This window comes from Urocitellus parryii, chromosome 6 (genome assembly GCF_045843805.1).
Source record: "Urocitellus parryii isolate mUroPar1 chromosome 6, mUroPar1.hap1, whole genome shotgun sequence".
In the NCBI taxonomy this organism is placed as follows: Eukaryota; Metazoa; Chordata; class Mammalia; order Rodentia; family Sciuridae; genus Urocitellus; species Urocitellus parryii.
Genome location: NC_135536.1, coordinates 104,022,963 through 104,132,543, shown reverse-complemented (window position 1 = coordinate 104,132,543; position 109,581 = coordinate 104,022,963). Strand labels below are relative to the sequence as shown.

General features: G+C 36.1%; 1 protein-coding gene across 2 annotated transcripts; it reads right to left on the bottom strand.

Annotated features, from left to right (window-relative positions):
- Nucleotides 1-22,959: 22,959 nt before the first annotated feature.
- Mindy2 (MINDY lysine 48 deubiquitinase 2) lies at nucleotides 22,960-105,681 on the bottom strand. Of its 2 annotated transcripts, XM_026384859.2 has the most exons (9): nucleotides 104,076-105,681; nucleotides 88,566-88,623; nucleotides 76,783-76,847; nucleotides 68,395-68,553; nucleotides 52,441-52,543; nucleotides 42,493-42,635; nucleotides 35,198-35,371; nucleotides 31,615-31,821; nucleotides 22,960-29,808 (listed from the first exon to the last, which is right to left on the bottom strand). In XM_026384859.2, exons 1-9 carry the CDS (start codon nucleotides 104,907-104,909, stop codon nucleotides 29,686-29,688), a joined length of 1,866 nt encoding a protein of 621 aa, XP_026240644.2. In that variant the 5' UTR covers nucleotides 104,910-105,681; the 3' UTR covers nucleotides 22,960-29,685. The 2 variants fall into 2 exon arrangements, with proteins under 2 accessions (XP_026240644.2, XP_026240643.2); XM_026384858.2 differs by lacking the exons at nucleotides 42,493-42,635; nucleotides 52,441-52,543.
- Nucleotides 105,682-109,581: the final 3,900 nt, after the last annotated feature.

Below are 109,581 nucleotides of genomic sequence, written 5' to 3'. Positions count from 1 at the left end.
GCTCTGACTTTGGAGTGGTGTGGGCATCCAGAGCACTCTGATCTTTGGTCCTTTGGTGTACTGACACTTTTTGTGCTGTTTAGATTTCATAAGGAGTGAACTAACTCTAGTTTCAGCCCTACTTCTGTTTTGTGACTTTGGGTTGTGATGCCATTATATTCATTTGTAGAATAGGACTGAATTTCTTAAAAGGGATTATCGTACAGTGACTGCATTGGCTAGACATGATGTGCTGGACAACATGTAAATATTTTAAGTACATTTGCTTGCCTAATACTCCAAAGAATCCTAGCCAAAGGTTACAATTATTGTCCTGCCCATTGTTGAGATAGTCATCTAAGAAGGTATCTGCTCTTTTAAAATTAGATCTTTGAAGGGCTGGGGATGTAGTTCAGTAGTAGAGCATTTGCCTAGCACGTACAAGGCCCGGAGTTTGATCCCCAACCCAAAATCTTTGAATTGGGCCAGACTTTTCTACATTTATATTGAAGGGCACAACATTTAACAGACACTGGGCTGTAGACAGTGTCACTTTGGACACCATGTGATTATTTTTTTTGTCACATTGCTATGGTTATAGCTTTTTCATGTTTTGAAAAACCTGAAAAAACCACCTGAGATTTTTTTTTTTTAAAAGAGAGAGTGAGAGAGGAGAGAGAGAGAGAGAGAGAGAGAGAGAGAGAGAGAATTTTTAATATTTATTTTTTAGTTCTTGGCGGACACAACATCTTTGTTGGTATGTGGTGCTGAGGATCGAACCCAGGCCGCATGCATGCCAGGCGAGCGAGCTACTGCTTGAGCCACATCCCCAGACCCCACCTGAGATTTTTGACTGAATATTGGAGGTTGACAATCATCCTTAAGATTTAGAACACCTAAATCTGGCAGATTTGGCTAGCTGAGTCAATAGTGAAAAACAGATTGGGAGATTCTCAAAAGGAAGATGGAGGCCTTCGATATAAGAGACGGTGGGTGCTCCCCAAGTTTAGTTACTTGAATAAACCCAAAATAGTGCTTGGTACGAGGATTATGTAGCTCTAAACCTCAATCCCCTTATGCGCGGTATTGGGAACAGCTCTTCTCGGGGCCTGGAGTAAAGGGAGCCAGATCTAGCAGACTCCAGGCTGTCCCAGGGGTTGAGACCCAGTTGAGGACTTGGGCTCTTGACCACTAGGAAGATTGGAGGAGGAAAGGGCCCTGCCAACCCTGATTCACCTTGGGCCAGCTGCATTACTATTTCACAGACTCCATCGAAATCCTGCCAGCGGCTGAGGGGTAACGAAAAATACTTATGTGCTGACAGGTTTGCTATTATTGTTGTTGCACTAGAAGCATATAAGACTAGACAGTGGCTTTTGTAGGTGGTCTGGCCAAAGGAACTAATTGAGCTGAGTTAATGTTAACTTATGGATTCCCTTGGGCAAAGTACCTGTGATGGCCAAAGGCCCTTCCCTTACCATCTCCCAGAAGCAGCCCACTGCCATGTACTCAGTTCCTACCTTGCAGTCATTAATGCTTGTTGGAAAGCCAGAATATTTGTTGTGAAGTATCTTGCCTATGAAAGTCTTGATGATTTTTAAGGATAAAGCCATTTGCTACAATTGCAACTGATTAATCTTTAGGACAGATCTATACTTCCTGGTAGAATGAGCTAGAGCTCTTACTGACCTTTAAAAAGTATTTGGTCATCACACGAAGTCTAAGAAATTCACAACGATAAAAATACCCCATAATGCATCCTTAGCTGTGTTGACTTAATGACATTGTGTGGTCACTGTTAAGGTAGGTGACATAATAAACTGGAAGAACCATTGTTAAGTCCCAAAGGTGTTTATATCTTCACCATGTTAGGAAAGAACAGTATGATCATTAGCTTAAACCCATTAAGCACATCTTGTGAGTGTGGCTTCAGACAGTTTAGAGTACATAGTCAAAATTTGGACATTTTAAGAGAATCTTGTGTTTTATGTAAAAACATTCAAGAAAAATACTGTGGCTTTTCTAGAAGTGCTCCTTTAGACACTACCAATTAATGTATCTACTTTAAGCCAGTTAAACTTCATTTGGATTATGTTTGGTAAAGAACATTGAGAATGAAAGACTGAAGTTTTAGTGGCCAATTTTAATTATGTTCATTACTAAACACACACCAGATACTAGCAAAAAACAAAGCTGCAAAGAAAATGATAGATGATTAGAATACTTTGTATTGTTTTCACTGATATCTACATTGTTTGATGTGATAGTAAATGTCAAATACATTTTAAAAAATAAATAAATAAGGAAGATGGACTCCTCCAGGCCAAAAGAAAAAAGGAAAATTTGATATCTTCCATGTACTTGATGAGCAATCCAAGTGCTTCACCACAATATCAATGATTTAGAAACACCAGAAAGCTTATAATTCTTCAAGAAAGATAAGGCCCAGTCTTTTTAATTTTGGGCAAGATACTGAAGTCAGAAACTACCATGCCAAAATTAATTGTAAAAGTAAATAAAAAACTTAAACCAGGCACAGTTGTGCTTGCCTGTAATCCCAGCAACTAAGGTGTCTGAAGCAGGAAAATCACAAGTGGTGTGGCTCAGTGGTAGCGTGCTCACCTAGCATGTGTGAGGCCCTGGGTAGGATTCTCAGCACCACATAAAGATAAATAAATAAAGGTATTGTGTCCATCTACAACTAAAATATATTTTTTAAAAATAAAAATGGTGGGGATGTAACTGAGTGGTAACGCAGTTCAATTCCCAGCAGTTAAAAAAAAAGTAAACGTATTATTAAAATTAAGTAAAACATTCTTGCATTAACAAAAATTTTTATTCACCAAGCAAAAATAACTGTTCCAATACATACTGACCAGCATTTTAAAAATTTAAGTGTAAAACTCCAAGCTATCATATAAAAAGTGAAATAATCTCAAATTTAAATTTTCAGTATATAGGGCTTGTGCATATTTTGCAAAAAATTATCTCGACATATTATGTTGTTTGATGGTATTATAATGGAATTTAAAATCTTCAGTTTTCGAGCTGGGGATGTGGCTCAAGCGGTAGCGCGCTCACCTGGCATTTTCGATCCTCAGCACCACATAAAAATAAAATAAAGATGTTGTGTCCACTGGAAACTAAAATATATATATTTCAGTTTATATATATATATAAATTCTCTCTCTCTTTAAAAAAATTAGTTTTTGAGTGTTCATTGCTATTATATAGACACAAAATTATTCTCAAATAAAATTTACATATTATTGCAAGCCAGCTATGGGCTATGTGTATGAGCTATCCTCATCTGAGCATTTGAGGGGACTGGCCTGACATTACTGCCTGATTGCGCTGTGCGACATATGTGTGCCTTTTCTCCTCTGCCTGTGGTCCCACACAACACCAGAGATGGGTGTGGCTTTATGTCAATCAACCTACTGACCACAAGACATCAGCAAGCAAGACTCCACCCTTTGAAACCCAATTCCTTGCCTTATTTGAGTGAAACTTTCTTTGGACCATCTTTCCCCTAAATAAATAGAGGGGTTCAGTATGTGCTCTCTAACCTCTTGCCTCCCTTGCTCCCCTTGCCTTCCAGCATTTGGAGCTAATACCTGAGATTTCAGAGGTGTCCCTGACCCCCCAAAAAGGTATTTCTGGGCTTGTGTGGTTTTTTTTTTTAGTTGCCAGCCCGACCAGCTTGTGACAACGTATAATATGCACACATTTAAGTGTACAGTTTATTTATTTTCTTTTTTTGGTACCAAGAATTAAACCCAGGGGTGCTCTACCACTGAGCTATATGCCCAGTCCTTTTTTGTTTTTATTCCTATTTTGAGACAGGGTCTCATTAAGTTGCCCAGGCTGGTCTTAAACTTTCAAGCCTCTTGCCTCAACCTCTTAAGTAACTGGGGTTACAGGTGTTTAACACTACACCTATTTTGTGTACAGTTTAACAAATGATGTCAAAGGTACACACAGCCAAGTAACCACCACCATATTCTATGTACAGAATATTTTCATCCCTGAAAATTTTCTTTAAGCCCTTTCCTAGTCATCCCAAGCAACTTCTCCAGTTGTAAGTAATCACTTTTTTCTGTCACTACAGATTTTACGTTTCTTAGAGTTTAATATAAGCAGAATCACATGTAATGCCAGATTCGTGGAACCCCAGTAGACCTCCAGGAGCCGAATCCAGTTCAATCACACAAGAGTCTTTATTGCAAGCTCGAGCCTGAACTCACAACCATTTTCGACGCAGCGACCCGAGGAATGAGTCCTGGTCCATCGTTCGGTGAGGATTTATAGGTTTTTTGAGGGATATTCTAAGCATCACAATATCACACAGCAAATAATTTCATACCACGGGAAAATCAAACAACTCAACAATGATTAGCACATTCACTGGTGGGAACAAGTTGGGCACTTGGTGACTTCAAGTGGTGGATACATTTGAATTGATTAGTTTAGGCCGAGAGGGGTGTACATGCTAAACTGCACAGTTTACTAACATGTTATCAATCACTGGAACTACTGGGAGGGTCACCTGGCATTTCAGATATGTTCCCTGTCTCACTCTGATTGGTTGTTGCTGTGGTCTGAAATTAGGTCTCAAGCATTCTTTGGTCTTGCATTGCTGAGTCAAGGCTGTCTGGTCACTGCAGTTAGGGGTATCTGGCTCCCCAGGCTTTTCCTGTTATTTACAGACAAATGACTCAGCAGGGTGGCTGTGTGCCTAGGAACACTGGGTCATCCCCACCCCCGTCCCCGCCCCCCTTTGGACAGGCCCTGCTCTGAGGTAGAGGCTGTTTTTTTAAAAAATGGAGTCACATCAGTTTCTCACACACAGTGATGTTTTTCTTGTCTATATCCTTTTGCTCATTATAGAGTTTGCAATTAGGCCTTGTCACTTGTGTTTCAGCAGTTCTTTTTTTGTTTTATTTATTTTGGGTTGTAGATGGACACAATACCTTTATTTTATTTATTTATGTGGTGCTGAGGATCAAACCCAGTGCCTCACACCTGCTAGGCAAACGCTCTACCACTGAGCCCCAGCCCCAGCCCAGCAGTTCCTCCTTTATGTTGCAGTATTGGTTCCTGCTTTACAGATTTAACAACATTTTCTGTGCATGAAAATTTGGATTGTTGACAGTGAGAAACTGATATGACTCCATTTTTGAGAAACCAGCCTCTACCTCAGAGCAAAGCCTGTCCAAGGAAGGGGGCATGGCCCTTGTCCTTAGAAAAACCCGCAGAGCACTCCTAGGCACATACCCACCCTGCTGAGATGTTTGTCTGCAAATAACAGGAGAGATCTGTGGCGCCAGGTGTCCCTGACTCAGTCAGGCTAGGTGAGGACCCATAGCAACTCCCTAGCAACCACCAATCAGCATGAGACAGGGAAAATACCTGGGACGCCTCCGGATGACCCTCCCAGTAGTTTAGGTGGTTGACAACATGTTGGGAAACCATGTAGTTCAACACATACTCCCCTAGTGGCTTAAACCAATCAGTTCAAACAAATCCCCCTCCTGTAGTAACCAATCACTCCTACCCAACTTGTTCCCGCCAGTGAATGTGCTAATCATGTTTTAGAGTTGTTTTATGATTTTCCCTCTGTGTGTGATGATATGCTAAGAGATGCTATGATGTATGTGAAGTCCCTGCCTTCCCCAAAGAGTGTATAAAACTGCTACAAACCCTGGGCTCAGGGCCTCTCAGCGTCACCAGTTGCTATGTGCACGCAGAGGACAGAGCTAGCTCCCAATAAACGCCTCTTTGCTGCTTACATGGGGGGGGGGGGGAAAGAAAGGCAGAACTCTTTGATACAATTCTATATAGGAGAAAACCCACCATGCTGGGCCACACAGGGTCGCACTCAAGGATAGAGCAGCAGCAACCTAGAGCTTTTGAAGGCAGCCAAAGTATGGCAAATGGGAGTAAGGTTAGCTAGATTTCCAGAACTCCCCTGCAGATTGGCTAGTTTGAATAATTTCATTTCATGACTGTCCCTGATTGTCTGACATTTTTTCCTGGGATGATCAGAATAGGTACACAGTGACCTGAAGTGTGAGAGCCTATTAAAGGAAGTAATTGGGGTGTGAACTTAGCCACTCATAGGAGAAATTAACCAGTGTCTAGCCAGGGCCTTAAAATTGGATCAAAATAGCACTTAAAAAAATCATATTACAGTTGATGCTTCATGATTGACATCAGTTTTGAGCTCAGTAATTAAGATGTTTGTTTTGAATAATAGGGGAAAATTTTAGTAGAGCATAATTTGTTTTGAAATCACTTAAAAACATTTAGTATGAAAATAAAAGGGAGGAAAACAATAGAAGTATAGGTGGTCCTTATAAACTGCCCATAACCAATATGGTGTTAGTCATAAAAACACATCTGAATTTTTTTTTTTAAAGGGAGTACTGAGATTGGAGTATACAACAGTACCAGTTAGTAAATTTTTCCTAAAGTTATTTTTTTTTTTAAAGAGAGAGAATTTTAATATTTATTTTTTTGTTCTCGGCGGACACAACATCTTTGTTTGTATGTGGTGCTAAGGGTCGAAGCCGGGCCGCACGCATGCCCGGCTAGCGTGCTACCGCTTGAGCCACATCCCCAGCCCCTACACATCTGAAATTTTTAAGATCTCTAACAATTTCCTGGTTGAGTTGTAAAATATATTATAAAGTATGCTATATTTTTCATGACAGTGATATCTTGGTGTATTCCTTAGGTCAAGTTGGCAAGTCCTCTATTGTTGGAGGGTATGAAGTCGTAGTTCAGTAAGGTATATGTAAATTTTCGTAGCTGGTTTGTACCCAAGGAGAAGGGGTCATTGTGGTCATGGTTGGAGATACAGGGAGGGAGGTCATGTGACAAGACTGGGGAAAAGAGTGAGGGGGGGAGAATGTAGTGGGGAGCATGAGGTTTTCTCTTTAGGGAGTTGAGGGTTGAACCAATAGGAGGCAGTTGCCTCCTGGGGAAAGAATAATATCCATTAATTTTTAGAATGAACAGTACCACCAGGCATGGTGGGGCATACTTATAATACCAGCAGCTTGGAAGCTGAGGCAGGAGGATCACAAGTTCAGAACCAGCCTCAGCAACTTATCATGGCTCTAAGCAAATTTGTGAGACACTGTCTCAAAAAAGAAAAAGGGCTGGGGATGTGGCTCAGAGGTTAAGTGCCCCTGGGTTCAAGCCAAAGCACCCCTGCCACTGCCAAATAGAATGGAACAGTGCTATAGACTGAATGTTTGTGCCCCTACAAAATTCATATTGAAATTCTAACCCCCATAATGTGATGCTATTAGGAGGTTGGGAATTTTGTAGAAATTTGCCCTTATAAATAAGACCCCAGAGAGCTCCCTTGCCCCTTCTGCCAAGTGAGTTCACAGCCAGAAGACTGCTATTTTTGAGGAAGTGGGCCCTAATTAGACACCAAATATGCTGATGCCTGGATCGTGCACTTTCTAGTCTCCTGAATTGTGAGAAATATGTTTATATTGTTTGTAAGCCACTCAGCCTGAACAAAATAAAACACACAGGTAGTGATAACATCTACAAGATTTCCCTTGAGGCATGAGAATGTAGGGGTGTACATTTTTGCCAGAAGCAAGGAGGATTCTAGAATAATGAACTAAGCAAACCTTGATCTCAGGAAAAGTAACATAATCCCCCATATCTAAAGAAGAGCAATAACTGTTCTGTGTATAACTTGAGGCCTAGGGGAAGCATCCCATGGGCACGGCATAAGCAGTGATCCTGTGCCTGGGTTGAAGTCCTGGGGCAGTAGTGGTGTCTGAGGAGATGCCATCTGCAGTGGTGGGCTCCTGGTCAGCAGGATGATGTCTGGGGTTTGGACTGATGTATCTATCCCAGATGGATACCCACTCACGTTGATATGAGTCATGTTTTTGTGGCTGTATGGTATTATAAGACAGAGCTGGGGCTGGGCTGTGGCTCAGCGGTAGAGCACTTGCCTTGCACGTGCGAGACCCTAGGTTCGATCCTCAGCACCACATAAAAAAAGGTATTGTGTCCAACTACAACTGAAAAATAAATATTAAAAAAAAATACAGAGCTGTTTGTAGAAGTTGAAGGCAATGGTGGGCTTTTGAGTTTGACTTGCAAATATCTTTTAAGTCCAGGGGCTTTGTGAGTGCATTGCCAGCAAAAGCAATGCTGGCATCTGAGATACTGAGCAATTGGATGGAAGCACCAGGACCCAATTGGCATTATTATAGTCCTAACTAAGGGTGATTGAATCTAAAAGCCCCTCACAATCCAAGGTTTTGCCCAGATAGTTAATGAGTGGAGTTCTACAGCAAATAGGTTTTAAATCACATGGTCTGTTTTAGGTACATGCTGTTAATTCAGTGTCAGTCTGCCAGTGAAAAGACTTGTGGCTGAAGTCAAGGAGTCAGCATTTAACTATAGGCAGGCCCTCCAATTTAGCCAATTATTGTGGGCTTTTTGTTTTATGTGTTGGTTTGACTGGTGTCAAGCAAACTGGCAAGGCCTTGGGCCATAGGGCTTGAATTGGCCATTCTTAGGAAATGAAAATATGCAGCCTGCATTAGTACACAGGCCATGTTTGGTTGAAACAATGACTTGGTTGGAAAGTGCGTCCCTCCACTGTGTAGACCAACAGTAACAAGAGCAACACCCAGTGGAACGGTGTGCAGCTGCACTTGACCGGCTTTTATTGCCTGGTGGTGATTTTCCTCCAGTATGTATCATTACAAAGGAGGAACTATCTGGCCTATTATAGGATCTGGCATTGATTTTATTATCTCTTGAATAGGTTTTTCGCTAAGTGGAGTTTTCTATCTCCCCTCTTGGTACTCTATACTCTCTGTGAATGGCCCTGGGCAACCAACTTTTATTTCCTTTATAGAATCAGAGGAAGAGCTTGGATTAACCATCCACTATTTACAACCTGAGTTTTGAGGGTAGAGGAAATTCAGGCCCTGTTGGGGCCAAGAGGCAGGTATCTGACCCATGAGACAATCTCTGTTAATAGGTTCCAGTAGGTACCATGAATCTGTCCCTTGCCCTTAAAAGATGGGGTTAGAATTGAAAACTACAAAGATAGGGGGTGACATTAATACACCTCATATATAATGAGTCTTCAAATTCTCCTTTTTGAGAATTTGAAAATAGGAAAAATGTGTTGGAAAGTAATTTCAAAAGTTAGTGTAAGCTGGGTGCAATGACCCCACCTGTAATTTCCAGCAGTTTCAAAACAGGAGAATTGCAAGTTCAAGTCCAGCCTTAGAAATTTAGCAAGCCCCTAAGCAATTTAGCAAGAACCTGTTTCAAAATAAAAAGGGCTGGGTGGGGGCGGGGGGGGGGCCGCTGGGGTTGTTGTGGCTCAGAGGTAGAGTGCTCACCTAGCAAATGCGAGGCACTGGGTTCGATCATCAGCACCACATAAAAATAAATAAGTAAAATAAAAGTTTTGTGTCCAACTACAACTAAAAAACAAATTTTAAAAAAACCGCTAGAGATGTAGCTCAGTGGTAAAGTCCCCCTGGGTTCAACCCTCAATGCCAAAAAAGAGAAAAGAGAAGTTGGTTTATTTTTTTTTTTTTTTTTTTTTTTTTTTTTAATATTTATTTATTTATTAGTTATTGGCGGACACAACATCTTTGTTGGTATGTGGTGCTGGAGGATCGAACCCGGGCCGCACACATGCCAGGCGAGCGCGCTACCGCTTGAGCCACATCCCCAGCCCGAGAAGTTGGTTTAAGATGAGTTGTCCAACAAAGAGATTTAAACCTGGGGCAAGATACCCATATAGGGGTCCTTTTACTGAAATGGAGAAAGTACTAGGAGAGACCATGGCATCCCACTTCATCTGTGGGAGATGAAGTGTTCTATTGAAGGCAGTTTCCAAAAGCCTAGCATTGTGCATATTGAGAAGTGAGAGTTATGCTTTTGGTAATGTCTAGAATTCTGAAGGGTTAGAGCATGTCTGGTGAGGCCTTGCATGTTGGGTTTAGTATATGTGGACATGTGTGTGACTTTTTTAAAAATATTTTTTTAGTTGTTGATAGACTTTTATTTATTTGTTTATTTATATTCAGTGCTGAGAATCGAACCCAGTGCCTTACACATGCTAGGCAAGTGCTCTACCACTGAGCCACCACCCCAGCCTATGTGTGTGACTTTGATTTATATTTTGTATCTTTTTAAGGCAAGAAATTCTCAGAATTCTTTACCATGAAGAGGAGGGAACAATTCTTAGGTGATGACCAATCTGTAAATGGGCAGCCAGCCCTTTGCTAAGCAGGGTATCCTGTGCTATGAAAACTGCTTGAAGTTTGGCCAGTTGTGCTGACCCTTGGGACCCATCCTTTTTCAGGAACGTGGCAGTTGAGGGTTGGAGAGCAGCTATATTCCACTGGGCTTGGTTTATAAGATGGTGGCCATGCTGTCCACACAGTCTGTGAGCTTCCACTCTTATTCCCAGGGGGCTTCCCAGGTAACCAAGGGGCCTAGAGGAAGAGTGACATTTGGCAAGGGATCAGGGACAACGGAGTCATTCTGTTCTACAGAGAGCCCAGATTTGGATCCATCCTGTATCAAGAAGGCCTTAGCAGTCAGCTGCACTCTGGGACAATATTTCTATGACCCACGAAAAAATGGGCAGTAATGAGAGTCACAGGCTCAGAGTCTGTGTAGGTTCTGTTTCTGGGCTGTCCTCATGGGTGGTGAGCAATTTGTTTACCTCTCAGCACAGCCTGAGAAAACAGTTTATGGGCAACTTTTGGCCTTGGGAGTGGTTCAGAGACTTCAGGAGGTAGAAAGGAAGTTGCCAGAGCCACTATAGTGAGGAATCTCTGAAGGTACTAAAAGAAATGACTTGCATAGATTCTGGAAGCTTTTGTTGGAGGGGACCCCATTTAAGGGGTGGGTTGACTTATAAATAGCAGCATCAGTGAGATTAAGAAAAACTTAATGAGGATTATGTTGCTGGCAGAACACAAGAAGTTCTAAATGATGTTGGATTTGAATATCCTTACCGCACATGACTCCTCAGAGAAGGGAATTTTCAGTATAGTGTCCTACTTGAGCTACTGCACTGTCTGCAGACACTATGTGATGGCCAAGCTATTTCCCTGTGGGTAGCCTAGTAACACTGTATTGTGTCCCTTCAAAAACAAAGGAAAACTGTGGCTGAGAAGCTGTGTAAATATGCATTGAGCTGAATATATTAGCCAAATCTATACTAGTGAATTATTTACCAGCTTCTGATTGGATGGAGTTAGTAATTTCAATAATGCTGAGTATTAGCATGGCAGTTTTAGTGAATAGGACCTCAGCTTGAAATTTGCACGATCCATGGAAAAGGGTCATGCATTCTTCCAAGTTTAAGAACAACCAAAATTTGACCATCAAATGGAGAAGTGGGGCTGGGGCTGTAGTTCAGCGGCAGAGCACTTGCCTAGCACATGTGAGGCACTGGGTTTGATCCTCAGCACCACATAAAAACAAATAAAATGCTGTCCATCTACAAAATTTCTTTTTAAAAATGGAGAAGCAGTGGGGACAATCACCCATTTGTTAATTAAGTTTTATTTAATAAGGCTTCATCTTTGAAGGCCTACTTTACTAGAGCAAGTGGGGGTGGGTCTCCAGCCCGATCACATTTATACAGTTTTGTTTTGTTTTTCCTTTAGAGAACCTCAAATCAATATCTTCAGGCTTATAAAGCCTCAAATCCGATTCCTCACAGCAATGGCTGTGTGGCCAGGCTAAGGACCCTGGATGTAAATAGGTTTGAATTAACTCCATTGCAGTGCCACAGGGGTACCTTGTGGGGAGCCACCCGTGAGCTACTTGAGGGGTATTTACTTGGTCCTGAGCCATGGGGACTTAGATTTTTCCTTGGGAACTATCCTGGATTTCCCAAGCATATCAGATTGCCCAAGGCCTGAGATCTCTGTCTTCACTGTACTAGTGAGACAGCTCTCATAGCTCCGGAGTTGGGTGTAACCTGTTGGGAACAGGACTGCCCACTTCCTACCTTATTTGGCCAAGAACTTTCCAACGAAAACCTTTGATGTTCCCCCATATAAATAAAGCAAGCCGCGGGGTCCATCGCTGTCTTTCCAGTGTGAAAGCTTGATCCCTAAGATCAAAGAGCCATCTCCTGCTCCCACTTTCAAAAAATTATTTCCCGTGTACTGTGAGGTTTTTGTTTTTTTTTTTTTTTCGTTTTCTCTTTCTTAGCTTTTATTTACAGCCAGCCCACTCTAGGAAGGACCCCAATCCCGTCGCCTGTGTGGGGCATGGGCGAGAGTACCTGGATACTTTCCCCAACAATCCTGAAAGTTAGGGATTTTGCTGCAACAGAGGCAGGTTGGCACAGCAGTGGAGTGCTGGCCCCACAACCCAGAACTGGGAAGATGGAAAGCATTTTCTACTACAGATCGGCCTTTTCTCTCCTGAGAGAGGGAGTTTCCAGTTTCTGTCTGTGATAACTAATAAGGCAAACCTAGGCAGTTATGGGAAGGGGGGGGGGTTGCTTTTCTGGGATGCAACTGTCTTTTCAACTCTATTTCTTCCCAGGCTATTTCCAAGGGACCTGGACTTGGAGTTGAGGGCTACAGGAGTTTTGCCTTGGAATAAGAAAGCCTGTCCTGTGACTTCGGTTTCAGTCAATAGTGATTGATCCACATGCTCATATTTGCTACACAGCAGCACTAAGAGTCAAGCATAGTGCTGAGGAGTTTTGCATTATTTAAACAATTTAGTAGCTTCAGTAGGTATTCTGGGGGTGAAAGTGTGGGGGGTGGGGTAAGGTGCAGGGACAGGGTGAATGTCGCTTGCTCCAGAGGCCTCATTTAGATTGGCTATTGTTCTCTAAGCTTTCAACCACCATACCCCTGTAGGTCTGGGGGCAAGAATGTTTCAGTCAGCTTTTTTTTTTTTTTTTTTTTTTGCTGTGACAAAAATAAGTGACAAGAACAACTTAGAGGAGGAAAAGTTCATCTTGGCTGCTGTATCAGAGGTTTAATCCACAATGAGAAACTTCATAGCTCTGGGCTGGAGTGAGGCAGAACATAATGGTGTAAGGGTGTAGAGGAAAGTGGCTGGGGACATGACATTCAGGAAGCAGGGTAAGATAGCACTCTGCTCACCGGGGATAAAATATGGACTCCAAAGGCATACTGTTACCGCTGTTGACCGGTGACGAGTCCTTGCTTCCCCAATATTGAAGAATAACACCAGAGAAGCACGCCGAGGCAAGGTCAGAGTGGAAAATTACAAGTTTATTAAAGGACAGCAGAAAAGACTTCTGGAGGAAGAAGGGGACCCAAGAGATGGAATTTGTGGAAGTGCGGTTGTCTCTCCATTTTATAGTTTTCGGTGATGGGAAGGCCCGAGGGGTGGGACACAGGTGGGCCAAAGAAGTAATCTGGGCTGGAAGGACTTCATTAACATTTCTTTGGGATGGGCTATCTTCAAATCTGCTGGGGCTGTTCATTAACATTTCTTTGGGATGGACTTTGGGTCTTTTTCTTGGGACTTCATTAACATTTCAAGAGTTGCTCAACTTCTCCGGAAATTTATTCCCAACATGGCCTCCATTGTAGATTTCACTCGATATTAGACTCAATTTACCCAACTACACTGACTGCCTAATTTTAAATCTGGCTTCAATACCACCAGTAAACCTATTTCTTCCAGCAATGCCCTATCTGCCTACAATTACTGCCCATAATACTAAACAAAGGCTAACAGGGATTTGCTTGAGGTTCTTTTTCTGCTTAGCTCTGCCTCTGTGAAACTTTCTTAACCCCCAACTGCTTCCCTGTGAACTCCAATTTCTCTTCATTCTCAGCATGGTGGGATCTGTGTTTAATCCCCTACACACACCATTAGCAAAATATTTCCAAACAAAAAGATTGAGCAACCATAGAGTTAACTTCACTTATTTTTTCATCCTTAGGAATAATAGTTTTGTACTCTCTGGTATTCATTGTTTGAAAACAATTCTTTTGTGTGTTTTGCCCGAACTTCTAGTTCTTTGTAGTGGGACAACCATGACCCTTGTTACTCCATCAGGGTCAGAAACAAAAGTTTGTCTTGTAATTTTAGAAAAAGTCTTTAAAATTACTTTATTGAGGTATAGTTGCAATATAATAAGCTGCATAATGCATTTTGATAAGTTTTGATTATCACTAACACATGCTGATGAAACCATAATAATTAAACATACCTCTCATTTTCAAAAGCTTCCTTATACATCTTTTTGATCTACTTTATATTCCATAGCTTTGTTTGCATTTTCTTGAATTTAATGAAACTTGAACCATATGAGTGCACTCATTTTTATCTGGCCTTTTGAGCTCACCATGCTTATTTTGAGATTCCTCCCAATTGTTGCCAGTACTAACAGCTCAATTGATGAGTAACACTCCACCCTATATGGATGAACCACAATTTGGTGTCATGCATTCACCTGGAAGTGAACATTTGGGTTACTTTCAGTTTAAGGTTCTTTCCAATGAAATGGTTCTGAATTTGTTTGTAAGTCTTTTGTGTGCCCATATGCTTTTATTTTTCATGGGTAAATGAGAGTGAAATAATGGACTGAATGGCAGGTATATGTTTAACTTTTCTTTTTTTCTGGAGGGAGAAGGTGCTGGGGATTGAACCCAGGGCCTCATACATGCTAAGCACATATTCACCCACCAAACTACATCCCTAGCCCCAATGTTTACCTTTTTTCTGTTGCTCAGGATGGCCTTAAACTTCTGGGTTTCAGTGATTCTTCTGCCTCAACCTCCCAAGTAGTTGAGATTATAGGCATGAGACACTATTTAACTTTTAAAGAAACTGCTAAATTGTTTTCCAGAGTAGTCGTATCATTTTATATTCACATCAGCAATGTAAGAAAGTTCCAGTTGTTTAACATTTTAACTGACACTTGGTTATTATTGAACTTTTTTTTTTTAGCTATTCTGGTAGGTTATATTTTGTTGTGGATCTAGTTTGTATTTCACTAAAGACTGAAGATGCAGATCATCTTTTCATGTGCATATTTGTCATGCTTTGGCCATTTTTTGTTTTTCCTTCATATTAATTTTAAGAGTTCATTGTATGCTGATATAAAGCATTTTCAAACAAACATGTTTCAAATTTTTCTTTCAGTTCATAGTTTGCCTTTTCAGTTTCTTAACTGAGTATAAACATTATAATTTCTGTGTGTATGTGTGTGTGTAGTGCTAGGGATTGAACCCAGTACCTTGTATATGCCAGGCAACGCTCTATCCAATCCCAACATTTTATTGATCTTTATATCCAACTCCACCATGCGGCTAGCGCAATGGTTTCATTAATGAGGTTCTTGGCATAAAAGTTAGCTAGCGAGATTGAAATAAAACACACAGACTCAGTTACCTTATTCTATGATCAGGTCCAAGATGGCTCCCCTCTCTGGCTCCCACCTCGAACCACCAGTAGGGCAGCAAGGATTACTCAGGGCTAGCAGGAGAGAGAGAGAGAGAGAGCACACCAGGGAGAAGCCTATTATTGGGGAACAAGAAATTCAGGGGAGAATTCCATCCAATGAAGGTTGAGGGGGGCTGCACTCCAAGGTCAGGGTCAGTGATTGGGCCCCCGGGGTGAGTGGTCAGTCACACCCCCACACGGACGGGTTCTCTCATCAGGAGAGGGCCGGGAAAGCTCCGACACAGCCAGAGCGCCTCAGACCCAAACCGGGAGTCGCCCAGTCACGTGTGAGAATGGCTTCCCACATATTCCCCTTTCTTTTCTTAAAAATGAGGCGGTGGTTCACTCTCTGGAGTTTCTGTATTCTTGTTACGAAGACTCGCCATCCTATGATTACAACACTAACAGCAAAGAGAATAATCCAATAATGTACCAGGCTGAGTGTTTAAGAATATTTCCAGAGTTGAATCCATTCAAGTCCTTCAATATTTGGTTAGCCAAAGAAGAAGGATCAAAAAAATCAGCTCTATTATTTTGAATGTCTTGGATATGGTGATGAAGTTCCAGAATATCCAAGCTATTATTACTATTTTGCAAAATATCTAACAAATGGTTTTTAACCTTCTCCCAATCCTAGAGAGAAGCATTGTATTTGTCAGCTGTAACACACACATACTTATAATTAGCATGGCATTTAAGCCTTTCTTTAAATTTTAAGGCTGAAAGTTCATTACCTATGTCTATAACAGTCACCTCTAAGGCGTTTAATTTAGTTTCAATCCTTTCATCAATATTTACTTGATTACGCAGAGCCTTGGAAGTATTTTGAGCTAAATTATTAAGAAATTTTGCGTGCTGAATATTCTGAGACAATGTCAGAGATGCAGAGACAGTGGAGGCAATAAAAGAGACTAGCACCAAAAAACCAACAATTATAACGCCAATAGCACGTTTAGGTCTTGCTAACTGGGCATGAATTTGCTGTAAGACTTGTAAACCAGCATCAGCATACCATGGCTCTGAAATATTTGCAGGTAATAAAACAAAAGAGGGCTGATGAAGTATCAGCACTCCTTTTCCTCCATTATACCTAGTGATACAATTGGTTAGGTTACAGTTATTACAAGTAACAATATATCTGTCATCTATCCATTTAACTTTTACATTTCCAATAATTAAAGGAGATTAGACACAGGTTCGTAAGCCATAACAAGATCCCTCTTTACAGTTCTTGCCAACAAATTTTGGTAAAGGCTTATCTGTAAAATGTAAGAATTCTGAGGCAGCAATTAAACGCCAAACATCCTTTTGAACACCACCTTCACTATAAGTCAAAATATTACTAACAATGCAGGTGTCATAGCAGAATTTCTTCGTAATTGTCTCTTATCAATTTTTGGAGACCAGTCTAAAATATACCCACTATCTTTAGACACCTTATGTTGTACAGGAAAGGTATTTTCACAATCCATCCATCTAGGAAAGGTGCCAATCTCAATTGTAGAACTATTTGGACAGTGGGGTATCCGTGGAGGTTTTGCAGAAATGACTGGCTTGTTATGGGAAAGTCCCATCTTAATTACTGATCTAGTATAAGGTTTTAAGTCCCTATAAATAGAATTATTTGTCAGTCTAGGTATACCAATCGCTGTCTTTTCGTCGAATGATACTTTCAGACACCCAGCATGTTTATCGTGTGACCAACACAAAGGTAATTGGGCACTGTAGCCAGAATAATTAAATCTAGTCATATGATTGGGAGTAATATGAGTATCTGTAAATCCTCCCATCATGAATGAGTCATTAGTAAATACTGGAATAGATTCTCCAGTCCACACAGCTGGATGTACCAGGGGTGGATCTGGGAAATATGTCCAGTAAGTATCTACTTGATTCCCCTTTACCTGACAGCCCAGCAGGGCAATTACTGTTGCTACCATCATCACTGGGGTCCTGTTCTCTCCTAGGTCTCGAAGTATTCGGGAAGCCTGGGTTGTTAGCTTCTTCACGTCTTCCCATGAAATCAGCTTTTTGGCTGGTTCAATCTGGTCTTTCTTCATCCTTTTCCGATATCTCCTCCTTCTGGATAGGGACTCCTCCGGGTCGATCCTCAGTCGCTTGAATCTGGGTTCTATCTCTTCCATGTCTGATAGCACGTTCAGGCACCCAAATAGGATGAAAAGCACCTTCTGGAAATATACAAGCGTGACCTCTGCCCCACATAATCACTGGATCTGGGCCTTTCCACTGACCGGTCTGTAAATCTTTCCACAAAACTCTGCCTAAAGGGCCTGTTACTGAGGGAGACATTTGCCTCTCAGCAGCAGTGTGACCTTCTGCGTCACAGTTTAAAAAATTTTAAACAAGGCATGATTAAGGCTATTTTGGGGAGTCACAACCCTATTCCCCCCTTTAATTTTTGTAATTGAAGCTTAATAGATAAATGAGCTCGTTCCACAATGGCTTGACCTTGGGGGTTATAAGGAATTCCTGTTTTATGATTAATTTTAAACTCTTGGCAAAATTGTTGAAAAGAAGAGCTTACGTAAGCTGGAGCATTATCTGTTTTAATCTGCATAGGGCACCCTAAAACAGAAAAAGCTGCTAGGCAATGAGAAATTACATGTTGAGTATTCTCCTTAGTACATGCTGTGGCAAAAATAAATCTAGAATAAGTGTCCACTATGACATGCACATAACATTGCTTACCAAATTGAGGAATATGAGTTACATCCATTTGCCATATTTGATTTGGTTTTAATCCACGGGGATTTACCCCTGATGGCAGAGATGGAGTGTGAATTACACACTTAGGGCATTGGCTTACAATTTGACGAGCTTGTTCTCTGGTAATATTAAATTTTTACGTAAGCTAGAAGCATTTTGGTGATGCAAGGAATGGGAAGCTAGTGCACAGTCATATGAAGACATCTGTTGACAAAAAGCTACTAATTTATCAATTTTGTCATTACCTGAAAACAAGGGTCCTGGAAGATTAGTATGAGCTCGTATATGTCCTATGAAACATGGGTACTTTCGCATTAGCACTGTCTTTTGTAAATTATGAAATAATTCAAATAACTCCTGTGATGAAGTATACCCAATAACTGAAGTTTCAATATTTTTGGTAACTCTGACTGCATATAAGCTGTCAGAATAAATATTAATAGGCTCATTTGAAAAGTAATTTCAGGCACAAATCAGAGCTTGAAGCTCTGCTCTTTGGGCAGAAGTATAAGAAGTTTGTATTACCTCTGTGTGAACACGACTATAAAAATCTGCTTTACCTGAGTTAGAACCATCCGTGAACACCGATAAAGCTTCATTTATAGGATGTGCACGCACAATCTTTGGAAAAATAAGTGACATTAATGATGCAAATTGTATAATCTTATCACGAGGATAATGGCTATCTATCTGGCCAGAAAAATCAGCAAAAGCTATCTGCCATGAGCTAGAAGTTTGAAAAAGCCAATTAGTCTGTTGAACAGAAAATGGAATAATTATGATATCAGGCTCAGATCCAATTAATTGTAAAATCCTAGTTCTACCTTTAATTACTAATTGAGCTATAGAATCATGAAAAGGAATTACTGTTTTTTGAGGGGAGTGGGATAAATAAATCCACTCAATAACTCCTAATCTTTGCCATATAGCTCCTATTGGGGTATGCTCAGTTGGAAATATTAATAAATACACTATTTCTTTAGGATCAACTCTAGTAAGCTGTGCATTTTTAATTGCATGTTCAACTCTCCTCAAAGCCATTCTAGCCTCTAAGGTCAGCTGACATGGAGAGGTTGGAGAGGGATTTCCTTGTAATATCTGAAATAAAGGACTTAACTCAGAAGTAGTTAGATTTAAGGATGGCTTTAGCCAATTAATATCTCTTAAAAGTCTTGAAAATCATTAGGGGTTTGTACGGAAACTTTGTTTCGCTCTGGTAAAATTAAAGATGGTGGCCCCCATGGTGGGCGCGATGATGTCACATTGCGCGACCACCTACTTCCTCATTCTCTGCCCGGGGGAGGGCCGGCTGGAAGTTTGTGTTCCGGCCAGGCGGAAATGATGACAAGAAGGCGGGCTCATCCGCACCATCTTGATCCGCCACGTGGGGTTGAGTCCTGCACTATCTATTATCACCAGTAGATGGAGCCCTGAACTTAAAATTGCGCAGCGACACTCCTGTGCAAAATGATTACTTTTCCCGCTAATGTAACATTTCCTGTGGGGTTTTCGTACTAATTCCTGTGGCCTCAAGGTTTCCTTTAGTGCTGCAGCTAGGGCTACTGTCTGCAAATGGGCAGAGTCTATGTCAGAACATAAGCGGATAAACTCAGAAACTGTCCCTTTTTTACGGTGCGGCCTAAGAATGTCTTGACAATACTTATTTGCGTTTTCAAATGCCAATTGTTTAACAATAAACTCACTTGCCCCCGGTTCTCCGATTGACCTGTTTGCAGCCTGGTACAATCGGGCTACGAAATCTGAGTACGGTTCACTGGCACCCTGCCTGATTTTGGTAAGAACTAAATTGGATTGGTCTTTAGAGACAATCTGCCTCCAGGCACGGTTCGCAGAATCAGTTATTTGATTGTATACTACAAATTCATAATTTAACTGTCTTTCTAAATCAGTAAATTTACCTGTTCCTAGAAACATTTCTACTGGCATTTCTATATTCTGTCTTTTGTTCTTTTCTGCCTGTTCAGTACAAAAATCAGTCCAATAAGTTCGCCAGAGCAAGAAATCTCCCCCGCTCAGACAGGATCTAGCTAAAGAAATCCAATTGCTAGGAGGAAGGGGCTGTGAGCAAATATTTTCTATCAGGCTCTGTACAAAAGGCGAATTCGGACCATACGTCTCACATGCACTTTTTAGTTCCTTAATGGTTTTAAATGGGATTACAGCATGAACTCTAACTCTCTGATCTTGCTCATTTACTTGCTCAAAAACTGGAAAAAGTTGAAAACCGCTAGTATCCTCCCCCGATTCTTGAGCCTTCTTAATACCTCGCTGGACTGGGGTAAGAAAAGTCATTGTTAATCCAGCGTACCTGTTAAATTTTGTCCTTTTAGCAGGTACTGGCCGAATCGAATAGCCTGGGCAGGTGGTTTAAATTTCTCTGTAAGTCCTGAATTTCAATGTCTGATTCTTCTCCCTCAGACTGCAAGTCATGGTCAGACTCTGCGCTGTCGCCATTTTGAAATTGGGCTTCTAAACCACGTGGCAGAGAAGAACTCTGATCCCCTGTAGGAATCTCTTCCGGATTTTCCTCTCCAGGAAGAGCCTCTACCTCTTCCGGAGGACTTTCTAGGACTTCGGAGGTTTCTCCTCTATGATGTTGCTCTCTATAATCTCCCTGCTGGCTAGCCTGATCCTGAAAGTTTAAATTCACATTTTTAACCTTTGGTTTGGCCCCTAGCGCCTTTGTTTTTAAATGGCTTAAGGGAAAGGGGATTAACTTAGCCTCAGGCGGATTTTCCATTTGAATAGAACTAACAGCTCTCTGAATGCCTTTTAACAGGTCTTCAGGGGTCAGGGGCCACGAACTCTGGCCCATATATTCAAAAAGACAAACTTCTAGAGCCTTCCAAGTTTTCTGAATATTTTCTATGCCTCCAGGTAATTCATTAGAAAGACAAACTTCTCGTAACTTCCTTCCTAATTTTTCCCAAGTAAGTAAATTTGGAGACTCTTTTTCACAAAACCAAGGACAATATTTACCTACAATCTTTAAGAATTGTAATAACTGAGTTTTCTTTATCTGTTTTCCTTTCTGATTAATTATACTGTCTAAAATAGTCAGATACATTTCCTTATCCGTAGAAGTTGAATTTCCCATTTTAATTAATTTAACGTCTCTTTCCTTCAATATCTCCAGGTACTTTTGTGACCCAAATTGTCACCACTTCCTTTATCTTTATCTTTATAGCTCTCTCCCACTCAATCTAGCTAATCTAGAATGCCCCCCTCGTGGGCACCAATTCCACCATGTGGCCAGCCAATGGTTTCATTAATGAGATTCTTGGCATAAAAGTTAGCTAGCGAGATCGAAATAAAACACACCTTATTCTATGACCAGGTCCGAGATGGCTCCCCTCTCTGGCTCCCACCTCGAACCACCAGTAGGGCAGCAAGGATTACTCAGGGCTAGCAGGAGAGAGAGAGAGAGAGAGAGCACACCAGGGAGAAGCCTATTATTGGGGAACAAGAAATTCAGGGGAGAATTCCATCCAATGAAGGTTGAGGGGGGCTGCACTCCAAGGTCAGGGTCAGTGATTGGGCCCCCGGGTCAGTGGTCAGTCACACCCCCACACGGACGGGTTCTCTCATCAGGAGAGGGCCGGGAAAGCTCCGACACAGCCAGAGCGCCTCAGACCCAAACCGGGAGTCGCCCAGTCACGTGTGAGAATGGCTCCCCACATCCAACCCCAAACATTTTAAATTTTGATGAAATTTAATTTATAATCATATTCATTGGATTGAGATTAAATGTTAATTATTATCTCCAAATTGATCTATAGATTTAATACAAGCTTAACAAAAACAACAGAAGGATTTTATTTCTTCTTTTGTGTGTGACACTGAGTTTGAACCCAGGGGTGCTCTACCACTAAACTACATCCTCAACACTTTGAAGTTTTGAGACAGGGTTTTGCTAATTTGCTCAGTCTGGCATTGAACTTCTGAGCCTCCTGCCTCAGCCTCCACAGCAGTCAGGACTATAGTCACATGCCTCCACACCTAGCTGTAGGCTTAAATTGGAACATTCCTGTAGAATATGAAACAGATACAAATTAAAAAGTCCAGAGTCAGAATTTGAACATAGATATGGCCTAGACTTATTTGAATCCTTGCAGATAAATTTGCTTGTACAGGCTCTTGGATCAGACATCTTGGTCTCAGATCACAAATGAAATGCCTACTTCATAGAATAATATAAAGTGAGTAGACTCCACAAGATTGGCACAAAATGGAAAGAAAAATTCTGCTTGCTACAGTTTTACTAAGTATTCTGTTCTCTAACTATTCTCTTATTGGCTCTACAAGGTGACATGATGATAACCAGGGAAAATCCGAAGGGGCCTTATGGACTAAAGATCTGAATACTATCTATATAACTTTTATGTAAAAGGAGAAACTAATAACCCTACTTAATTATCTTACTATGTAAAGCACAGGTAAGTATAACTAACTACATAATATAGGCATTTAAAAGTTTCCTTTAAACAGATATTTGAGTTCTAAGTGCCAAAGACCATGAAAATTAAAATGAAAAAGATATTATCCCTGTCTTTGAAAGGCTCACAGTTATCTGAAGTATTATGTATTATATGGTGCACCACTGTTTCTTTATTTACTACCTCTTGTACTTTTCAAATACTGGTCCAAGTATTCTAAGGAATAACTCAGGTAAATTCGAACCAATAAGCCAGCTCTTTCTCTCCCCATTCTTCCAAGCTTAATAAGATGAATATACACAGCAGAGACTGTTTGGTCTAAATATCAAAGTTTATTGAAATAAAATATAATCTATAATAAAAAATACTACAGGTGTTATTCACTGGTTACAGTTTTAAGCATAATAACAAAAACACCCAACATTTTAATCCAACAACAACACTACACTTGTGGTACAACAACAGACATGAAATTAAATGAATAATACTGAATAATTCTGTCATAAATATTTTATACTTTCCCACCTATACAATATGCCTTTTTTAGGAGTATCATCTAAAAATGGAAGTTTTGAAACTTGTTAAAACATAGTTAAATAGTTTTAGCATAATTAGCATTGAAAACAATACATTTATTTCATAGAAATCAGTTCAACACTAAGTTGGGTAAATGTCCTTATTCAAATAATGTATTTTGATGCTCTTTCCTATTAATTTCTAGGGTTATTATTATTATTGAATTGGAATTAAAGCAAAACAAATTTACTTATTTATTGGTGCTGGAAATTGGATCCAGGGATGTCTTACCACTGAGCTACATCCCCATCCCTTTTTTTGAGTCAAGGTCTTGCTAATTGCCATACAGGCCTTTAATTTGTGATTCTCCTACCTCAGCCTCCACATTAGCTGGGATTATACGTGTGTGCCCTGGGCCAGGCTTAGATAAATTATTTCAAAAGCAGAAAAAGTGTTAAGATAGAAAGGGAAAGGAAGAGGAAAAAAGGCACTCAAACATAATATGTATATTTAAACTCTTTGAGAAGGAACTCTTTTTCAACTGGCCAATTTTAGCCTGGCACAAAGAAAATCTGTATGCCAAAGCAAATTTTATATATATATTTGTGTGTGTGTGTGGTACTGGGGATACTAGGGATGAACCCAGGACTTTTTGCATGGTAGGCAAGTGCTCTACCATTTGCCATACCCTTAGGCCTTCATAACAAATTTTTGACCCAATTAGTCCAACACTAAAGTGGAAGAAGAAAACTTGTTTCTCTTTTTTTGCTATATTTCAAGATTACAACTTTTCTTCAGTCATTATTCCATTTCACTTGCTATTCCCTTAAATATTTTTCAATTCCATTATTCTGCACAATTCGAGAAAAAAGATTCACATGAGCTAGCATTAGGAAATGACTTTTGGAGTACCTCTAAAGTTTAATAGGCAAAGATAATTGATTTTGCTACTATGAATGTAATCATACACCAATTTTCTGTCATATTGTCTTACTTGTTATATGTGGATCTTTGACAATAGTTGTCATTTTATTGAGGAAAATAGCAAAACAAAAGACAATGGAGGCTTTTCAAATCCCCATTAAAAAAAAAATCTACAAAGCTAAGATATTCTATGTACTCTGAAAAATGGTTACTTCATACAGTAGGTAAAAAAGAATAACAAAAACATTGACAAAATTGAGACAATCTTCAAAGATTAAATACCAATCTCAGTCTTAAAACACATTGTATTAGTTATAATTGCTTTGTAAGTTACTTCAACTACAATGCACAACTGGATTGGTTTTGATTTGTGAATTTAAATGGGCATTTCAGTTTCATGATTTTCTTTTTACAACTGTAAAATAACTACTTTATCCAAAGGATCACCTTCCAAAGAATTTTGATTTGCGCTCCTCTTATTTATAAGGCATCCTTGTCTCTCAAAGGACAATGCTCATGGGTATAAAGTTTGTAAAGCTACCAGTGACAAATTAACTGGTTTAAAGAAATTCTTAGAATATCAGGTGAAGTAGAAGATTTACTGTAGAATTTTCTTTTTTTATTGTTTAAATCCACTGTAGTTCAAAGCTTGGATTTTATATTTATGCCATAGTATTTTAACACCCTACCTGGGATGGTACCATGCCCTAAAAAATATCTCCTAGTTAGACAAGTCTAAATTTCCTCCTTTCTCAGAACAACAGGACAAAGCTGAACTTGAGGCAAGAGTTTGAAAATTTTACCCTGTTTTGTTTTTTTTTAAAGATTTTCTTGAGATCAGAAGAAATTAGAAACTAGAATCCTTCATGTAAAAATATATATGTATATAACAGTTTATTAAATTCTATTTTCTAATGGCAAAGACATCAAGACTAACTAGGAGACATGCATGAATTAAAATTTACACAGATCGTCAAAATAAGTTCTAGCAACATGAATTTGCCCTCACATTCATCCTATATTTTGCAATATATTTTGTTCAGGAAGCCTTTAACTTTAATATTTAGTATATTTTAAACTGTTACCTGAGAAAAATAACTTCAATTCCTCATAATATTTTCCTAATAGTTTTAGAAGTGTTGAACATCAGTAACAAAAGACACCAAACTATCAGAGAAACTAAGTACTCTAAAATTCCAATGAGTTTCTTTACTATTTTCACTTTCAGAATGAATTTAATTGCACATTCTCAAATGCACGTATTACACTAAAAAAACACAAGTAACTTCAATATCCCTAAAATGATAGTATTTGAAAGATCTAAATCAATTTCACCCATGCAAAAAACTTTTATATGTATTAGCAATGTGACAGCATTTTATAACACAGAGGAAAAAGCAAAGATAATCTAAACATTTAGATCTGTGAAAAATATTGGAAAAAAATAGGTTTTAAAATGCTTTTTATAGTTCCCAAATACTCTTGATTTTGACACTAGTCTACAGAACAGGAAAGCAACTGCAAAATACATTTTGGAAACATGATTCGATACTCAAAGACAAGATAATTCAACGAATTTTGACAGTATTTTTAAAAAAGGACTTGTCATTGGAAAAAGTCTGCACATCCAAGAACCAAGATGTGTAATATCTGTGATAATTTAAGTAATATTTTGTGCTTATACTATGCCCTTTATTCAGGAGTGTGAAGCACAAAGAAGAGAGTGAGAAAGTGAGAGAAGGAGAGTGAGAAAGGGCATTCTCTACATATTTAAAGAGTAAACTGAGGCACAGAAACTTTGCCCAAGGCAAGACAAAAAGTTAGATTTTTAAATACAAAATGATCCAGAATTCTACATATCCAGTTCCTTAAAATACAAAATTTTGGACTATCTTTAGGGCCTTCAGATTATTTTATTAAACATTAGTAAGTTTCCAGCATGCCTAAGAACTGTGATAGGTAAAACCTATAAGCTTTCCATCATATTTTAAAATAACTGATACAATGAATAAGAATGTTAAGCAAAACTACAAAACTGCTTTTTAAAAGGAAATTTAAATAAATGAGATGTTTTGAGGGCAATTCTGAAAATTCTTGCCTTAATTTTTCTTCAGCAGGATTTTACAACTATCTGCTGCATATGCCAACATTAATGTAGGGACCACAACTATTCTCAACTATTTGCCTTCTAACCTTTCCTCTCAAGATCTCTTATCTCTTAAGTTAACTTAGTTTGTTATTCATTGAAAACAAAATACTAAGAAGGTTTTGTGTAAGTACAAAATGGTTAATGTTGAGTTCAGTCAGTTAATCTCTGATATTAACTTGCTTTGTTAAGCCAAGATCAAGATGTATGAAGAAGAAATCAAAACATAATATGGGAAAAGCAGACAAGTGCAAGAAATATAAGACAATAAAAACAAGATACATTCCAAAAGCTAATCCTAAATTTAAATCTCTGCTTCATTCAAATACTAACTTGACCTTGAAACATGGAAGTTTCTTTACCTAAGTACACTGGATGGGCATATAACTAATGAAAACTTTAGTTGCTTTATACTATCCTGTTCAGTCTATGTCCGTGTATGTATATTTTTTCTTTTCCTTTTTTGTTGTAGTGCAGGGGATTGAACCCCAGTCCTCATGCATGTTCCAACATTATATTCCCAGTCTATAGAGAGTCTGTAGAGCCATATTCCCAGTCCAGGTGTGTAAATATTCTTAAAATGGTGATTTTAAAATTTGAGGGAAAGTTCCCAAATTGCTTTGAGAAGCCGTCTTGCTTCAGAAATACACATACATGTGCACATGCAATGAGTGCTTGTAAATATCAATAAACTACTGTAAATCACAGCATTGTTGATGCAATGGGATTTGACAAGAAAATGCTCATATTGTTAATAAAAATGTAAGGAATACTCTTTTCAAAAGCAAGAGGAAAAAATGGTGACCACAGCCATTCATTCATCTGCCTCTTTTACTAGCTTAACAGTGATTTGGTTGATTCAAATGTGCCCATGATCTACTCTATAAATATTAAAATCAAAAAGGTTTAAATTCTAATTTCTGGTAGCAGTGTATATGTAACAATTTCAAGTATTAAAAAATATTGTGGAAAAAAACTGCTTTAAAATACTAACATCAAATTCTTCTGAATGCAAACCAGCAATGAAATGCCTGAATGTATAATTTGTTACCTGGAGCAAATTAAAGAAAGACACAATTGCTCTAGATTCTTTGTAACCTTTAAGGTTATATTTGCAAGGAGAGCAGTTTCTTTGACAAGTTTGTTTTAATAGAATTGAACATTTAATTTTCCCTCACAGTAATCAAAGTAAATATTTAATCATTATTACTATTGGTATATCAAACTGAATTCCAGGAATGTAATAAAGTTTGATTTGTAAATATCACATAGAAAAAGACTGAATTAACAAACACACTGCATTTTTAAAAATTTTTTCTCGTAAGTACACATTGACATCTACTTATCTTATAGCAGCATTGCTGGTTTTGAGTGATTTTTTTTTTCTTCTAGAGGGAATGCTGAATGGCAGTATTATCTTTGGAACAAATTAAGAAGATAGGAACAAACAACAGAAAAATAACTTCTACACATATATTCTTCAAGGGTAATAAATAGCTAAGTATATAATTATGGAAAAATATGCCTCAAATATACTTTTGTAAATTATCAAGTTTTTTTTTTTATTAAAATATAATGCACTGTCACTACTATTTATTCTGAGAAGAACAAACTTTGAGGTTTGAGTTTTCTCCTTCAACCAACAGAATGATATCAAGAGTAAACTCGGATTAAGACCAACCTGTTTAAGCCAATGTAGAGTTCTATAGTATATCTGTACTTTACCAATGTCCAGATATTCTGGGTTACAATCAAGAGACTCACCAAATATTTTGTATCCAAGTTTTATACCCCAAACAGGTTCTCTGATGATTTATCATTCTAGAATAGGAAATCTGAAGAAATAACAAATTATGTAACACAAATAGACATGCAAAATAGAAGGATGTAAAAGATATGCTTGGCCCTGGATTTATTTCCCCTCAGAATAATTCCTTCCATAAATAAGACTTTACTTTTTACATATAGAGTCATTCTATAACTGGTTTTGGATCACAGAGAAAGTTAATGATATAACTTTAAAAAAAATTCTAGATCACTTTTTTTGTAGTCAAAATTTTGTCACCCCAAACCACAAGAAATATTCTCCAAGTGGATGCTCAGGTCATGTTATGATGTTCCTAAATAAACACATTTTTTGAGGCTTAGAATGTAAATTATATACTATTTGCAGCAGCATTTTTTTTTCAAAAATGACTAAAAACAAACTTTAAATATAAAGCATATAAAAAGGATATTAAGGATAGTTGTCCAAACTATATCTAGAAATACAGGAAAATATGTGTTGCCTCATAATAAAGTTAAATAAATATTTTTTTCTGAATTCTATAAACACTATGTTTTATGTTTATTTGGTTCTCATAAGTTAAAAAATCTGCTTGCTTTTACATAAATTCCTCTAAACTCTTATCTACTCTGATTTTTATTAATGTCTTTTCACTAGACTCAGAGATTATCTTTTACTTCTTATAGAAATGTGCTTTTTTGTTGGTTTTTTAATAATTTAATTTTCTAGTAATAAACATGATTTAAAATTTAAGGTTCAAGGTAATTCTAAAAAAAGGTAGACAATGAACTATCTACCTTCCTACACTCTCATATTTACAAGGCCTAGCATCCACTGTGGTTTCCTCCTTAAACTCACTTGTCACATGGTTAATAAATAGTAACTATGGTCCAGATTACCTACTTAACGACTTAGAAATTCCTCAAAATTTCACAACACTATAAAGTCATTAATATGTGATTTGGACAGGTTGTAAGTATTAGTGTTATATAATTTTTTTTTTTTTTTTTGCTATTGGAAAAGAAATACAAATCTTTATTTTTTTCTATCTAAATTAAATCCAAGCTCCATTATTTGTTCTTAATATCTAAAATGTACATTACTAGAGAAAGATAAAGCTGTTCAAGGGCTGAATTAGTTCAATATACAATTAAGGATCATTTATTCCTGTTATTTATTTATTTATTTATTTATTTATTTATTCTTTTTAAATTCCATATTAAACCCCTGGTTTCTCATGGATTAGATCATAATTTAAGGTTGCAAAAATTTCAGAAACTATTGTGCTAATACTTAGATTTCAGGAAGGAATCAGACTAAATCAAATACCTCCATTCATTGTTAGAAGATGAAATAGCTTACTAACTGATATGAATTATGAATGTCACTATGACACAAAATTCGCTGTGATTTGCTTATTTGGCTACAAGTGCAGTATTCTTCATGAATGACAACACAGCATTTCCAACTTGTAACATGAAACTCCAGCTCATAAAGAGTATATTGTGTGACTTCAAGAAGTCTGATTGTAACAAAGTAACAACCTTTCCCCTGAAAAACATGAACAAAATCCAATGGGAAATCAGGCACAGACGGTATTATCGGTTTTTCTTCCTTTCCTCATGTGGTCTTGTTTCTCAACACATATAGGTGATTCCAACAGAATCTAGTACTTGTTACAAAATGACACAGCTATTCTTTTCCTTTTCTTTATCTTTTTCTCGAGGTTCCTTTCGTTTCCGTTCGCTATTCCCAGATTGTCTTCCACTTGATGGAGAGGCTTGTGCCGGCTGGCCCAGCTTTAAGAAAAACACACAGCAAGAAATCATTTCAGGGCTGGGGATGTGGCTCAAGCGGTAGCGCGCTCGCCTGGCATGCGTGCGGCCCGGGTTCGATCCTCAGCACCTCATACCAACAAAGAGGTTGTGTCCACTGAGAACTAAAAAATGAATATTAAAAATTCTCTCTCTCTCTCTCCTCTCTCGCTCTCTCTTAAAAAAAATTTATTTCAACTGTTCTAAGGTGCTTTATCACAGTTATCTAGAAAGAATAGCTAGAAAGAATAGCCACAAGATTGAAGGGCATCATCAAAGGGAAAAGAACATCCTGGTACGCAAATTTGTTATTATTACAGGGTATCTGTAACATGGTTAATATACCATTCTGGATAGATATAATTAATGTATTATTCCAAATAAATGGAATTCCTAAAACATAAGTTTTTAATTTAAGAACTATAAGAATACATTAGCCTTTTGGTTAACTATAATAGTTCTTCAATACTTCATTAAATACTAAAACAGATTTTAAAAGGAAAAAAAAATCGTGAGAATTGAGTGTGAATAAGTATAGTCTATGAAATAAGAAAACTAATTATAACATGATAGGATTTAGTTATTAAGATTGGGGTACTCAATATTTGATCTAGAAATAAATTTTACACTTATTTTTTTTTTGAACTTTTTTAAGTTGTAGATGAACACAATACCTTTATTTAGTATTTTTTTATGTGGTGCTGGGGATTGAACCCAGTGCCTCATGCATGCTAGGCAAGCACTCTACCACTGAGCCACAACCCTGGCCCAATTTTACACTTATTCTAATGGATGTGGCTCAAGTGGTAGCGCGCTTGCCTGGCATGCGTGCGGCCTGGGTTCGATCCTCAGCACCACATACCAACAAAGATGTTGTGTCCACCGAGAACTAAAAAATAAATATTAAAAAATTCTCTCTCTCTCTCACTCTCTCTTTAAAAAAAAAAAAGAATTCTATATTTAGTTTCATCAGACCTTAAAGGCCATCTTGCTTTCTTATATACCCCGATCAAAAGGAACAGTCCTGACATGGTACAGATAATATAAAAGAAGGAGAATACTTTTTTGATTGAAAAAAATAAGATTTAACATCTAGAAACCCACATAATCATCTTATTTTCAGTGCTTAAACATTAACTGAGGGAGTGAGGAGTAGAAATGTGCTGACTTACACTGAATACTTAGTATATGTCATAGACATTGGGGTAAGTGCTAACATTTTAAATTCTTCACCAGAATCTAAGAGTATTATCTTTTATTTCACAGAGAAGGAAAATGAGGTTAAGAGAGTTATTGTCCAGGGTATTGCAATTAGGAAGAGAAAAAATAAGCAGGAAATATAAACAACTATCTGGTTCCAGTAATAACTCAGATTACATTTACCTCACAGAAAGCAAATGGTTTCTGGTTTTTGTTTTGTTTTGTTTCAGCTGTAAGGAACTAAAAAATAAGTTTAAAAAAATCTTGCATTCAGAATCTCCAGAAAAATAATTATACATAAGAAATTATTAGGATAACCACAAATTTAGGACAATGTCAAAAAAATCCATGGGTACTAAGATGCTAACATAACTCAAAAGTCAGTTCCTAATTAACTTTTTTTTTATTACCTCAAGCAGAGACTTTTTATTGCTAAAGTGATGATTATATCTAAGAATCGCAACAATTTTTTTTTTTTTGGTTTGTTTTTTTTTGGTGGTTCTGGGGATTGAACCCAAGGCTTGTGCATGCGAGGCTGGTACTCTACCAACTGAGCTATATCCCCAGTAAGAATCACAACGCTGTTTTTACCTGGGCCTGTGTATTAGCAGTAGTAGTAGCAGCAGCAGCAGCTGCTGCTGCTTGTTCTTGTTCCTGGTAGTACTGAGAAGCCCGTCTGTCTTCTTCCTCTTGAAGTTTCTTTGCTAGTTCCAAATCACTGATTCCTTCTGGGATTTGTTCCCAATTCATCTCTTGACTCTGCTGTTCTTGTTGTAGAGATAATGCCATAAGATAGTCCTAAGGAATTAAATTATAACCATTTTTAGTTTTGAGATTTCACTCAAGAACTAATAAATATGAATATAGATGTTGTGTTCATGAAGCTCTGAGAATGGCTTTAAAAAAGAAAAACCTATCAGACTATGTACAACTATAATGCACCAATAAAAAAAAAAAACCATCAGAGTTTAAATATTAAAATGAGTTATATTGCCAAATATTTCCTTTGGGGAGCTAAGCACTTATTTCAGTGATGTCATCATTGTTTAAAATATTTTAGGAACTCACTTGAAATTCTTTCTAGAAGCAATAAATAAGATATTCAAAAGGGCTGGGGTTGTGGCTCAGTAGTAGAGTGCTTGCCTAGCACATGTGGGGTACAGGGTTCCATCCTCAGCACCACAAAACAATTAAGTAAATAAAATAAAGGCATTGTGTCCATCTACAACTAAAAAATATTTTTAAAAAGATTCAAGAAAGCTTTAAATAAAAAAAGCCAGGAGCGGTGGCACATGCCTGTAATCCTAGTGGCATGGTAGGCTGAGGTGCTGAGCAACTCAATGCGACCCTGTCTTAAATAAAATGCAAAAATAGGACTAGGGATGTGGCTCAGTGGTTGAGTCCCCTGAGTTCAATTCCCAGTACCGGAAAAAAAAAAAAAAAAAAAAAAAAAAAAAGAAAGAAAGAAAGAAAGAAAGGGGCTGGGAATATGGCTCAAGCAGTAGCGTGCTCCCCTGGCATGCATGTGGCCTGGGTTCGATCCTCAGCACCACATACAAAGATGTTGTGTCTGCCGATAACTAAAAAATAAATGTTAAAAAATTCTCTCTTTAAAAAAAAAAATACAGGGCTTGGGGTTCTTTGGGGGAGTACATAGAAAAGATCTTAAAAAAAAAAGAGAAAGAAGAAAACTCCGCTATTTTCAAAGGGAACACATGCATTTAGCAATTTCAAAAAACGATAAGAAAATTTTATGTGGCCAAAATATTATTAGAGATAACTATTGTTAACAGTATATAGATACATACATATATATAAACAGTATATATTAACCCCATATTTTTCTACGTTCACATACAAACTCAACATCTCCCATCTCTATTACAACATTTTCTTTTCCATTTAATGTCATAAAAAAAATCTTTTTTAAAAACCCTAAAAGCTGGGTGTGGTGGTGCATGCCTGTAATCCCAATGACTCAGGAGACTGAGGCAGGAGGATCAAAAGTTCAACTTAGCAAGTCTCTAAGCAACTCAATGAGACCCTGACTCTAAATAAAATATAAAGAAGGGCTAGGGAGGTGGCTCAGTGATGGAGTGCCCTGAGTTCTATCCCCAGTATTAAAAAAAAAAAAAAGAGTTTTATTATCTGACTTAAAACCCACTTTGGCGCTGAAAGAAAACTATTTTGTGCACCTATCATCTACCCTCAAAAACGAGAATTTAAGTAACTTAGAGGACATGTAGAAGGTCATTCCTATGAAGAACTTATACTACTTACTCATGAGTGAGTATCTTACTAATATTAAGAGTTTGTCCTTCAAAATTTTTTCAGTTTCCAACTTGCTCTTTACCAAGTCCCATAGTTTTGAATCTCCCTTCTTGCTATTTCCACAGACACTAATCACAACACCTTACAAATTCATTTCCTCTGCCCTATTAATTTTTACATATAGTTGTTACAAAAATTTCACACATTTCTCTTTATTACTTAAGCCTCTATATGGAGGCTATATAATTCTTTATGGCATCTGAAGGAAAATGAGTACCTTTACTATCAAAGCTATTTAAAAAAAAAAAAAGTCAAAAGTCGTAGGAAGATTAACATTTGTTGAAATCAAGTATTCTTTTTTTCCAAATAAACATTTTTTTCATAATTATATATTTATCTAAATATATTATATATTTATTGAAGAATATATATGTAGAAGTTATTGGTTGAAATCAAATATTTTCTATGCATCATAGCTTGCTATTCAAATTACTCTTATAGAACTTAATATACAATAATAGTTGGTTCAATTTCTGCTCCCTCTGCTATTGTAGCACCTTTGAGGACAGGACTGAATGATTTTTAAAAAAAAATTTTATTAGTTATTGATGGACCTTTATTCATTTATTCATTTATTGTGGTGCTGAGAATCGAACCCAGTGCCTCTCACATGCTAGGCAAGTGCTCTACCACTGAGCCACAACCCCAGCCCCACCATTGTTTTTTTTTTTTTTTTAATGCACTGGAGTTTGAACCCATGGGCACTTTACCACTCAGCTACATCCTCAGTACTTTTTATTCTTTATTTTGAGTCAGGGTCTTGCTAAGTTGCCCAGGCTGGACTCGAATTTGCAATCTTCCTGCCTTAGACTCCCAAGTCACTGGGATTACAGGCAAGCGACACCACACTTGGCTATGATTTATCTTTGTATCTGCAGGACCTAGTTATAGTTCCAGTAATACATCTTCTCATTGAATATTAGCTAATGAACAGTCTCTATGCACTTAAATTGTTATTATCAAAATTTATGTTCATAGTTTAACATAACCATATTTATGCCTCAGCAGGGAAGAATTAATATCATTGTCATATTTTAAGTAATAAACACACTTTAGCTCCAAAACTGCCCGCCTATAGCAGGCAAAAATCTTGTTTCAGTTCTAAATGAAAGTTTTATTGCTTAGGGCTCCTCTGCAGTGTCTGCTCCTCCTTTTCTTAGAAAACCTAACTACTCTTTGCCCAGTATATGCTATCTTCTAGAGTCCCTCTTTTCTGCCCTGATTAGTCAAAATATATTTCAAATATGTGCTTAATCTCTTCATTTCTTCTTGCTTGAACTGTTGGTCTCTATTTACATCCCTGTCCTTCCTACACATCCTCTGTTTCTTAAAAATGTGAATACCCAGGTCAGGCACAGTGCAGCAAGCCTGTAATCCCAGTAATTCAGGAGGCTGAATCAGGAGGGTGGAAAGTTCAAGGCCAGTATAGGCAACTCAGTGAGACCCTCAGCAATTTAGTAAGACACAAAATAAAAAATATTAAAGACTGGGGATGTAGGTTAGTGGTAAAGTCCCCCTGAGTTCAATCCCCAGTACAAAATAATAAAACAAAAATTCAGTAGATCATGTCACTTTCATATTTAATAATTGGCATAGCTTCCTTACTGCAATTGGAATAAATTCAAACTCCTTATCATGATCTTCACATTTTAATATGATCAAGCCTTCTGTGCCAAAGTGTATAATTAATGTACATATAGAATGATCACTTACCTATTTAGGAAGTATCAGGAAAACCTCACAAGGAAATTAAGAATGAATCTAATTCAAAAAATTTGGATAACCAAATTGACATTTGAAAAGAATATTTTAAACAATATGAAAAAAGGCAAAATAAGCTTACCTGATCTATTTGATCTTGTTGTCCTTTGTATACAGTTTCAGGATCTGAAGGAGGCCGAAGATGAAATTCTGAGTCACAGAAATTTCCATCACCATCTACATTGTGCAGGCTTTCCCAAACAACTTTTTCTTCAGTAAGAAATCCCTGGTCTGTTACCAACAAATACAGTTGACCCTTAGTAAGAAATAACAAAAGAAAAAGTGTTAAAAAAATCAAAACTAATATTACATTTAATGAAAAATTTTAATCTGTATGTTTAGAAAGTGTTAATTATTCCTATAAGCCATTTCTGTACAATACAATAAATAAACTAGTTATCTTATTTGTTCAAATATGTCTGGCTTTGAATGTAGTTTATAATTAGCACACTACAATATGAAGAGAAACCCTTGGCATACTCACATATGATTTATAAACAGCTTTGTGTGGTTTGTAATATCATTTTGTAAAATAGAAAAATATTATACAAATTCCTGAAAAAGACATCAGGCGATAAAAACATGATACTACATTGCCTGGTTTTGTTTATTTTATAAATTAAGCCTATATGACTAATCTAAATTACACTAATTTTCTTTTCTCTGTATCATTATTGCTCTTGCTTTGTATACCAGTTGTATTTTGTTTGTGTTTCTACTGTGGCATCAAATCTCCTGACACTATGATTGTGTTTTCTTGCCTTTTATTCCCCAGACTGTATTTTTATTTTATTATATATTTTGATACTAGAGCTTGAATCCAGGACCCACTGAGCCTACATACATTTCCAGATCTATGAATATATAATTTATTTTTTATACTGGGTATTGAACCCAAAGGAATTTTACCACTGAGCTATATCCTCAGTCCTATTTGTTAATTTATTTGCTTATTTATTTTTATGGTACTGAAGATTTAACCCAAGGATGCTGTACCACTGAGTTATACCCCCAGCCCCTTTCTATTTATTTTGAGATAGGGTCTTGCTAAATTGTGTAGACTGGACTTGAACCTGTGATCATTCTGCTTCATCCTCCAGAGTCACTGGAATTAGAGACATGAGTCACTGCACATAGCTAGAATATATTTTTAAATCTCTATTGCTGGGCCTACTATAAGTTACATTCACAATCACAATGAAAGAATTTAGCAATGACCACTAATTTTTCATGTGTGTTAGTTCTGATTCTAATCATGTTAAATCTATATATTATGTATACTACATAAGGTCTATATATTTCGTCAGATCTGCCAAAGTAAGACCTTTTGATACTTGCTCATAGTTCTCACTAGATAATAGTTAACATAAGGTTTACCATTGGTTCAAGAATTATACTTTTTCATGGTCTCTTATATTTATAATTAATTTTATCATACTATACCATACTTTACAATTTATTTTATTGGCTATTTATATACTTTACAATTTATTTTATTGGCTATTTGATAACCATAATCTTGTCAATATTTTTTCTCCAAATGGTACTTAAGAATAAATTCTCTATCTCTCTTTTTTGTTGTTGCTGTTTTAAGGACTGAAATCAGAGCTTCATGTATTGCTAGGCAAGCAGCTCTACCACTGAGTTACACTCCTAGTCATTTTTTTTATTTGTTTATTTATTTTCCTTGGTTTTATTTTTAGAGACAGGTAAGTTGCTCAGGTTGGCCTCAAATTCTAGATCTTTCTGCATCAGCCTCCAGAGTGGCTGGAATTATGGGCATGTGTTCGCCTAACATTCACAATGCCCTAGGGTAGATTTCCAGTACACACAAAATAAATAAAGGAAATAAAATAAAATACTGAAAAACACAATTTCAGAAAAAATTGTGTTGTAGCTCAGTGGTAGAGCACATGTGAAGCCTTGGGTTCAATCCTCAGCACCACATAAAAATAAATAAAGGTATTGTGTCCAAGCACAACTAAAAAATAAATATTAAAAAATAATACAGAAGTTCTTATTAATGCATATAAAAATGATAAAGACAACACTAGAAAAATTTTACTTTTCTTAAAAATAGGCAATTGTAACTGTGTTACACATATATCCACAATGGAGTATTACTCAGCATTAAAAGAGAATAAAATTATGGCATTTGTAGGTAAATGGATAGACTTGGAGAATATGATGCTAAGCAAAGTAAGCCAATCCCAAAAAACTGAAGGCCAAATGTTCTCTCTGATAAGTGAATGCAGATCCATAATCGGGGGAGGGAGCATGGGAAGAATGGAAGAATTGTGGATTGGCCAAAGGAAAGGAAGTAGAGGGAAGGGGACATGGGGGTAGGAAAGATGGTGGAATGAGACAGACATCACTACTCTAGGTACATGTATGATTGCATAATGGTGCAATTCTATGTCGTGTACAACCAGAAAAATGAAAAGTTGTATTCCATTTGTGTACAATGAAATGAAATACATTCTTCTGTCATGTATAACTAATTAGAACAAATAAAAAAAATTAAAAACAAATTTTTAAAAATAGGCAATTGTATTACAAAAGAAGACTGAATGAAAACCTACCCAAATAACCTCATAAATTAGTTGTAGTAACTTGTGTTAACAACATATCTGACAATACTGTAAAAATTTATAAATTGATAAAAAAAACTTCTCAAGTAAATTAATTCCAGTCTTTCAAACATGGAAGACTGCATTAATATTTTAGATTAATTAACTTGGATTCAAACTACTCAACATCTTTAGATCTTAGTTTTCTTTTCTTATGAGTGATATAGAGGTATTCTAAGACAAGAATTTCTAAGTATTTTATAAACTACTTCTTCATTTTTATTTTTTTGGTACTGGGGATTGAACCCAGTGTGCTTTACAACTGAAGCCCAATCCTCTACCCTTTATGAGACAGGGTCTCACTAAGCTACTGAGGCTGGCCTTGCACCTGGAATCCTCCTGCCTCTGCTTCCTAGGTGACTAGGATAATGGGCATGAGCTACCCACATCTAAGTATTTTATACATTTTTAAGTTTATATTTATTTTTAAGTTTATTTTTATGTGTGGTGCTGGGAACTGAACTCAGTACTTCCCACTTGCTAGGTAAGCACTCTACTTCTGGGCTATATTCTCAGCCACAATGCTTTTTATAATTTGAAATTTTATAATTTTTTTCTTTTCTTTCTTTTTTTCTTTTTGTGCTGGGGGATCAAAGCCAGGGATAGGCAAGGACTCTATCAGTGAGATACATCACCAGCCCCCAAATTTCTGAGAAAGTTTCTAAGGTATTTTATAAATTGAAAGACAAACTTTAATAAAGCTACTTAACAAACATCAGTCTCATCCACATAGCTCCCCAGAGAGGCAGTGAGGCATTGCTGTTGACTTGAAAGTCATATTGGAGCTGCTTGCAAACTGAGTGTTCTCAGGCAAGTTAGAATCTTTAGGTCTGTTTCCTGGCTATAAAGTGAGAATCATAATAAAATCACACCCTATAGAGGAGTTGTAAAGATTAAATGAGATAATGAATGTAAAATGCTTAATACAGTACAAGCCACATAACTGCTTTGTTGTTTGCTGTGTGGACAAGCAAGGCAAAAGCTCTACCACTGAACTACATCATAGGCCCCATAATTGTTTAATAAACCAAAGATATTGTATTCATGAGTAATACCTAAATCTCAGTTTCTGTGTCTATCTTCTGTTTTCTATATAAGTGAAAAAGACAATATATCTCTTGCTACTATGCAATCCTATCACTTTCTTTTTCCCACATTTCTCCCTTTCTCTTTATTTTAAAAGAAAGGGACAATTTTTAATGTATCAACCACTGTTATGATTTGAATATGAAGTTTCCCCCTAAAACCCCTGGGTTAATGCAGGAGATAAAATGATTAGATTAGGAGAGCTGTGACCTAATCACAGGTTTAATTCATTTGATAAATTAATAATATAAATGAACTAACTGTGGTAAGTATAGGCATGGCTGGAGGAAATTAAATCACGGGCATACCTTTGGGATTTATATTTCATTCCGGGCATCTCACTTGCTCTGATTTCGTTTTCATGAGGAAAGCAGCTTTCCTCTGCCACACCCTTTCACCATGATGTTCTGCCTCATCTTGGGCCCCAGAGTGATGAAGCTGGCCCACCATGAATTGAGACCTCTGAAACTGAGCCTAAAATTAAACTTTTTCTTCTCTAAATTGTTTTTCATGGGTATCTGATCACTAACACAACAACTTTAAAAATAACTAAATTTAATGAATTTTTACTTAAATATAGCAGTTGGTGGGAAAACAATTGCTACCCTAGCCTTAGTCAAAGAGGAAACAGAATAAACAAGTTTATTATTTATTTATGTATTTTTAACTTTATTTTATTTTTTGGTATCGGGGATTGAACTCAGGGGCACTCAACCATTGAGCCACATCCCCAGCCCTATTTTGTATTTTATTTAGAGACAGGGTCTCACTGAGTTGCTTAGCACCTCACTAAATTGCTGAGGCTGGCAATCCTCCTGCCTCAACCTCAGTCACGTCAGGCATGTGTTACTGTACCCGCCTTGTATTTATTATTTTTATGATACTGGATGTTGAACCCAGGGCCCCACACATGCTAGGCAAGTGCTTTTACTACTGCACTACATCCCCAACCCAGAAACTTATTTTTAAAATATGGCTTTAGTATTCATCCAGAATTTTCAAAAATTTATTTATTTATTTTTTTAAAATTTAAACATACACTTTATTTAACCTAATCCATACAAAATGTATCATTTCTATATGTGATCAATATAAAAAATTATTTTTATTAATTATTTTTTATTAGTTACACATGACAGTACAATGATCTTGACAATTCATACATTTGAATCAAATGGGGTATAATTTCTCATTTTTCTGATTGTACAGGTTGCAGAATCACATTGGTCATATAGTCACCTATATACATACAGCAATAATTTTTTTTTAATTTTTGTAATTTTTTTTTTTTCTTTGAGAGAGAGAGAGAGAGAGAGAGAGAGTAAGAGAGAGTGAGTTTTAATATTTACCGTTTAGTTTTCGGCGGACACAACATCTTTATTTGTATGTGGTGCTGAGGATCAAACCCGGGCCGCACGCATGCCAGGCGAGTGCGCTACCACTTGAGCCACATCCCCAGCCCCTACATACAGCAATAATAATGTCTATTTTATTCTGCTGCCCTTCCTATCCCCCCTTCCCCTCCCCCCCTCCTATCACATCTCTCACCCAATCTAATGTGACACACTTCTTTTATTTTTATTTTTTCTCCTCACAACATCATACATGAGCATGCAATGGAGAAAGGATAGCATTTTCAACAAATGGTGCTGGGAGAACTGGAAATCCATATGCAACAAAATGAAACTGAATCCCTTTCTCTTACCATGCACAAAAGTTAACTCAAAATGGATCAAGGAGCTAGGAATCAAACCAGAGACTTTGCGCCTAATAGAGGAAAAAGTTGGCCCTAATCTCCATCACATGGGGGCAGGCCCCAAATTCCTTAATAAGACACCTATAGCCCAAGAGTTAAAATCAAGAATCAACAAATGGGATGAATTCAAACTAAAAAGTTTTTTCTCAGCAAGAGAAATAATATGTGAGGTGAATAGGGAGCCTACATCCTGGGAACAAATTTTTACCCCTCACACATTAGATAGAGCTCTAATCTCTAGAGTATACAAAGAATTCAAAAAGTTAAACAACAAAAAAATAAATAACCGGGCTGGGGATGTGGCTCAAGCGGTAGCACGCTCGCCTGGCATGCGTGCGGCCCGGGTTCGATCCTCAGCACCACATACCAACAAAGATGTTGTGTCCGCCAACTAAAAAATAAATATAAAAAAAAAAAAAATTCTCTCTCTCTCTCCTCTCTCACTCTCTCTTTAAAAAATAAATAAATAAATAAATAAATAAATAAATAAATAACCCAATCAACAAATGGGCCAAGGACCTGAACAGACACTTCTCAGAACAAATACACGAAAAAATGCTCACCATCTCTAGCAATCAGAGAAATGCAAATTAAAACTACTCTAAGATACCATCTCACTCCAATAAGAATGGCAGCCATTATGAAGTCAAGCAACAAGTGCTGGGGAGGATGTGGGTGGGGGAGGTACACTCATAACATTGCTGGTGGGACTACAAATTGGTGCAGCCAATTTGGAAAGCAGTATAGAGATTCCTTGGAAAGCTGGGAATGGAACCACCATTTGACCCAGCTATTCCCCTTCTCGGTCTATACCCAAAAGACCTAAAAAGAGCATACTACAGAGACATAGCCACATCAATGTTTATAGCAGCACAATTCACAATAGCTAGAATGTGGAACCTACCTAGATGCCCTTCAATAGATGAATGGATTAAAAAAATGTGGAATTTATACACAATGGAATATTACTCAACACTAAAAAATAACAAAATCATGGCATTTGCAGGGAAATGGATGGCACTGGAGCAGATTATGCTAAGTTAGCCAATCCCTAAAAAACAAATGCTGAATGTCTTCTCTGATATAAGGTGGGTGACTCAAAATGGGATAGGGAGGAAGAGCATAAGAGGAAGACTACCACTAAATAGGGAAGAGAGGTGGGAAGAAAAAAGAGGGAGAAGGGGACTTGCACAGAAGATGGAAGGAGAACCTTATCGTTATACAGAATACATGTATGATATTGTAATGAGAAAAAGAAAAAAAAATGTGTCACATTAGATTGGATAGAGAGAAATGATGGGATGGGAGGGGAGGGGAGGAGTAGGGAGGATAGGAAGGGCAGCAGAATAGAATAGACATTATGACTGCTGTATGTATATAGGTGACTCTATGACCAGTGTGATTCTGCAATCTGTATAATTAGAAAAATGAGAAATTATACCCCAATGATTCAAATGTATGAGTTGCCAAGATCATTGTAATGTCATGTGTAGCTAATAAAAAAATTTAAAAAAAAATAAATAAATATTGGGTCTTACCATGTTGTACAGGCTGGCCTTGAACACAATGATATTCCTACTGCAGCCTCTTGAATAGATTATAGGTGTGCACAGATAAATCTTAGTGCTTACTTCACAAGCATCCATTATTATTAAAAGTCACCCTAGTTCTTTCTACTTCTAGGATATTATCCCCCCTTCTAGAAAATAAATATTTCTTAATGTGGTAATCTGTGAACAATTGCTAATCCGTTCCATCCTAAAAGTATTTAATAATTACTTTCACAATTTGATGGTTAAGGAATACTATCCTATAATCTTTTATTTTGAAGAAAATCAAACAATATCTCTAAATCAAGCTCCTTTGACTTAGAATAATAACTGAATAGCTATTTCTATATCATACCTTGTATTTGGTCATGGTGCTAAAATGATTATTCCGAAAGAACACACAAAGTTCTCCTTCCTGAACGGTTGAAGTTAGTTCACATAATCCATGGTATGTCAGTTGAGTGGCTGTATTATTTAGAAACTGCTCAGCTACAAAGCCTATGGAACCAATGCATAATATTAGATGCACAATAGTAGATGGAAGAAGAATTTCAAAATTAAAAAATTACTCTTTTCTATTAATATTGTGTTCAAGTATATATAAAGTCCAATCAATATAAAACTTTTCCTATGATGGTGGCCCCAAATTGGAGATTCATCTTTCTAATTTAGGTATAGAAGTTATATCTACAGTTGTTCCCATCCTAAATAAACTGTTAGGTGACAGCTTACAATAAAAGATAGAGACACTTTAATTAAACTAAAACCCATTAAAACAAATACAAATGGGGCTGAGGATATAGCTCTGTGATATAGCACCTGCTTCACACATGTGAGGCACTGGGTTTGATTCTCAGCACCACATAAAAATAAATAAAATAAAGATATTATGTCCATCTACAACAAAAATTATATATATATATATATATTAAAATTAAAAACCAAGGAGTTAGCAATTTAAAATGTGGGTAGGAAAGATGTATGTCCAACATCTACTGTCCCAATGGTGAGATGTTTAGAAATTACAAGTAGCCTTCACAAATTACCTTAAGACAAATTGCCTAAAAAATTGTTACTTAAGTAGTCCTGAGCTTTTAACAGAGATCCCAGATAATTCTCAAGTGTAAATTGTTAAATTCTTTCCTTAAATCTAAAAGTAGACATAAAACTCAAGAGAAAGTAGTAGGATAGTTGGTGCCATTTTTATCCTAATCTCCTCCAACACATGCCACTCATTATGTAGATATACAAAGTTTAGAAATAGATACTATCTCTTTTCTTTCTGAAACAGAATGAAATATACAGAAGTTGTCTGAATTTTTAAAAAATATTTATTTTTTAGCTTTAGGTGGACACAATATCTTTATTTTATTTTTATGCAGTGCTGAGGATTGAACCCAGTGCCTCACACATGCCAGGCGAGCACGCTACTACTTGAGCCATATCCCCAGCCCCAAGTTGTCTGAATTTTATTTTAAAAGATATATGGTACAGTTGATCCTCATTAACTGCAAAGTTATGAGTTCATGTATAGCTAAAAGTCATTTATAAATACCTAAAAATCAGGGGCTGGGGATGTGGCTCAAGCGGTAGCATGCTCGCCTGGCATGCGTGCGGCCCAGGTTCGATCCTGAAGCACCACATACAAAAAACAAAGATGTTGTGTCTGTCGATAACTAAAATAAATAAATAAATATTTTTAAAAAAATACCTAAAAATCAATACTCACAGCACTTCAATGGTCATTTGGGGATATCTGAGGATAGGCAAAAAATTTGAATTGCCCAGCAACACTCTGCCTTGTTATTTCAGCTCATACCATAGACAAGTGTCCTTTTCATGGTCTATTTAGTGTCATGTTTTTCATATTTTTGTACGTTTTGTTGGTGTTTTTTCTGTTTGAAATATTTCCCCCACCCAACTGTCACTCAAGTGTAAGGTTAAAGTAATAGCTGGTACTAAGTGGAGAAAGGCTGTGATGGAGAAAATACATGTCAGATAAGCTTTGTTTAGGCATGAATTATAGTGTTGTTGGCTCTGAGTTTAATGTCAATGAATCAATAGTATATTATTAATTAAAGTATTTTAAAACAGAAACACTCATAAAATAAGGTTGTTGACTGGTTGACAAAAAATGATCTAACAGAGCCAGGCTTAGTAGTGCACACCTATAATCACAGTAGCTCAGGAAGCTGAGGCAGGAGGATCATAAGTTCAAACCCAGACTGAGCAATTTAGTGAGGCCCTAAGCATCTCAGTGAAACCCTGTCTCAAAATAAAAAATAAGAAGGAAAGGAATATGCCTCAGTGCTTAAATGCCCCCCCACCTCAAACCTGGACACGCACTCCCCCTAAAAAAATTTTTCTTGCCTAGGAACAATACTTTAGCGTTCACTAATTCCTTGTTCAACATAAAACATTACCACTGCAAACAATGAGAATCAACTGTATAAATATTTTTTGAAACATGTATTTCTCTTTCCCTTCTTTTCTTCTTTTCCTTTAGTAGGAAAAAAAATGTCTCAGGAGCACTAAGTGGGGAGGTTCTTCTAAAGAGTTTTGTTAAGTAAGCTGAGAGGTGCAGATATAGGGAATAAAGATGAATCTGTAATAAGAAACTAATGCCTCAATAAGAAATTGAAAATAAACTTGGGGAATGTGATGATCATTATTATCCAAAGTACAGGTATGAAGACATGACAAATTGTGCTCTATATGTGTAATAAGAATTGTAATGCATTCTGCTGTCATATATAAATAAATAAATAAACCTGGTAGAAAGTTGGCAGGCCAGAAGGCTAGGTAATGTATTTATTCAACTGCCTGTGTATTCCTTGGTAACAAGCCATAGCACTTCAAGCTGCAAAATGGTTGTAAAAATGTTAAAAATACACACACTATTCCAAGGACTTGATTAAGGTAGGAAGGGAAGTGCAAAAGTTAAAGGAGGCTACAATCAAAGGAAATTGATAGCATAACTGCAAACTTTTACCAAGTAGAATATATAAAGTTTTAAAAATGAAGCATTTTGTTTATGCTGCAAAATACCACTCCTGTCTATAATATCCACATCGTTAAATGCTTCTTTTTTTTTTTTTACCTGTATTTATTTATTTATTTTTATGTGGTGCTAAGGATCGAACCCAGGGCCTTGCAACTACAACCCAGCCCCCTAAATGCTTCTTTCAGAAAGATGTTTCTAAATGCTCCTTTCACAGCTTACTCACATACATTCTCTCCAAACCCCTTTAAAAAAAAAGATACAAAAAGCCAGGTGTGGTAGCATATGCCTGTAATCCTAGTGGCTTAGAGGCTGAGGCAGGAGAATTGCAAGTTTGAGGTTAGTCTCAGCCACTTAGCAAGGCACTAAGTAACTTTGTCAGACCGTCTTAAAGCAAAAAGAGCTGGGGATGTAGCTCAGTGGTAAAGTGTCATAGTCTCCTTTCCCCTTGCCAAATACAGATACAAAAATTTAGTGGACATACAGCTCATTAACCTCATGTTAGTGTGAAATTCAAATATTTAATGCTAGAAAGGTCTTTGCTAGAAAAGTCTTAGCTACATTTTTTTTTTTTTTTTTTACAAAACAGGAGTTAGACTCACAGAGAATAAATGACTTGCTCAAGGACATTAAACTAGTTATGGTAAGACTGGAGTCCAGGAGACTTATTAAAACTGATATTAAAACATTTAAAGATTTAGTGCAGATGATCATAAATACATGGATCCTTAAATTACAAAGCAATAACTATTAAAAATTACAAAACACAGTATTTCCCATTTCTCCTGCATCTGTAAAGCAGTGGTTATAGTAGAGTATTGAAAAGCCTAATCTAGGTACAAATTTCTATGATGAATTAAACAAATGTTGGTATATAACTCCATGTTATATAGTATTTACTTAAATGTATTGCTTCAAATAGTCCAGCATTTCAAATAATATAGAGTTTATTTGCAGCATTCAGATTACATTTCAACTTTTTATAGATATAGTGATACTAAAGGTAAAAAGCCACTAATATAATGATAATATTAAAAGATTATTACTGAAAATAAATTTAAATTAAGCACTCTTTCTTAAAAAATTCTTTTTCCATATTTTAATTGGTACATTATAGTTGTACATAATGGTAGGATTTGTTATTATACATTTTCACATGAACATAATATCACTTTTTTGGGGGGTATGGGGATTGAACTCTGGGCACTCAACCACTGAGCCACATTGTGTTTTATTTGGAGACAGGGTCTCATTGAGTTGCTTAGTGTCTCACTTTTGCTGAGGTTGGCTCTGAACTCACAATCCTCCTGTCTCAGACTCCTAAGCTGCTGGGATTACAGGGATGTACCATTGCGCCCGGCCAATATCACTTTTTTTTTCCTAACAAGATCATTATACTCAAAAATATTTCTTATATTCAGAAATTCAATCATAAATGAGATTTATCAATTTTTTTGTTACTAGAAAGTTATTAGGGAATATAAATGCTCTTATTCCCTTAAAGAAGGTGAAGTTAGGAAGAGAAGCACTAAAATTAGGCAAAAAGGAATAGAAAGTAGAAATAGGAGGAAAGGAAATATAATTTATATTCTTAAAAATATTGCCTAGATGTAATCTTGTCTGAGATTTGCATTCAAATTTAAGCTTGGATAAAGCTGACACAAACATCAGAGTTTTGTTTTTAAGGCAAATTTAAGCTTGGTCAGAACTTTGTCACTGTGACAGCTTTAAATAAATTGTTAATTTTCTTTTTGTAATTTCAAATTTCAAAAATCATATACATTAATGTGTTTTTTCCACAAGAGGAGAGGCAAAACACTTTCTCTCTCTCTCTCTTTTCCTTGCTAAGTTGCTTAGGGCCTCGCTAAGTTGCTGGGGTTGGCTTTGAACTCAAAATCCTCCTATCTCACCCTCCCGAATTGCTGGCATTACAGCCACCTCCACATCTAGCCACAAAACAATTTTTTCATGTGACAAATGCTCAGATTTTCTTTAAAAAGATGGAGACTTTGGGCTGGGGATGTGGCTCAAGCGGTAGCGCGCTTGCGTGGCATGAGGTTTGATCCTCAGCACCACATACAAATAAAGATGTTGTGTCTACCGATAACTAAAAAATAAATATTAAAATTCTCTCTCTCAAATATATATAAATAAATAAATATATATATATATATATATATATATATATATATATATATATATATATAAAGATGGAGACTTATATGGTTCCAGGGGAGCAGGAGGGAGACAAGAACATTTCATTGTGCCAAAAAATAAAGGGCTCAAAAAATGATAAGGATTTAGCAGAACATGGGACCCAATGTGAAGGCATCCTAATGGCCACATCTGGAACAATTTAAGCGTCAAAAAGAATAATTATAATAATAATGAACTATAACATCCTAATTAAGAATCCATGACTGGCTTGGGAAGCTGAGCAGGAAGATTGTGAATTCAAAGTCAGCTAGCTTCAGCAAAAAAGTGCTAAACAACTCAGTGAGACCCTGTCTCCAAATAAAATATGAAATAGGGCTGGGGATGTGGCTCAGTGGTTGAGTGCTCCTGAGTTCAATCCCCAGTACCCAAAAATAAAAATAAAAAAAAGAATCCATGAGTTTATGTTGATATTATTGTTATTTTTTTTTTATCAAGGGATGGGGAAGAAAAGAGAAAACCATCTTTTACAAAAGAATAATAATAAATGTAGATAGAATAATAAAAGTATCATAACCACCATAGAAATCATTGATTAAGGCAAGAGTAGATGGATACACAATTTCCTGGGCAATGATTTATTAAGAACAGGACATTCACAGTTTCAGTGTAGAATATCACTGGTTACTTATTAATTATAAAGGAAAAAGGAAATCTGTACAATGAAAATTTGGCCTGTACCTTGATCTAATTAGACATCACCAATAATGGGATAATCAGCCATGTGCCCCCTGATTTTATGCCTTAGGAAGAACACAATGTTATCTATGCAGCATACTGCCAAGAATACATAATTTAAACCTACTTATGAGGAAACAATCAGATAAATCCATATTAAGAGCTATTTTATAAAACAACTGGCTTGGACTATTGAAATTAAAAGTCAATTTCACAGATTTTTTTTTTTAAAAGCAGGAAAGAAAAAAAAGGAAAAACATTAGGAATCTCTTCTATATTATAGGAAACTATAACTATAGGAAACTAATTGATCTTTGATTAGAGCCTACACTGAAAAAAATTAAAGCTTTAAGGGATATTATTGGAAAAACTAAAAAATTCTGAATATTAACCTTATATTAGGTAATACCGTATCAACGCTAAAGTGCATGAAATAATTATATTGTGATTATAAAGAAGACTTTAAACAGGTGAATTCCTTTTTCTTTGGAGACAAATGATGAAGCACTGGTGGGTTAAAAAAAAGTACTATGAAACTTGCAACTAATTGTCATGATTTTTAGGGCAAAAATGTGTGTGTGTGCAGAAATATAGAAAAAAGCAAATATTCAATATGATAATAATTGGTGAATTTAAGAAAAGTGAATATAAATGTTCATTGTGCTGTCCCAACTCTTTTGTGGGTTTGAAATTCTCAAAAATAAAAGCTGAAGAAAAAAGAAACTAATATTATTTAATAAAAAAATGTGATTCAATCTACACTATTTAGTGTTTACACCATATAATACAGTTTCAATAAATTTTTGGTTAATTGAACAAATATCCTGGAATTATTTTTATAAGCATATCATTATCCTAAGAAAAATTGTTTAAAAAAACAATTATTCCTAAGAGAGTATCTGGAATTAAAATTCAAGCTCTAGTGAAGTCTGGCAGCAGGTACTATTTTTTTTTTCCTTATTGATGTTGGTGTTATGACACAATCCATCCTTTTAACTAGATCAGAAAGTATTGACATTTGAAAGAAGTAGCAAATAATATGTACTGTATGTACACATAAAAGTTCTATGCTTTTTCTTATAAAGTGTCAGCACCAAAATAAAATGAACATTATATAAAAGAAGTTGAAAGACTTTCTAATTCTATGTCAGCTAAATAACATTTTTTTCCTAAAAAAAAAAAAAAAGGTTACTAAAAGTATTTTCTACACCCTGCACCTTGATAACAAATGAAATGTTTGAAAAATAATAATAATAATAATAATAATTATTATTATTATTATCATCTATGACCAAAGCTTTTAAAATTAGAAACAAACCAGTCTGGCATATTTTACTGATTCAAAAGGAAAGGTACAGGGCTGTGATTGTAGCTCAGTGGTAGAGTGCTTGCCTGGCACGTGTGTCATTGGATTCCATAGGAAGGAAGGAAAGGAAGGAAGGAAGGAAGGAAGGGAGGGAGGGAGGGAGGGAGGGAATGAGGGAAAGAGAAAGAGAGAAAGAAGGAAAGAAGGAAAGAAGGAAAGAGAAAGAAAGAAAGCTAGCTAGCTATGCTGTCCATCTACAACTGCAAAAAAATAAAATAATTTTTTTTTAAAAAAAGGCACAGTTGAAGGCTAAATAGAAAAACAAAGCAGACTACTTCATTGAACACTATATATATTCAAATTTCAAAAATCATATACATTAATGTGTTTTTTCCACAAGAGGAGAGGCAAAACACTTTTTCTCTCTCTCTTTTTTCCTTGCTAAGTTGCTTAGGGCCTCGCTAAGTTGCTGGGGCTGGCTTTGAACTCAAAATCCTCCTATCTCACCCTCTCGAAATGCTGGCATTACAGCCACCTCCACATCTAGCCACAAAACAATTTTTTCATGTGACAAATGCTCAGGTTTTCTTTAAAAAGATGGAGACTTTGGGATGGGGATGTGGCTCAAGCAGTAGCGTGCTCTCCTGGCATGCATGCGGCCCAGGTTTGATCCTCAGCACCACATACAAAGAAAGATGTTGTGTCTGCCAAATACTAAAAAATAAATATTAAAAAATTTTTCAAAAAAAAAAAAAAAGAACACTATATATCCAAGAGTGCTATGGCTTGGATATGAAATACAAAGTTGGGGATCTGGGGAAGTGATTGGATGATGAGGGAAACTGTAGGGGCCTATTGGAGGAAATAGGTCCCTGGAAGGCTATTTCTCGTCATCCACCCTTTCCCCCACCTGGGTGAAAACAATGGAGCCAGCCAACCATATATTAAAACCTTTGAGTAAAAAAGAAATCTTTCCTCCTCTATTTTGTTTTTCTTAGGTTTATTATTCCATCAACAAAAAGCTAATGCCAAGAGAACATGATGAAGAAAAATGATGGAGGAAAGATAAATGCTATTGATAAATAAAAATCATACATGCTAGGTAAATGTTCTACCACTGAGCTACATCCCAGCCCTTTCAATTTTATTTTTGAGAAAAGGTCTCATTAAATTGCCCAGGCTGTCTTAGAACTTGTTTCCTGCCTCAGTCTCCCCAGTTGCTGGGATTACAGGTGTGCACCACTATGCCTGGCTGTGGTCTTTTCTTTCTGATGCATGATTTCTTACCACCTTATAAAAGTTTTTGTAATTTTTTATAAACAAAAAACTAGTTTAGTTTTTTAATTATACTGAATTCCACATATAATTATTTTTTAATATGAAAAACTATTATGCATAATTTCACTATTACAGAATTTGTATATGAAAGAATTAATCAATAAATATGCTTAGTATATATTAACTGAAAATTATATGCCACTATAGAGGGAGATTACTTCCTTGCTTTTACCAAGACATTCTCCTCAAATTACTGATACTACATAATTTAGCAATAGTTTCTCACTATCCTGGGGAATCAATGTCAGAGAAATAAAAGGTATAACATCAAGTTAAGGAAAAAGGAGTAATGAAGGGACTCATTTTTTGGTATTCGTTGTGTTAATTAGTGTACTAGTACTATTCTTATAGCATTGCAGTCTGGCTTGGGAAAAATACTGTCACAGTTTTCTCATCAGTTTCTTACCCTAAAATCTCAGACATCCCTTCTTGGCTATCATTCTGTCTGTTACCACTTTTTAAATCTTTAGTTCCTTTGATTACTAATGAATAGCATAACTCTAATAGTATATTGGACATTAAAGACAAAGCAGATTTCACAGAAATTTTCTTATGGGCTTCTTTTTAGGAATATATATTTGGAAATGAGAGCATGGACATGAATATATAGTTCAAGTGAGTTGAATTTTGTTCATTCAAACATTCTTACAACAGTTTTTGTTGTTCCTTCTTAAAATTTAAGTTTTTTGCCTTAAGTTTTAGTGAAAGTTGTCATCTAAGTCAATGATCCATATGTTTTTTGCAAATGAAAGACCAGGGGATCAACCGAAATTAAATATCATGTATTTTCTTAACACCTGCATAAATGTGTCAAATTTCTAAATAAGTGAATAATATAATTAGTTGCATTCTGATAATTAATATAATGTGGATTTGTGTACACATCTTTTATATATTCTTGTAGTCATTTGCTTTGATTTTAAAAGATGTATCAAATTTTTTTTTAAAGATGGACACAACACCTTTATTTTGTTTATTTAGTTTTATGTGGTGCTGGGGATGGAACCCAGGGCCTTACACATGCTAGTAGGCAAGTGTTCTACCACTAAACTACACCCCTAGCCCCAAGATGTATCAATTTTTATTATACCTTACATAAAAGAAGTGTGTCTGAGGCAGAATGAAAAAAATAGCAGCTTCATTATCTGTGTTTATTTATGAAAAAATGAAGTATGTGGTAGGAAAGGTATATCCAAGTGCTGTGGTTCCTGATAGCCTTTCTGGTTTTAAATCAGCTTCTCCCATAATTGACTGGAACACAGCTGAAAAAAATATTAAGCTGCTTTTGTAAAGAGGAATTTGGTAATTTCAGTGAGCTACTAATATACATAGACATATTCTGATACAGAATAGGGATTTAATATACTATCTTATAAGGGAGAGGTCTGTTAAAAAAGAATACTTAAGCAACATAATACTCATTTCTGTCAACTGAAGTGCTCATAATAGATTATAAAATCTACCCAGTCCTCCCAGATAATAATCCTTTAAACAAAGTAATTATCACCTCTGAGTAATTGACCATACCAAAGCTTGCAAGTGATTCCAAAGACTTTTTAGCATCCAGGCCTGATTTTATAAGCCAAGTGAAAAGGATTCTAGGAAAAATCTTTCACTGGCACTTTTATGAATGATTGCTTAATTCCTACAAGTAGCATCACTTGTATTTTTAGAAGTCCTATGTAAGAAATTTGAAAGATATTAAATTTTAAGACAAATTATTTTGCCAAGAATAAAAAAGTCAAGTAGTAGCAACACTCACCCACCTTCACTAACCAGCTCACTATTGTCTGATTGCTTACAAGAGATGATCTTCTCCACTAGTTGGTTGTAGCTGCAGTTACCAACAGCTTTTACAATGTCATCAATCTAGAAAACAAATGACTATCTCACTAATCATGGTAAATTAGAAACAATAACAAAAGAAATCCAAATCACTTTTTTAAGATTTTTATTCTAATACAATAATAAATATAAAAGTAATACTTATGAAAAAGAAAATCAGCACTGAAAACAACACAAAACAGTTTCCAATTTTTTTTATAGCTCGATGTAATACATTATATAAGATACTACAAAGTTGTATTTCAATTATGCAAAAATTATAAAATCAGATTATCACATGCAACTTTATTTTTTGTTTATTGTTTGTTTTTTGAGGTACTAGGAATTGAACCCAGGGTCCCAAGCACTGAGATATACCACCAGTCCTTTTTATTTATTCTAAGTTGCCCATGCTGGCCTTGAACTTGTGGTTCCCCGGCCTCAGTCTTCCAAGTACATGAGATTATAGGTGTGCATCACAACTTTATTTATTAGGGCTAAAAAGATGTACTTAAGTGATTAAAATAAATGTGGTTTATTTCAATAGGAAAAATAAAAAAACTGCAGTGTTTATTTTAACTAAAAATGGCTCACATTTAAAGCAAGGCAAATATAAATTTCCTAATTCATAGGGTTAACAAAGTCCTTCCATTTTTTTTTATTATTTAGTTTCTAGAAAAGTGTAGTGGAAATATGAACATATATAACTAATGTTGTTTTCCTGGAGGAAGGTTAATATATATTAATCAAGAACAACATTTGCATCAGGATTCTTATTTAATCTTTGTCTTTACAGGTATAGAAGGAAAGTAAATTCAAACTTTTAAGCTTTAAGAAATGTAATTGGGTATCTGTACTTTCCTTCCATTATTCTTTGCTTTGACTATTGAAGAAAAAAAGTTTCTGTTGCCCAAACAACTTATTTCTATTATCTTCATATCCTTAAAAAATACATTTATATTTACTTTTAAATTATATACATGCATCATGGTATTAATATGTTAACTACACAATAAAACAAAAATACAAATTAAATAATGATGCAAAGAAAAATAAGCGAAAAATAAGAAATGTTTCTTCCTACATCTAAATGATCATTTTTAATATTTATTCTTTGAATATCATAGTTCTTGACATATATCTGTGCAAGTAATACTATGGATGGTGCCTCTCAAACACGGGGGTTAATTTAAAAGATCTAAAAAAGTTCCAGGCTCAGGTTACTTGATCATAAGTTCAAGGGCAACCTGGGCAACTTAGATGACCTTGTCTCAAAATAAAAAGGGTTGGATTTGTAGCTTAGTGGTAGAGAACTTGCCTAGCATGTAAGAGGCCTTGGGTTTGACCCTCACTACCACACACTACAATAAAATAAAATAAGAGAAAGTAAAGTAAAATAAAAAGAAAAACCCAAAGCAGGAAATTGTGGGAAATGTTATATATGTATCTTATACATTTCATGTTAACTTAAAATACAAAGATGTATTCACTTGTCAGTCTTTTGATGGAAAACCAAATAAGATCTTTTCTTTGAGAGAAAATCCTTGGGCTATTACTCTATGCAAATCACACACACAAAAAAAAACATATCTATGACTTCTATTTTTGATTCCTTCAACATGAGAACTTAGATGCTTAATTAAAAATTTAAGGGCATGATATTTTTGGATGGTCATTATTTTTCTCAAGACCTTTATTTATTTTTTAAAATTTTCTTTATTTTTTATATTTATTTTTTAGTTATAGGTAGACACAATATCTTTATTTTATTTTTAGCTGGTGCTGAGAATCAAACCCAGTGCCTCACGCATGGGAGGCGAGCACTCTAACTTTGAGCCACAACCCCAGCCCAAGACCTTTATTTTTCTCAAGACTATTCATAGTACTTTTTTCCATTAAGTCTTCCCAAAGAATCTAAAGTTTTAATTCTAAGAAATACATACAAATATGACTAGAGTGGCTCAGTGATTAAGAACCCATGGGTTCAAAAATCACAAAAATCTGACTAGAATAAAATAAATATATGAACACCAATTAAATTTAAAACAGACTAGCAATAATACAAAATTTCAAATTTCTATAGGCAGAATATCTACATTCATACTTCATTAATTTGAGTGCCTATCACATACCACTATGTAACATGTGCTGTTAGAGAAGCTGTGCACACAGCAGTGAACAAAACTGTCTGTGTTTTCATAAAGATTACATTCTAGAGTAAAAAACAAACAATAGATCAAATAAACAAATATATAATTTTCTAGGTAGTTGTGTGTAGTGTGTAACTGCTGTTTGTTCATTTTCATTGTAGTACAATATTCCAAAATATGAATATACCACAATTATTTCATCTTTTGGTGGTTATTTGAATTGTTTCCAGTTTGAGGCTATGGCAAATAATACTGCTATGAACATTCATGTACATTTATCCTGTTTCACATGGAGAGTGTGTGAACAGGATAAATGTACATGAATGTTCATAGCAGTATTATTTGCCATAGCATATAATACTGCTAATAGCATCTAAGTTCTCATGTTGAAGGAATCATTGTTTCCCAGAGTATATGGCTAATTTCCATTCTTATTATCAGGATCTAAAAATCCACAATGTTGAAATATTCTCCAGCATTCAATATTGTTAGACTTTCACATGTTGGCCAGCTTGACAAGGTTATAATGGTATCTCATTTTTATTTCAATCTGTATTACCTTCATGACAAATTTGTAAGTTCACTGGCCATTTGGATATCCATTTTTGTGAAATGTCTGTTTGATCTTTTTTTTACTGAGTTGTCTACCTTTTAAAAAATTATTTCTGGGAGTTCTTTATACCTTCTAGATATTAATCTTCTATAAGTTGCAGTCATGTACTCTGTGGCTTGCTTTTACATCCTCTTTGGATGACTTTAGATGAACTCAAATTCTCAATTTTAAGGTAGTCATGTTTACTAATGTTTCCTTTATAGGTTAATGGATTTGTGTTGTTTAGAAATTCCTCCCTATTGTTGGGTCTCAAACATTTAATTTTATATTTGTTTTTTTTAAATATTTATTTTTTAGTTGTAATTGTACACAATACCTTTATTTTATTTATTTTTATGTGGTGCTAAGGATCAAACCCAGGGCCTCACACGTGCTAGGCAAGTACTCTACTACTGAGCCACAACCCCAGCCCCTAGTTTTATTTTTTTTTTACAGTTAAACTTTAATGCACATGGAACAGAATCATTATTGTGTGAATTGTGGAAAACAAATTTCATTTTTCCACTATGGCCAACAAATTGTCTTGGCACCTTTTATTGAAAGAATTGCTCTTCCCTCTTGCTCTGTAATGCCCTATTTCTGTCTACATAAGCATAGTGGTTTATTTTTGGGGGGTGGGGTGGCTCTATTCTCTGGTCTAATTCTTAATTATAATATTAGCTATTTCATATATGGAAAAGTATGTCCACCCTACTTGTTCTACTTCAAGAATATCTTGATGTTTATTACTGGCCTTTTCTACTTCCATATAAGTTATTAAAAAAAAAAAACAACATGTTGGGCTGGGGATGTGGCTCAAGCAGTAACGCTCTCACCTGGCATTCGCGGGGCGCTGGGTTCAATCATCAGCACCACATAAAATAAAATAAAGATGTTGTGTCCACTGAAAACTGAAAAATAAATATTAAAAAATTCTCTCTCCCCTCCCCTTAAAAAAAATGTTGCATTCCACAACTCCCTGCTCCTAAACCATCCCCCCCAACCCCCCACCCAGTTTGCTGGAATTTTGTTTGATTGTACTTTTTGGAAAAACTGGAATCTTTATAATTCCAGTCTTGAAATTTAAGAGCACCATATCTCTGTATTTTATATGGGTCTCTAATTTCTTTCAAATATAAAAATTATTTCCAAAGCCACGTATGGTAGGTAGCCTATGCCTATAGTCCCAGGTACTTGGGGCCTGAGGAGGAAGGATGGCTTGAGTTCAGGAGTTCAGGGCCAGCCTGGGCAACACAGTAAGGTAATGTCTTTTAAAAATAAATAAATAAAACTAAAAAAAAAAATTATTCTCATAGATGTCTTGTGCATCTTTTTGTCACATTTATTCCTGGGAACTTATGCTATATAAATAATGTTTTAAAATTTTCACTTTCTATTTATCATTTAATCATTTTCAAAGAATTTTAGATTTGCTCATCTTCCTTATGTTTACTTCCTACTTTGATACTTTCTGCTTTATTAAGATGGATATACAGCTCATTCATTTTTAGTCTTCTCCTTTAATATATGAACTTAAGGTTTAAAGATCTTTCTAAAAACTATTCTGGTTAAATCTCACAAGTTTTTTTTAATATTTATTTTTTAGTTGTAGTTGGACACAATGCTTTTATTTTATTTATTGATTTTTATGTGGTGCTAAGGATCAAATCCAGGGCAAGCATGCGCTAGGCGAGCATTCTACCGCTGAACCACAACCCCAGCCCAAATCTCACAGGTTTGTTTTTTTTTTTTTTCCTTTTTCTTTCTCACAGGTTTTAATATGGATTTAGTTACTATGTAATTGAAAATATATTCTAAATTACATTATTATTTTCTTGACCCAAGTAGTTTCTATTTATTGTTTTTCTACTGATTTCTAGATAAATTGCACTGTGGTCAGAGAAAGAAAATTTAATCCACTAGAGAAGACTAGAAAGATAGGCTGATTAAATGCAATATGATATCCTGGATTTTGGAACACCATCAACAACAACAAAAAAAAATTGGTGGAAAAATATGTGAAATTTGAATGAAGATTATAATTTAGTTAATATAGTGATATACCAATATGAAATTCCATACATGTATCACGGTCATATAAGATATTAACATTAAGGAATTCTAATATCTTTCCAATTTTCCTATAAATCTGAAATTGTTCAAAAATAATAGAATTGTGAAAGAATGTAAATTCATTAGATTTTTTCTTTTGTTTCTATTAATTATAGAGATAGGTAATTAAAATCTTTCACTGTGACAATGTCAAATTTTGCTTATGCACTTATTATCAGTAAAACTCAATTGTGTACTCAATTGTGATGCACACTAATTTTGCTTTTCATTATAAAAATAGTGATCTTTATTTGTTGTGGCAGTTCCTGTGGGTCTAAGGAATGAACAGTCACTTAGGCTATCTACTTTTCAGATATCTTCTGAAGCACAAAAATTTCAAATGATTTTATTAAATTTTTATTAAATTAAAATTCTATCATTAGTAATGCTTTTTGATTTGACATCTATTCTTTCCAATATTAATATAGGACACACCAGCTTTCTTTTGATTAGTAATTATACAGCATCTTTTTCCTTGTAATCTATCTGTATAACCATATCGTTTATATATGTCTTGTAAACAGCAAAAAATAAATAAATAAATAAACAAATTATTCTAGCCTCAGAATAATTCTCCTTCCTTCCTTCCTTCTTTTTGTATTGAGGATGCTGGCAAATGCTTTACCACTGAGCTACATCCCCCACATACTTTTTTTTTTTCATTTTTTATTTCAGTGATTTTTTCCCCACATTTTTATTGGTACATTATAGGAATTATGAGGAACTTGTTGACACCTATTTAGACATGCATATAATATAACAACATAATTTGGTCAATGTCACTCCCTAGCATTCTCCCCTCCTCCCTCTCCACCTCCCATCCCTTGGTCCCTTTTTTCTCCACTGATTTCCCTTTGATCTTCAGGATATCCACCCCCAACTTTCTTTTCCTTCTGCTTTTTAGCTTCGGCATATGAAAGAAAATACATGACTCCTGATCTTCTGAGTTTGACTCATTTTTCTTAACATGACAGTCTCTAGTTTTATCCATATTCCTGCAAATAACATTATTTTATTTTTCTTTATAGCTCAGTAAAACTCAATTGTGTATACATGCCACATTTTCTTTATCCATTCATCGGTTGATGGATACCTAAGTTGGTTCCACAGTTTGGCTACTATGAATTGTGTTGCTATAAACATGGATATGCATGTATCACTGTAGTATGATGACTAATTCTTCAGGATAAATACCAAGGTATGGTATAGCCATGTCATATGGTGGTTCCAGGCAAACTCTTTTGAGAAACCTCTATACTCATTCCCATAGTGATTTATTAATTTACAATCCCACCAACAGTATAGAAGCTTTTCATTTGTATTCTTCATGACTGCGATTCTAACTGGTGTGAGATGAAATCTCAGTGTAGTTTTGAGAATACTCTTTTTAGAGTATTTAGTCCTATTTACACTTACTATAATTATTTCTTCTAGAAATAATTTTATTGCCAGGTGCAGTCGTACATGCTTAAAATCCTAGTGACTCAGAAGGCCAAGGCAAGATTATCACTAGTTTGAGACTAGTCTGTTCAACCTTTTGAGATCCTGTCTCAAAATAAAAAAATAAAAAGGGCTGAGGATGTAGCTCAGTGGGTATAATTCCCAGTACCATTAATAATAATAATAGTTATTATTATTATAATTATTATTTTATTAACTGTTACATAAAAATATCAAAGCACATTATTAATGGGATAAAATGTGTTGAATACATGTATACATTGGATAATATTTAAATCAGGTTAAACAGATTTATCTCCTCAAACTATCATTATTTTATGGTGAAAATTTTCAAAATCTATTCTAGATTTTTGAAATGTAAAGTACATTATTGCTATTTATACTGTGTAACAGCACACAACAGTTTTTTGCTTCTAATTGTAACTTAGTACATATCCATAAATGTTTCCCATCATTCCTTACTGTCTCCAGCCTCTGATAACCACGATTATACTCTTAAATTCTATCAGATTAACTTTTTTAAAATTCCCCATAAAATCACGCAGATCTATCTTTCTGTGCCTGACTTACTTCACTTATTTTTTCTCATTTTGTCCCAAATGACAGTTTCATTCTTTTTTTTGGCTGAATAGTATTCCATTATATATGTGTATTACATTTTCTTTACCCATTCATCAGCTGATGGATACTTAGGTTATTTCCATTTCTTGGCTATGAATTATTATTCATATATTTAAATTCATTAGATATAACCATTCTGTCTGTCCCATCAGTTCAATATTACTTTGTCTCTCCCTTTTTCCTTCTTTTTAGACTAATTCTTCTTTTTCTACTAATCTAAAAGTTACCCATATGTTTCTAAGGTTTTCATGGTTACTCTAGAAATGCACTATCCAATATTATTTTTTAACAATGATGGAAATTTTCCAAATCTATGATACCCAACAGAATATTCACTGGTCACATATGGCTATTAATTTCTTTTCTTGTGGTACTGAACTGTCTTGCTTATGTTAGCTAAATGCTCTACCATTGAGGCCCACGTGTCTACTGAGAAACTAAAATGTAGTTAGTACAACTCAGAAACTAAATTTTTAAATTTAAATAGACATACATGGCTACTATATTGAACAGAGATGCTAGAGAAACTATAAAACATCTATCCTGGGGCTGGGGATGTGGCTCAAGTGGTAGCGCACAAGCCTAGCATGCGAGAGGCACTGGGTTCGATTCTCAGCACTACATAAAAATAAAATAAAGATATTGTGTCCACCTAAAACTAAAAAATAAAATATATTTTTTTAAAAAAAATCTATACCTACCATATCAAAGTCAAAAATTTATTTTTAGGCTAGGCACAGGATAGGTACCCTTATTCTCAGCTACTTGGGAAGCTGAATTTGAGATCAGCCTGGACAACACAGAGAGACCCCATCTCAAAAAGAAAAACAAACATCTTAATTATTGTCTTCTTTAATAATTCATTCTAGGTCCTCGGAATACTTCAATTCCATTTAATCATTCTTCAAATTTGTTATGATTTTTACATATTCTATCATGAATTTTTTTTTTTTTTTTTTTTTAGAAAGAATTTTTAATATTTATTTTTTAGTTCTCGGCGGACACAACATCTTTGTTGGTATGTGGTGCTGAGGATCGAACCCGGGCCGCACGCATGCCAGGTGAGCGCGCTACCGCTTGAGCCACATCCCCTGCCCATCTATCATGAATTTTTAAAATAATTTTTTTTAAATTTGTGGCAGAGAGCAGTGGCCCATTCCTATAATACCAGCAATTTGGGAGGCTAAAGGCTGGAGTATTGCAAGTTTGAGGCCAGCCTCAGCAATTTAGTAACACTCTTCAAATAAATAAGTAAGTAAGTAAATAAATAAATAAATAAATAAGACTAAGGATGTAGTTCAGTGGTAAAGCACCCATGGGTTTAATCCCCAGTAACAAAAAAAAAAAAAGTTATTTGCATATTCATCATTTAGATTTATCCATGTAGTTATCATCTTATATTCTCTCCATTCAACTTTTCTTTCAATCAGGGATCATTTTCCTTCTGACCAAAATAATTAATAATGGCCTATGACTAGGGATGTAGCTTAGTGGTAGAATGCTTGCTTATTATGCATTCTAAGGTCCTGGGGCTCAATGTCTATCATGGCAAAAAAAGAAAATTTAAAATAAAGTCTACTGGCAGCAAATGATCTTAACTTAGTTAATCTGAAAGATGACTTTTCTTCAGACAAAAGTAATAATTTTACTGAGAACAGAATTATAAGTTAGCATTTCTCTTCTTTCAGCACATTGAATATATGGCTCCATCATCATCTGGCCTCCAGAGTTGCTATTAAGGAGTTAGTTATCAATTGACAATTGGGGAATACCTTTACAATGACTGAATTTGGGTGCCCACCATCCAACAACAAATGCAGGGATTTATTTGAAAAATAGTTATTTACAAAAAACAGAAGAACCATCCAGTTCCAAAATGTATTTGGTGTAGACCTATGAATTTCAAACTTTTGCTTTGTTCTTTTCTTCCAGCAGTAGAATTCTTCTGGCACAAAGAAAGTAAGCAAAAAAAGCTGACATGAGGCTACTCCGAGAGTTTAAAAACTGCTATCTAAACCAGTAAAACCTGATAATTGCTTTTCTACTTTTTCTTTAAGCATATGGACTCACCTGTTTACTGGATGACATACAGCTATTCATAAAGTCAAAGAGATGATCTGAGTTTACTTTTTAAGTAAATTTTCAAGTTTAATTTCCTCAAGCTATCATCTCATTCACCTAAGTAATCAAAACTACCTGGCATTGCCATCCACCAGGATCAAACTCGACCCATTTTGCTTTGTGTAAATGGTTGGGTATGTTAAGACTTTTCAGTGATCTTCTCAGAAGCAAAGTACCAGTAAAGACACAGATGCCCTTCTTATAGTAAGCTATCCTTCCATTGTCCAGAATACCATTTGCTTTTATGAATGGACAGGCATGGAAAAAGGACTGCCATGTTCTTACTATTATGATCTCTCCTCTCTATAGTTAATGAATTCATGGGCTAGGGTTGGCATGCCTGCGGCCCGGGTTCGATCCTCAGCACCACATACAAACAAAAGATGTTGTGTCTGCCGAAAACTAAAAAATAAATATTAAAATTCTCTCTCTCTCAAAAATGAGTTCAGTAGCATTCCATCAGTTAATATTGATTGAGAACCTACTATGTAGCCAGGAGTGGTGGTACACATCTATAATTCCCTCCTATTAGGGATGCTGGGGCAAGAGGAGTTCCAAGTTTGAGGCAAGCTTGGCAACTTAGTGAGACCCTGTCTTATTAAAATAAAAAGGGCTGGGGATGTAGCTCAGTGACAGAGAGCCCCTGGGTTCAATTCTCAGTACTGCAAAAAGACAAGAAAAAAGAAAGAATCTATGATGTGCTAGGTACTGTTCTAAACACTGAGACATAGAGCCCAGCCCTTATAAAACATGCATTCTAGTGGGATATAACAGTTACTCAGGTAATAGAATAATAATTCCAATTAATAACAAACAGTAAAAGGGGCCTGGGGTTGTGGCTAAATGGTAGAGCTCTTACCCCACACATGTGAGGCACTGGGTTTGATCCTCAGCACAACATAAAAATAAACAAAATAAAGATACTGTGTAAAAAAAAATGCTTCATTAAAAAAAAGACAAATGGTTAAGAAAATAAAATAGGGTTATGGGGGAAAAATGACTGGGGGATAGGGAGGGTAATGAATTTTAACAAGCTGGTCAGGAAGGGTTCTCTAATAAGAGATATTTGACCTAAGAACTAAATAATGAAGAATCAGAAATGTGAAGATCTGGGACAATACATGTTAGGAAGGAGACAAGTATTCTATAGTGGGCAATCAGTCAATCCAAAAACTTTGAGACAAGAATGAGCTTGACATGTCTGAAGATCAAAAAAGGAGCTAAAGATGCTGGGTGAACAGCTATAATTCTAGTTACTTGGGTGGCTGAGACAGAAGAATCCCAAGTTCAAGACCAGCCTAGGCACCTTAGAGAGACTCTGTCTCAAAAAATAAAAGGGCTGCCGTAATAGCTCAGTGGTAGAATGCCCCTCAGTTCAGTCCTCAGTATGACAACAATAACAGAGAGACAGAGAGACAGAGTGTGTGTGTGTGTGTGTGTGTGTGTGTGTGTGTGTGTGTGTGTGTGAGAGAGAGAGAGAGAGAGAGAGAGAGAGAGAGAGAGAAGGAGATAATGTTCCTTAGATTGAGAAGGTATAAGGAGTACAGGAGGTGTTGGATACACAGGCAGAGTCTAGATCATACAACCCATGATAAAAATCCTAATTAAGAATTTCATATCTTATTTTAGTTACACTAGAGACTTTTAAGGAAATAAAGGGGAAGGTATTATTTTGCAAAGACAATTCTGAGTGCCAAAACAATTCAACAGCGAAAGAATAATCTTTTCAACCAAAGGTTGTACTAGAGCAATTAGATAAACACATGCAAAAGAATAAAGCTGGACCTTTCCTCAAGATATACAGAAAAATTAATTCAAAATGGATCAAATTCCTAAATGTAAGCAATAAAATTATAAAACTCTAAGAACAAAATATAGGAGTAAACCTTTGTAACTTTCTTTTTTTTTTAAAAAAAAAGAGAGAGTGAGAGAGGGAGGGAGGGAGAGAGAGAGAGAGTGAGAGAGAGAATTTTAATATTTATTTTTTAGTTATCGGCGGACACAACATCTTTGTTTGTATGTGGTGCTGAGGATCGAACCTGGGCCGCACGCGTGCCAGGCGAGCGCGCTACCGCTTGAGCCACATCCCCAGCCCCCTTTGTAACTTTCAGTTATGCAAAACCATCTTAGGATACCAAAAGCATGAGGCAAAATAAATAAATGGATAAATTAAACTTCATGAAAATAAAACCTTTTGTATTTCCAAAGATACCATGAAGAAAATAAAAAGACAACCCATAGAATGGCAGAAAATATTTCCAAATATATATCTGATAAGGGGTTGTAGTGAAAATGTAACAAGAACTCTTGTAACTAATAACAAAAGACTAATAACAATTTAAAATAGGCAAAGGATCTAAACAGATGTTTCTCCAAAGGAGATATACAAATGGCTAATAAGCCCATGAAAATATGTTCAACTACATTGGATGAGAAACATGAATAAAACCACAATGAGATATGATTCTACACCTGCCAGAATGGCTTTAATAAAAAAGAGAGATAATTAAGAAGTGTTGATGAGGATGTGGAAAACAGAACATTCACACACTGCTGGTGGGTGTATAAAAAGGTACAATCACTTTGAAAGAAGTTAATTGCAAAAGACCAAATATTATATATTTTAATTTATATAAAATGTTCAGAATAGCCAAATATTTAGACAGAAAATATAATGGGAAGGTTGAGGGGAATGGAGAATGATTGCTAACAGGAAAGGGCTTCTTCTGGGGATGATAAAAGTGTTCTAAAATTGCTTGAGGTGGTAGGTGCTAACAACTGGTGCTAACAACTGGTGCTAACAACTGGTACTAGAGCAAGTAGACATCCATAGATAAAAAATAAAATAAAATAACCCAAAGTCTTATACCTCATACAAAATTAACTCAAAATGGATCATGGACTTTGTGTAAAGCACAAAACTATATAATATTTAGGATAAAAAGCATATAAGAGAATATTTAGGTTCTAGAGCTAGGGAGTTCTTAGACTTAACACTAAAGCATGAGACATAAAGACAAAAACAGATACACTGAACTCTACTAAAATTAAAAAATTATGCTCTGTGAAGATCTTCCTGAGATTATGAAAAAACAAGTTTTAGGCTAGGAGAAAATATTTGTGAAACACACATCTGACAAAGAATTAGTGTCTGGAATATATAAAGAAACCTCAAAGGGCTGGGGATGTGGCTCAAGCGGTAACGCGCTCGCCTGGCATGCGTGCGGCCCGGGTTTGATCCTCAGCACCACATAGAAAACAAAGATGTTGTATCCGCCGATAACTAAAAAATAAATATTAAAATTCTCTCTCTCTCTCTTTTAAAAAAAAAAAAAGAAACCTCAAAGCTCAACTGAAAAGAACCAATCTAATTAGAAAATGGGAAAAAGAAATGAAGAGATATTTTATTGAAGAAGAGATCTGAACAGCAAACAAGCACACAAGATGCCCAATGTCATTAGTGATTAAAGACAGGCAACTGAAAAGTAATGAAACATGATTACATAACAATGTCTAAAATAAAAAATAGTGACAACGTCAAATGCTGACAAGGATGCAGAGAAACTGGGTCACTCAGATACTATTGGTGGGAATATACACTTTTGGTACAGACATGCTAATTAATAGTTTGGCAGACTCTTACACACATACACACACACATACACATATCACTACCATATGGTCTAGCAGTTGTGCATCTGGACATTTAATCCAGAGAAATTAAAACAAAAACTTGCACACAAATGTTTATAGCAGCTTTATTCTTTAAAAAAAAAAAAAAAACATTTTTTTTTAGGTGTAGTTGGATACAATACCTTTATTTTATTTATTTATTTTTATGTGGTGCTAGGTGAGCACTCTACCAGTGAGCCACAACCCCAGCTCTACAGCAGCTTTATCTTTAATAGCCAGAAACAGAAAAACAAACAGGTAAATAGTTTGATAGGTAAATAGTTAAAGTGGCATAACCACACCATGGAATATAATCAGTAATAAAAAGGAACAAAATATTAATACATACAACTACCTGGATGCTCCAGAGATGAGTTAAAAAAAAAGGCAATCATAAAAGATTACATGCCATATTGTTTTATTTATATACTATTGTTGAATAACAAGATTACAGAAGTGGAGAACAGGTTAGTGGTTGCCAAGGATGAAGAAGGTGAAGGTGGGAGAAAAGTAGGTGTGGCTATAAAAGGGCAACAGGCAAGATTTTTATGGTGGTGGAAAATGTTCTGTATTTTACTTTGTTAATATCATTTTCCTGGTTTTGATATTTTACTGAAGTAAAATTGCAAAGTAGAAACTAGGTAAAGGTTCAATGAATTGCCCTGCATTATTTCTTACAACTGCATGTGGATCCACAATTATCTCAAAATTAAATGTTTAATAATAATGATGATAATAGGGCTGGGGGTGTGGCTCAAGCCTGGCATGCGTGGAGCCCAGGTTCAATCCTCAGCACCACATACAAACAAAGATGTTGTGTCCACCAAAAACTAAAAAATAAATATTAAAATTCTCAAAAAAAAATAATGATAATAATAATAAAAGGTAGTGGGGCAAAGTGGCACACACCTGTAATCCGAGTGACTTGAGAGGCTGAGGCAAAAAGATTGCAAATTTAAGGCCAGCCTTAGCAACTCAGCAAGACACTCAAGCAACTTAGTGAGACCCCATCTGCTGTGACTACTCCTCCTTTTTTTTTCTCTTTAAAGTTCTCAAATAAATAATATTTTGACATTTTTTACCTTATATTTAAAAATTATAAAAATAAGCTATAAAAATAGTAAAATAGTATAGGAGTAGAAAGAAGACAGATTAAAGGAATGACTAGAGAAGACTAAACCTATAGAAAAATTTAGTATATAATAAAGAAATTGTTTCTTTTTATTTTGGTGTGGTACTGGGGATTGCACCAGGGCTTCACATAGGCTAGTAAGTACTCTATTATGAGCTACATCCTCAGGCCAAGAGGTCAATCTCTACAGATTAAAGCAACTAGAATTCTTACTCTCTAGTTACCAGACAATTGGCCAATGAGAGATATTGGAGGAAATCAGAGAGAGTCAATGTCAAGGTCATTGTACTGTCATGTATAACTAATTAAAACAAATAAAAAAAAAAAAAAGAGTTAAGTATTACCTTCACCCTTCCCCTGCTGGGCCACAGCTCGAGACCTATGTTTCAACAATTGGTCTGGCTGAGTTCTACTAATTACACCCTTTCCTAGTCTCTTCAGAGTTAAGGGCAAAAATAGTTTTTGGCTCTTGTTAATTCTACAATGCTTCATTATCCCTCACTTGTTTCCCCAACTTTGACCACATCGTTATAAATAAATATACTCTCTTCCTTAAACTTCTGTCAATTATCCTTGGGTGTGTCATCTACTTCATATCAGGGTCCTGATGTACTTGCTAAGAAGCACAATCTGGAATGCTGAACTAGTAAATATCAAGGTTCTCTGCATATTTAGAAATGAACAGTTCGAATGATGGGAATATGAAGGGCTGGGATTGTGGCTCACAGGGAGAGCACTTGCCTTGCATGTATGAGACAGTAGGTTCGATCCTTAGCACCATATAAAAATAAAACAAAGATATTATTTAAAAAAAAAAAGAATGATGGGAATATGAGATAGCTTTTAAAATAAATGTTGGGATGATCTAAAAAAACATCTCTTTCAGGTGCCAGGGTTGTGGCTCAGTGGTAGAGTGCTTGCCTAACATGTGTAAGGCACTGGGTTCAATCCCTGGCACCACATGAAAATAAAAACAAATAAAATAAAGGTATTGTGTCCATCTACAACTAAAAAAACAAAAAAATTTCAAAAAATCTCTTTTCAAAGCTGTACAATAAAGAATATGGTCTTGCTCAAAGAGAGTTCTGACCTTAAAAACGCCAGAAGTTTGTCTCCTGGAAACAAATTCTAAACCCTTGGAATTTTCTTAGTAATAAGAGAAACTTTGTAATTTGAGATGGGTCCCTTGGACCATCCCTCCAGTTTATATTAATGAGGTGACTCATGGGGGCCCCATGAACACTATGGTGTCAGTTTAGCCCACTGGAAAGGAAGAGCTGGAGACTAAATTCAACCATATGGGCAATCAATCAATCATGTTTATGCAATAAAATCTCAATAAAAAAATTTAACATTGAAGGGCCAGGATTGGCAACATTCCATGTATATTGTCATATATCAATTTCAAAAAGATAACATGTCTGGAGGACAACAGAGGCTTTTTTGGAATCTTCCCAGTTTTTGCCCTGTGCAGTTCTTTTCTTGGCTGACCTATATCTTTTCCCTGTAACAGTGAGTTTCATAGGTTTAGTGGACTCTGGGAATCTTTTTTTTTTTAAACTCAGTGCTTTTTTTTTTTTTTTTTTTTTTTTAGTTAGGTGGACACAGTACCTTTATTTTATTTATTTATATGTGGTGCCAGGATGGAACCCAGGGCCTCACACATGCTAGGCGAGTGCTCTACTGCTGAGCCACAACCCAGGACAGACTTTGGGAATCTTTCTAGAAAATTATTAAACCTGAGGGTACTCTTGGGAAACCCCTGAACTTGTAGGTGTGAGAGGTGAGGATAATCCTGTGGGGACAATTTGTCTAACTTTGGAGTTAGATCCTAACTCCTTGTGGGTGGGATCAGAAATCTGAGCAGACTTTAGTATTTGATAGTTTGGAAGTCTATGCCCTTCACCTCAAGATTTGGCTTATTCTGGATCAAAGCACAAAAATATAAGCATCAGAAAATATAAATTAAGATTAATTTGTAAAATTAATATTTTTTCTGTATTTATATTTATATAATTTAAATTCTTCTACTTACCTGAGGGTCCACTAACCACCCATGGTACAAGGGAATATCAAGAAGATCAAACACTATGCATTCCGGTGTATATTCAAACACTCGAACACCAGTGAATCTGACATTTACATCCAGGCCTGTCTGAAGTTTGTGCAAAATTGCCATAGCATCACTCATATTCTGAAAATAAAAAGGGGGAAAGATATAGTTTAGAAAAATAAAAACAAAAGCAACTAAAATAGCATACCCCTGTGGTCCCAGCTATTCGGGCAATTGAGGCAGGAGAACTCCTTGAGCACAGGAGTTTGGGGCCAACCTGGATAAACAGGAAGACTCAGTTGTCTCTTTAATTTTTAAAAACAAATTTTCCATTTTATCCAATTTATTCAGCTCTTCAATAGATTCTTTTTTAAATATTTTTTTAGTTATACATGGTCACAATATCTTTATTTTGTTTGTTTATTTTTATGTGGTGCTGAGGATCGAATCCAGGGTCTCTTAGGTTCGAGGTGAGCGCTCTACCACTGAGCCACAACCCCAGCCCCTCTTCAATAGATTTTTATTACTAAGTACCTGTTCCAGACATTCATGAGTTCCAAAGATACAATGGTGAACAAAACAAAATTTTGTTCTTATGTAACTAACATTCTAAACATGTAAATTTACAGTACAATGTCAAGTGTTAGTAAGAAAAATTGAGGTTGTACAGAGTGGAAGGGGTGAAGGACCTATTTTAGATGTGAAAGTTTAAAGTAAAAAGAATTTCTATGTAATCCCAGTGTCTCAGGAGACTAAGGCAGAAAGATCAAACATTTAAGGATAGCCTCAGCAACTTAGCAAAACCCTGTCTCAAAATTAAAAATAAGGGTTGGGGTTGTACTCAGAGGTAGAACATCCCTGGGTTCTAGCTCTGTTACTGGAAAAACAACAACAAACCAAACAATTTCTAAAGTCAGCCAGGTGTGGTTGTACCACCTGTAATTCCAGGTACTTTGAAGACTGAGGCAGAAATATTGCAAATTCAAGCTAAGCTAGGCAATTTAGTGAGACCCTGTCTGAAAAATAAAATAGCTTGCTGGGCGCAGTGTCACATGCCTGTAATCTGAGTGGCTCAGGAGGCTGAAACAGGAGGATTATGAGTTCAAAGCCAGCCTCAGCAACAGGGAAGCAAGCCCTAAGCAACTCAGTGAGACCCTGTCTCTAAATAAAATACAAATTAGGGCTAGGGATGTGGCTTAGAGGTTGAGTGCCTTTGAGTTCAATCCCCAGTACCAAAACATAAAATAAAATAAAATAGCTCAGTAGCGCGGACTACTTGCCTAGTATATGCAAGACCCTGGGTTCCATTCCCAGTATCACATACACACACACATAAAAAGATATTTGCAGACCCATGTTCATTACAACATATTTTCAATAGTTAAGAAGTGGAGCTGGGCATGATTGTGCACACCTGTAACCCCAGAGGCTCAGGAAGCTGATGCAGGAGGATGGTAAGTTCAAAGCGAGCCTCAGCAACTTAGCGAGGCCCTAAGCAACTTAGTGAGACCATGTCGCTAAACAAAATATAAAAAGGCCTGGGATGTGGCTTGGTGTCCAATCCCCGGTTTAAATAATTAAAAAAAAAAGGGAAGTGGAAGTGTCCTAATGCCCGTTGTCTGATGAATGGATAAAGAAAAAGTGGTATATACATACAGTGGAATATTATTCAGCATTAAAAAAAGATGAAAAATTCTGTCAAATGCTACAACATGGCTGAACCTTGAGGACATTATGAGGAATGAAATAAGCCAGTCACAAAAGTACAAATACCTTATGACTCCATTTAAATGGGGTATCTACAGTAATAAAAAAATCATAAAAACAAGTAGAATGGTGGTTTCCAGGGACTTGAGGGGATGAGAAATGGAGAGTTGTTGTTGTTCAATGAGTGTAAAATTTCAGTTTCACAAGATGAAAAAGATCTGTTACACAATGCTGAGTATAACTGACACTATTAAACTGTATAATTAAAAATGATCAAAAGGATAAATTTCATAATATAAATTTTTGAAATTTTTGTTTTTTTAATAAGCTATTAAGTCATGAAAAGTCATGGAAGAAACAAATTATTTTACTAAGTGAAAAAAGTCAATCTGCAAATACTACAAATGGTATGATTTCAAATGACACTCTGGAAATGGCAAGTCTACAGATAGTAAAAAATCAGTGGTTGTGAGGGATTAGGGAGAGAAAGAGATAAATAGGCAAAGCACAAAAGATTTTTAGGATAGTGAAAATATTCTGTATATCCTAATGGCGAACACATGTCATCATACATTTCTCAAAATACAAAGAATGTATAGTTCCAAAAGTGAATACAACTATGCCATGAACTTTGGGTGACAATGGTGCATTAATGATATAACAAATGTACAACTCTGATGGGATGCTAATAGTGGGGGACGCTGTACATGAGGTATATGGAAGTACAGGAGGTACATGGAAATTCCCTACTTTCCACACTCAATTTTGCAGTGAATGCCTTGAATCTAAAGGAAAACAGGAAGGCTTCTTCAAAAATGATAGTTAAATAGAGACTAAAGTGAAAGTCTTGGGAAGCCCTGGGAAAAGACCATTCTAGATAAAGTGGACAGTAGTGCACAAATTCTGATGCAGAAATGAATTTATTACAGCATAGGAGTCCAACAATGCTAGACTAAAATAAATGAGATGAAAAGTTGTAGAGATGAAGTCTGAGAGCCAGGCAGAAAGTGGATCAGAGACTTACTACCCAAATTAAGAGGTCATTCTGTCCACAGTTCTCAGTAAATATGATCATGTAAGTCAGTAATGAAGACAATTTAAAAATATCTTTTCTAAACATTTTAATAAAATAAATATGAATATCTGTATGGAGGACATATTTGATAGAAAAAATTTTAAAAATATATAAAATTTAATAAACTTTTACAGAATCTCTACAGCTTATCAGACAGTATGCTAGAAGACATAAAAGTAGTAGTATTTAAGTAGATATAAAATAGGACTACTGGAGGGGCTTATAGTAGAAAGGATAAATATGAAATAAACCCTTCTTATATTAAAAGTAGGGCTGGGTGTGGTGGCACACACCTCTAATCCTAGCAATTTGAGAGGCTGAAGCAGAAGGGTCATGAGTTCAAAGCCAGCCTCAGCAACTTATTAATGGGACCTAAGCAACTTAATAAAACCTTGCCTCAAAAAATAAAAAAAGGTTTGGGGATGTATCTCAGTAGTTAAGCACCCTTGGGTTCAATTCCTGGTGCCAAACAACAACAACAACAACAAATTAGGGAGCATCTCTGGAATTTAAAGAAGGCAAATTCAGGTCATAAAATTAATGTTCTGGTTTTACCAAATAACTTATTAAATCCCATTTTAAGAAACTGAACAGACTGCAAACCAATTAGTAAAATGTTTTAAATGTATAAATGACACATTTATAAATAGGATAACACGGTTTTTACAGTGGATAACACTTTGTCTTCACAGTACCCTAAAACAATATATTTTCTCAGTCTTCCCAAAAGTTAACTCTTAAAAACATTCAGTTCACATTTTTTCCCTTAAGTGTTGTAAAACCTTTTCTAAAGCCACAACAATTATGAATCTGAAAAAAATGTGAACAATATTGAGCAAGCTAAGGATTATAATTCTACCACCAAATTTTTCTTCTATTTTTGTTAAATTCTTGGCTGCTAATCACCCACCTTCCTTTGGGGACATTATAATTTCTTTACTTTTACTTTTCTCTCTCTCTCTCTCTCTTTTTTTCCTTGTGGCAGTAGGGATTCAACCCAGGGGTGGTCTATCACTGAGCTACATCCCCATCCCTTTTTATTTTTTATTTTTGAGATAAGGTCTTCCTAAATTGCCCAGGCTGTCCTCACCTGTCTCAGCTTCCTGAGTAGCTGGAATTAAAGGCAGGTGCCACCATGCCTGGTAGGGGATAGTATAATTTCTCATGGTTCCTGAGCTCATGCTTATATCTTCATATACTTGCTATGTTTATTATGGGTTATACAGTATTAAAATAACTGAATAGTATTTGATAGTACTATTTGATAGTTTTATTATCTTTATAGAGATTTATAAAACTGATACAAAATAAATTTATAAACAAAGGATTAAGAGGGATAAATTTTTTGTCACCTGGTTCCTAATTTCACAATGATAATTAATGTTATAAAATATAAATTTGAGAGATGATTGCTTACATCATAAAAAAAATTACTACTGGATCCTTTAAGATAGTGGTTAAACTGTTTCTTAGAACTCTTCCCCAAGGTATTTCTAAAATGAGGAAATATTTTAAATTTAAGAAAAAATTGGCCCTAATCTCCATCTCGTGGGGTCGGGCTCCAAATTCCTTAATAGGACACCTATAGCATAAGAGTTAAAATCAAGAATCAACAAATGAGACATATTCAAACTAAAAAGTTTTTTCTCAGCAAGAGAAATAATAAGTGAGGTAAATAGGGAGCCTACATCCTGGGAACAAATTTTTACCCCTCACACTTCAGATAGAGCATTAATCTCTAGGATATACAAAGAGCTCAAAAAGTTAAACAACAAAAAAACAAATAACCCAATCGATAAATGGGCCAAGGACCTGAACAGACACTTCTCAGAGGAGGATATATAATCAATCAACAAATACACGAAAAAATGCTCACCATTGCTAGCAATCAGAGAAATGCAAATTAAAACCACTCTAAGATACTATCTCACTCCAATAAGAATGGCAGCCATTATGAAGTTAAACAACAATAAGTGCTGGCAAGGATTGGGGGGGGGGGGGTGGAAGGTACACTCATACATTGCTGGTGGGGCTGCAAATTGATGCAGCCAATTTGGAGGGCAGTATGAAAATTCCTTGGAAAGCTGGGAATGGAACCACCATTTGACCCAGCTATTCCCCTTCTTGGACTATACCCAAAAGACTTAAAAAGAGCACACTACAGGGACACAGCTACATCAATGTTCATGGCAGCACAATTCACAATAGCTAGACTGTGGAACCAACCTAGATGCCCTTCAATAGATGAATGGATAAAAAAAATGTGGCATTTATACAAAATGGAATATTACTCAGCACTAAAAAATAACAAAATCATGGCATTTGCAGGGAAATGGATGGCATTAGAGCAGATTATGCTAAGTGAAGTTAGCCAATCCCTAAAAAACAAATGCCGAATGTCTTCTCTGATATAAGGGAGGTGACTCAAAACAGAGTAGGGAGGAAGAGCATGAGAAGAAGATTACCACTAAACAGGGAAGAGAGGTGGGAGGGAATGGGAGGGAGAAGGGGAATTGCACAGAAGATGGAAGGAGACCCTCATCGTTATACAATATACATATATGATGGTGTGATGGGGAAGGAAAAGAGAGAGAGAGAGAGAGAGAGAGAGAGAGAGAGAGAGAGAGAGAGAGGGAGGGAGGGAGGGAGGGAGGGAGAGGGAGAGAGAAATGTGTCACAGTAGATTGGGTAAAGAGAAGTGATGGGAGGGAAGGGCAGGGGAGGGGGGATAGTATTGCTGTATGTATATATGTGGCTGTATAACCAACATGATCCTGCAATCTGTACATGTGGAAAAATGAGAATTCACACCCCATTTGAATCAAATGTATGATATGTCATGATCATTGTATTGTCTCAAGCAACTAATAAAAAATAAAAATTAAAAAAATGTCTTTGCAGTGATTTAAAAATTTGTTGACATGCATATCATGTTTTCTTGTACTATGATGGTGTTTAACATTAAATTAAACTGAAAAAACATGTTGTTTATTTACATCTTCTAGTAAAAAGTTAAAACTTAGGAAGATGGCAGCTCTGCATTGGCTTTTCTAAAATTAAGGTTTGACCATGTCTGCTCATATAAAATTACAAAAAAGAACACTATTACCTCATGCCTGTAGAACATTAAACACTAGTTTAGACTCAGCATATCAGCTTGGTACATACTATTCTGAAAACTAATGGTAGTGTAATAATAACCTCATAAATACTTTTAGTGCTTATTTTAAGTGAAGAGTACTTTTGGCCTGATAGTTTAGGAAATGCAAGCAGTTGTTAAATATTGTTTCTCTCAACTATGAGACAAAACTTCCAACCACTCTTTAAGAGTCTAAATCATTGTAATGAAAGTGTATCCTGAGACTGACTACAAGATGAACTTAAACAAAATGCTAATATCATTTGAAAACATCTGTCAATCATTTCAAGAATGTGAAACAGATGTAAAATGAATTCAGAGGCTGACAGAAAACTGCAATCATCATTCATAATTTCTAATTTTAAATCTGTCATTAATTGAAAAGCCTGATTTCAATAAGAAATTATATAAACTTGATAAATCAATTATATAAATCAAACCTTATAATCTTATAAAGTATCATTTACTGGTTTTATATATTAGGGGCTTATATAAATAATATTTCATTTGAGCTGGGTGGACTGCACACACAGCAACTTGGGAGATTGAGGAAGGAGGATCACAAGTTCAAGGCCAGCTTCAGAAACTTAGTTAGGCCCTAAGCAACTTAGCAAGATCCTGTCTGAAAATTCATAAATAAAAAGGGGATGGGGTGGTAGCTCAGTGGTAGAGCGCTTGCCTACGACATGGGAGGCACTGGGTTCAATTCCTCAGCACCACATGAAAAGATAAATAAATGAAATAAAGTTATTTCTTTAAAAAAAGAAAGCTCTGGCTCAGTAATAGAGCGCTTGCCTATCATGTGAGAGGCCCTGGGTTCGATCCTCAGCACCACATAAAAATAAGTAAATAAAAAAAAGGCATTGTGTCCAACTATACCTAAAAAAATAAATATTTAATAAAAGAAAGAAAGCTTAAAAAATTTAAAAAATATAAAAAGGGCTGGGGATATAGTTCAGTGGTAAAGCACCCTGGGATCAACCCCTGTATTAAAAAAAAAAAAAAAAAAAAAGATTTCACTTGACAAATGGTTTCTTTCCTAAAAATGTTTGGAAATCATTGCTTTAAACTACAAATTATTCCAAAAGGTTTTTCAGTGCTGAGGACTAAACTTAGGGCTTCAATGAGCTAATTCCACAGCTCTATCCTAACAAAATTCAAATTACTTGGCATACAAATTTTTTTGGCTTTAGATATAGATTTCCTGTCTTGGATAACAATGAAATTCAAGATGTTGACTTTTCAATTCCATTAGGACAAAATTATCTGAACATTAAAATCCAAAAAATTTTGCAATACTGAAATAGATTTTGCTTTCTTTTTAACTAATGAAAGTATATTTAAAAATAGACTTTTAAAGTGAGTAAACAGGGGAGGGGTGGCTCAGTGGTAGCACACTTCCCTGGCATGAGTGAGGCACTGGGTTCAATTCTCAGCACAGCATATAAATAAATAAAATAAAGGTCTATAAACAAACAAACAAACAAAAAAAGTGAGTAAGCAGGGTTGGGGTTGTAGCTCAGTGGTGGAGCACTTGCCCTGCACATGTGAGGCCCTGGGTTTGATCCTCAGCCCCACATAAAAATAAACAAATAAAATAAAGGTATTGTATCCATCTACAACTAAAACAAAAAATATTTTTTAAAAAGTGATTAAGAAGGTTCTAGTAATGTTTATTTCTTCCCTGGTTGAGACTTCCTCCCACTAAATGAAGCAATTTTTTCCTCATTCTCTTTCCAAGTAAAGAAGAATACTGAAGAAAACAAAATCTGTTTGCTTTCTTCCAGCTCTAATGATTTTGAACCTAGTAACTCTTCCTAAAGCATCTCTACATATTGAAACTACAAAGCAGCAAAATGTGTCCTAATGACATACCAGAAACATTACTTGCTTAATTTTCTCCTAAACAAAACTTCAGGTGTTGGATATAGTTAAGTGGTACAGTGCCTGCCTAGAATACTGGGAGGCCCTGGTTTTGATTCTCAGCACTGAAAAAAGAAAAGAAAAAAAGAAAGAACAGAAAAAGAAAAACATAATTGAAAAATAAATATAAGCAAAGGGAATGACACATACATGCGAAAGTCAGTTTTTCAAAAAATTACCAGGTTATTATTCCCCACTCATCTAGTATTGACATGTCATCCTCTATAGCATATGTATTCACAGAAACCAGGAATCTTAAGTATGGCCTATGGGCCAAATCCGACTGTGGACTAAGGGTTCTTACATATTTAAAGGGTAAGGAAAAAAGAAAACAAAGAATATGCGACAGACACTGACCATATTTGGCCTGCAAAATTTTACTATTAAATATTTACTATAAAAACCTAAAATTTTTACTATTTAGTCCTTTATAGAAAAGACTGCAAGTCACTGCTAGAGAAAACAATGAATATATTCATAACATAAAAATTAAATATCTTAATATAATAAAAGTCACATTTATTACCTGTTCATAATTTAAACGTTGAATTTCTGAAATTTCTTTTGGCTTCGAATCAAGCATGTAATCTCCTGTAAAAACAAAATTGTGAAATTGCCTTTTTTAAATGTTAATTTTTTTGTTTATAAAATTAAGCTTTCAATTATAAATTTTTAAACACTGGATCAATAGAGGATATAAATGTTGACCCCTCAATTCTATCCAGAGAAAAGCAATAACTGTTTGCTATCCTCAGATTTTTTTTTCAATGTACTTAAAAATACCATTAAATTTTTCTTATCTCCCATTTTATAATACATTTGAGTTTCTTTATATATTACTACTCCCAAACATTGTAACAACTTCTATTGCTATCAATCAAATATTCCTCTAATTACTTCATTAACAGTGGGTGTTAAATATCCAAAACTCAGAAAAACCAAAATTTTTTTGCATTAAAAAATGGATATTTAGGGCTGGGGATGTGGCTCAGCAGTAGCACGCTCGCCTGGCATGCGTGCGGCCCGGGTTCAATCCTCAGCACCATATACCAACAAAGATGTTGTGTCCGCCGAGAACTAAAAAATAAATATTAAAAAATTCTCTCTCTCTCTCTCTCTCTCTCTCTCCTCTCTCACTCTAAAAAAAATGGATATTTAAAAATATGTATTTTAATTTGGTCTCACTCCTTACCCCACTACACATCCTCATGAATTGGAGACTGACCCCAGGGGAAATTTATCACAGAGCATTATCTCCAACCAGTTTTATTGTTTATTTTGAAAGGCTCTCACTAAATTGCTTACAGCCTCATTAAACTGCTAAGGCCTTGTATTTGTGATCCTCCTGCTTCAGCCTCCCAGGTTGCTGAGATTACAGGTACACAGCAAAAAATATTATTTTTAAATTTTTTGATTGTCTGGGGAATTGAACTCAGGAGCGCCTTACTACTAAGTCATATCTCCAGCCCTTTTTAAAAATGTGAGGTATGATCTCACTAAGTTGATGAGGCTGGGCCTTGAACTTGATCCTCCTGCCTCAGCTTCCTGAGTTGCTGGTATTATAGGCACGAGCACTTGCCCAGCACTTGTCTCTTTTTAATGTTTAAATTTTTCATTTACCTTATTTATTTTGAAAGAAACATTGAGATATGAAACTAGTTCTAACCCAACCTCCCAAACTGCTAAGAAGCTAATAAAATTGCTTTAATATAACCTTTATTTTTCTAATTCAAAATAAACTTTTAAAGACTTCATCAAGTATTGTGTTAAACTTTCCAACTCTGATCACAAAAGAATTCCTATGAACATTAATATATTATTTGTGTGCTTTCAATTAGAACTTTAAAATAGTAAACTCTAACCAACAATATTTCATTCTGCATATGTAGAAGGACTCCAAAAGCATTAAATTAATTGGGTTGATGGACATGTATAAGTAAGTCAATTTACAAAAAATGTTTTGAGTCTTTACACAGCACATTATGTGTATTGCTTTTTGGCAATGCTGGAAATAAAGCCCCATGCAGGGCTTTCATGAATGTCAGGCAAATATTCTACCACTGAGAGCTACATCCCCAACTTCATGTTGAGTTTTTTTTTTTTAATTTATTTTTTTATTTAAATTTTTTTTTGTAGTTGTAGATGAATAATACTTTTACCTTATTTACTTATTTTTATAAGGTGCTGAGGATCAAACCTAGTGCTTCACACGTGCCAGGCATGCACTCTACCACTGAACCACAACCACCCCATGTTGAGGTTTTGACAGAAGATTTAATTGAAGGGGCTGTGGTTGTAACACAGTGGTAGAGCTCTTGTCTAGCATGTGTAAGGCATTGGGTTCGATCCTCAGCACCACATAAATAAAATAAAGGTTAAAAAAACTTTAAAAGAAAAAGATTTAATTGAAAATATGCTTTGTTTTGAGCATATGCTATATATTATTTATTCAAATAACTGGAACAAAAATATTATACTTGAATCCTATATTTCGTTTGGATTCAATGTTTATTTTGATAAGAGACTGCATGTTCTCCTGAATATCACAATAGTAGGGCCAGGATTCAGAGTATTATATAAAATAACATGAAATAACCCTGGACATGTTACCATAGACTAAAGTTTAGGTACAAAGAGAATGATTACTGGGAAAGACTCAGATAAGTAACTCTTTTTTTTCCAGAGGCCAAAGTTTCTAGTAGATAAAAGAAGAGCCTAGTTAAGGAAAACAACCGCTAAGATGGGCCTCAATGATCTCCATCCTCCTGATATTCTACCACTATTTTTTCTTCCCACTAGGCTGGGGATAATAGAACCCAAGGCCTTGCACATGTAATACAAGTACTCTACTGATGAGTTATATTTCCCAACTTCTTTGTATAATCCTCTTTCCCTGAGCATAGAATGAATTTACTAACTCAATTCTAATAAATAAAATGACAGAAGAGGGCTAGGGCTGTAGCTCACTGGTAGAGTGCTTGCCTAGCATGTGTGGGGCACTGGATTTGATCCTCAGCACCACATAAAAAATAAAATGAAGGTATTGTGTCCATCTACAATTAAAAAATATATTTTTAAAAAATGGCAGAAGAAATGAGTTGTCCCATTAAAAATTAGAATATAAAATATTGTGGCTTTTGTAGTTCTGTTCTTTCACCTGAGAAGGAACAGCTGCCATGAGCTGCTCCTATGGCAAGGACCTGGGGACATTTTTAGTCAATAGCCAGGAAAGAACTAAGGACCTCAGTCCAACAACCCATAGGGAATTATATCCTGCCAACAACTGTGTAAATGATTAGAAGACAATTCCCCTAAGCTGGACCTTCATTTGAACCTGCAGCCCTGGTCAACACCTTGACTGGAACTCCCTGCTATACCCTGAATTAGGGCGACCTAGCTAAACCTAACCCAAATTCCTGATCTAAAGGTTCTGTGAGATAAATACATGTTTACTGATTGAAGTCACTAAAATGTTGGAGTGATGTTATATAGCATTATATAACTAATACATAATAAGAGAACCAGATATATTTTTAAGAGACTATTGTGTATATGTATATACACATGCATGTGCTAGGGATCAAACAGAGTCTTGTGCATGCTACACATGCATTATCACTGAGTTACATATCCAGCTCCTAAAATCATATTTTTAAAAGACTGAGTTTGAGACTGGGCGTGGTGACCCATGCCTATAATACCAGCTGCTGGGAGGCAGAGGCAAGAGGATCACAAGTTCAAAGCCAGCCTCCGCAATTTATCGAGGCACTAAGTAACTCAGTGAGACCCTGTCTCTAAATAAAACACAAAACTGGGCTGGGGATGTGGCTCAGTGGTTGAGTGCCCCTCAGTTCAATTCCCAGTACCATTTAAAAAAAAAAAAAGACTGAGTTTGAGTTTCTAAAGAAGTATCTTCAGAAAGTATCAATTGTAGATATATAAAAAGTCTCTTTTTTTTTTTAAAGAGAGAGTGAGAGAGAGAGAGTGAGAGAGAGAGAGAGAGAGAGAGAGATTTTTTTTTTAATATTTATTTTTTAGTTCTTGGCGGACACAACATCTTTGTTGGTATGTGGTGCTGAGGATCGAACCCGGGCAGCACGCATGCCAGGCGAGCGCGCTACCTCTTGAGCCACATCCCCAGCCCTATAAAAAGTCTCTTAAGAGAGCTATTTTTTGCCTGCACATCTGTAATCCCAGCAGCTCAGGAGGCTGAAGCAGGAGGACTGCAAGTCAAAGCCAGCCTCAGCAACTTAGTGAGACCCGAAGCAACTTAGCAAGACTCTGTCTCTAAATAAAATATAAAAAGGGGTGGGGATGTGGCTCAGTGGTTAAGCACCTCTGAGTTCAATTCCAGTACCCCCCCCCAAAAAAAATGAGTGCTATTTTCTCTAACTGATCTAAACTTTGTTATCTATATTTGGTCAACAATACTATTTTGATCACAAAGTATTTCTTGAAAGTTTACTAAGTTTAGTGAGGGGTTAGAATAAATGTTAGGATGTAAATGTTGCTGTTTAAAAAATAATAATTTTGTTAGGCAAAAACTTATAAGATATACAGAATAAGATAATGACAAAGTATAATATAAAATGTAATAAATGCTTAAATACCAAGTGACTTTGAAAAGAGATTGATCAAGTCTGTCAACTTCAGAAATCCTGTGAAGGGAGAAGTCTAAACTGAATTCAGCAAAATGGGGAGAACTAGGAAAGGCAGTAGAAGAAAAAAGCATGTTTGGAGGGAAAAGGAACGATAGAGAAAGCTAAATAAGAGGGCTCGAGATATAGCTCAGTGGCAGAGTACTTGAATAGCCTGAGCAAGGCCCTTGTTCAATCCCCAGCAATGGGGGGGGGGGGGAGCACAAATAAGAAAGATCATTTCAGGGGAGGGGGTTGGGAGGAGCTGGGGTTGTGGCTCAGTGGTAGAGCACTCACCTAGCACGTGTGAGGCACTGGGTTTGATTCTCAGCACCACATAAAAAATAAAATAAAATAAAGGTATTTGTCCAACTACAACTAAAAAATATTTTTAAAAAAGAAAGAAAGATCATCTCATATGAGTAGCTTATAAAACTAATCCACAAGATTTATGTTGCAAAGTGGTGGGAAATCCAGTTGCATGAATAAATCAATGAGATTATAGGAAATCATAAATAATGTGCTGATAAATGTGGCTCCTTTAAAAAAAAATCATAGGGACTCTTTATGTTTTTGCTTTGGTTTGTTTTACTTGCATTGCTGGGGATCAAAGCCAGGGCCTCACACATGCTAGCAAGTTCTTGTCTTTAGCACTGAGTCATATCCCTAGCTCTTTCTGTCTTTAAATAGAGTGAAGAATAAAATTAATGCTTTAGGAAGAGTATGATGATATGGAGGCTAACTTTGAGGGCAGAAAATGATAGTTTGCAGTAAATCAGATGGTGAAGTATTAATATATAGAAAAGGGAATTTCAAAGAAAGGAGTCATTGCTACTAATGGGGTATTCCAGAAAAACAGAAGCCAAGGAACAAAACCATGACAGTTACATTAGGCAAAAAAAAAAAAATGGGAGAATGAGTTTGGCAGCAATTATTTTATCCCAAATGAACATTTGGAAAAGACGTGATCTCGTCAATTCTAGGCAAATTAAAATGCTTTAACACTGACCACTTTTATAGCATATTTATATTCAAATGATAAAATTAAAAAGATAAATTTTGGGGTACTAGGGATTGAGTATAGGGGCACTTAACCTCTGAACCACATCTCCAACCCTTTTTAATTTTTTTTTTTTTATTTTGAGACAGGGTCTTGCTTAGTTGCTTAGGGCCTCAATAAGTTGCTGAGGCTGGCTTTGAACTTGCAATCCTCCTGACTCAGCCTCCTGAGCCCCTGCAATTACTGCTGTGTGCCACAGTGCTCAGCAAAAGATAAATTTTTTAAAGTCAGAGAATGCCACTATCCCAACAACTGTTTTCCCCAGCACTTCCTCCCTCCCCCCCCTCCACCTTCCCCTTGCTCCCTCTGCTCCATAGAACTTTCTGCAATTTATTTATTTATTTTTTTTTTTTTAATTAGTGTCTTGTGGGTATGCTTGATGTTGGGATCCACTGTGGTATATTCATGTATGTAAGTACAGAATTTCATCAGATTCATTCCACTGTTCTTCCCTTTTCCTGTCCCTTCTTCCTCCCCCTTAATCTCCTTCATCTTTACTGATCTTTCCTTTATTTTGATGAAATTCTCCCTTTTAAAAAAATACTTTTTAGTTGTAGGTGGACACAGTATCTTTATTTCATTTTTATGTAGTGCTGAGGATGGAACCCAGTACCCCACATGCGCTAGGCGAGCACTCTAACACTGAGCCACAACTCAAGTCCCTGAAATTCTCCCTTCCCCCTGTTTTATTTTGGATTAGCTTCCACATTGAGAGAAAACATTTGACCTTTGATTTTTTTTGGGGGGACTGGCTTATTTCACTTAGCAAGATAATCTCCAGTTCTATCCATTTATTGGCAAATGTCATAATTTCATTCTTCTTTATGGCTGAATAATACTCCATGGTGTATATATATCACATTTTCTTTATCCATTCATCTGTTGAAGGGCACCTAGATTGGTTCCATAGCTTGGCTACTGTGAATTGTACTGCCATAAACACTTATGTGGCTGCATCACTGCAGTATGCTGATTTTAAGACCTTTGGGTATAACCAAGGAGTGGGATAACTCGGTCAAGTGATGATTCCATTCCATTTTTTTTTTTTTTTTTTTTTGTGGTGCTCAGGATTAAACCAAGGGCCTTGTGCATTCGAGGAAAGCATTCCACCAACTGAGCTATATCCCCAGCCCTCCATTTCTAGTTTTCTGAGTAATGCCCATACTGCTTTTCCGAGTAGTTGCACTAATTTGCAGTCCCACCAACAATGTAGGAGTGTACCTTTTCCCCCACCTCCTCACCAACATTTGATATTATTTGTATTCTTGATAGTTGCCATTCTGACCGGGGTAAAATGAATTTTTTAAAAATTTTATTTATTCTGTTTAGATATACATGACAGTAGAGTGTATTCTGACATATTATACATACATGGAGTATGATTTAGGATCCCATTCCTGTGGCTGTACAAGATTCGAAGTTTCACAGTTGTGTATTCATATATGAACAAAGGAAAGTTGTGGCCAATTCATTCTAATATCTTTCCTATTTCCATGCCCCTCCCTTCCCTTCATTCCCCTTTGTCTAATCCAATGAACTTCTTCTATTCTCCAGCCCCCTCCCCTTATTGTGGGTTAGCATCCACATATCAGAGAGAACATTCACCCTTTGATTTGGGGGGTATATTGGCTTGTTTCATTAGCATGATATTCTCCAGTTCCATTCATTTACTGGCAAATGCCATAATTTCATTCTTCTTTATGGTTAAGTAATATTCCATTGTGTACATTTTCTTTATCCATTCATCTGTTGAAGGGCATCTAGGTTGGTTCCATAATTTGGCTATTGTGAATTGTGCTGCCATAAACATTGATGTGGCTGTGTCAATGTAGTATGCTGATTTTAAGTCCTTTGAGTATATACATAGTGAGATAACTGGGTGAAATGGTGGTTCCATTTTTTTTTTGAGGAATCTCCATAATGCTTTCTATAGTAGTGATTGCACCAATTTGCAGCCCCACCAGCAATGTATGAGTGAACTCTTTCCCCCACATCCTCCCAATATTTATTGTTATTTGATTTCTTGATAAATGCCACTCTGGAGTGAGATGGAATCTCAGTGTAGCTTTAATTTGCATTTCTCTAATTGCTAGAGATGTTGAACGTTTTTTTTCATATATTTCTTCTTCTGTGAAGTGCCTGTTCAGTTCCTTTGCCCATTTATTGATTGGGTTATTTGATTGTTTTGTGTTTTTTGATTTCTTTATATATCCTGGAGATTAATACTTTATCTGGGGTACAGGTGGCAATGATTTTCTTCCATTCTGTAGGCTCTCTCTTTGTGTTCTTAATTGTTCTTTTGTGGTGAACAAGATTTCCAGTTTGATTCCATCCCATTTATTGATTCTTGATTTTACTTCTTGCGCTTTAGGAGTCTTGTTGAGGAAACTCAGTTCTAAACCAACATAATTGAGAGTTGGGCCTACATTTTCTTCTAGTAGGTGCAGGGTCTCTGGTCTAATACCTAGGTCTTTGATCCACTTTTGAGTTTTGTGCAGGTGAGAAGTAGAGGTTAAATTTCATTCTGCTACATATTGATTTCCAGTTTTCTCAGCACCATTTGTTGAAGAGGATATCTTTTCTCCAATGTATGTTTTTGGTGCCTTGTTCTAATATGAGATAACTGTATTTATGTGTCTTCTATTCTGTACCTTTGGTCTTCATGTCTGTTTTGGTGCCAATACCATGCTGTTTTTATTACCATAGCTCTGTAGTATAATTTAAGGTCTGGTATTGTGATGTCTCTTGCTTCACTTTTCTCACAAAGGATTGCTTTGTTCTGGGTCTCTTATTTTTCCAAATGAATTTCTTGGCTGCCTTTTCTATTTCTATGAAGAATGGCATTGAAATTTTAATAGGAATTGCATATTAAATCTTTATAGCACTTTTGGTAGTATGGCCATTTTGGCAATATTAATTCTGCCTATCTATAAGCACAGATTTTTCCATCTTCTAAGGTCTTCTTCAATTTCTTTATTGCTCTATAGTTTTCATTGTAGAGGTCTTTCACCTCTTTTGTTAGATTGATTCTCACGTTGTTGTTATTTTTGAGGCTATTGTGAATGGGATAAATTCCCTAATTTCTCTTTCAGCTGATTCATCATTGGTGTATTGAAACATAATTGATTTATGGTTGTTAATTTTATATCCTGTTACTTTGCTAAATTCTTTTATGAGTTCTAGGAGTTTTCTGGTTGAGTTTTTAGGGTCTTCTAAATATAGAATCATGTCTTTGGCAAATAGGGATAGCTTGAGCTCTTCTTTTCCTATTTGTTTTCCTTTAATTTATTTCTTTTGCCTAATTGCTCTGGCTAGAGTTTCTGTGTTAAATAGAAGTGATGAAAGAGGGCATCCTTGTCTTGTTTCAGTTTTTAAGAGAGAATGCTTTTAATTTTTCTCCATTTAGAATGATGTTGGCCTTGGGATTAACATATAGAGTTCTTACAATGTTGAGGTATGTTCCTACTATCCCTAGTTTTTCTAGTGTGGAGTGAGATGAAATTTCAATGTAGTTTTGATTTGCATTTCCCTAATTGCTAGAGATGTTGAACATTTTTTCATGTACTTTTTGACCATTTGTATTTCTTCTTTTGAGAAGTGTTTGTTTAGTTCTTTGAGTTCTTGGTATATTCTGAATATTAATGCCCTATTTGCACCAATTTCATTCTTTTATGCTATCAGTACTTGTGTATATATGACTCTGTTTATGGGATTTTGCTATATCCTTTCAAACTATCTGTATTATTATATATTCTATGTCTATGTATGAAGGTCTAAATTTTTCACTTTTCTACAGTAAGGTTTTCATTCCATATGCTTAACAAAGCTACCAGTGACATCCTTGTGGCTAAACCAGTGGTCAGTTTACATTATTCATCCCTCTTGACCTATTAGCAGCATTTGAGATTTACCTAATCTCTCACTCTTCCTTGAAACACTTCTTCATTTGGAGTTTAGGAAATCTCAATTTCCTATTTTTCTCTTTCTTGGCTAATCACTGGCATGCCCCGGATTCAGTCCACTAATCTTTTCCCTTCTCTATCTACATTCATTCCCTTTAGGAACTCACCCAATCTCCCATTTATATATCTTATCTTAAAATATATAATTTACAGATTAGACCTGTACTATCTAATACAGTAGCCAATAGCACCATGTTTCTATACAAATTAAATTACCTAAAATTAAAGATTCAGGGGTTAAGGGTATAACTCAGTGGTAGAGTACCTGCCTGACACAAGCAATGTCCTGGGTTTGATACCTAGCTGCAAAAATAAAAAAACAAATAACCAAAAATCCATTCCTCAGTCACATTAACTACATTTGTGTGTGTATGTGTATGTGTGGTACTGAATATTGAATATGAGAGTGTTCTACCACTGAGTGTACCATAGTAAGCTATGTACACAAGACCTTTCTATTTTGTATTTTGAGACAGAGTTACTCTAAGTTGCCAAGGCTAGCCTCAGACTTGTTATTGTCCTGCCTTAGCCACCAGAGTTGCTGGGATTATAGGCATGGGCCACTGTGCCCAGCACATCAAATACATTTTTAAGAGTTCAAGGGCTATGTGTGGGCTTTTGGGTACAAACTAGAAAGCATATATACAGAACATTTCTATCATCACAAAAAGTTATATTATACAGCAATGATCTAGAATTCTTCTCTAATTCTGGATTTATATATCCAGTTGCCTTCCTGATGTCTCCAATTTGAATATCAATAAGCATCTTATAACCAAATATAAGCATCCTGATATTTCTCCTCCCTAAACTTTCTCCTTCCATTTTTTTCTATTTCAGTTGATGACAACTCCATCCTTCTCACTGTTCAAGCCAAAAACCACAGGGTAACCCTTGACTCCATTTTCATTCCACATCTGACTGATCAGGAAATTCTGTCAGCTATATATGTTCAGAATTTCACCATTTCTTACCACCTCCAGTTCTACCTTGTTTGAAGCTACTACCACATTTGTTGTAAGTTTCCTAATTGGTCTCTCTGCTCCTGTCCTTACCCCAGGTCTATTTTCAACATAATAGCTAGAGAATTCTCATTAAATCCAAAGTCAGATCATATCAGTCTTCTGTTCAAAATCCTCTAATGGTTTCCCAACTCACTCCAGCAAAAGTCAGCCTCTATAACAGCTACTAGACCCTATGTGATCTGACTCCATGTGCGATCTCATCTCCTACTAGCTTCCCTTTGCACATTCCTTGGCAGTCACACTGGATATTCCTCAAAGCACCAAGCATATTGAATCTTCCCCATGATATATAATTTAGAAATCATTAAGTGTAAGGATCAATAACTTAGGTTAGCTGGTGCTGTGACGCATGCCTGTAATCCCAACAACTTGGAAGGCTGATATACGAAGATTACAGGTTCAAGGCTAGCCTCAGCAAATCAGCAAGACCCTAAGCAACTTAGTGAGACCCTGTCTCAAAATAAAAAATAAAAATGGCTAGGGATGTGGCTCATTGGCAAAGTGCCCTGGTTCAATTTGCAGTACCATGCCCCCAAATAAAAAATAAAAGGGAAAAAATCCAGTCTATTTGCAAATAAGTAGGTATTCTATCTATAAACATGAGGTCCCTAGCCAGTGAGTAGGGATTAAATGATATGAGTTACATAAAGAAAAAGGTCTTCCAAAACTGCAATTCCAATTATTTTACTAAGCCTATATCTTACCAAAAAAAACAAAAAAACAAAAAAACAGCTAATTATCTGGAATGGTGGAGCCAAATTATCAGCTGACAATATTTTTAAAAATAAAATTTTAATTACTAAAAAAAAACTGGAAAAATATGGTTTAAGGTTTCCTATTTGGCAATAGTATAAATACATATATAGATTATTATTTGCCAAAATTTTAAAAGACCTCAGTATGATGTGTAACTTCCTACTCTCTAAACAAGTTCAACTCAATACAACTGGTTTATAAACTTTATTAGAAATAAGCTTGTGAAAAAATGCAATTCAATACATTGATTCCTTCATCAAGAAAATTCTGCTATAAAAAACATTTTGGATGAATTAAGTGTACTTACTAATGTAAATGTTTTATATAGTGATTTAGCTCCTATCTCACTGGAGACTGAACTAATACTTCATAAACTGGCACAAGATCATGAATCATACTTTGAGTAGCACTACCCTAAATCATCCCCTTTGCCTTTATTTTTAATTTTTTTGTGGTGCTGGGGATTGAGCTCAGGATCCTGAATATACTTGGTAAATGTTCCACCACTGACTTATATCTCCAGTCTACCTCCTTCATCTTTAACCCAAACCTATCCAATATTTTTTAATACCTTCTACATGCAATGTCAGAGTTTCTGTGTCATCTCCCATTCTGCAATTTATTACACTTTATATGCATCTTGTTTTCTAGATATCACCTATTCTCCTTGCAGAATTTAATGCTGGTTAGAAGCCTATAACATCTAAGAATAGTAACATACTAGTTAAAAAATTAACAGATTAAAAATATAATTTTAAAACAGTGTATAATATAGTACTTTGTAAAGGTGAGACTGTGTAACATATCAGCTTTGAAAACTTAGTTTTATTTTGGAAGAGATATAAAATCATCCACTCTTCAACACTAACCTAAATATTCCATCAGTTGTTCAGCAGTTATGATTTCCATCATTGGTGGAAGTTTCACCTGAAAAAGAAAGTATTAGTGCTATAAAATCCAATTCTTTGGATGACTGAAGTGTTTATTGCAATCAGAAGCAAAAGTATTTATGTGCACATGTGTCTACTATACATATATGTTAACATGCATTTTTATTAGAATATTTATAAAAATAATGAAGTCAATCCTATCACTATGCAATTTACAAGGTGATATAAAAGACATTGAGAAATCTATTTTCAAAGCCAAGTGCTACTTCACCATTCATCATAGTTATTATTAATTCGGTACCTACAACAGAGTCCTGCATGAAAAATTCATCTAAAGGGCAAGAAAAGGTATGAGATCATCTGTGGAACTGTTTTACTGAAATACTGAAGAAGTTCAAGATAAATGCAGTGACTAGGGAGGCTGAGACAAGAGGATCTGAAGCTCAAAGCCAGCCCCAACAATTTAGCAAGACCTTAAGTAATATAGTGAGAACCTGTTAGGCTTACCTTGAACATTTTTTTAATGGCTAAAATGAATACAGTATTAAAGTACTAGTAATATACTTAAGAATCTATCTATAATATAATAAATTTTAAAAACTGGCTAGGGTTGTAGCTCAGAGTTAGAGTACTTGCCTAGCATGTGTGAGGGGCTGGGTTTGATTCTCAGCACCATATATAAATTAATGAATAAAATAAAGGTTCATCAACATCTAAAAAAACTTTTTAAATAAATTAATTAAATATAGGTATTGTGTTCTTCTACAACTAAAAATATTTTTAAAAATCTTTTAAAAAGTAAAGTTCAACAACTGGCAAAATTATAAAGAAAAGTAAGAAAATGGATACTATAAAAATCAGGATTTATAGTTATTCCTGGGGGAAAAGAAGGAGTTATATAGTTGGAGAAAGGAAGAGAGACTTCTGGGGTGCTGGCCATGTTGTTTCTTAACTTGTTATGGTAGTTCCACTGATGTTTTCTTTATAATAACTCATTAATCAATTAATTAATAACTATAATAATTCATGGAATCTGATGTGCTTTTCTGTATTGTTTCACAATAAAAGATTAAAAGGATATACATTTATTATAGTTAAGCTGAACCCCAGAAAATGCAGTCAAGCTAATTCAATAGCACCTGTCTAAAATAATTTTTCAAATAAGTTGTTAGATGCTGTACATGGATATTACACTCAATGATTGTAAATATTTTAACTGACACAAACATATTCTGTTATATTCACAGGAGAAAATATATACTACAGGAGGGAAACACCAACAAAATAATTACTATATCAATGATAGGAAGATGAAAGCAAGGCAATCAAAATTCCTCAGGAATTTTCTACTTATCCAAGGATATCAATTACATCAACAATTTCTCCAACAATTCTCTGAGGTGTTCTAGATTTATGTTATCAAATGTATTAATGACATGTCACAAATTTTTTTTGCTTTAATCAATGAGTAAAATAAGTTGTATAAGTGATCCCTATAAAACCAAATGGTGGCCAGATATGGTGGCACATGCCTGTAATCCTAGTGGCTTGGGAGGCTGAGGCAGGGGGTCTGTGAGTTAAAAGCCAGCCTCAACAACGGTGAAATGCTAAATTCAGTGAGACCCTGTCTCTAAATAAAATACAAAATAGGGGTGGGGATGTGGCTCAGTGGTTGAGTGCCCCTGAGTTCAATCTCTGATACCAAGGGGTGGGGGGGAACCTGTCATGAGATCCTCTGAGAGCATATATATGACAGATGATACTTATAATTTAGTTATCTACTGGATTTACCACTTAGTGAAATAAAGAGATATCATGAAGGTTGTTTTGAAAAAATATTTTCTAGTTGTCAATGGATCTTTATTTTACTTATTTATATGTGGTACTGAGAATCAAACCCATTTCCCCCCACGTGCTAGGTAAGAACTCTACCACTGAGCTACAACCCTGGCTCCTCATGAAGGTTTTGACCATTATTTCATTCTAATTTTTTTTAAATATTCATTTTTTAATTTTAGGTGAATACAATATCTTTATTTTTATTTTTTTATGTGGTACTGAGGATCAAACCTAGAGCCTCATGCATGCTAGGCAAATACTTTACCACTGAGCCACAACTGCAACCCCCTAAATTATTTTTACTGATGTATTTTTTTTAATTAAGATTTTTTTAGCAGATTTTGAGCAGAAAATAGAGACCTCCCATACACAGCATATTTTAAAACTGAAATTCATTGGCAAATTGTAGCCTATTGTTTTTCTAAACAAAGATTTTTCTGAAACATAGTCACTCTTATTTATGTATTCTTTGACTGCTTTTGTACTACAATGTCAGAATTTATTTTCTCTAAGACTGCATGGCACAGAAAGTCCAAAATATTTAGATTTTTAACTGTCATAATATAATACTTAATCAAGATGTTTCAAAATTAAGATTTGATATTTAAGGCTAATGATATGGCTGAGTAGTAGAGTACCTGTCTGGTTGTGCACAGGCCTGAGTTCAATTCCCAGTACTACAAGGGAAAAAATAAAAATCTGATATTTAAATTAACTAAATTTATATTCTAAAGTGGAACTTTCTGTTTCAGACCAATCAAAAAATTCCATGTACACCTAACAATGCTTCTTAAATAAATTAAGGCCTATCTATTCTCTTTGGGTAATGTAGTCATCCCACTATAAAGCTATCAAAATACAAAACCAAGGGAACTGGGAATCTAGCTCAAAGGTAGAGACTATGCTTAGCAAGTGTGAGGCTTCTGAGTTCAACCCCAGCATCAGGAGGTGGGGTGATTAAGGTAAGGATATTAGAAATATATTCTATAATCCTAGTTATCTGCAAACAGATGTTTTGAGAATTTAGTCTTCAAATTTCCAAATAGCAACTGCTACCCTATCTTGCTTCAAACATGAGAAATGGTAAACAACAACCTGTATACTGATTTTAGAAGTGAGACCAACAAATACACAATTTTAAAATATTTTATTTTATTTTATTGTGGACTGGGGATTGAACTCATGCTAGATAAGCACTCTACCACTGAGTTATACCCCTGCTCCCCTCCTCCACTTTTTTTTTTCTAATTTTGAGTCTCACTAAATTTTTCAGGATAGTCTTGAACTTGCAATTCTCCTGCCTCAGCCTCCCAAATAGCTGGGATTATAGTTGTGCACCAACATGCCTAACCAAATGAATAAATATTTTAACTCACTTCTTTATGAGCATACTCAGTGATAGATCTATTTCCTGAATCATAGCTAATAAAATACTGTATGTTCATTAAAACTATGGAAGAGTATAAAAGTGAAAAAATGTCTACCTCAAACGAATCCCAAATATTATTTTTAACCACAAATGAAGATCTTCCTAAAAGCTTGCTTTTTTGCTTTCCTCCATCACTACCTCAAAAACAAGTGCAGAGGGTTTTGTCAATGACCTAAAATATACTTGTCTCTAGAATTTATTCAAGAAAAAAACAGGTCATAAAATAGCTGGCTAAAAAAAAAGAATTAGCAGTTGTGGCAATCTTTCTAAATTTCTAAACTTCAAGTTTGCTGTGAAATAAATGATGTATGATCTCTTTTAATAGTAACCTACAACATATTTTTTAAAAGTAAATAAGTACTCTTATACAGGGTATCTGGAAGCCATTCTCATAGTTTAAATATTCTTCCTAAAATATGAACAAATCCTCTCAGCATATATTCACACATAGATCCAAATTAATAAAGCCAAAATAAAGTGAGGTTTAAATGTAATATGAAAATAGATAATGTCCTGTCCTATGAATAAGATTTCATTAATTAGATTTCCTGAGAAATTGTTAATATCAGAATAAAAATTTATCAACCATTAGTAGAAGAAAATAGCTACTGCAACTCCAAATGTTCCACTAAGGTAAAACCTTACTGATGAGCCCAATTATTCTGTAATTCTTAAAGAGTGAAGTATATTTGAGGATAGACTCAAATGAAGCCAAAAAAATAGACAAGAGGGATTGGTGCTGTAGCTCCGTGTCAGAGAACTCACCTAAAGCCCTGGGTTCAATCCTCAGCACCACATAAAATTAAATAAATAAATAAATATAAACAACAAAATCTTCTGTTGTTAATTAAATCTTGATCAGAATCTTATAATGTCCTAAAAATTATATGCCAAGATTTTGATACCTACAATTTTCATATTCTGAGTGGGGAGGCAAATGCATGGGAGTCAGCAATAACTAAGAAATAAGGAGTTTAAATAACTTATGGCAAGAATTTAGTCTTGAAATTTCCAAATAGCAAAAGTGACCAGCAATAGATTATTATTAAATATCTAATTAGAATATCAATTAATAAAACAGAAAAACATTCAATGAAATTTTAGGTAAAATATCAGGAAGGTTGGGGGTGCAGCTCAGTGGTACAGTGCTTGCTTCACTCCCCAGCACCACACACAAAACAAAAACAACAACAACAACAACAACAACAAAAACCCACTGAAACGTTTTATTTGTTTGCACTGGGGATTAAACCAAGAGTATCACATATTCAACACAAGCACTTTGCCACTGAGCTACATAACCTGTCCATTAAAAAAAAAAAAAAAATGTACTGACAGCCAAGCATGGTGGTATACAACTATAATCCCAGCAATTGGGGACGCCAAGGCAGAAGAATAGCAATTCAAAGTATAGCAATTCAAATAGCAACTAAGCAAGATCCTAAGAAACTTAGACCCTATTTCAAAATAAAAAAAAAAATAAAAAGAGCTAGGAATATGGTTCAATGGTTAAGGTCTCCTGGATTCAATCCCTAGTACCAAAACAAACAAACAGTATATTTTATTTGAGACAGGGTCTCGATCAGTTTTTTAGGGTGGCCTCAAACTTGCACTCCTCCTACCTCAACCTCTTACAGTCACTGGGAGTATAAGTGTGTGTCACCATGCTGGCTTGAGACATATTTTACATCAAAAATTGACAAAGTTGGGCTGGGGTTGTAGCTCAGTGGTACAGCGCTTGCTTTGCAAGTGTGACGCACTGGGTTCAATCCTCAGCAACACATAAAAATAAATTAAAAAGATATTGTGTCCATCTATGACTAAAAAAAAATTGATGAAGTTTGAGACCAATAGAATGTAAACTTTTTTATAAAAAATAAAAAGGGGAACTGGGGTTGTGGCTCAGCAGCAGAGTGCTTACTTACCAAGTGTGAGGCCCTGGGTTCGATCCTCAGCACCACATAAAAATAAATAAATAATATAAAGGTATTGTGTCCAACTACAACTAAAAAAATATTTTTAAAATAAATAAATAAATAAACAGGGCTGGTGATATACCTCGGTGGTAGCACCCCTGGTTTCAACCTCTTGTATCAGGGGGGAAAAAAAAAAAACACAAAAACGGAGGATGATGGAAAAGGAATAATCAACTCATGAGACTAAAAATTGGGATCCATTTATGTATGTCACAAGCCATCCATGGGCTGTGTGTATGAGCTATGCTCATTTGAGCTTATGAGGGGATTGGACTGGTGTTACATGGGACATATGTGTGCCTTTCCTCTTGCTCTGCCTGTGGTCCCACACAGCACCTGAGATGGGTGTAACTTTCCAAGATGTCAATCAACCTACTAACCACAAGATCACCAAGCAAGACTCCACCCTTCGAAATCCAATCCCTTGCTTTATTTGGGTAGAATATTCTATGAATGGCTTTTCCCAATAAATAGAGGATTTCAGGCATGCTCTCTCTCTTGCCTCTTGTCCCCATTGCTCCCCTTGCCTTCCAGCATGGGAGCTGACACCTGAGGTTTCCGAGCCATCCCTGACTCCTGAAAAAGGTATTTCTGTGTTTGTGTGTGTGTGTGTTTTGTTTTTGTTGCCAGCCCAGCCAGCTGGTGACACATTTAATCATCAAAAATAGAAAATTTGATCTGGGTACAATGGCTCCCAGCTATTCAGGAGGCTGAGGTCAAAGGATTGGGGCCAGCCACAATAATTTAGTGAGACCCTATCTCAAAATATAAAAAGGACTGCAGATGTAGCTCAGTGATAAAGTGCCCCGGTTTCAATCCTTAGTAACAACAACAAAAGGAATTTGACAAGTGAAGATAAGTTTGTTTGTCGAAAAAAATAGTGTCTACTTTGGAATTGTGTCTGAATGACAAACTTGAATTGAAACATGTCATTATATCCCATAAAGATATGTATATATATAATTTTTAATTAAAAAATTTAGGGTGCAGAGATATGGTTGGGTAGGAGGAATAGCTTCTAATATTATATAGCACAGTAGGAAAACTATGTCTGCCAAGTAATTAAATATATCAAATAGCTAGTAGAGAAGGTTTTAAATATTCTCCAAAGAAATTATAAATGTCCAAGGTGATACCCTGATCTGATCATCCATTTGTATATGTGTATTGAAATGTTAGACTGCAGTCAATAAATATGTACAACTACTATATGTCAATTACAAATATATATTTTAAAAAAACAGGAAGTTGAGCTGGAACTTGAGATAACATTTTTAATTCATTCATGAATTATTTGATTTCCATACTACAGACTATTTTTGCATTACAGTTGGCCCTCCAGAGACACAAGTTCCATATCTGCAGATTCAATCAACCAGATAGAAAATATTCAAGGGGAGGTCATCTGTACTGAACATGTACAGACTTTTAAAACTGTCATTATTCCCAAAATAATATAGTGTGACAACTTTACACAGCATTTACATTTTATTAGGTAATATAAGTAATCTAGAGGTAATTTAAAGTATGCAGGAAGATGCACAGATAGGTTGTATACAAATACAAAGTCATTTTATATAAGACTTGAGCATCTTTGGGGAGTTCTGGATCCAATCCACCACAGTTAGGAATAAGGTACTTACAGTAAAATGAATCACTAATAATATAATTTCTTCTTGTTCAAATTTCACTAATTTTGAAATGCAATATATATACATATATCAATGTATTCAGCATGAATCTACAATATTCATGATTTTTTGATTTAAAATTGTAAAGACATTGTTCTTCTGAAAATATTAGAAATATTATTAGTGTGGGGAAAAAGAAAAGAAAGGTAGGCTTCTCTCTTTTCAAAATAAGACTCAAAAACTTATGGATCCTCTCAACATGCCTTAAATTCTGGCTCCAGCATATAAAATGTATGTATTGTAAGCTACTATACATCATTTTTAATAATAATTTAATTTATTATATGTACTATTCACTTATTACTATACTTAAAAATATTAAAAATTCAGACTGTTAGCTAGGTACAGTAGTATATACCTGTAGTCTCAGATACTTGTAATGCTGAGGCAGGATTGCTTGAAGTCAACCTGGGCAACATAGAAACACCTTGACTCGAAAATGAACAAATAATTTGGGGGAAGTGCTAGGGATTGAATTCGGGGGCACTCAACCACTGAGCCTATTTTGTATTTTATTTAAAGACAGGGCTCACTGAGTTGCTTAGCACCTCGCTTTTGCTGAAGCTGGCTTTGAACTCACCATCCTTCTGTCTCAGCCCTCCTGAGCCACTGGGATTACAGGTGTGCACCAGTGCACCCAGCATAAATAAAAATTTTAAAATTTAAAAAATAAATAAAATTTCAACGCTTTAGTAAATCTATTTGGGGGCTTTCTACTTGCCACCAGTATTTAAATCAGAAAATTTTTATGAGACAATCCCAACCTCAGGCTAATTTGAAACATTTTCATCATTAATTTTTAACATAATATAGATGCCTTCTTCCAAGTAACACAAATGCCTATTTAAAATCCAACAAAAATTATAGGTTAAATTACAGACACTTCAAAGTGTTTTTTTTTTAAAGAGAGAGAGAGAGAGAGAGAATTTTAATATTTATTTTTTAGTTTTCGGCGGACACAACATCTTTGTTTGTATGTGGTGCTGAGGATCGAACCGGGCCACACGCATGACAGGCGAGTGTGCTACCGCTTGAGCCACATCCCCAACCCCACTTCAAAGTGTTTTACAGCAATAAAGAATGTTTTCACAATGAGATTTTTTTAGCAAAATAAAGCATTTTCAATGTATGAAGCCTTGGGTTCAATCCTCAGCACTACATATATAAGAAGTTCAGCAAGCTTACCATGCAAAAAAATCTTCACAAAAAAAAAAAAAACCACCTGACAGTGAAACTTTCACATCTTTCACATTAATTGCTTGAAAGATACATAGGAACAAGAACAAGGTAAGATAACAGACCAGTCTGAAGACAACTGAGGTAGTCCAGGTAAGAGATAAAGAAAGCTTCAAGGGTAGTAGCAGTAGAGATAGAAATTATTGAATGATGGCAAAGGCAAGTTTACTCACCATAGAACCCCCCCAAAAAACCTGAACTTAGAAGTGTCATGTACTAGTCAGGCAAGGTGGCACACACCTGTAATCTCAGCTATTAAGGAGTCTGAGGCAAGAGGAACACAAATTCAAGGCCAACTAGAGCAATTTAGTGAGACCCTGCCTCAAAATAAAAATAAAGAGGGCTGGGGATGTAGCTCAGTGGTGGAGTACATGCTTAACAGGCAAACGGCTTTAGTTTCAAGTTCTAGTATAGCAAAAATAAAAATAAAAAGGAGAAGAAAAAAAGAAATGTCAGATATTTCCAAAGACATAAAGCACAAGGGGCAAAAAACCAGAATGAGTCTAGTATTAGATCTTTGGGACTGATCTAATAAATCACAGAGTCTATCTCTACTTCTTTATCACAGGTTATCCTATCTTTCTCTGCCCCAGACCTATTGTCCACAAGGCTTACTGATATCTTGAATTTTATCATCCCATTCAAATATATCCATTGAGATTTCTGGTTCTGGAGTGGGTGATAATCTTACCTTGGACAAGTTATTTAAACTTTATTTAGCTTCAATTTTTTGTATATGCAAAATAGAAAACAATAGCTACATAAATATTTCATTTTACACTTGAAAAAATTAAAAGAGAAAATATATATAATGCATATATAACAACACAGTAAGAGGGCACAAAATTAAATGAATACTTAATATTACTCAAAGTCCTATGATTGTTGGTACCATCTATACCCTCAACAGACAAGGTTGGAAGGGGAGAAGGAAGAATTTTCACTGAAAGAATAGCAATATCAATGGCAGAGGAGAAAATGCACACATCACCCACTGGCACTATTACTATCATACTATCATCAGCTCTCATCTACTTTATCTCACAAATCCAGAGATACAACACTACTTTTAATTCTTGAGAAAGACTAGCAATGAAAGATTCAGAAACTTTCCTTAAAATCATTTGTGTAAACAAAACCCCACATTGTGTGAAGTTTTTAATCTCTTCTCATAAGATCTATATTTAAAAGAGAGTGGGCAGAGACTAAGATAGAACCTTTGGTTCACCATCTGTTTTTGCTTTTATAAGTAATAAATACACTTGGAAAACCTCAAGAGAGTTTTGTGCTTACTTTAGGAAACAGAACATGAGAAAATTTGTATGATTGCAATGTTCCTACAAGTCAGGGAAAAAGCAAAGCATTAGAAGAAAGAAGAGGTAGCTGCACACACAGGAAGGAAGGAAGGAAGGAAGGAAGGAAGGAAGGAAGGAAGGAAGGAAGGAAGGAAGGAAGGAAGGAAAAAAGGGAGGAAGGGAGGGAGGAAGGAAAGAAAAAAGGGAGGGAGGGAGGGAGGGAGAACTATGGCAAGAGCTCATTGCTGGCAAAAAACTTACCTCCATGGAGCCTCATTTTGTAGGTGACAATGAGACAGAGAAAATGTCCATTTGAACTTCAGATTTTCTGTTAATGGCCTTTTGGTCCTTTTGCTATTGTGCTGTTTATATTTTTCATATATATATATATATATATATATATATATATATATATATATAAATTTACTTTGGTACCAGGGATTGAACTGAGGGGCATTTAATCACTGAGCCATATCCCCAGTCCTTTTTACTTTTTATTTTGAGACAGGGTGTTGATCAGTTGTTCAGGGTGAACACAAACTTGTAATCCTCCTACCTCAACCTTTTATAGTCACTGAGATTATAGGCATGCACCACCACACCCAGCTCTTTTTATAATTTATAAGGGTTCTATATAAACTAAGAAATTATTCTTTAGACATTCAATCTGGCAAATATTTCTCTCAGTTAAATGTGTATTTTGATTTAATTTATGATGAGCTTGTTGTTTTTTGTGTGTAAGGTATATATATTTTTTCTTTTTTTAAAACTTAAGCTTTTAAAATAATTTACAGAATCAAATGAATCAATCACTCAAATCCTCCTATGTGTTCAGTCTACTGATCTTATGATTTCATCCTCTCAAACGAGTGGCTCAACTGTTTCACTTAAAACTCTTATTTCATTTACCCTCCGTGAATCAACCCTTGAAAAGTTCATTCTCTGAAAACACTAACCAGACATTCTTCCTGGTCCTATTTCCAGGTAGAAGAGAACTACTAGAGAAAAACCAAAAACAAACAACAAAAAAGCAAAACTGACATAGCAAAAGCTTTTAAAGCCTACCTAAAATGGGTGTGGTGGTGCCTGCCTGAAATTCCAGCCACTCAGGAGGTTAAAGCAGGAATATTGCAAGTCCAAAGCCAGACTCAGCAATTCAAGGAGGCCCTAAGCAACTTAGTGAGACCTTGTCTCAAAATAAAAATAAAAAGGGCTGCTAATGTGGCTCAGTGGTTAAGTGCCCCTGGGTTTAATCCATAATACAAAAAAAAAAAAAAAGAAACGAAACTTCTCTAAAATGCAAAGTACCTAAAATCTATCCCTTCAATGCTTTATAATGTCTCTCCTTCTCTCCTTAATTACTGATGAGTTCAATAATTACTCTGCCACAATGGAAAATATGAGGTTCCACACTCCATCTATCTCACTATATTAATATGACCAGTTTGTATCATCCTTGTCCCAATCCTTCAGAAACTGAAATTGGTGTTCCTTTTCTCTAGAGACTGTACCACCTATTCTGAAGACCTATATTTCCTGTCCTCTGTGACCTTGTCCCCATACCGGTCCTTTTTTGGCAAAATCTTTCCTACTTCATCTATTCCTTGATTTTGCTGCATTTGACAATGGTAACAAACCATTTTCCTATTTCATTTTCTCTCCCTGACTACTCTCACGACATTGTCCTATTTCTTCTTCTCATTCCACATTTCAAATTGTACATGTGGTGATTTTTTTTTCAATTCTCTTACTTCTAACACACCTTTTTAATCTTTAATCCTGTTTTCTCTTTACATGTTGGAGAATGGGGTAAAGGAGGAACTGGGGAAACAGAGGCAAGGTAGGTAGGATGTTTCTAAGTGCTACATATGTTGAGGCAGAAAAATATTGAGAACTATAGCTTATCACTTTCCATGGAGAATTCATTTATTCTCATAGATACATACTCAGATCTATGCAATAATCCCCAAATTCAGTCTCTATTATAATTTTTACCTCTTTCCTGAGACCCAGTCCATGCTCCTGGAAGCATAATATTTTTATGTCCCTCTATTAGACATTTCTAACTTGACACAGCAAACTTTGCCATCAACTTTCCCATCTAAAATTATTGCATTTACACCTTTCCTATCTTATGAAAGACCCAACAAATAGGTATTATCCAAATTTGAAAAAAAAAGAATGTCATCTCCTTCATTGTTTTTGTTTTTTTTTTTTTCTTGGTACTGGGGAACTCAGGGCCTTGCACATGCTAAGCAAGTGTTCTGGCACTGAGTTACAGCAGCAGGCCTTCTTTAAAATTTTATTATTGAGACAGAGTCTTGCCAAGTTGCCAGGCTGACCTTGAACTTGGGATCCTCCTGCTTCAGCTTCCAGAGTAGCTAGAATTACAGGCATATCCCATGGCAGCCTTCATTTCTTATATCTAGTTAGTGATAAATTCATCACTGGTATCTTCCTTCATTAAAGAGAAAAGGCAAAGCAAAGAATTATGTATCAAAAAAAAAAAAAAAAGCTACGCTTAGAGCTAGGGATGTAGCTCAGAGGTAGAGTACTTGCCTAGCATGTGCTAGGCCCTGGATTTGACCCCCAGCACAGCCAAAATAAACAAAACAAAAAAGCTATCCTTATTAATTTTTTCTATTACATTCACTATAATCTTGGGGCTGAGAACATACCTTAGTGGTTGAGCCTCCTACTTTAGCATGCACAAGGCCCTGGATTCAATAAAAAAGTGGGGCTGGGGATGTAGTTCAGTGGCACATGCTTAGCATGTATAAGGCCTTGGGTTCCTTCCCCAACACTACAAAAAAAAAGTGAGTATGTGAGTGTGTGTATGTGTGTGTCCTCAGAATCATTAAAAATTATTGAGGATCCCAAAGAGTTTTTGTCTATGTGGATTTTATCTGTTACTATTTACCATATTAGAAATTAAAATTGAGGGGAAAAAAACATTTTTCAGTATTGGTGATTATACTCGGGGTTGCTTTACTACTGAGTTACATCCCCAGCCCTTATTTTTATTTTAAGACAGGGTCTCACTAAAGCCAGGTGCAGTGGCACATGCCTATAATCCCAGCTACTCAGGTGTCTGAGATAGGAGGATTGGAAGTTCAAAGCCAGCCTCATCAGCCTAGTGAGACCATATCTCTAAATAAAACATAAAAAGGGGTGAGAATGAGGCTCAGTGGATAAGCAAATCTCACTAAACTGACAATGCTGGCCTCCAACTTGTGATCCTCCTGCCTCTGCCTCTGGAGTTGCTGAGATTATATAGTTTTGCCTGGCAAAACTTAGAAAAATTTAAAACACAAGAATATATAGACGGGGGTTGGGGATATGGCTCAAGCGGTAGCGTGCTCACCTGGCAAGCACGGGGCGCTAGGTTCTATCCTCAGTACCACATAAAAATAAAATAAAAATGTTGTGTCTGCCGAAAACTTCAAAAAGGCAAATAACATCATTATTATGAAGATAGTTTCAACCTCTAGAATTCCTGCTTTACTTTGGTTCTCTTATCCATCTCCCTATCAGTCAATGACTACTGATGACAGACTTTTGTGCACATAGACTAAATGAAGAAAAAAGACTGCCTTTTTACAAAATACTCTTCAAATTCATTTGCATGCCTGCTGATCCACAGCCTAACAAGACCTATCAATTTTCCTCCTGCTGTTCCTCTTTCCTTCCTCCACTGCACACTGCACTTTAGCCAAGGTTGGAGGTCCCAAAGAGAACAAACCTTTTTCTAAAAGCTTTAGAGTCTTTGAATGTATGCTTTGCCTAGAAGGCTTTCTCTTACTTATCCTACAGACATGGTTCATAAGGTTCTCTTCTATGAAGGTTTCCCATGAATCCCCAATTACCTTTTCTCTGTATTTTCATAATACATTAGAGTTTCTCACATTGCTCTGCAATTACTGTTTATATATCTGCCTCCTCTTTTGAACAAAGACAAAACTTGTTTTATACTCTTCTCTGCATTTCCATAGTACCTTACACATAGTGGAAACCCAAAGATGTGATCATATACCCAAATCAGTCTTTCAGAGTCATTTCAAAGCTCATCTATCCCCAAGTACTCCAGGCCACACAGTATTTGCTTCTTCCTCTGAAGTTCTGCAGTACTATATGGAAACTAAGAAGAGAGAAAATCTTAAAGGAAACTAATAATTATTCCTTCTTACAAAAGAGAATGGCTCACAGAATCAAGTTTTAATTCCCTGGTCAAAAGCCTCCATCAAGTAGGTCTTCTACACCTTTTCATTTTTATTATTCTTCAGTATAAACTTAGCAATATGAACATCACCATTCCTAATAAACACACACAAACACAGACACACTATCCATTCTATTTGCATTCCTTTTGTTTATATTATTCTCCCCTTTAGGAAATACATTTCCCTGTTATCCTAAATCCTTTTTTCCTTAAAAGCTTGGTTCAAGACCTATTAATCCCATGAAGCTTTCTGGGACTGTGCCAAACCAAAGGAAAATTTCTCCTTTTTGAATATCTAGTACATTCCCATTTGTTCCATAAACTTAATATTTAGTATTATTTAATAATATTACGTAAATAAACACAGCAATCCCTAATATCTTGATAGCTCTTCTAGAGCAGGCACTGCCTAGACACCAGGATCCCAATGACTTGGGAGGCTGAAGCAGGTGGATCAAAAGTTTGAGATCAGCTTCAGCAACTCAGTAAGATCCTGTCTCAAAATTAAAATTAAAAAAGCTGGGAACATAGCTCTGTGAAAGAGTGCCCCAGGGCTCAATACCCAGTTCCCTAAAAAAAAAAAGCAGGCACCTGTCTTCACTTAAAATATCCAAGTGCCATTAAAAACCAGATAATGGAAAGGATTCTAATCTTACATCCTTTGTATCAGCCTTGCTAGCAATAGGAAGATACAGTATATATAAATATAACTTGCTTTACTTGATTTTCTTCCTAACTGATCAGAATAATCCAAGCTATTATTTTCCTAGGAATATTTTATCTATAGATATAATTAACATTTTGAAAATAAAATAAGTGGTGTGAGATGCAATTCCTCAGCACCTTGAAACTGCTAACTTACACAAGACACAGGTTACAGGTTACTCATTCTGAGTCTTCAACATACTTACCCTTCTCTTTTTTTGCTCCATTATCTTAGATATATATTTTTATTTTAGTTAATAGTTTTAGCTCCTTCAATACGTTCTGATGTATGATTACAGGCAATAATGCCAAACCTTTTAAGTAGAGCCAAAGAAAGGAGGGAAGTAAAAATCATGCATAAAATAAAATCAGTCTTTGAAAAACTAGAAATTATGGTAATTAGGTCTCAGATCAATGTTGAGACCTTTAGCCAAGGTTGGAGGTCCCAACCTCTTTTACTTAGGAAGAATTTCTCTAAAGGGTCTAACCATTCCCTTAAGTATCCAAATGGGGCAAGAATTATTTAGAAAATAGATTAAACATAACCATCATAACTTATTCCATGATATCATGGATTGATGGTAAATTTTGAAGATCACCTTCTCCAACTCTTCACTTTTTTTTTTTTTGCCTATGTTATAAAGCCAATACAAAGCAATACTACAGAAAAACATCGGTTAAAAATAACTTTAGGTTTAGGGCGGTTTAAGCCCTACTTGTTTGTAAGTACAGTATATCAACCACAACATTAAACTGAATGTTGAACTCTTATTTAAACACTACTAAAGAGATTTGAAGTTAAGTGCAATTCTTCCTGAGATAGATGTATAGATGTGTGTGTATACAACACACACATGATGTATATGTATGATCAACACATATGACATGTATATGCTATTCACATACATGATAAACATATATATATATATGAACATGAATATTCTTTCAACAAAGGATTCCTGGAATGAATTTCATCGAAGAAGAAAAGAGGACTGATGAATGAAGAAAGGAGGAAGCTATCAGCTGACAAGCAATAGCTTCCTCACCCCATTTTGCCCCTCCCCAGAAACCGTAGGAAGTAGAAAGCTGCAGAATGTACCTTCCAGGCCAGAAGCAAAACATTGAGGATGGCCAGCAATGGGCAGGGTCCATTCTCATTCTGGGTGATGATGGGTGTGTTCTCTTCCTTCCACTGGATCCACTTGATGTGATACACAGATTGTCCCGGGAAGCGTTCCTTGGAGGCTGCCAACACCTGAGCGGTGTCCTCCTCCTCCTCTCTGCACAGAGGGGCAGCCTGAGGCAATACTGCCGCGCCCTCCTCCTCCTCGGGAACCTTGTTCTCTGATCCCTCCTCGCTATTGAATTCGGAGCTACTGGGGAAAGAATGCAGGTTAGAGAACGACTCTAGGGAGTCCAGGCTTGGCGATTCCCCAGGAGGGCTCGGGTCGCTGCAACTGCTGCTGAGGCCGCCAGCGCTGCGGGGCTCCTCGGAGCCGGCGGCCGCCAGTTCTGCTCGGCAGGTGTCGGCAGGATCCAGGCGGGGCCCCGAGTCTCCAGCCGGACCCAAACCAAGGCCCGCAACGGCCTCGGCTGTCTCGGGGGAGGCGGTCACCTTGTGCTGCCCTCTCAGAGGCGCCTTCGCGGGAGCAGGACGCTCCAAATCGGTCTCCTTCAAGTCCAAGCCCGGGAAGGAGCTGCAGAGTCCAGGAGTCTGAGGAGAGCCCGCGGGTGAAGCCGAGTCTGGAGGGCTTCTGGCAGTCGCCGCCCCCTGCCCATTCCCGCTGCAGTTCTCCGCCGCCCGTACTCCAGGACCATCTCCAGCGGCAAGCCTGGTCTCCTGTAGTCCTTCTGGGGGAGTACCTGTTCCCGGCCCTGGCCCGGCCGCCACCCCGTGTTCTAGCGGCAGCAGGCTCTCGGGGCCGCTCTCCATACCCGGCCGGCCGCCCGCCCCTGGCTCTATAGAGACCGCGGCCAGCACTCCTCAGCAAGCGCCTCCGACGCCATGACAGCGGCACTGGCAGTTACAGCGCCCTAGCGCGGCCCTGGCCAGGCACGTCACTGGGGAGGGCACCGGGAGCGCGCGCGCCGCCGCTGCCGCGCCCTCCGCCGGATAGGGGCGTGCCCCCGCGCGACTGAGCTATGCGGGGCGAAGGCGAACCCGCAGCAGCCGCCCACGTAGCCCCGTCCTTCCCGCGTGCGGGTGCCGGCTTGAGTCCGGAAAGCCGGGCGTGGCGGGCGTGGCCGGGGGCGTGGCTAGGGCGCGTCTTCGCGGCCTCAGCTCCAGTAGGAAAACATCCTCTCACTCTGTGGCCGGAAGTTGAACTCCGGGGCAGCCCCACCGCGCGCCGCTGGTTTAAAGGCCCGCGCTGAAGGCGTCTGAACTCTTGGCTGTGACCTCTCAGAGCCGCGTCGGATGTGGGTCTGAGCGGGGGTGGGGTGGTTATTGGAGGTGGTCGTAGCATTTGAAGAAGGGCTCGGGAGACTTGTTTCCCCAGCTTGTAATATGAAAAATTCACAGCATTTCTTACCGAAAGCAGCTTTTAAAGGCGGAGATCTACTCGAGGTGTTTAGATTACTGCAGTGCACAAATTTCATTCTCCCTGTTCTGGCTGAGAATCGCTGCGCTTCCCACCGGCTACTGGTGCGACGTTCGCCCTATAGGAGGCGTCAGTGTGGTTGTGGATATTGGCCTGCGCAGCGAAAGAAAGTGGGTAATTTGGGCCAGTAATAATAAATTTACTTGCGTTCGAATTAGCCAAGTCTGTGGTTTTGGTTTTGGCGTCATTTTGCATGGAGTGGGAAGCGCCTGCTAATGAAAAATGTCTTTTTCTAATAAGAATTGACTACTCTTCAGAACATGCAATTTTCAAAGTTTTGTTGGTAAGAAGGTGGATGCGGGTCTATTGTGACCCCTCCCAGAAAAGCACCATTTCTTGAAATCCCCCTTTCCTCCAGCTCTGGGGACACAAAAATTACAACACAGATCTTATCTGACGTATTGAGTCAGACTCCTGCTTGTAATCCCAGCTATTCTGGAGGCTAAGGCAGGGGGATCACAAATTTAAGGCCTGTCTCCCTCCACCTTAGTGAAACACGGTCTTAAAATAAAAAGGGGTGAGGATGTAGCTTCCTTAGCATGCCCCTGGTTCTGAGTTCAATCCTCAGAAACACCAAAAATAAAAAACACCAAACAAACAAAAAACCCTGACACATAATAGAATATGATATATTCGTATTCTATTGGTTAGAGAATATAGCCAACATTACAAAGTATTGTTTTATTCATTCTTCAGCACATTTTAGTACCAAGTATATTGGTGGGTACTGTTTTTATCATTGCGGATGCCACTGTAGTCCGCAGAGTTCTTATCTTCATGGGAATTGCTGTTTGGCTTTTTTTTTTTTTTTTTTTTTTAAGTAAGTGTTGGGAATCAAACCCAGGGCCTTCTAAGCAATGCTCCACAACTAAGCTATATTTTCAGTCCCTTGACTTTTTTTTCTAATTGTTTCTTTCTTTTTTCTCTCTTTTTTTTTTTTTTTTTTTTTTTGGTAGCAGAGATTGAATCCAGGGGCACTTAACCACTGAGCCGCATCCCCAACCCCTTTTTATTTATTTTTATTTTTAATTTTTTTTTTTTAGTTGTAGGCAGACACAACAGCTTTATTTTATTTATTTATTTATTTATATGTGGTGCTGAGGATCAAAGCCAGTGCCTCACAGGTCCTAAGCAAGTGCCTACCAGCCCCTTTTTATATTGTATTAGAGACAAGATCTCGCTGAGTTACTTAGGGCCACACTAAGTTGCTTAGGCTGGCTTTGAACTTGGAGTCTCCTGCCTTAGCCTCCTGAGACACTGGGAGTACAGTCATGTACCACTGCATCTGGCTATTGCTATACTTTTAATACTTGCTCGGTAAGTATAGTTTCTGAAGCATGCAGAAGATGGATATTTTTGGAAAGCAAAAAAATCAGAAAAGATAATATAAAGTTTCTTCAGAATGTTGAATTTAGGAACCTTGTGTGCATTTGGTTTCCATATTGATCCATAAGCAATAAATTCTGTAGTTAGATTTGAATTTTTCTCTAAGAAAGAATTGCCAGTGTTAAATATGTGAAGGCTCTGGGTTTGATCCTGAGTACTGCCTTCCCTTCCCCCCAATATTGCTGGATTAAGCACATTACAGAACCTTGAAGTACAATTGAGAATATTACAGATTTCAGGAAATTCAGAATTTAGTATGGTTTCTCAAATTTAAGAAGATCTGTAAAGGTTTGTTATATGAACAAATTAAATAAATGAAGAATCATACATAGGCCATTAAACTACACATAGATCCAAAAATCATGGAACATAGTTCTCAAATAAAGGCCCTTCAGCATTTTTTAAAAGCCCTGCTTGGACTGGGCACAGTGATGCATGCATGTAATCCCAGTGGCTCAGGAGACTGAGGATTGCAAGTTCAAGGCCAGTCTCAGCAGTTTAGTAAGACTCTGCCTCAAAAATAAAAAGGACTAGGAGTGTAGCTCAGTGGTAAAGCCCCCTGAATTCTATCGCCGGTATCAAACAAACACAACAACAACAACCCACTTGGAAAAACCTGTACTTATACTGGTAGACTGTTCACATTCATAATTTTAAAATTTGTATACAACAAAAAGAAGCAGAACCAGTTTTTCTTTTCAATGTAGTCAACAATTATATAGGTCAAGATGAAGATTGGAAAGAAAATATATAATTATTTGATTTCATAAAAATGTACATAGTGATAGAGGCATGCCAGAGGCTCTGGGTTCAATCCCTAGCACCAAAAAATTAATTAAAATTTAAAAAAGAGAAATAATTATACATAGTTTGTTTTTTAAATGCAGGTAGGGAATGGCATCTAAGGAGAGTACCAGAGACAATAAAACAATAAACTGATGTGATGTCTTATTTTTGCTTTATATGTTAAAATGTTACTACCCAAATTTATAGTAATTATTATTTGTAGTACTTGGTATTGAACCCCAGGGGTACTCTACCACTGAGCTACATTCCCAGCCTTCTTTTTAAATATTGAGACAGGATCTTGCTAAGTTGCCCAGGCTAGCTATGAATTTGCAGTCCTCCTGCCTCAGGAGTAACTGGGAATATAGGTCTGTGTCACCAAATCTAGTTTTTAGGATTAGTCTTTAAAGTTACGGATGTAATAGTCTTAAAAAGTTAAACAGCTTCTCTGCTCTATTCCTCCACATCTTTGAATACTGCTCTTTTTTTTTTTTCTTTTTTTTTGATACTGGAGATTGAACCCAGGGGTACTTAACCACTGAGCTACATCCCCAGCCATATATATATATTATTTAGAGTCAGGGTCTCGCTACTTTGCTGAGGCTAGTTTTGAATTTCTTTTTTTTTTTTTATTGGTCGTTCATAACATTACATAGTTCTTAATACATCATATTACACAGTTTGATTCACGTGGATTATGAACTCCCCCTTTTACCCCGTATACAAATTGCTGTATCACATCAGTTACCCTTCCATTGATTGACATATTGCCTTTCTAGTGTCTGATGTATTCTGCTGTCTGTCCTATTCTCTACTATCCCCCCTCCCCTCCCCTCCCCTCCCCTCCCCTTTTCTCTCTCTACCCCTTCTACTGTAAATCATTTCTTCCATTTGTATTATCTTGTCTTGCCCCTCCTTTCCTCTTATATGACATTTTGTATAACCCTGAGGATCGCCTTCCATTTCCATGCAATTTCCCTTCTCACTCCCTTTCCCTCCCACCTCTCATCCCTGTTTAATGTAAATCTTCTTCTCAAGCTCTTCGTCCCTACCCTGTCCTTGTTTACTCCCCTTATATCAAAGGAGTCATTTGGTATTTGTTTTTTAAAGATTGACTAGCTTCACTTAGCATAATCTGCTCTAATGCCATCCATTTTCCTCCAAATTCTATGATTTTGTCATTTTTTAATGCAGAATAATACTCCATAGTATATAAATGCCACATTTTTTTATTCATTCATCTATTGAAGGGCATCTAGGCTGGTTCCACAGTCTTGCTATCGTGAATTGAGCTGCTATGAACATCGATGTAGCAGTGTCCCTGTAGCATGCTCTTGTTAGGGCTTTAGGGAATAGACCGAGAAGGGGAATAGCTGGGTCGAATGGTGGTTCCATTCCCAGCTTTCCGAGAAATCTCCATACTGCTTTCCAAATTGGCTGCACCAATTTGCAGTCCCACCAGCAATGAACAAGAGTGCCCTTTTCCCCACATCCTCTCCAGCACTTATTGTTGTTTGACTTCCTAATGGCTGCCAGTCTTACTGGAGTGAGATGGTATCTTAGGGTAGTTTTGATTTGCATTTCTCTGACTGCTAGCGATGGTGAGCATTTTTTCATGTACTTGTTGATTGATTGTATGTCCTCCTCTGAGAAGTGTCTGTTCAGGTCCTTGGCCGATTTATTGATTGGGTTATTTGTTATCATATTGTCTAATTTTTTGAGTTCTTTGTATATTCTGGTTATTAGGGCTCTATCTGAAGTGTGTGGAGTAAAGATTTGTTCCCAAGATGTAGGCTCCCTGTTTATCTCTCTTATTGTTTCTTTTGCTGAGAA

Coding starts and splice junctions, on each gene's coding strand:
- Mindy2 (XM_026384859.2), bottom strand. CDS start 104,909: ATGGAGAGCGGCCCCGAGAGCCTGCTGCCGCTAGAACACGGGGTGGCG. Junction 68,554..76,782: donor AACGTTTAAATTATGAACAG/GTAATAAATGTG, acceptor TTTTATTTTCAG/AATATGAGTGATGCTATGGC. Junction 35,372..42,492: donor GCACCATGACCAAATACAAG/GTATGATATAGA, acceptor TTTCTTACTAAG/GGTCAACTGTATTTGTTGGT.